The sequence below is a fragment of the Coregonus clupeaformis genome, chromosome 15, assembly GCF_020615455.1.
Source record: "Coregonus clupeaformis isolate EN_2021a chromosome 15, ASM2061545v1, whole genome shotgun sequence".
NCBI classification, from domain to species: Eukaryota; Metazoa; Chordata; class Actinopteri; order Salmoniformes; family Salmonidae; genus Coregonus; species Coregonus clupeaformis.
The window spans coordinates 38,346,885-38,491,063 of record NC_059206.1 but is presented as its reverse complement, the minus strand read 5'-3'; the positions used below and the strand labels follow the sequence as shown (position 1 = coordinate 38,491,063).

General features: G+C 43.8%; 2 protein-coding genes across 6 annotated transcripts; one reads left to right on the top strand and one right to left on the bottom strand.

Annotated features, from left to right (window-relative positions):
• Positions 1–2,313: 2,313 nt before the first annotated feature.
• On the bottom strand, positions 2,314–16,233 carry LOC121582481 (LIM/homeobox protein Lhx3). Of its 4 annotated transcripts, none has more exons than XM_041898299.2 (6): positions 15,749–16,233; positions 7,572–7,743; positions 7,175–7,377; positions 5,718–5,869; positions 4,258–4,429; positions 2,314–3,856 (listed from the first exon to the last, which is right to left on the bottom strand). In XM_041898299.2, exons 1-6 carry the CDS (start codon positions 15,816–15,818, stop codon positions 3,438–3,440), a joined length of 1,188 nt encoding a protein of 395 aa, XP_041754233.1. In that variant the 5' UTR covers positions 15,819–16,233; the 3' UTR covers positions 2,314–3,437. The 4 variants fall into 4 exon arrangements, with proteins under 4 accessions (XP_041754233.1, XP_041754231.1, XP_041754232.1 ...); XM_041898297.2 differs by lacking the exon at positions 15,749–16,233 and adding an exon at positions 12,319–12,603; XM_041898298.2 differs by lacking the exon at positions 15,749–16,233 and adding an exon at positions 12,319–12,603 and having other exon boundaries at positions 7,175–7,374.
• Positions 16,234–85,116: 68,883 nt separating this feature from the next.
• Positions 85,117–131,154, top strand: LOC121582483 (G-protein-signaling modulator 1). Of its 2 annotated transcripts, XM_041898301.2 has the most exons (14): positions 85,124–85,336; positions 105,079–105,300; positions 106,341–106,476; positions 106,713–106,855; positions 107,742–107,865; positions 108,164–108,279; positions 108,614–108,769; positions 118,345–118,453; positions 118,602–118,716; positions 122,947–123,017; positions 123,188–123,352; positions 128,589–128,751; positions 128,950–129,155; positions 129,395–131,154. In XM_041898301.2, the coding sequence occupies exons 1-14, from the start codon at positions 85,278–85,280 to the stop codon at positions 129,590–129,592; spliced, it is 1,983 nt and encodes a 660-aa protein (XP_041754235.1). In that variant the 5' UTR covers positions 85,124–85,277; the 3' UTR covers positions 129,593–131,154. The 2 variants fall into 2 exon arrangements, with proteins under 2 accessions (XP_041754236.1, XP_041754235.1); XM_041898302.2 differs by lacking the exons at positions 128,589–128,751; positions 128,950–129,155; positions 129,395–131,154 and adding an exon at positions 124,286–125,331 and having other exon boundaries at positions 85,117–85,336.
• Positions 131,155–144,179: the final 13,025 nt, after the last annotated feature.

The window sequence follows — 144,179 nt, the reverse complement described above, 5'->3', positions numbered from 1 at the left end:
GCACTGGGTTTGAAGGTAGGCCTTGGAATACATCCACAAGTACACTTCCAATTGACTCAAATGATGTCAATTAGACTATCAGAAGCTTCTAAAGCCATGACATCATTTTCTGGAATTTTCCAAGCTGTTTAAAGGCACAGTCAACTAAGTGTATGTAAACTTCTGACCCACTGCAATTGTGATACAGTGAATTATAAATAATCTGTCTGTAAACAATTCTTGGAAAAATTACTTGTGTGATGCACAAAGTAGATGTCCTAACCGACTTGCCAAAACTATAGTTTGTTAACAAGACATTTGTGGAGTGGTTGAAAAACTAGTTTTAATGACTCGAACCTACGTGTATGTGAACTTCCGACTTCAACTGTACACCTGATATCATCACAATGCATTTACATTCAACACATTCACTGTCCTCAACAGATAACACATTTGTCTAATTCCTTTCTCACCGTTTCCTCCACTTAAAACTACCCAGCTACATTCAAACCCCCAAAATCACTTATACATTTAAAGCCACTGGGGAAACTCAAGTTAATCTGAAAGAGTGGAGGGGATAATCTCACTAGTTTCCATTAAGAGTTCATCCTCAGGTCATCCTGATCTCACCTTTTCTTCTCCCAGGGTTCCTCACACCTGTCGAGGGAGGGGAGGGAAGGGGCGGGGACATTTTAATCCAGGAAGCTGGTAGGATTTAGAGAGGCTTTTGTGGAGGCTTCAGACTTCCTGATGTGTTGTGTTCCTCTGTCTCATTGACAAATCCGCCTGGCTCAGCCCAAATGGAAACTTCCCAGTAAACTGACCATGGCAGGGATTGGGGGAGATTAGTGCTGCCTTTGACACTTCACTCTCATCCGCACTGTCTTTGCAGGGCACCCTGGGATAGGGTTACGCACCTGTCGCTTTAGTATAGCAATACTGACAGCCGCCACTCAGGAGGAAGGATTCTATTTTAAGTTGAAGTGTTGTGTTCTTGTTCTGGCAACCTGAGAACAAGAGCCAGCAGTCCAACCCTAAACTGAAGAAGTTAAGGACCTGTGTCAAAAATCTAAAACACCTATGTCAAATAATGCTTTTATATGGCCATTTTCATTTTGGGACTTACGGTATGTGTCAATGTCAAAACACACACAATTCACAGTCTGAGAAACTTTCTTCAGCCAGTGTTTCTAAAAGCATCAATCTTCCAACGTCTGGATTTTTTTGTTGTTGGAGCAATTATGGTAAGTCCTTGGGTTAAATCTGACAATCCACAGTCATTCAAACACAACACCTATTGTTTACCAACAGGCTTGGTATTCTACTCTCATATGAGTGTGAGGGTGGGGTGGATCCTCATGTTGCAGTGCTGCCATAGGCAGATAATTATTATAAGACCAGGGAGGTGCGTCTTTTGGACAAACCTCCGTTTTTGCAGAGAGTTTGTGAGAGAAAAAAGTTTTTAGTACATTTTAGGTTATAAAGCTATAGCTAACTAAAGTCCAGAGTTCTTCATGATCAGGTCTTCTGGTTCTATAGAATCCAGATTTTTCCCATTATGCCTGTTCATTTGCATTGTTAGTGCTGTAGTTCCTGTTGGAAACTGCAAATTGCTGGAAGATGTTGAAAGGATCCATCTATAAAGAATGTGCAGATTGATGGTTTTTGTCAGAGTGAGGATGGTTTTAAATGTGCCGTCTGTGATGCTATACACAGATGAAACTGCAATGCAAGTCTTTCTGTCACTGGTAGAAAAAATGTAAGACATTGACGGTCACTCACACAGTCCGAGCACGCACGCACCAAGCACACACGCACGCACACACTACACACTGTTTAATCTATTTAATTGAACCCGACTTTGAATAAGTAAACAAATTAGGAAATTCATAAGAGGCATTCGATCCCTCATAAGCTAATGGATTGAAGATTTCTATCCCGTAGGGGCATTTGGGCAAACAAGGCACGGTTATCTCCAAATCGACATCGACTCTGCATCAAAAGTCTGTACTACAGAGCAGTTGAACTCTTGATACAGCTTTGGTAATTAGCCAGACGGCCAATCTGCGGACTCAACCAGATCTCTGGATCACTCCGGTTCCCCTACAGTATCTGTATTCTGATGTAAGATCAATGTGATTAATAATCCACGAAAATAAGGGATGATATCGAAGATTAGCCACCACCCCAATGACCCTAGCTTCTGTCAGTGTTTTGAGGAAATAATATGTGTATATACTCTATAAAAAAACTACATTTTTTGTTTTGTTGGTCTAATGTAGATAGACGAGAGCCCAAAGTCAACATATTAAAGATCTGATACAAGAGCCAGTGGTCAGTTTGGATCTAGCTGACAAATTTATTAAAGACCTGTATCACTTAATCATCATCAGAGAGAATAAATAAGACATAAAACATCTTCCACATAAACAAACACGGACACCAGCCTGGGTTTCAGCATGCCCAGGTAGTTTCAATAGAACAAGATACATCTGAGAACACACAAATGCATAGAAGTAACTGGACCTCTAGTTATCGGTGGGAGGCGACATCTACAACTTGTCTAGATCCCTGGCCGTCAATGTACAAAGTCCTAATATCTGTGGTATTCATGTTGTCGAAAGGGGTTGTATAAAAATAAAGTCTCCACAATGATAAACCATAATATACATAGACATTTGGCAACAACCAGACACGTAAAGACTCTGACTTGAACCAAAACCTGCATCGGTACACATTTTTAAAAAACAGAGAAGAATAAGGTGGAAAGGATTGGGAGTAGAGTCTCTCAAAATCCAATTGGGCAAAAGTCTGAATTTGCTAAGTTGTCTCAACGATATCACTGCTGGAAATTGTGTGTATCTGTGAGCTTCCTCTGGTGTAATATTGATGACATCATAGGGATCAAAAGCATGATCGTCCAAAGTCGCTGTACACGTAGTTCAATGGTGGAGGGCTGTTTGATGAGTGCTGTGAATACTTCAGACTGAGAGATGGAGTAGTCTGTCTGTCTGACTGTTAAAAGTTCAGATTGTAGAAGTGAGGTGCCTTCCTTTCAGACCCTACTCTTAACACTATTGGAGCAACATATCAACACTCCGTCAGTAGCTAAATTATCATTCAGAACAGGCCAGCACTCCATTTTTCTAAGTCTGGCTCTCTTTAAGGAATGGTGTGTTAGTTCCAAGTGCTACTATTCATATTTTTTGATGGCCCAATCCTTCCTTTCAGTCCACTCAGATCAGGAGAAATGAAAAATATTAATTGACAGTTAATTGATAGAGAGAGATAGATAGAGTGATCCAAGGAGGGTGAAAGACAGCAACCGTCTGACCCCGTCTCTCTGTTTCACAGGTCTTGTGTGACTGTCTCTTTCCAGTTTGTGACACCCGCCAGGAGAAGACACTGAAAAAACACCTTTGAGTCCTTAGACCACGTTGACCAATCAACCCAGCTCATCAAAACTGGCTGTGGTCCACTTCATCCAACCAGGAAGCTGGACTCGCTGGGAAGTCTGGGTAGCCCCCACTGCTGCCAGTAGACAGATCCGAGCTTGGGCCGTTAGTGCCCCCCAACACTCCTCTCATGTCTGGGTTCAGCCCCGGGGCCCCGCCTTGGGTCATGATGGACAGGCCGGAGTCAGGGTAGACCAGGCTGGAGATGAGGGGCTGGTGCCTGGGCAGGGCCTGAAGCGAACCTGGGGACTGGGGTAGACCGTAGGGGCTGCTGGAGCGGATGTCACGGTACTGGTCCTGGGAGGGGAGGACGCCATGCTCCAGGGGGAAGGGGCCGTGGCTGCCCCCCATGGCTGGAGACGACTCGCTCAGGCCACTGTAGATGCCATTGGAGTGACTAAGCTCAGACATGGGTGGCTCGTCTGGAACACAAGGGAGGACACTTGGTCAGGGTGTGGCATTATGGAAGCATAATGGAATTTACTGCTGATATTATTAGTTTGATTCTGGTCATACATATATAAATTAGATTTATATGATTTTCTCTCATTGGAATTATTTGGGTTTCATTCAAATTTGAGTGGGTATAAACCAAAATGTGTGGTTTACAAATTTGCTATGTCCATTTCCGCCATACACTTAAGGGGCTGATAAATCATAGCAAAAAGAGTTTGTTTTATAATTGTGATAACTCATTTTTTATAATCTCTCATAATTCCTCAAACAGGAACTTAAAGGCACCCTCTGTATCCCATTCCCTTTAATTAGATTCTTGTGAATACATCATCTCAGATATGCCTGTCTGTTTGTTTTCCCATCCTACCTGTAAAGGAGACCTCAGCGTCGCTGTCCATGCCCTCCTCCTGGATGCTGTCCTTGTCTGATTTGGAACTACCTCGCGACCTCTTCATGTTGCGGAAGTACTGTCCCCACCTCTGTCTGCCTGCATCCTTCTTCAGCCTCTTCTCTTTTGCTCGCCTGTTCTGAAACCAGACCTGGAGGACAGATGTGGTGTTTGGTTAGGTACATATCTGTTTTGTTCTATTTATTTTAGGTATACAATTGGGAAGTTGGGAACTTCCTGTTGAAGGCAGCTCCTCCAATAAATATCTTATTTTTCTATGTAGAAGCCTTTTTCCTACCATAGAATTATGAATAAAGGGAAATTGATTTCTTAAAATTAGAAATCTATAATGTACTGTTACATTTGCAGAGGAGTATATACAAGTAGTCAGTGTTATAACATTATCAAATGTTTTATCTTTTGAACTGAATGTTTCATTCATAGCCTATTGTAAGACATGCAAAACGCCATTCCTAACCACTTACTAGACCATTCCAGACATCATTTTTCTTGACTTTTTCTTCAGTGTACCTGCTATATTTTTAAGTGGTCAGGTACATTAACATTAAAACAAAATTAATTTTCAAGGACTGTCTGGAGACTGGGCCATGTCTTCTTTAACCCAAGTGGGATATTGAAACAGTGGGACAGAACACTAATGTTGGGACCACCATGCCCTGTACAAGATTTATCACCCGCTTAATTAACTTAATGACAGCTATAAGTTGTCCTTAACCCTGGGAGCAAACAGGTTACCATGCATGTTACCCTCTCACTGGGATCTAATACCTGGAGTTGATTTTAATTATTTAAATCTCACTATTCCACGTTCTAAATTGTAGCTGTAAATTTGTGTGATAAAATTGGAAACATTTTTATTTTATTTTTAAGAGACAATTTTGATTGACAAACCATTCAATGTAAGCACATATTTTGTTTAAATCTACATCATGCAAAGCGTAATTTAATTAAAACAGGTAAAAATGTTCTCCTTTCTTCCCCATATTTAGGCAAGGCCTATATTCATTAATGATATGCAGCCAAAGTGAACCCTCTTCACCCCCATTTCCCCTTCGGTGAAAAATGAAGTGCGATAGTGGCTTCCGTAGCCTACCTACTTTTAGTGTCCTTGCCAATATAACGATATATACAGTATGACTAATTGACCATAGTCATCCACAGTAGGGCTCTTTCACAGACAATATGCGAGGCTCTCTTAGCATTGTTAACGAGCTCACTCTTACCATTCTGACTTTCAAGTGTGTGGACTTCACTTTACTCCATCTCACCGTAAATTCTAACCATCAAACCCCAACTCTTGTGTACCTGAGAGGCCATTTCAAGCGCTATTTCAAAAGGAATCCCATGCATGTCCTTAGATAATAATAAAATAAGGACGCTAATGAAATGGTCTATAATGGAGGGGGATGGATAGTTACCTGAACAACCCGCATATCTAGGCCAGTTTCTGACGATAGCTGTTCTCGTACGTGGCGGGCCGGTTTGGGAGAGTTGTTGTAAGCGTTTTTCAGGGTCTCGAGCTGTTTTGCGGTGATGGTCGTTCGTGGCCTTTTCGCTGTTGAGTCAGCCTCTGAAAATAAAATACAAGACACACAATGTAAGCCATACCATAAACAAAAATGCACCCCAATAATTTATGCTAATAGGCCTAATATTCGATTCCAAGCTGTGTCCAAATATTTATAGATCTTCAGTTAGAGCCATCGAAATATGTAAGTGACATAGGCCTCTTAAGAAATTGCTTTTTGCTATTTTTCTGTGCACAAAAAAAATATATCTATAAAGAAATTTATATCTGGAAATATAATTTGCAGTGCAATGCTTATTAAACCAATTATTGAATTATATTCATTGGATTATTCAGCATTCTTTGCGAGTTAGAGGTTGTAATTAAACTATTAATGAGTCGAATTACTCGTACATTTTATGACTTGTTATTACGTGCGTAGCTAATCCCAAATATATGCTACCTCATAAGCAAACAAATAGTCTACAGACCAAAAAAATGCAAGACCATCCTCCAATGCCCAAGTAATGGCGCCCTTTCATTAACAAAATAAACGTGTGTGTTTTTCCATGAGAACTCACGTTAACTCAATGTGTAAATCAGCAGTATGTGCAGGCAGTAAATTCCCACAAACAGATGGGGAAGATAACACTTGAGTAACGCATTAACTATTCACAAAGAAAATACCCTGCGTGGATTTCATTGTGTTAAAACAGAGATTCTGTGAGAGGTCAGTTGTAATTCATTTTTCATGCAATAAATATGCATTTACATACAAAAGTGATACATTTTACTCAAAACCCGAGGCATTAGGGTAGCCTATGAGTTACTTTAGCAAAACATGGTAACCAGCGCTTTAAACAACCTTGAAACAAAACTTCTGAATAATCTGTTGTGCAGATTAGGCTGAATTTAATATTCTTAGTCACGGTCAGTCTGCTAATAAAATAAAACAAAATGAACTACGTTTTCTCTCTTCACTGCAATTGGACAGGCTTTAGGCCTATCTATACATAGGCTATTGCTATCTATTGGGATGCGGGCTACGACGCAATTAGCGCAGGTGGGTCAAGTGTTTATGGGTGACCTCATAGTCTTGGAGATCAAGTTCACAGCTCCAAACAATACATAACTTATTGGGTGATGCGGTGATTGATAGCATATAATAGGCATACTCATTTTCTATGTTTAGCAGACAGAATGAAATGAAGATGTGGGCATTGTAGGATATCCACATTCTTGGATATGGCTGAAATAACAAGGACTGTGGATACATGCGTAATTAGGCGTTAGAGTCTAGGAACTCTGATCTTGGGGACCCTAAATAGGTGTGATACAGGTGTGTTCAGGTATACCGTGACCTCTCACCTCTCTGTTTGGCGGTCTCGTAGTCAGCCTTGCACACGAGCCTGCTGTCCTCCATCAGGTAGTACTCGTCACCTGTCGCGAGCTGCCTCTTGCACACGATGCACGCGAAGCAGTGGAGGTGGTACACGAAATCCTGTGCCCTTCTCACCACCTGCGTCGGAGGAATACCTTGCTGACACGCGGCGCATTTGGTCCCAAATCTCCTTTTTGGAAATAAGAAGGTTATCATCAATAAATTGACAAGAGTTTAATCACTTTCACAACCTGTGATTCTATCAAATAGTTAGGCTTGTTTTCAATGAACTATTAGGCTACCTACACACCTGCAATATTTTCAATAATTTGTCGTTCGTGAAAGAATATGTATTTCATGGGACGGCCTATTTCTTGCACTCACTTAAAAAAGTCTTCTTTGCAGTAAACGCTATCTCCACGGCTGAAGCACTTGTCCGCAAGTTGGGATTGGCAGTCGCTGCATTTCAGGCACTTGCTGTGCCAATGGCGGTCCAGCACTTTGAGGATGAAGCGGTCCACGATGTGTTGATTACAGCCAGCGCATACAGGAATTTCTAGTGAAGACAGGATAACCATGAAGCCATCTTGAATTTAAACACTGCTTAAGAAATCATGTGGCACCGAGACAAATTATACTGTGGTCAAATTGTTTTACGACACAAAAATAGCAATTTATACAATTGTCAAATGTAGACATTTGTTAATGCATTTGATTAACAAATCCCCTGTAGCTCAGTTGGTAGAGCATGGCGCTTGCAACGCCAGGGTTGTGGGTTCGTTTCCCACGGGGGGCCAGTATGAAAATGTATGCACTCACTAACTGTAAGTCGCTCTGGATAAGAGCTTCTGCTAAATGACTAAAATGTAAATGTACATTTAGAATAGGCTTATTTGGGATAATATCTAAATAAGGACACTAATTCGATACAAATCATCTAAAAATGGTGATAAATCATACTTAATATTCTGCATATTATAAATAGGACTATCATTTATACTTGAATCACACATTGATATAATTGTTTTGTTGTTGATACTACTGAAAGCTCACATAAAGAAATTCGCAGCGAAAGTGATGAGTAAATATAAATTAATGGAAAAACCCCAAGGCAGTCTATTTCAGGGCAAATATGAGACAATTTTGTCACTGAGCTAGTATCTAGAATATTGCATATTTTTATTTTCATCGATGTATATTGATTGCCATGTAGTTGAGAATTGCTATAATTTAATAAAGAAGTTGTAGGCCTAATAAACAAATCTGGTTGAATGAAAAGCATTGTTGCATTGCCGATGTCACATGGGCTAAGTGAGAAACCATCACAGAAAGGCAGATTTCGAAGAGTGGATTTAAAGGAAAATTCAACACAAAAACGATATTTGATATTTGTTTCATTTGTCCATTGTTGATATAGTCCCCAAATATTTTGATTGTCAGAAATCAAGTTTTCAAGATATAGAACTTTCAAAATACAGAAATACAGCCTGTATAACGCATTTAGCATCATATGATGCAAAACGCAGCATAGGATGATGTAAAATGCATCATACTGGCTGCATTTCTGTATTTTGAAAGTTATATACCTTGAAAACTTGATTTCTGACAATCAAAACATTTTGGGACTATATCAACAATGGACTAATGAAACAAATAACAATAAAAATGCACCCCAATATTTTATGCGAATAGGCCTAATATTCGATTCCAAGCTGTGTTCAAATATTTATAGATCTTCAGTTAGAGCCATCGAAAAGTGTAAGTGACATAGGCCTCTTAAGAAAATTTAGCTTTTTGCTATTTTTGTGTGCACAAAAAATATATCTATAAAGAAATATATATGGAAATATAATTTGCAGTGCAATGCTTATTAAACAAATTATTGAATTATTTTCATTTGATTATTCAGCATCCTTTGCGAGTTAGAGGTTGTAATTAAACTATTAATGAGTCGGATTACTCGTACATTTTATGACTTCTTATTACGTGCGTAATTAATCCCAAATATATGCTACCTCAGAAGAAAATAAATAGTCTACAGACCAAAAAAATGCAAGACCATCCTCCAATGCCCAAGTAATGGCGCCTTTCATTAACAAAATAAACGTGTGTGTTTTTCCATGAAAACTCACGTTAACTCAAATAACAACAGATCGTTTTGTGTGGAGTTTTCCTTTAAGTTGAGTAAGGTGTTGTGGACTCATTATTGATCTATAAATGTAGGGACATAATGATTTCAATAGTATCAGATGTAAATACACTGCTGTCTATAAATTACAGCCATTCATTCGTTTTTGTCACCACCACCATCATCATCATCATCATCTTCGTCATCATCATTGTCGTCGTTATCATCACCATCATCATATATTTCACAACCCATCAATTCCAGTAAACGCCAAAGTATGTTTTTTTGTTCCTCCCATGATTATCGAAACCTGGCAACATCCGTTACCATTTTACAAGTGTGGGTGCCAGATGCAATACAAAAGAACACAGCGAAAATCCAATTTATAAAGCTATACCATAAAATATTACAAAGACGACTGCCAACACCTATTGACTATTGGCTGAATGAGTTATAATGGCGGAATCATGACGTTTGATCTGCGGAATTAATGAAGAAGACATAGGCCTATAAAAAAAGCATCCTTCTACTATCACTCCTCTAAAATGCGCATTCCACGAATAAAAACACTTACTTTGCATGGTAACCAGCTGATCCAAGACCTCCAGACCATCTATAAACGACAGTGAATACCGGAAAACTCTCTCTCTCTCTCTCTCTCTCTCTCTCTCTCTCTCTCTCTCTCTCTCTCTCTCTCTCTCTCTCTCTCTCTCTCTCTCTCTCTCTCTCTCTAAGCCTTTCCCTCTCTATCTCTCCCTGTTTCCCTTACTGATTTAACATACACAGTATGTATCTCTTCTCTCGTTCCTGCGACCATGCATGGGCTATCCTATCCTCCTGTTTGAGATTACCCACTGGGCACACACTGGTTGAATCCACGTTGTTTCCACATAATTTCAATGAAATTACGTTGAACCAACGTGGAATAGACGTTGAATTGACGTCTGTGCCCAGTGGGTTCAACAGGCGCATGGGTCCCTCTCTCTTTAAAACACTTGTACATTGTTTCCCATTAAATAATCACTAGTGATAATAAAAAGCGAAGAAAAACAAGCCTTCTGTAGCGATGCAGTCAATCCCCCCGTCCATGCTCAGCCGCCCAATCAACACTGGCCCAAAGGCTGCTTTTTTAGGTTTCCAAATCACGTAGAAGCAGGCCCGCTTCGCAGAGTGAGCAAGGAGGGTTTCATTCATGTAAACGAGACCACAGCAAAATTTGATCGAAGGTTCGGACATTGAATATGTTGCCAATATTCCCGCATTCGAATTGTCAAAACACCATCCAAGCCTTTCCCACTATAACGCATGAAATTACGCTGAAAGTGCTCACTTGAGTGGATGAGGTGAAATGTGTGTTGATGTCATCAGATGTAACTTGAGTCACAGACCTAATTGTTACACGTTGTGTGTTAACATGAGTTTATTCACAATTTAAGTATGCTGATGATACCGTGCACATCATCACATTGACACATAATTAGTCTACTAGAAATTGTTTCGGTGTTGGAATGGTGAACCCGGCCTTCCATTTGGCCAAATTTGTATAATTTTATCATGACTAATTTACGCATGACATTTGACAATATCACTCAAACAAACCCAATCATTCCAATCTACAGTTTATAGCTAATAGTAAGCCACTGTCTTCTTCAAGTTCAGGATTAGCTCCAACTCATATAATTAACTGAACATCAATAGACATAATGTGACAATTTGCATTTTTCAGGCCATTGAAATTTCAGGAATAATCCACTCAAACATACCCGCATGGCCAACTTTTAAGCATGGCCTTCATCAAGATAACACAATACATTAATGCAAAATGGCCATCTTTCAGCAAACAAATAACTTTTCATTGCAACTTATTATTAAACTATCAACAAACGCTTATCCAGTGAGATTGCGTCACTGGCAACTTAAATATGGCTTGAAATGTTATCACTTGGCTTAATTATTTATTCAAGTCGAAACACTTCGTGTTTCATCCATCTAAGGAATCGCATTCCTATTGTTCGTTGGTGGGCAATTTATGAAAAATGTATGGACAATTGTTTTCTGGCACCAAGAGCAAGCGATGCACAAGAGCGAGCCACGTCACTAACAGGTGCATCAAACTCATTATTAATTCAATAGGTTCTGTAAAACTAGAATACAACGGTCTAGTCTCACGCCACAATCCAGCGATTTGATCAGGTTGTAAGAATATTACCGGTATAGATGTCTGCCCATGAAAGCCAATTCAATCCTTAGAAATTGTAGTAATATTGATAGAAACCTCGTTTAAGAAAATACATGTTTGTCCCATATAGGGCAGGTTGTTACATAGTTGTTACAATCCAAACCATCCTAAATAAAGAATTCACACTTATCTTTAAACATTTAAAACAATAATGTATGTCTACAATGTGTATTTTTAAATGGTTTACTAAATCCTTATCCCTCATGTGCAATGAATGGAGAAATTGCGACAAGATTAAAACTGTGCGTAAAAGTGTAAAAAATTGCTTTGGAACAAACAGATAAGACATATGTTATTTCGTAGATTCTCCGTCTTTAGCCTTAATCCTTCGCCATACAGATTTAGCCATAATCCATGGTAATACAGGGGACAGGAGCGAAAACTGGAAAAAACTGAAAAGGGAAGTGTCCACTGTTTCGGCTAACCACTGACTAGTCTACAACTGATGGTGTATGAGCGAATTGTGCATGCAAGTATAGCGTTCATTTTTTACATATCCATGTAGGAAAAATAAGCATTTCATTGCAGTATAAAATTTTCAGAAATGCAAAAGAGGAAACTATTCGAAGAAAGTTATATTGTGTTCTTCATACAGCATGCGATACATGAAGGTGTTGGAATGAAATAAAACAGCATCCCTTATTCTGACCTGTATAAACAGCGACAACAAAGTACTGATTAAATATCTGACTATTGTAATGTGCGTAACCAATATCAGATTCGATTAAAACACAAATGGAATCATGCGTTGCTCTGTTTTATACCTTTACGTAATTCCTCGCTCTGCGCCAGCAAGGCAAACAGAATCTCCGTGTTTTTCGGTGCTCCTTTTGGAGAGTTCTGTTCATTATGTCCATCCATTGCTCATGTTCTCCTCACACGATAACGAAAAACGACTGTAGTTCTGTGTTCTTGGTGCCCACCTATCGCTCACATCGGCATATTATGCCCTATATCAAGGGGAGAATACAACAATTCAGCGCACTGTGTGCCTGCATACGCTTGAGTTTGCTGTATCCCAGTGTGATGTGCGCTGCGCAGGATTACGTCGCGTGGTTACCCTAGCGACAGGCCTGTTAAAGTAGGGAGATAGATTATCATCAACTATCAGAAACTTGGAAAGAGGTGTGGGTAACAAGTGCTCTTCCAAGGGGAAACAAACTTAATGGTACAAGATTACATTTGACGATGGTTTCGGCCATGTGTGTTTAGGTGATGAGGGCGGCAGGTAGCTTAGTGGTTAAGAGCGTTGTGCCACTAACCGAAAGGTCGCTGGTTCTAATCTCCGAGCCGACTAGGTGAAAAATCTGTCGATGTGCCCTTGAGCAAGGCACTTAACCCTAATTGCTCCTGTGAGTCGCTCTGGATAAGAGCGTCTGCTAAATTATTAATTATTATGCATAGGCTATGCCATTAAATGTCATTTTCGACCATTAGCTGGTTCATTTACACTAACATATTTTGCATGATCTTATGAAAATAAATGTTCACAGCACGAAAAGTAGCCTAAGTGGCTTTAAATGGAACTTTGCAAAGGCATCTTTACGCACGTTTCTCTAGGCCTGTTTCAAATCGAATCACGGCCACAATATAGGGCAAGCTACACAAATAATCAAACGCAAACGAAAATGGAACCTGACACATCTTTTTTTAAATTAAGTCCTGAAACTGTTGAGTTCAAAAATTCATGCAAGTTAAATAAAGTGACATTCCAAATATTTGCCTGTAATGGATAGCTTATGTTATGGATACGCAACACATGGCCTTCTATCGAAAATTCAAATAATAATAATCAAAACATAATTTTAAGTAGGTAGCTATTGTACAATTGATTTTGCAGTTGACAAGGCAGAATGCAACTCTAATATTTGTAAAACATTCCACCATACCATAGGCCTAGTAGCTTATTACAGTATAGTATAGTTTTAAATAGGTTTAATTCGTTTTTTTCCCTTTTCTAAAATGCATATAAATAGAACAACATGTGAGGTGACCCCTATTTAGAATTTAAAAAAAAAAAGATTGATTACTAGGAGGCATATGTCTCAAGAACCATTAACCTACATAGGAACATAATATGATTCCCATCTAATAATAATAGCTTGATGAAATTAACACTTTTCTTTTGAAACATCTGCATCAGATGAAAAATATTCCTTTACCAAAGTTACTGTTATATTTGACTGGTATGATTTAATTACATGTACTATTTTGTACTGGATATTTTGGATGTTTCTAATTTATATCAGCCATCGCACTCATGGTATTTTATTAACTCAAAAGCAAAAGAGAACATCTCCCAAACTTGACGTTGTGTTGGGGTCACGGTAGATTCGTAATAAAGCCAAATCTACAATTTCCATCACGTAACGAGAACATATAAACCTGGCGTGCGAATGACTGACACACACACACACACACACACACACACACACACACACACACACACACACACACACACACACACACACCCATATTGTAGGACTATAGCCTATGCTGACTTCACAAAGACAACTGTTTACTTAGGGGAGAGATTGGCCGCTCAATAACATGTTGATCGAGGCAACACCGCGATGAATTTTATCGACACTGATCTCAGGCGCAAAAGGGCGCCTTGGGAAATCAAGAGTAGTGCCATGGCTGCGTGGACCCCTGATGAATCTAAAATCAATGCCCCATTTGCCAGTATTTTCTGAGTATATGAAATACATTTTGGTGAAAGGTGTGGGATGCTTCAGTGCTCCCTCTTACTTTTCAGCTATTTTTTTTATGTCCTGTTGATCGCTCCCTTTTGAGGGGCTAGGAGACAGTAATGGGGTAACGTGAGCAATGCTCTATGATCAACAAAACAGAAAAGTGATCCGTGAGAAAGAGGCAGTCATGGGCTACTGGTTTAATAAAGAGATGATTATTGCTTTTATTTCTAAAACCATTGCTAATCTATTGATTTGGTCATGGAATAGCCCACTTACAAGCCTTATTCATTTCCCCCATACGCAAGGCAACACAATTTATTTTTTGGCATGGATCTACCTTATTAGATTCATAATTTACAAATATGAAGTAGGCCTAACATTGATACAAAAATGCTGCACATTTTCGAACAAATAATTTGTGCCTGGGATGAGTAGGCTATATTAATAACACTGCTGCACATAATGAATAGCCTATAGGCCTAGATGTAATGGAATAATTCAAAAACCACATGCCTACTAGGCTACATGGTTTACAGTGTGTTGGGTATTTTACAATGCAAGGGGCATGCATTCAAATAAACAAAGTAATGCCTTTTCAGACAGACATTTTCTGTTTGCAAACTTTTTACGCATAGGGCTACCATTTCAAGCGTTTTTGTGCCAACTTTAGCACAAATATCCTCCTGTAACGGACCTCAGGTGCCGCACCTGTCGAAGGGAACCTGACACTTGTTTAGCATTTTGCAAAGGCTGTTGACTAGGGAGGGCGGGGGCGGCCTGTGTGCAGCCGGGCTGTTGCCTTGTTGCGTACACAGGTGGTTGGTGTGACACTGCAAAAGCGCTCTGGTGGTCTCGTGGACTCGCGTGACAGCCATGAGAGATTGTGTGAAATAACAGCACACGCATAACATCTGTTCGTATGATTTCCAACAATGCAGCTCATTACGTATTCATAACGTCTCCCGCACGCAGGGAAACATAAATAAAAGCTTGAATGTTCCACTTCGAAACAGTATGAATACCCCGTGAATTTTGTTAAACTGGACACACATTTAAGTGCTATGCGCCAATATGATGAAATCCATTCGATGTGTAGCCTATCAATTTTTCTCTTTTCACAACTTGAAAGCCGTCTTGAAAGGGAAAGCACTTAGCCTACTGTAAGTCTTCTTTCAGCATATAATGGTGATATGTCTAACTCTTATTTGAGAAGTTTAACTGATGATGATAGGGTGTGCTGTGAGATACAATGGGCTATTTCATGCCTGTTTGGATTCTGTCAGTAAAACTTTGAGCTGCAGGCAGAGCCCCCGCTGTGCTGATTTGCTGTATAGCTAGATATTTCATTGCTAATTATGAGCCATTAACAGATTACTGGGGACTAAACGGAATCAAATAGACTCGACGGTATGCTGGCTACATTTCCACATAAAGTTAATTTAGAATCTCGATTAGAAGTGCAAATGACTCCAAACAAACAAGAAAGCCGGCTTCTTACCTTGACCTGCACTGTATCGGGAGAAATTCACGGGATTTTGACAACTTGATCCAGGATGCTCAAGCAACATTCTGAGCAGTGATGCGTTTCAGCTCAGATGAACATAAAATCAATCGGTGGTTGAGATAGGCCTATACAGAGGAAAGGAAAGCAAGACGCGTGCCTGCTGAGTTTAGGCTAATGATAAGTGATTATTAGGAAAAAATAAAAACAAAAACGCATGATCCTATTTCTTTATCCTTTGAGAGTCACAAAAATAACGTGGTTGTAAGAGGCAAAAGTACGCCTGTCGACCTTGTCTCTCTGCGTCGTTCACCGTGCAAGGAAACTTTGAGAATGCAGCAACTTGCTGTTTGATTCCGTGTGTTGGTCGAGAGGAGGTAGAGAGAGGGGGTGGGGATAATGCCTGACCATTACCAGCGTCAGCTGACCTCACCATGGGACGGGTGTTCGTTTTTAACGTAACAAAAGTAACAGCTGGAGTCGAGATGCCGGGTGTGGCGCGTGGATGACTATGCCCTGTCCACGGTGCTGAAAAGGGGAGTTTCTGTATGTGCGCGAGGCCGGAGGCGTGTGTTGTGTGTACCCCCCACCTCCACTCCACTGTCTTCAACCCCCCTCTCCTCCTCCCTTCCCTCCTTATCCATTTAGAGGTACACGTGTCCATCTTTCATCGTACACAATAGGGCAATGGGCGATTCGTCGGGACATTGTTGTCATGCGTTTTTATTCTCGTGCCCATCTTTTGTTCGGCCAAGAATAGACCATCAGAGACAAGTGGATGGAGCGTCATTGTTTGTCCCCCACGATGAAATCCGGAGGGGACTGTGGAACTGCCTCCTTCGGTTTGTTTGTTCGTTAGTCACACGCGATATCTCAGTCTTAGACAGCACTGTGCCGATTTTGAAGAAACTTGGGTGAATGATACGTCTTGCAATAGAGATCAGAGCATTTACAAAATTACACTGATTGGCCCAAGGCGGGAGCTATAGTAATTAACTGAAATGTGTTAAAGCGTCAGCATGCATCATTCGTGCGGGAGGACATGTTTACGGTTGCCTAGTTCCATTTTGCCGTTGTGTTTTTATTCAGACTGCCCATACTATCTGTGGCAAGCTACCAGCATCTATTCTCCTTATTTATGGCCTGAAGAAGATGTCAATGGTATTCCAACACTAGTTAGCAAATTCTGACATTTCCATAGAGATTTGTTGACAAGGGCATTTCGTTGTAATCTGTTTGTAAATGCATACAGGCCTACATACATTGTTTTTAGGAGTTCCACAACATTTCTGAAACGTTGAACATTTTATTTTTATTCTAGCCTAATATAATAGCAATTCTAACCAATTTCAATAATGACAAAAGCCTTGTTACATGGAAACTTTTTTGCAATCACTAAAACTTGTGTGATGACAGTTTCAGTCATATATTTTGGAATATAGGCTAAAAGCCTGTTGCAACAACAAAACATAACTAGGGATTTTATGAATATAGGCTATAACATTGATTAAAAAAGTTAATTAGAAATATGAAAATAATGTGAATAATTTGAAGATTCTGTCTGTCTGTCTGTCTCTGTCTGTCTGTCTGTCTGTCATTCATTCATTCTTTCTTTCTTTCTTTCTTTCTTTCTTTCTTTCTTTCTTTCTTTCTTTCTTTCTTTCTTTCTTTCTTTCTTTCTTTCTTTCTTTCTTTCTTTCTTTCTTTCTTTCTTTACTTTCTCTCTATCTCTCAAACTCGCTGTAACAGTTTAGTCTGAGATAGTGGCGACGTTGTCCTACAGCTTTGATTTGATTTCGGCATTAATTAATTACATAATTACTTCATTCATTAGGCTATTCCTTACAGGGCAATTATGAACTTGAAAAACATCACATAATATCATAAGCCACCCCATTCATCCAAGGTCATTATCTATCTATCTATCTATCTATCTATCTATCTATCTATCTATCTATCTATCTATCTATCTATCTATCTATCTATCTATCTATCTATCTATCTATCTATCTATCTATCTATCTATCTATCTATCTATCTATCTATCTATCTATCTATCTATCTATCTATCTATCTATCTATCTATCTATCTATCTATCTATCTATCTATCTATCTATCTATCATCTCTTTACCCATGAACCATCCACCCTCTAAGTATGGCTGTAAATATAGCTTTTCTTACTGTATACCAATTTTTCTATAGGATAAATGCGCTTGTTTTCATAGCTCCAGACGAGTTTTTGTGTTCCGCAGTAATCCCCGGTCAACAAGTCAGTCTAATGTCTTTATGGTGATTAAGGAGAAATGCCAGTAAATCTGGATGGAGCCATACACTGCAACTAGGATCCTAAAGCTATTGCTGCCTCAAAGGAGCTTATAGGAAAACAACATAACAACAGAGAAGAACCTTCATGCATTACTGTTTTTCTTCTCGTTTTCTCTGCCTGCCTTTTAGATACCTGAATGTGTTTTGTTTTTATTCAGGGCTTTTTTACAATAGGCCTACTGTGGGGTCACACTTCAAGTTAGGTTGAAGCACTAGTCGCCTGTAGGATAAAACCATGCCCTATGCCTGACACTGCTCATCAGAGGGCCACATCCAGACCAAGGTCTCTCAGTCTGCAATGCATCTCCGTTGGAGGAAAATCAGCAGAAAACAGGAGTACTGTGTAGCCTGCTGAATTATGCAGCAAATGATGATTGTAACAATGTAATAACAAAAACATTTATAATAGAAACAACAACAACAACAATTCTAAACATAATCATCATAATAATGAAGGTTTTAGTTTTCATAATAATCATGAAATTAAATTAGCTTTTTAATAGTGATGTTTCAATAATAGTCTTTGCCATTATCTACTCTGTATCTCTGTAAGATGACATATAATGTTGGACCACTCTATAGTTATCTGTTGTAAAAGTAGAAAAACAATGCCAGCAGCTTCATTGGTCTTGGTCTTAGCCCCCACATAAGGCCCCAGACATGATTTCATTAAAGGGACCACCTTAAAAGGCTGATGCTCTTATTCCACCACTCTGTGCACTGGGGAGTATCATTACAGGAGATTGGTAAAGTGTTAATGCACCTGGGACCCACTTGAGAGAGCGCCCGCAATCAGGTTTTAATGGTCCTCCACAAAAGGCTCCAGCGTTTACACCCCTACGTACGCCTGCCCTCAAAGTCTAGAGGTCTGGCCCGGCTCACTGTCGGGGGATACATGGGAGATATGGAGACATGACACATGCCCGTCTTCTGAAAGCATGAGAGTCTCTCAAAGACTCTCTCATCTTCCATCTCAGTATTTTTGGTGTGTGATGTTTCCCAAACAGATCAGTCCTCTGTAACACCCTCAAGTACTGTTGAGCCAATTGGGTTTGGAGAGTTTGTTTTGGGTGTATTTGCATTGAAGCATCCCCAAAAGCCAGAGTGTATTTGGATGAGTTTGTCTTATTATAAGAACACAGTGTCTCATCAAAAAAATCCCCCTAGGGCCAATGGTAACATGTCTGGTTCCTATTGTATCAGCAATGTGAATGGATTGACTTTTGGAGTTAAAACAGATAATAATATGTATTTTGGATCTGTAACTCTTTAGCAGAGTAACCCACTTGTCATGAGAATTGTCTCCCTTGAGGGACAGTATGTCTTACAAGTCTTTTTCAGGTTGTACATGATGACAGATGTTTTTATGGAAGCAAATTCATTCCAAAACAAATACAGATAATACACTTAAATAAAATCAAGCAACTAAAAAAACAAACAACTAAATTAAATACAGGTAGTACAGTTGGTTTATTCACATTTTGAATAACAATCTTCCAACTGCACCATTATGAATGTTTATTCTACCTCTTGGCCTACATCTGGCCTGTCAGGATGGAATACGATGTAAGAATATAACAGCTCAAGCATGGCACACTCATCACAAATCAGTTTAACAATCTGTAACGATGACTTGCAAGTATTGAAAGGTAAATATGAAATATGATGATTTCTAATTTCTTCTCGCACTAATGTATGTGTGTTGCAAAATATTGCTTGCATGATTAATTTGAGCGGGGAGAAAAGTTTTATACATTCCATAAATCTTCCTCTCTCCCCGTCAATACCAAGCAGTGAACTTCTTTGCATATGCAACCGGCTTATTATGCCATGGTAATATTGATTGCGGATCTATTCTGAATTTATGGCTCACTCAAACTTGATATATAAAGCAATACATAATAACAAAGTGTAAGTGGTGGGGAAAATGTCACATTCAGCCAACTGCACTTGGGAAGGCACAAACACCACACAAAAATGTTAAAGGAAACCTCCACCCAAAAGCTATCTTTTGGTATTTGTTTCATTAGTTCATTGTTGATATAGTCCCAAAATGTTTTGCATGTCAGCAACCAAGTTTTCAAGATATCCAACTTTCAAAATACAGAAATCTGGCCCGTATGATGCATTTAGCATTATATGATGTTGCGTTTTGCATCATATGATGCAAAATGCATCATATGGGCCAGATTTCTGTATTTTGAAAGCTACATATCTTGAAAACTTGATTGCTGACATGCAAAACATATACAGTGAGGGAAAAAAGTATTTGATCCCCTGCTGATTTTGTACATTTGCCCACTGACAAAGAAATGATCAGTCTATAATTTGAATGGTAGGTTTATTTGAACAGTGAAAGACAAAATAACAACAACAAAAATCCAGAAAAACGCATGTCAAAAATGTTATACATTGATTTGCATTTTAATGAGGGAAATAAGTATTTGACCCCCTCTCAATCAGAAAGATATCTGTCTCCCAGGTGTCTTTTATACAGGTAACGAGCTGAGATTAGGAGCATACTCTTAAAGGGAGTGCTCCTAATCTCAGTTTGTTACCTGTATAAAAGACACCTGTCCACAGAAGCAATCAATCAATCAGAATCCAAACTCTCCACCATGGCCAAGACCAAAGAGCTCTCCAAGGATGTCAGGGACAAGATTGTAGACCTACACAAGGCTGGAATGGGCTACAAGACCATCGCCAAGCAGCTTGGTGAGAAGGTGACAACAGTTGGTGCGATTATTCGCAAATGGAAGAAACAGAAAATAACTGTCAATCTCCCTCGGCCTGGGACTCCATGCAAGATCTCACTTCGTGGAGTTGCAATGATCATGAGAACGGTGAGGAATCAGCCCAGAACTACACGGGAGGATCTTGTCAATGATCTCAAGGCAGCTGGGACCATAGTCACCAAGAAAACAATTGGTAACACACTACGCCGTGAAGGACTGAAATCCTGCAGCGCCCGCAAGAAAGCACATATACAGGCCCGTCTGAAGTTTGCCAATGAACATCTGAATGATTCAGAGGAGAACTGGGTGAAAGTATTGTGGTCAGATGAGACCAAAATCGAGCTCCTTGGCATCAACTCAACTCGCTGTGTTTGGAGGAGGAGGAATGCTGCCTATGACCCCAAGAACACCATCCCCACCGTCAAACATGGAGGTGGAAACATTATGCTTTGGGGGTGTTTTTCTGCTAAGGGGACAGGACAACTTCACCGCATCAAAGGGACGATGGACGGGGCCATGTACCGTCAAATCTTGGGTGAGAACCTCCTTCCCTCATTCAGGGCATTGAAAATGGGTCGTGGATGGATATTCCAGCATGACAATGACCCAAAACACACGGCCAAGGCAACAAAGGAGTGGCTCAAGAAGAGGCACATTAAGGTCCTGGAGTGGCCTAGCCAGTCTCCAGACCTTAATCCCATAGAAAATCTGTGGAGGGAGCTGAAGGTTCGAGTTGCCAAACGTCAGGCTCAAAACCTTAATGACTTGGAGAAGATCTGCAAAGAGGAGTGGGACAAAATCCCTCCTGAGATGTGTGCAAACCTGGTGGCCAACTACAAGAAACGTCTGACCTCTGTGATTGCCAACAAGGGTTTTGCCACCAAGTACTAAGTCATGTTTTTCAGAGGGGTCAAATACGTATTTCCCTCATTAAAATGCAAATCAATTTATAACATTTTTGACATGCGTTTTTCTGGATTTTGTTGTTGTTATTCTGTCTCTCACTGTTCAAATAAACCTACCATTAAAATTATAGACTGATCATTTCTTTGTCAGTGGGCAAACGTACAAAATCAGCAGGGGATGAAATACTTTTTTCCCTCACTGTATATATTTTTACATAAGACAACATTTTCTTTATTGACTTTGCAATGATTACTATTACCACAAGCGCTCCAAAGGTCAAGTTTACAGAAGCAGCTTGAGAGCAAAAATAAACTTGCTGGTATCAGCAGAAACAGCCCAAGTTTATCTCTAAATAGGAGCAAAAAATGTTTCAGATGCAGCAAGTGTATTTTGCGCAGTCAGCTAAACAGGGCTATATTGGCAGCCGGGTCCACACACACACAGTGCCACTAAATGCCTGAAGTCAGACTATTGAGGGGTAGAGTGAATCATCTGTGGAAAAGCTAGTCCATTTCACAGCTGCAACACTCTCTAGGGAAACACTGTGTAATGTATTGCCATGCATCCTGCTTCCCCCATGGCAGAATATTGGCTTTTCTCCATGTTGCCAGGTTGCCACTATTTAGCCAAGAAAGGGTGTTTTGTAATGTCACAGCGTCACTTACCTACAGAGGCAGAACTTCTGAGGAGAAATGTGCCCGTCTGAGCAGGTTGAGGTTGTAAAATCAGGAAGTCACTTAAAACTCAGTGGAAATGTCAAGTCAGTGCAACTAAATTGGAAGGAAGGAAGTTGTGTTTGTGTGTGTCAGTTTGTGTATGTGTAGGCCAGTGCGTGTTTGAGTATGGAGTATGGAAGAACGTTTGGCTTTGCATTTGCAAGCCTATGTGTTCTCTGCCTGTGTGTGTGTCCATCCACACATATTTACAAGTGTGTCATCTAAAGCATATTAGTGTATTTTAATGTGTGCACACACAGGGTTTGTATACATATAACTGCCCATGCACAGCTGAGTTTGGGGGAGCTCACCCCCAGTGGTGTAAAGTAAAAATACTTTAAAATACTACTTACGTTTTTTTGGGGGATATCTGTTCTTTACTTTACTATTTATATTTTTGACAACTTTTACTTTTACTTCACTACATTCCTAAAGACAATTATGTACTTTTTACTCCATTCATTTTCCCTGACACCCAAAAGTACTCGATACATTTTTAAAGCTTAGCAGGACAGGAAAATTGTCCAATTCACACACTAATCAAGAGAACATCCCTGGTAATCCCTACTGCCTCTGATCTGGTGGACTCACAGACTCACAAAACACAAATGCTTTGTTTGTAAATTATGTCTGAGTGTTGGAGTGTGCCCCTGGCTATACGTTAAAAAAATATATTTGCTTAATATAAGGAATTTGAAACAATTTATACTTGTACTTTTGATACTTAAGTATATTTTAGCAATTACATTTTACTTATGATACTTAAGTATATTTAAAACTAAATACTTTTAGACTTTTACTCAAGTAGTATTTTACTGAGTGATTTTCACTTTTACTTGAGTAATTTTCTATTAAGGTATCTTTACTTTTACTCAAGTATGAAAATTGTGTTGTTTTTCCACCACTGCTCACCCCCGCCGCATGACTCGGCGCGCCCATGCCACCCCTCTGACACCAGGTCTCGATTGTGTGCCTGTCGTGATCAATCATGTCCTCCAATGACTGGCCTTGTGCGGGAGGGAGGGCACCAATCACACGCCTCATTACCCTGGCTTGGTTACTCCGAGCCATAGTGGTCACTCAAGTTGTCCCAGGACACTCAGCCTGTTGAGCCTGTTGCTGTCTGTGGCATTGGGCCTTCACAGAGAGAGAAAGGATAGAAAGATAACTGGGGCTCATAGGCGTATGCTGGGCTTTGGTCCCATAGACACTGCTGAAAGGAGGGAGGAGAAACAACACTTACATGTGATATATGATGGGCTATAGTTTTTGTTGCAGCATTGGAGTGAATATGTAAAAGGGTTGTTGGGGTGACATGGAGAGGCTCACAAACAGCATCCAGATCTTGACGTGTCTGAAACAGCTGCTGTTGTTTGTTAAGAGAAGTGACCTAGGGTAAGGGTGGGAAGTTTTTTTTAAAACTTAGGCTGGGAAGGGGTTAACTTAGGACAGAGGATGTTAGGCTGAAGGACACTACCTTCCTAAATAGCTGGACTTGCTAAACCAGGGTACAGCCAAAAACGATCACTGCTCAAATCTTAATGGTGAACATTTTACATCATGGTCTAACAGTCAGCCAGCAAAACTCTTATAACTAGCCAGAAAATGATCGTAACAGATTCTATCACGATCTACTGTAAATTAGCATAGTAGCATATTTGTGCCAGCAACTCCTAGCTTTTACCAAAGCAAACATCTCTCATTGTTTTGATAGGCCTCCATCTGGCAAGTTTCACTGGCCGGCAACAGGCACGGCTCCCCCAGCAGCTGGCGAAACTGCCCAACCGCTTTTCGGCTTGGCCTCAGTGTAACTGCCTTGCTCCCTCCGGCCGGCCCACACCGCTACACTAACTGCCCCACAGCCCCAGCCCCTGGCCTGTCAGTCAGGGGGTCATCCAGCCAGAGAAGGGGGAGGTAGAGGGGAGAGGGATTGGAGGGGACGGGTGACACCATTGAGCCCTTTGTTACTCATCCCTGGGCAGGGCAGGGAGTGGGTGAGGGCTGAGTGGGGGAGTGGAGGGACTGTAACTCCCTGGTTAATATTTTGGGCTAAAGAGACCAATTGTTCATATTAATTTTTATACAACAATTGATGATATGATGAGCAGTGATAGTAAAGTATTTTCGTTGTTGTTGAAGATGTAGTTGGCATTGTAGAGATACTGTAGTATTGACGGTTCTATTGTAGCTAACTACAACTTTTCACTCATGTGACAATATATAGTGCATTCGGAAAGTATTCAGACCGCTTGACTTTTTCCACATTTTGTTACGTTACAGCCTTATTCTAAAATTGATTACATTGTCCCCCCCCATCAATCAATACACAATACCCCATCATAATGACAAACAGGTTTTTAGAAAAGTTTGTAAATTTATAAATAAAACCCCATTTTACATAAGTATTCAGAACCTTTACTCAGTAGTTTGTTGAAGCACCTTTGGCAGCGATTACAGCCTTGTGTCTTCTTGGGTATGACGCTACACCAGTATTTGGGGAGTTTCTCCCATTCTTCTCTGTAGATCCTCTCAAGCTCTTTCAGGTTGGATGGGGAACGTCGCTGCACAGTTATTTTCAGGTCTCTCCAGAGATGTTTGATCGGGTTTAATCCGGGCTCTGGCTGGGCCACTCAAGGACATTCATAGACTTGTCCCGAAGCCCCTCCTACATTGTCTTGGATGTGTGCTTAGGGTCGTTGTCCTGTTGGTAGGTGAACCTTCGCCTCCAGTCTGAGGTCCTGAGCGCTCTGGAGCAGGTTTTCATCAAGGATCTCTTTGTACTTTGCTCCGTTCATCTTTCCCTCGATCGTGACTAGTCTCCCAGCCCCTGCCGCTGAAAAACGTTCCCACAGCATGATGCTGCCGCCACCATGCTTCACCGTAAGGATGGTGCCAGGTTTCCTCCAGACGTGAAGCTTGGCATTCAGGCCAAAGAGTTCAATCTTGGTTTCATCAGACCAGAGAATCTTGTTTCTGGACTGAGAGTCCTTTAGGTGCTTTTTGGCAAACTCCAAGCAGGCTGTCATGTGCCTTTTACTGAGGAGTGGCTTCTGTCTGCCCACTCTACCATAAAGTCCTGATTGGTGGAGTGCTGCAGAGATGGTTGTTCTTCTGGAAGATTCTCCCATCTCCACAGAGGAACTCTGGAGCTCTGTCAGAGTAACCATTAGGTTCTTGGTCACCTTCCTGACCAAGGCCTTCTCCCCCGATTGCTCAGTTTGGCCAGGCGGCCAGCTCTTGGATGAGTCTTGGTGGTTCCAAACTTCTTCCATTTAAGCAAAGGATCCAAATACTTATGTAAATAAGGTATATATATATGCAGTGGGGAGAACAAGTATTTGATACACTGCCGATTTTGCAGGTTTTCCAACTTACAAAGCATGTAGAGGTCTGTAATTTTTATCATAGGTACACTTCAACTGTGAGAGACGGAATCTAAAATAAAAATAAAGAAAATCACATTGTATGATTTTTAAGTAATTAATTTGCATTTTATTGCATGACATAAGTATTTGATACATCAGAAAAGCAGAACTTAATATTTGGTAAAGAAACCTTTGTTTGCAATTACAGAGATCATACGGCGCACAATTGGCCCAGCGTCGTCCAGGGTAGGGGAGGGAATGGCCGGCAGGGATGTAGCTCAGTTGGTAGAGCATGGCGTTTGCAACGCCAGGGTTGTGGGTTCGATTCCCACTGGGGGCCAGTATGAAAAAAAATATATAAACAAAATAATGTATGAACTCACTAACTGTAAGTCGCTCTGGATAAGAGCGTCTGCTAAATTACGTAAATGTAAATCCGTTTCCTGTAGGTTTTGACCTGGTTTGCACACACTACAGCAGGGATTTTGGCCCACTCTTCCATACAGACCTTCAGGTTTCGGGGCTGTCGCTGGGCAATATGGACATTCAGCTCCCTCCAAAGATGTTCTATTGGGTTCAGGTCTGGAGACTGGCTAGGCCACTCCAGGACCTTGAGATGCTTCTTACGGAGCCACTCCTTAGTTGCCCTGGCTGTGTGTTTCGGGTCGTTGTCATGCTGGAAGACCCAGCCACAACCCATCTTCAATGCTCTTACTGAGGGAAGGAGGTTGTTGGCCAAGATCTCGCGATACATGGCCCCATCCATCCTTCCCTCAATACGGTGCAGTCGTCCTGTCCCCTTTGCAGAAAAGCATCCCCAAAGAATGATGTTTCCACCTCCATGCTTCACGGTTGGGATGGTGTTCTTGGGGTTGTACTCATCCTTCTTCTTTCTCCAAACACGGCGAGTGGAGTTTAGACCAAAAAGCTCTATTTTTGTCTCATCAGACCACATTACCTTCTCCCATTCCTCCTCTGGATTATCCAGATGGTCATTGGCAAACTTCAGACGGGCCTGGACATGCGCTGGCTTGAGCAGGGGGACCTTGCGTGCACTGCAGGATTTTAATCCATGACGGCGTAGTGTGTTACTAATGGTTTTCTTTGAGACTGTGGTCCCAACTCTCTTCAGGTCATTGACCAGGTCCTGCCGTGTAGTTCTGAGCTGATCCCTCACCTTTCTCATGATCATTGATGCCCCACGAGGTGAGATCTTGCATGGAGCCCTAGACCGAGGGTGATTGACCGTCATCTTGAACTTCTTCCATTTTCTAATAATTGCGGCAACAGTTGTTGCCTTCTCACCAAGCTGCTTGCCTATTGTCCTGTAGCCCATCCCAGCTTTGTGCAGGTCTACAATTTTATCCCTGATGTCCTTACACAGCTCTCTGGTCTTGGCCAGTGTGGAGAGGTTGGAGTCTGTTTGATTGAGTGTGTGGACAGGTGTCTTTTATACAGGTAACGAGTTCAAACAGGTGCAGTTAATACAGGTAATGAGTGGAGAACAGGAGGGCTTCTTAAAGAAAAACTAACAGGTCTGTGAGAGCCGGAATTCTTACTGGTTGGTAGGTGATCAAATACTTATGTCATGCAATAAAATGCAAATTAATTACTTAAAAGTTAAACAATGTGGTTTTCTGGATTTTTGTTTTAGATTCCGTCTCTCACAGTTAAAGTGTACCTATGATAAAAATTACAGACCTTTACATGCTTTGTAAGTAGGAAAACCTGCAAAATCGGCAGTGTATCAAATACTTGTTCTCCCCACTGTATATATATAATTTTATGTGCTACATTTTCTAAAAACCTTTTTTCACTTTGTCATTATGGGGTATTGTGTGTAGATTAATGAGGAAAAAAAGTTATTTAATCAATTTTAGAATAAGGCTGTGACGTAACAAAATGTGGAAAAAGGGAATGGGTCTGAATACTTTCCGAACGCGCTGTATGATTCAAAAATTAATAATTCACCTTTTCATAAACAAACAGGTATAGAAGTAAACACGAAAATAGATACAAAATAAAATCCTAAACACATATTGAACTAAGGTGAGCAACTGATTCAGACTTCATTCTCTCTTTATGTTTTATTGTTTTGTGACATAGAAAATAAAAATAATTATTCAATGTATTTCATGGGGGGGTGGTTACAAGCATATAATTTCATATTCCGTTCATAAAATATATTTCCCATTCATTATTTCACACCTATATATTCTTGTTGTACCTGTGGGCTGCCAAAAAAGTATTGATCATTTTGATCATATTACAGTTCAGATTATAACAAATTCAGTATGTAAAAAAAAAAAAAAAAAGAAGTGGGCCTCCACCACCAACATCCCATTCCCCCTTCCCTCCCAGCCAACATGTTTACCTCCCACTACATGGTTTATGAGTTGGAGAACACATTGAGAGGGATCTTAGACCATTCCTCCATTCAGAATCGTCTGCTCTTATGGACTGCCCTCTTGTTAAGGTGAACGGCATCATAAACATTACCCAGTACCAGGATATTTTGGCCAAATACCTGGTTGCTTCTGCCAGGAGGCTGAAACTTGGGCGCAAGTGGATCTTCCAGTAAGACATTAAACCAAGCACACATCAAAATACACAAAGAAATGGGTTCTCCAATGGGAGACTGAGATGGACATTGCAAAATGTTGATTTTCTGGCCAATTAATCATTTCTTTGTGTATTTTGATGTGTGCTTGGTTTAATGTCTTACTGGAAGATCCACTTGCACCCAAGTTTCAGCCTCCTGGCAGAAGCAACCAGGTATTTGGCCAAAATATCCTGGTACTGGGTAATGTTTATGATGCCGTTCACCTTAACAAGGGCCCTAGGACCAGTGGAAGCAAAATAGCCGCATAACATCAAAGATCCACCACCATATTATACAGTAGGTATGGGGTTCTTTTCTGCTCATCCATTCTCATTTCGAAGCCAAACCCACCACTGCTGTGCGTGGCCAAAGAGCTCTATTTTCATGTCATCTGACCAAAGCACCAGTTCCAATCCATGTGCCAATGCCGTTTAGCAAACTACAGGGGTTTACATCTATTGGATGAAAACATGAAAATATAAATAAATAAAGTAAAGCATAAAATAAGTAATAATTTATCCCTTCAGACATTTACATTAAAGTTTTAAGTTAGCAGACTTGAGGAGTTAGGGTGGGTAATGAAGAAAAAATGTGTAGGCTAAATATAACAACATATATATATGTCACGAACAGAGGAGGACCAAGGCGCAGCGTTGAAAGCAAACATTCTCTTTTATTTGTGATACCCGAACAAAACAACAAACGATACGTGCAGTCCTACGGTACAAACCAAAAGGAACAAGATCCCACAACCACTGTGGGAAAACAGCCTGTCTAAATATGGTTCCCAATCAGAGACAACCAGCAACAGCTGACACTCGTTGCCTCTGATTGGGAACCACTCTGGCCAACCTAGAAATACAACTACTAGAAACAAATGAAACTCACACCCTGGCTCAACATACAAGTGTCCCCAGAGCCAGGGCGTGACAGTACCCCCCCCTAAAGGCGCGGACTCCGACCGCGCCAACTAAATACCACAGGGGAGGGACCGGGTGGGCACTCCGCCTTGGCGGCGGATCCGGCTCCGGGCCTGATCCCCACTCCCTCTCCAACCCCCCAAAGTACCCCTGGTCCGGTCTGGCCCCGCTGGCCGGAGCTGGACTGCACACTGGTGGAGCGGATTGCTCTAGCTCCGGCGTGAAGCATCTGACCGGTGCCGGACCAGGCACCGGTGGAACAGGCACGGGCCGTGCCGGACTGACGACGCACACCACTGGCTTGGTGTGGGGAACAGACATGGGCCGTGCCGGGCTGGCGACGCGCACCATTGGCAGGGTGCGGGGAGCAGGAGCGGGCCGGACCGGGCTGGCGACGCACACCATTGGCTTGGTGCGGGGAGCAGGAGCGGGCAGGACCGGGCTGGCGACGCGCACCATAGGCCTGGTGCGGGAAGCAGGAACAGGCCGGACCGGGCTGGCGACGCGCACCATAGGCTTGGTGCGGGAAGCAGGAGCGGGCCGGACCGGGCTGGCGACGCGCACCATTGGCCTGGTGCGGGGAGCAGGAACGGGCCGGGCCGGGCTGGCGACGCGCACCATAGGCTTGGTGCGGGGAGCAGGAACAGGACGGGCCGGGCTGGCGACGCGCACCATTGGCTTGGTGCGGGGAGCAGGAACAGGACGGGCCGGGCTGGCGACGCGCACCATTGGCTTGGTGCGGGGAGCAGGAACAGGACGTGCCGGGATGGCGACGCGCAACATTGGCTTGGTGCGGGGAGCAGGAACAGACCGGACCGTACTGGGGACACACACCACTGGCCCTACGCAGGGATCTGGAACGGGCCGGACCGGACTGGTAACACACCCCAGTACCTCTCGCCGTGCCTCTACACCTTCCTTCCCCTCTTTGACCAGTGGCCCCCGTAACCTGGCGGCCTCCTCTGCCAACCCGCTGGGCCGCTCTATCGCGGTCTCCTGCTGCCCCGTCGTCCACGGCGTTAGCCCCCCCCAAAACATTTCTGGGCTTCTCTCCTACCCGTGGACCAGGTCTCCATACTTTTCGCCAGCCTTTCGCCCTTCTGCTTCCACGTCAAGCCCCTCTCTTGCTCACCCGGCTTGACCCAGTCGAGGAGGCGCTGGATATCCGCCAGAGATTTCCCTGGCGATGGCTCCTGGACCCGCTGCTTGGTCCAGTCTTGGTGGGATCTTCTGTCACGAACGTCGGGAACAGAGGAGGACCAAAGCGCAGCGTTGAAAGCAAACATACTCTTTTATTTGTGATACCCGAACAAAACAACAAACGATACGTGCAGTCCTACGGTACAAACCAAAAGGAACAAGATCCCACAACCACTGTGGGAAAACAGCCTGTCTAAATATGGTTCCCAATCAGAGACAACCAGCAACAGCTGACACTCGTTGCCTCTGATTGGGAACCACTCTGGCCAACCTAGAAATACAACTACTAGAAACAAATGAAACTCACACCCTGGCTCAACATACAAGTGTCCCCAGAGCCAGGGCGTGACAATATATATATGTATATATACAGTTGAAGTCGGAAGTTTACATACACTTAGGTTGGAGTCATTAAAACTCGTTTTTCAACCACTCCACAAATTTCTTGTTAAACTATGGTTTTGGCAAGTCGGTTAGGACATCTACTTTGTGCATGACACACGTAATTCTTCCATCAATTGTTTACAGACAGATTATTTAACTTATAATTCACTGTATCACAATTCCAGTGGGTCAGAAGTTTACATACACTAAGTTGACTGTGCCTTTAAACAGCTTGAATAATTCTAGAAAATGAAGTCATGGCTTTAGAAGCTTCTGATAGGCTAATTGACATCATGTGAGTCAATTGGAGGTGTATCTGTGGATGTATTTCAAGGCCTACCTTCAAACTCAGTGCCTCTTTGCTTGACATCATGGGAAAATCAAAAGAAATCAGCCAAGACCTCAGAAAAAAAATGGTAGACCTCCACAAGTCTGGTTCGTCCTTGGGAGCAATTTCCAAACGCCTGAAGGTACCACGTTCATCTGTGCAAACAATAGTACGCAAGTATAAACACCATGGGAACACGCAGCTGTCATACCGCTCAGGAAGGAGACGCGTTCTGTCTCCTAGAGATGAAAGTACGAAAATTTCAAATCAATCCCAGAACAACAGCAAAGGACCTTGTTAAGATGCTGGAGGAAACAGGTACAAAAGTATCTATATCCACAGTAAAACGAGTCCTATATCGACATAACTTGAAAGGCCGCTCAGCAAGGAAGAAGCCACTGCTCCAAAAACTGCCATAAAAAAGCCAGACTACGGTTTGCAACTGCACATGGGGACAAAGATCGTACTTTTTGGAGAAATGTTCTCTGGTCTTATGAAACAAAAATAGAACTGTTTGGCCATAATGACCATTGTTATGTTTGGAGGAAAAAGGGGTATGCTTGCAAGCCAAAGAACACCATCCCAATCGTGAAGCACGGGGGTGGCAGCATCATGCTGTGGGGGTGCTTTGCTGCAGGAGGGACTGGTGCACTTCACAAAATAGATGGCATCATGAGGAAGGAAAATTATGTGGATATATTGAAGCAACATCTCAAGACATCAGTCAGGAAGTTAAAGCTTGGTCGCAAATGGGTCTTCCAAATGGATAATGACCCCAAGCATACTTCCAAAGTTGTGGCAAAATGGCTTAAGGACAACAAAGTCAAGGTATTGGAGTGGCCATCACAAAGCCCTGACCTCAATCCTATAGAACATTTGTGGGCAGAACTGAAAAAGCGTGTGCGAGCAAGGAGGCCTACAAACCTGACTCAGTTACACCAGCTCTGTCAGGAGGAATGGGCCAAAATTCACCCAACTTATTGTGGGAAGCTTGTGGAAGGCTACCCAAAACGTTTGACCCAAGTTAAACAATTGAAAGGCAATGCTACCAAATACTAATTGAGTGTATGTAAACTTCTGACCCACTGAAAATGTGATGAAAGAAATAACATCTGAAATAAATCATTCTCTCTACTATTATTCTGACATTTCACATTCTTAAAATAAAGTTGTGATCCTAACTGACCTAAGACAGGGAATTTTTACTAGGATTAAATATCAGGAATTGTTAAAAACTGAGTTTAAATGTATTTGGCTAAGGTGTATGTAAACCTCCGACTTCAACTGTATATATATATGATCGCCACAAGTGTTTAACTCAACAGCAGTTCCTCAGGGCCTGTGTGAGAGAGTGTGCTCAGCTCAGTCTAAAGAGGCTGCCACCGTTACCCAACATCAACCTCTGAAATGAATATTGAGATGCTAATGACGTACAACACAGGGGACAAAGGCCCAACGCTACAGGGGACAAAGGCCCAACGCTACCACTGGACACCAATACAATGATCCTTAACTCAGGCCCTGACACCTTTACAACCCAACATGTGTCACTTGTTTCAGGCTCAGACAATGAAGGGACCAACAACGGTCCATCCTTTGCGGAATCTCGCATGCTCACTTTTCCTTTTTGTCTCATTTATGTTGGCTCTCCATGGCTGGACAAGACTAATTTAGCCTTCTGGGGACTCTTGGGTTTTGTTGTGTTTTGCGTGGCTTTGTCTCGGTGTGGAGTATCTGTCTCTTTAGTGCGACAACAACCTACCCCAGGGCAGACATAATGCAGTGAGGTCAGAGTTCAAACCTCTTAGGCAGAGTTAAGGCTCTTCGCAGCTTGGGATTGGGGATGCTGACCTGTCGAGGACATGTCTGTCTGGTTTGTAGGTGGTCGTTGTTGGGTCTTCTGAGGGGCATCTATGGACACAGGCAGACAGACATACAGACGGACAGATGGACAGACAGCTAGATGGATGGACAAACAGACCGACAGACAGAAATAGGGCTTGTAAGCTTTAAGTAAATTCATAATGGACTTGGATCAGATTGTGAAAAATATGGCCCATAACCCCCATATTTCTGTGGCTAATTTAAATAGACCTGAGTTACAAAATATGAATTGCTAACCTTCATCCTAACCTGGGCAAAGATATTTGCAGATCAGGGGTAGCCAATAATCTCTGGCCAATTATATTCCACTTTGTCCTACAAGCGCTTTGAGATTCTTTCTGTAATGAAAAGCGCTATAGAAGTTGAATAAATTATTATTATTGATATTACATTACTCATGGTATTACTCAATGATGACAGACTAAAGTAATAAGAGAGGGCGATAGGAGACAGGGATGTTGGTCCTTGGTACGAAAAATATTTAAAAACACTCCAACCTCAACCATTGTACCCAAATCAACAAAAACAACCCTGAATCATTCAATATAACAAGAGTTGATAATACAATGCATTCGGAAAGCATTCAGACGCCTTCCCTTTTTCCAATTTTTGTTACGTTACAGCCTTAGTCTAAAATGTATTAAATTCATTTTTTTCTCATCAGTCTACACACAAAAACAGTTTTTTAGAAATGTTTGCAACTTTATTAAAAACAAAGAACATAGATACCTTATTTACATAAGCTATGAGACCTGAAATTGAGCTCAGGTGCATCCTGTTTCCATTGATCATCCTTGAGATGGTTCTACAACTTGATTGGAGTCCACCTGTGGTAACTTCAATTGATTGGACATGATTTGGAAAGGCACACACCTGTCTATATAAGGTCCCACAGTTGACAGTATATGTCAGAGCAAAAACCAAGCCATGAGCTCGAAGGAATTGTCCGTAGAGCTCCGAGACCGGATTGTGTCGAGGCACAGATCTGGGGGAAGGGTACCAACACATTTCTTCAGCATTGAAAGTCCCCAAGAACACAGTGGCCACCATCATTCTTAAATGGAAGAAGTTTGGAACCACCAAGACTCTTCCTAGAGCAGGCCGCCCGGCCAAACTGAGTTCCTCTGTGGAGATAGGAGAACCTTCCAGAAGGACAACCCTGCAGCACTCCACCATCAGGCCTTTATGGTAGAGTGGCCAGACGGAAGCCACTCCTCAGTAAAAGGCACACGACAGCCCGCTTGGAGTTTGCCAAAAGGCACCTAAAGGACTCTCAGACCATGAGAAACAAGATTCTCTAGCCTGATGATACCAATATTGAAATCTTTATCCTGAATGCCAAGCGTCAAGTCTGGAGGAAACCTGGCACCATCCCTACGGTGAAACATGGTGGTGGCAGCATCATGCTGTGGGGATGGTTTTCAGCAGCAGGGACTGGAGACTAGTCAGGATCGAGGAAAAGATTAACAGAGCAAAGTACAAAGAGATCCTTGATGAAAACCTGCTCCAGAGTGCTCAGGACCTCAAACTCGGGCGAAGGTTCACCTTCCAACAGCACAACGACCCTAAGCCCACAGCCAAGACAATGCAGGAGTGGCTTCAGGACAAGTCTCTGAATGTCCTTGAGTGGCCCAGCCAGAGCCCAGACTTGAACGCGATCGAACATCTCTGGAGAAACCTGAAAATAGCTGCGCAGCAATGCTCCCATCCAACCTGACAAAGCTTGAGAGGATCTGCAGAGAAGACTGGGAGAAACTCCCCAAATTCAGGTGTGCCAAGCTTGTAGAGTCATACCCAAGAAGACTCGAGGCTGCCAAAGGTGCTTCAACAAAGTACTGAGTAAAGGGTCTGAATACTTATGTAAATGTCAGATTTCAGTTTTTTATTTGTAACATATTTGCAAGAATTTCTAAAAGCCTGTTTTTGCTTTGTCATTATGGGGTATTGTGTGTAGATTGATGAGAAGAAAAAAAAATGATTTAATCCATTTTAGAATTAGCCTGTAACGTCACAAAATGTGGAAAAGTAAAGGAATCTGAATACTTTCCGAATGCATTGTATTTGCGATTTAACTGACACTTTTATCCAAAGCAACTTACAGTCATGCGTGTATACATTTAACATACGGTTTAACAAACCCACAACCCTGGCGCTGCAAGTGCCATGCTCTACCAACTGAGCTACAGAGGAACACATTTGTTCTTGACATTCTCGAACCACACCTGTTCTAGGTTCCTATCTGGCCATTCTGGAACCGTACCTGTTCTAGGTTCCTATCTGGAAACACTGGAATTATACATGTTCTAGGTTCCTATCTGGACATTCTGGAACCATACATGTTCTAGGTTGTGTACTGAACATTGTGGAAGCGTATCTGTTATAGGTTCCGTACTGACCATTGTGTTACTTGAGGGTCAACGTGTGTTCAAGATTTAATTGTTGTATAAAAGGTTTTGATCAAAGTCATCACTTGTCTTTTACAGGTGTTTATAACCCAGCCATAACCCATAACTCCTAAACAAACACCCGTATAACATAGAGTTATAATGACTTTCCATTGTAATTGAGGAGAGACAGGAGAGGAGAGACACTCAAGGTTGTGCCTCTGCTCAGGGACACTTCAGCAGCTCATCTGTGCCACTTGTGGCTCTTAATTGGATTCTAATTGAAATCTCTGACCCCCCCCACCGCTAGACTCCACACTCCCCGCTCCCTTCTGCTCGGCCAAAGACGAGATGAGGGCGATGAGTTATTGCTCTCTGTCTGCAGAATTACAGAGCTCCCATCCCTAAACACAAAGCCGCTCCATGTCCTCACACCTCTAGCCTAGCTCATTTTCACCTCTCTCGCTCTCTCCTCTCTCTCTCTCTACTTCTGTTCACTCTCTATTTCTCTCTCTCTATCTCTCCTTCCTATTTTTATAACCACTCTTTCTCCTTCTTGTTTTTTCAAAAAAATATCTGTCTTTTTCCCAATCTGCTTGACTTATCACTTTTATATATTGTCCTCTTCTCCTCCTCTCTTCCTTCTGTCGCTTCCTCTCTCTTTCCATCTCTCCATCTCTCACCCGCTCCCTCTGACCATCAGCAGCGACATCACCGAGCGGACACTCCTCTCCCCTTATGATGGATGTAATCATTCCGCTCCAAAATGAATGTATTTATTATTAGTAATTTATTTGCTGATTAATCATACTCGGTGTCAAAGCACGCTGGATAAACGGCCTGCCGCAAGGATCAGAGGGATCAGGTGTTTAAAAGCTTGAATTTATCATGGTGTCACTATTAGATGTCATTATTGCTGAGCTGGTCTTGATTCAGTAAATTAGAAACCGATTTATCGGAACACTGCAAATCACACACATCAGAGCCTGGGCTAAAAAAGCAAGTTGCTTGTCTTAGTGTGGTTAACATTTATATTTGTTCCTCTTTCCTTGAACCCCCTCTAAACGGGGGCGGGGTTAAGATTGTGGAGGGAGGAGAGAGGGAAGGGGGTAGTTGTGGTAGTCTGGGGCATGCAAGCTTGTGTGTGTTTGAGTATGGGGGAGGTATGTTGTTTTTTCTTTCTTTTTCCGATGGCAGGGGATTTAAAAATCACGAATAAGAGACACCCGATGGACAACACACAACAGTAATCCCATAGTGTTAGACTCGTGACCCACTTTCTTGGAGGAGCGGGACGGAGTAGGCGCAGCCCCTTGCCCAGCCCAGCCCAGGAGCCTCCAGAAGGCAGGGTGGAGGGGTTGGAGTAGTGGAGGGACCCCCAGACAAAGGGATGAACAGACTCCTGGTCCTTGGGGGCCTCTTGCTGCCACAGCCCTGTCCCAGTTCTTTGCCCAATCTCGAAGTTTGATATCCGTACTATATGCTAGTTCTACGATACTTTTCAACATCCATCCATAAATTGACTTTTAGGAAGGTGTCCGTCCCTACATGGACTGTTGTCAAGGTGCTGAGCAAGAAAGGCTACTGATGCTGCTCTCTAGTTCACAACTAGTTAGCACTTACATAGCTTGTGTCAGCTCTTACCCATCAAGGAAACTGATATTTGCAGGTGCTTCAGATTTGTGATGCATAATGGACAAAGTTTAGTGCTTTATCATCCATAAAGCAGACTGACAGGGCTAGCTAGTCAAGAACAACCCTTAGAGGCTTGGGGCATCTGGTATGACCATCACCATCCTATCAGACAGCTCAAGATGCCCCTTTCACAGTTAGCACTGTACCTCCTACTGCGACCCTTAAAAAATAAAAAAAAGTGAAATTTGCAGTTTCACATGTGAAAATCGCGTTGTCACGTGAAATGGCTGTTTTCATATTTTGAGCTTAAATTTCAATTTAGAATTCACATGTTAACACCACCCTTTCATGTGACTAGAATAACATGTTTTCACCTCACATGTGAATTACAGTTTCACGTGAAATTTGCGGTTTCACATGACAGAAAATGTCACGTGCAAATCGGATATGCAGTTTCACATGTGAAAAATTAACATGTGAGAAAGCCATGTAAAACTTCACGTGTCTGACACATAAACACATTTTAAAAATCACATGCGATTTCTTCGTACATGTGTATTTTTCACGTAATTTGTTCGCACATTTGTATTCACACGTATCCGAAAAAATCTTTTTTTTTCTCATGATTGTTTTACGTAATTTTTTTTTTGTATGGGGAGTGCCATATACGAGATACTCCCGGATCTGGGGGAAAATGGCGGCCAAATGGAAATCCAAGCCATTTCCTAATTAAACCAGTGAATTAATCGCAGATCATCCACCCATACAAGACTAAAGAAAATAATTATCCTTTCTTTTATCTTACCTATTGTTAACATAATGATTTAAGACATGACGTCTGCCTGATGTAAAATGGGTCAACAAAGCAGAGTTGAAACATTAGATAATGTTACTCGCTATATCTTGTTTTTTTGTTTTCTTTTTTCCCACTCCCCCATTCTTTTCCTTCAGAAAACATTTCCCCACGCGCACCACAACACACACCGGTCTTATGTCTCTCTTTATCTTAATCCCTGGCAGACTTTAAGTGTTTGGCATCGGGGCAAAATCCCAAACTGGAGAGGAGAGCGTTTGGACTTAATCCCCTTACCCCTAGACTTGAGCTGCCCTCAATTCACCTCTACCAAAGTAGGCCAAGAACCAGGAGCCTCCACAGGGAAGGCAAGCTCTTAGGCTCAGCGTCAACACGATGCCAGCATGGACGCACGCACGCATGCACAGTCACACACACTCACATACAAGCAGCTGAAACACACACACACACACTCACACACAAACAAAATCACACCCCTCTGTGGCCCCTCTGCCCACCATGGCTTGGCAGGACTAGTCCCACATGGCTGCATGTCGCTGGGCTGACTGACTGGCCCAGTAGGAGGCAAAGCTCCGCTCCGGCGCCTTTTCCAGGCTCAAGGCCTGCTCCCCCAGATTAGACAGGGCACTTTCTTCGAGTGCAGCGGGACCCTAACAGAGGGATAAGACCCAGGGAGGTGGTGGCAAAGGAGTGAGAGGGAGTTATCTTAAGAATCAATCAATAACATTAGATTTAGGAGCATTTGTTCATACCTGTATTTGGCACTTTCATTTGTGCTGATATGATGAGGTAAGAATCTTTTATTTTCAATTGAGTGTCAATTATGCACCACACCCATTCCCTACTGGCTTTAATGAGAATGATTGTAGAACCCATACTAGTACTAGCTTAAATTTACAGCACAAACCAGTGCAAACAGTGCAAACTCATGGATACATTCATTGATTATTTATTCTCATGAGGTGCCAACTTCACAGAGCTGTGAGCGGGGTACTATGGGCTTGTCTCCAGGGAAACCAGTGTTTGTGATTGGCTGCCTTGACGACAGGTAACTAAAACCACGACAGACCTGTGACAGTGTTCCCTCAGCATCTGGTCAATGGTCAGGTCCCCCCTCTAAAAGGTAATGTAATACAAACTCTGGGGCTGCATGATGCACTCAAGACACACACGCATGCGCTCACGCACTCCCGCACGCACACAAACACAAACATTTTACATTTTACATTTTAGTAATTTAGCAGACGCTCTTATCCATGAATATGAAGGACAATGTGCACACACTCTCACACAAACAAACACACACGATCATTATGCTTTCTCAGCTATAAAGAGTCTCACGATAATGACATCAAAACTAGAAAGACATCACTGCTACACAAATATCTATGAAAATATAAATAATAAACTCTTGACTGCATTATTAAGAAAAGGGGTGTTCTTAGTCAAGCATTTACATTATGATTACATAGTCTATCCTTAAAAAATATTTATTTCTGTGTAATTCAATTCAAGCATCCAATGACTTTGGTTGCAACAATCAGTATTTTGGCGGCAGGTAGCCTAGTTGTTAAGAGCGTTGGGCCTGTAACAGAAAGGTCGCTGGTTTGAATCCCCGAGCCAACTACAGTGCTATGAAAAAGTATTTGCCCCCTTTCTAATTTTCTCTACTTTTGCATATTTGTGATACTGAATGTTATCAGATCTTCAACCAAAACCTCATATTAGATAAAGGGAACATAAGTGAACAAATAACACAACAATTACATATTTATTTACATCACACCACCACCATGCTTGACCTTTGGTATGATGTTCTTACTGTGGAATGCAGAGTTTGGTTTTCGCCAGGCATTACTGGAACCATGTCGTCCAAAAAATTATACTTTTGAATCATCTGTCCATAGAACGTTCTTCCAAGAGTCTTGATGATCATCCAGGTGCTTTTTGGCAAACTTGAGTCAATTTTTTGGACGAGATGGGTCCCATTATGCCTGTCGAAAATCAAACACTGCATTCTACAATAAGAACATCATACCAAAGGTCAAGCATGGTGGTGGTGGTGTGATGGTTTGGGGATGCTTTGCTGCCTCAGGACCTGGACGACTTGCCTTAATAGAAGGAACCATGAATTCTGCTCTGTATCAGAGAATTCTACAGGAGAATGTCAGACCATCCGTCTGTGAGCTGAAGCTGAAGCGCAGCTGGGTCATGCAGCAAGACAATGATCCAAAACACACAATCAAGTCTACATGAAAATTGCTAAAAAGCAACAAATTGGACGTTTTGGAATGGCCTAGTCAAAGTCCAGACCTAATCCCAATTGAGATGTTGTGGCAGGACTTGAAATGAGCAGTTCATGCTTGAAAACCCACACGTCACTGAGTCAAAGCAGTTCTGCATGAAAGAGTGGGCCAAAATTCCTCCACAGCGATGTGAGCGACTGATCAACAACTACAGGAAGCATTTGGATGGAGTCATTGCAGCTAAAGGTGGCACAACCAGTTATTGAGTGTAAGGGGGCAATTACTTTTTCACACAGGGGAATTGGGTGTTGCATAACTTTGTTATATTAGGTTTTGGTTGAAGATCTGATAACATTCAGTATCACAAATATGCAAAAGTAGAGAAAATTAGAAAGGGGGCAAATACTTTTTCATAGCACTGTAGGTGAAGACTCTGTCGATATGCCATTGAGCAAGGCACTTAACTCTACTTGCTATGGATAAGAGTGTCTGCTAGATTACTAAAATGTATGAAAATGTATGCACTCACTAACTGTAAGTCGCTCTGGATAAGAGCGTCTGCTAAATGACTAAAATGTAACTGTATTTGTAAGTGCTTTGTGGGGCTCTGTAGCAGTAAAGGATGACTGAACAATACTGCCACCCAATGGCACCCAGACCAAACTACACTAATGTTCTGAGAACGATGGAATACATGCCACAAAAATTGATCCCATTACAGTGAGGGAAAAAAGTATTTGATCCCCTGCTGATTTTGTACGTTTGCCCACTGACAAAGAAATGATCAGTCTATAATTTTAATGGTAGGTTTATTTGAACAGTGAGAGACAGAATAACAACAAAAAAATCCAGAAAAACGCATGTCAAAAATTTTATAAATTGATTTGCATTTTAATGAGGGAAATAAGTATTTTACCCCATCTCAATCAGAAAGATTTCTGGCTCCCAGGTGTCTTTTATACAGGTAACGAGCTGAGATTAGGAGCACACTCTTAAAGGGAGTGCTCCTAATCTCAGTTTGTTACCTGTATAAAAGACACCTGTCCACAGAAGCAATCAATCAATCAGATTCCAAACTCTCCACCATGGCCAAGACCAAAGAGCTCTCCAAGGATGTCAGGGACAAGATTGTAGACCTACACAAGGCTGGAATGGGCTACAAGACCATCGCCAAGCAGCTTGGTGAGAAGGTGACAACAGTTGGTGCGATTATTTGCAAATGGAAGAAACACAAAAGAACTGTCAATCTCCCTCGGCCTGGGGCTCCATGCAAGATCTCACCTCGTGGAGTTGCAATGATCATGAGAACAGTGAGGAATCAGCCCAGAACTACACGGGAGGATCTTGTCAATGATCTCAAGGCAGCTGGGACCATAGTCACCAAGAAAACAATTGGTAACACACTACGCCATGAAGGACTGAAATCCTGCAGTGCCCGCAACGTCCTCCTGCTCAAGAAAGCACATATACATGCCCGTCTGAAGTTTGCCAATGAACATCTGAATGATTCAGAGGAGAACTGGGTGAAAGTGTATTCCAGCATGACAATGACCCAAAACACACGGCCAAGGCAACAAAGGAGTGGCTCAAGAAGAAGCACATTAAGGTCCTGGAGTGGCCTAGCCAGTCTCCAGACCTTAATCCCATAGAACATCTGTGGAGGGAGCTGAAGGTTCGAGTTGCCAAACCTCAAAACCTTAATGACTTGGAGAAGATCTGCAAAGAGGAGTGGGACAAAATCCCTCCTGAGAGGTGTGCAAACCTGGTGGCCAACTACAAGAAACGTCTGACCTATGTGATTGCCAACAAGGGTTTTGCCAACAAGTACTAAGTCATGTTTTGCAGAGGGGTCAAATACTTATTTCCCTCATTAAAATGCATATCAATTTATAAAATTTTTGCCATACGTTTTTCTGGATTTTTTTGTTGATATTCTGTCTCTCACTGTTCAAATAAACCTACCATTAAAATGATAGACTGATCATGTCTTTGTCAGTGGGAAAACGTACAAAATCAGCAGGGGATCAAATACTTTTTTCCCTCACTGTATATGTGCATTCGGAAAGTATTCAGACCTCTTTCAAATGTTGTTACATTAAAACCTTATTCTAAAATGGATAAAATTATCTATTTTTTCTCATCAATATACACACAATACCCCATAATAACAAAACGAAAACAGGTTTTTGGAAATTTTAGCAAATGTATTTAATAATAAAAAACAGAAATACCTTATTTACAGAAGTATTCAGACCCTTTGCAATGAGACTCGAAATTGAACTCAGGTGCATCCTGTTTCCATCGATCATCCTTGAGATGTTTCTACAACTTGATTGGAGTCCACCTGTGGTAAATTCAATTGATTGGACATGATTTGGAAAGGCACACATCTGTCTATATAAGGTCCCATAGTTGACAGTGCATGTCAGAGCAAAAACCAAGCCATGAGCTCGAAGGAATTGTCCGTAGAGCTCAGAGACAGGATTGTGTTGAGGCACAGATCTAGGGAAGGGTACCAAATAATGTCTGCAGCACTGAAGGTCCCCAAAAACACAGTGGCCTTCATAATTCTTAAATGGAAGAAGTTTGGAACCACCAAACTGAGCAATCAGGGGAGAAGGGCCTTAGACTGGGGCGAAGGTTCAGCCAGAGCCCAGACTTAGCAATGCAGCGACGCACCCCATCCAACCTGAAAGAGCTTGAGAGGATCTACAGAGAGGCATGGGAGAAACTCCCCAAATGCAGTTGTGCCAAGCTTGTAGCGTCAAACCCAAGAAGACTCTAGGCTGTAATCGCTGCCAAAGGTACTTCAACAAAGTACTGAGTAAAGGGTCTGAATACTTATGTAAATGTGATATTTCAGTTTAATATTTGTATAAATTGGCACAAAAAAACAATCTGTTTTTGCTTTGTCATTATGGGGTATTGTGTGTAGATTGATGAGGGGAAAAAAACATTTTAATCTATTTTAGTACAAGGCTGTAATGTAACAAAATGTGGAAAAAGCCAAGGGGTCTGAATACTTTCTGAATGCACTGTACTGTAGATGATGACTAGTATAGTATGAATGGGGTCAAAGAAGAATATGAATGTGGTCAAAGAAGAGTAGAAATACATTCTCCACTTAACTACTTTAACTGTTGGGCCTTAATACCCCAATTAGCAGCCATTTTGATTGCAACATTCTAACAGTCTAATAAATACATTTCATATATGCTACCAGAAAGATAATTATTTGGTTGTGTTCATGAAGGTCTTGGGTAAGAATATAAAAATATATACACTGCTCAAAAAAATAAAGGGAACACTTAAACAACACAATGTAACTCCAAGTCAATCACACTTCTGTGAAATCAAACTGTCCACTTAGGAAGCAACACTGATTAACAATAAATTTCACATGCTGTTGTGCAAATGGAAGGTGGAAATTATAGGCAATTAGCAAGACACCCCCAATAAAGGACTGGTTTTGCAAGTGGTGACCACAGACCACTTCTCAGTTCCTATGCTTCCTGGCTGATGTTTTGGTCACTTTTGAATGCTGGCGGTGCTTTCACTCTAGTGGTAGCACGAGACGGAGTCTACAACCCACACAAGTGGCTCAGGTAGTGCAGCTCATCCAGGATGGCACATCAATGCGAGCTGTGGCAAGAAGGTTTGCTGTGTCTGTCAGCGTAGTGTCCAGAGCATGGAGGCGCTACCAGGAGACAGGCCAGTACATCAGGAGACGTGGAGGAGGTTGTAGGAGGGCAACAACACAGCAGCAGGACTGCTACCTCCGCCTTTGTGCAAGGAGGAGCAGGTGGAGCACTGCCAGAGCCCTGCAAAATTACCTCCAGCAGGCCACAAATGTGCATGTGTCTGCTCAAACGGTTAGAAACAGACTCCATGAGTCCATGCGTCCTCCGAAACACAACCCCGCCAAGCCGCACTGCCCGCTTAACCTGGAAGTCAGCCGCACCAATGTGTTGGAGGAAACACCGTACAGCTTGCGACTGAAGCCAGCGTGCATGCGCCCGGCCACCACAAGGAGTCGCTAGAGCGTGATGGGACGAGGACATCCCAGCCGGCCAAACCCTCCCCTAACCCGGACGATGCTGGGCCAATTGTGCGCCACCTCATGGGTCTCCCGGTCGCGGCCGGCTGCGACATAGCCAGCATGATCGAACCCGGATCTGTTGTAACGCCTCTAGCACTGATCAGTGCCCTAGACTGCTGCGCCAATACAATTAGATTTTATTTTTGATGAGACAGGTGGAGCTCAAGGAACAGAGATTATTTGTGGATTTAAAAAAAAGTTATTTGGCAAAGGTAAGTGCTTTGGAAACCTCAGAATCTGCTCGTTCTGATACTATATAGAAATCAAAACCTCTTACCTGCATGTGATTCTGTAGGAGGACTGAAAAAAAAACTTTTTGGCACTCCCGACAAAAATCACGTCTACTTAAACTGCTAATAACACAAATTCTGTTCATGATATAGAAATTCTAACAACATACATGTGTTAAATATACTTATTTAGGTAAATTCAACGATGGAGGGGGGCATGACTTTAAAATTGGCAGAGATATTTACATTTTAATTTAATATGCTGTCTAAATGACTGCCTCTGTGCTTCTAGTGTTACGGGAACCATCATCACATGATTTTGATGATTGACCACAGGCTTTATGGTTTGATATCAATCAGGTAGCAATAATGAACACATTGATAATGATGGACTTTGATACTCAGTTAATGCTATCGCCTATAATGAATGTAAATCCCATAAGTAGTATTTACTGTGTGTCACGGATTCGGCCGAGGCTGCTCCTCCTCCTTGCTCGGGCAGGCTTTGGCGGTCGTCGTCCCCGGAGTACTAGCTGCCACCGTTGTATGTTATCGATGTTTGTTTGGTTTTGTCTTCCTTGTTCACCTGTTTCCTGTTAGTGTTAATTATGTTCCCTATAAGTGTCTCGTTTTGTTTGTAGTGAGTTGTGTGTAATTGTTCCGCCTGTCCGTAGGTGCTGGTATTTTGCTCTATTGTGTTTAGAGTCGAGACGCACTTTTGCGTATTGCTTGTGCATTGGAGTGATTTTGCGCACTGTTGCGTAATCGCTCGCCTCCTTGTTTTGTTGAGGCCCTTTTCTTTGTATTGTCGTGTCCTCTAGTAAAGTCTGTTGGAAGTAGCTTCTGTGTCCTGCGCCTGACTCCTACACCACATCCACATCAGCCATTGGCAGAATTACACACCATCATGGAGTCAGCAGGAGCAGCAGCAGCACCCGAGTCGCTGGAGGTGCGCGTCAGCGGGCAAGACGACCGGATCCTTCAACTCGGGTCCGCCCTGCAGGACGTGATCAACACTCTGCACCGATGGGAGACCAGAGGAGTGCCCACACCTCCTCCGACCTTACCACCACCATCGGTCAGTCCTCCCATCCAAGCTCCAGAATCCAGTGGGATTCGGCTCTCGCTCCCGAGGGCGTATGATGGCGCCACAGCCGGGTGTCAGTGGTTCCTCCTGCAGGTGGAACTCTACCTGGCCACCATACACCCGGCGCCCTCGGGATACGAAAGCGTTTCCGCCCTCATCTCCTGTCTCTCCGGCAAGGCGTTGGAGTGGGCCAACGCTGAATGGAGGGGAATAGATGCCGCCACCATCACCTACGCGGAGTTCTCCCGCCGCTTCAGGGCAGTGTTCGACCATCCACCTGAGGGGAAAGCGGCGGGGGAGCGTCTATTCCACCTCCGACAGGGGAAGAGGAGCGCACAGGAGTTCGCCCTGGAATTCCGGACTCTAGCGGCGGATGCGGGGTGGAATGAGCGGGCCCTCATCGACCACTATCGATGCAGTCTACGGGAGGACGTTCGGAGAGAGCTGGCCTGCAGGCACACCAACCTATCGTTCGACCAGTTGGTGGACATGTCCATCCGTCTCGACACCCTGCTGGCCACCCGCGGACGTCCCGAGTGGGGGCCGTCCATTCCATCCTCCAGCACCTCCGAGCCAAGCCCTATGGAGCTCGGGGGTGCTGGCGCTAGAGAGAGGAGGAGAAGGAGCCCGAGGGGGCTGTCCCCTGCACCAACTGTGGCCGTGGAGGGCACACTGCGGCTAGGTGCTGGGGAGGGTCTCCAGGGGGAAGGGACAACAGGCCACGCACTGGGGAGTCCTTCCAGGTGAGTAGGCGCCCCACTTACCCAGAGCTCTCTGTTGTTCACTTATGTATACCTGTAAGATTTCCACAGGTTGCACCTCATTCCCAGCATAAGGCGCTAGTAGATTCAGGCGCAGCTGGGAATTTTGTTGATCGGAATTTTTGTGTAAAGTTAGGGATTCCCCTCCTTCCTGTTGATGCTCCCTTCCCTGTCCATGCACTAGATAGCCGGCCGTTGGGATCGGGGTTGATTAGAGAGGTCACAGCACCACTTAGGATGAGTACGCAGGGGGGTCATGAGGAAACTATTCAGTTATATCTGATCGACTCTCCTGCGTATCCAGTGGTGCTGGGGCTTCCCTGGTTGATTACCCATAATCCCTCCATTTCGTGGCAACAGAGGGCTCTCAAGGAGTGGTCTGCCCAGTGTGTAGGGGGCGATGTCTAGGTGTTTCCGTGGGGCGACCTCGGTGGAGAGTCCGAACCAAGTGCCCGCAATGCACATTCCCCCTGAGTATGAGGGTGTAGCACTCGTGTTTAGCAAGACGAGGGCGACGCGGTTGCCTCCTCATAGACAGGGGGATTGTGCGATAGACCTCCAGGCAGGAGCAGCGCTTCCGCGGAGCCATGTGTATCCTCTGTCTCAAGAGGAGAAGGGGGCTATGGAGACTTACATAGCCGAGTCTCTGAGACAGGGATACATACGGCCCTCCACCTCCCCTGCGTCCTCGAGCTTCTTTTTTGTGAAGAAGAAGGATGGAGGGTTGCGCCCGTGTATTGATTACCGTAGTCTCAATCAGATCACTGTGAAATACAGTTATCCACTCCCTCTGATTGCGACTATGACGGAATCATCACACGGAGCGCGTTTCTTCACAAAACTAGATCTCAGGAGCGCCTACAACTTGGTGCGCATTAGGGAGGGCGATGAATGGAAGACAGCATTTAGTACCACCTCGGGTCATTACGAGTATCTCGTCATGCCATACGGGTTGATGAATGCTCCTTCAGTCTTCCAATCCTTTGTGGACGAGATCTTCCGGGACATGCAGGGGCAAGGTGTGGTCGTGTACATTGACGACATTCTAGTGTACTCTTCTACCCGAGCCGAGCATGTAGCCCTGGTGTGCCGAGTGTTGGGGAGGCTGTTGGAGCACGACTTGTATGTCAAGGCAGAGAAATGTCAGTTTTTTCAGGAGTCGGTCTCCTTTTTGGGTTATCGGTTGTCCGTGTCAGGGGTGAGGATGGAGGTTGACCGTGTCAGGGGTGAGGATGGAGGTTGACCGTGTGTCAGCCGTGCGTAATTGGCAAACCCCAACCACGGTTAAAGAGGTGCAGCAGTTCTTGGGTTTTGCAAATTACTACCAGAGGTTTATCCGGGGTTTTGGACAGGTGGCAGCTCCCATAACGTCCCTGCTGAAGGGGGGCCCGGTGCGTTTGCAGTGGTCTGCTGAGGCGGACAGGGCATTTGGGAGACTGAAGGACCTGTTCACTTCGGCTCCGGTGCTGGCGCATCCGGACCCCGCTTTACCATTCCAGGTAGAGGTGGATGCGTCAGAGGCCGGTATTGGGGCCATACTATCGCAACGGTCCGGCATGCCACCTAAACTCCGCCCCTGTGCTTTTTATTCCAAGAAGCTCAGCCCGGCGGAGCGAAATTATGACGTAGGGGACAGGGAGCTGTTAGCCGTGGTACAGGCCCTAAAGGTGTGGAGGCATTGGCTTGAGGGGGCTCAACACCCTTTTCTCATTTTGACTGACCACCGTAACCTGGAGTACATCCGGGCAGCTAGGAGATTGAACCCTCGTCAGGCTCGGTGGAACATGTTTCTAACCCGGTTCGTGTTTAAAATAACGTACATCCCTGGGTCCCAGAACGGTAAGGCAGACGCCCTGTCCCGGCGGTATGACACAGAGGAGAGGTCCATTGAGCCCACTCCCATCCTGCCGGAGTCTTGTCTGGTGGCACCGGTAGTGTGGGAGGTCGATGCGGAAATCGAGCGGGCGTTGCGTACCGACCCTAGTCCCCCAAAGTGTCCTGTGGGTCGGACGTACGTTCCGCTCGAGGTTCGGGATCGTCTGATTTATTGGGCTCATACGTCCCCCTCCTCTGGACATCCAGGTATTGGCCGGACAGTGCACTGCCTTAGCGCTAAGTACTGGTGGACAACGTTAGCCAGGGATGTGAGGGTTTATGTCTCCTCCTGCTCGGTGTGCGCCCAGTGTAAGGCGCCTAGACACCTGCCCAGGGGAAAGTTACAACCCCTGCCTGTTCCACAACGACCCTGGTCTCACCTCTCGGTGGATTTCATTACAGACCTTCCCCCCTCTCAAGGGAATACCACTATACTGGTCGTTGTGGATCGGTTCTCGAAACCTGCCCCTCCGCCTGCCCTGCCGGAAGCTGGGTCGGCGGTTTGTGGGGCCATTTAAAGTCCTGAGGAGGTTGAACGAGGTGTGTTACAGGTTACAACTGCCTATTGATTATCACATTAACCCCTCGTTCCATGTGTCTCTTCTCAGGCCGGTGGTAGCTGGTCCACTCCAGGACTGTGAGATAAGTGAGACTCCTCCGCCCCCATTGGACATCGAGGGGGCTCCGGCGTACACAGTTCGGTCCATCTTGGATTCGAGACGTCGGATGGGGGGTCTCCAGTATCTCGTGGAGTGGGAGGGGTACGGCCCGGAGGAACGGTGCTGGGTGCCGAGGAGGGACATCTTAGACCCATCTCTCCTGACTGAGTTCCACCGTGGTCATCCCACGCGCCCTGCTCCGCGTCCTCCTGGTCGTCCCCGAGGCCGGGGTCGGCGCACGGCTGGAGCCGCGCGTCAAGGGGGGGGGGTACTGTCACGGTTTCGGCCGAGACAGCTCCTCCTCCTTGCTCGGGCAGGCTTCGGCGGTCATCGTCCCCGGAGTACTAGCTGCCACCGTTGTATGTTATCGATGTTTGTTTGGTTTTGTCTTCCTTGTTCACCTGTTTCCTGTTAGTGTTAATTATGTTCCCTATAAGTGTCTCGTTTTGTTTGTAGTGAGTTGTGTGTAATTGTTCCGCCTGTCCGTAGCTGCTGGTATTTTGCTCTATTATGTTTAGAGTCCAGGCGCACTTTTGCGTATTGCTTGTGCATTGGAGTGTTTTTGCGCACTGTTGCGTAATCGCTCGCCTCCTTGTTTTGTTGAGGCCCTTTTCTTTTTATTGTCGTGTCCTCTAGTAAAGTCTGTTGGAAGTAGCTTCTGTGTCCTGCGCCTGACTCCTACACCACATCCACATCAGCCATTGACACTGTGGATACAAGTCATTGTGTGTGTCTTACAGTGTACAGTTATTTGATAGAGCTAAACAGATACTAGACTCTACACACAGATACAAAAAATATATATGATTTATTTTCTTCATTTGTCTCTCAAAACATGACATTTGTCCAAATAAGAACTTAAAAATCTGCTTTTCAGTGCACAATTTCTTTTCTGAGAACATCAATTAAATTAATTCGAAATTGCCTGTCACTAGGATAAAGGGATAAGATACAGATACAGAAATCCTACATATATGCCATTACACGCCATTTGCAAGAAAAACACAACAAGACAAAAGCAAAAGCAAAAAAAAGAGAGCGAGAAACAAACAATGAACTAAAAACAATATGTATTTGAGGGGAATTATGCTAAGAGAACATAAAGCCGAGCTATTTGAAATTCATCCCACTACGTTTGAGCTCATATGCTGTACGTGCCCTCCCTATCCCCCACACGAGAGGGCCGGCAGGCCATGTCTTCAAATCCAAACGCTAAGCTGCCAGCGCTCTGACCAGCTTACTGAAGTGGGCGAAAAAGGCATTATGGGAAAGCTGAAGCAGACACAAGTCAAAGGCAAAATGGCCATTATAGTAAGGAGATTGGCCCAGGCTGGGGCATTGTCTTGGGGATTGCGTTGCAGAGCGGGAGTTTTAAGAGGTTTTATAGGAGGGCTAAAAGACTTCAGCTCTGGTTGGATCCCTGAGATACAGTGGAGAGCAATGACAACAATGCTGTGATTTAAAGGGCTCATCCTCCTCTCTCTCTTTTTCCCTCCCTCTTCCCCTTCCTCTTTTCCCAGCCTTGCTCCCAGAGCCAGGCGTTGGGAAGATTTGCTCATACTTTGTCATTATGCAAATTGTTTTTCCTCACGAAACTCATGGCACTGTTTAGGTTCACCAAAGAGATCGCTTTCCTGTTAGGGTGATGCAGCACGGAATATGTAGCCAGATACTAAGCTAGTGTATTACACCCGCTCACCCACTGCCCTGCTTTCAGATCCTGAACTGAGCTGATGCAGAGGGCCAGTAGTAAGCTGTCCATCTGGGCAGATTATGGCGGGAAACTGTCATTTATGTGCAGGTGATTGTCCATGTAATTGGACAATAACAATGACCAACAGGTATAGCAGGGGTTATGTCTTTGTTAATCCTTGTAGAAGATATAAGGAACATATAGGGCAACATTCATTCTAATGATCACAGATTTTTAAAAAGAGATTCTCTGGTACTTTTGTATACTTTTTAGCCAATAGTTCTGAAAGTAGCGCTCACGAGCCAAAAGTGGTCCCTGAAAATTGCGCACTACGTCACATATGTGCAGATATGTGCACCACATCATTGCGCTCTCTCTCGCTCTGCTGTGTGTACATTTTGTTAAATGTCACTCAAATGGCGAGGGGCTGAATCTCATTGGCTGGAACTTGAATTGCTGGGGGGCTGGCCCACGTGGGGGAAAATGTACAGTCGCTTTCAAACTAGGGATTTCATGGCTAATTCTGCTCATATATTATGCATGGATGAACTAAACATAGACACATTTACATTTTACATTTTCGTCATTTAGCAGACGCTCTTATCCAGAGCGACTTACAAATTGGTGCATTCACCTAATGATAGCCAGTGGGACAACCACTTTACAATATATCAATTATTATTATTATTATTATTATTATTATTATTATTATTATTATTATTATTATTATTATTATTATTATTTATTTTTTTTGGGGGGGGGGTAGGGGGAGGGTAGAAGGATTACTTTTATCCTATCCCAGGTATTCCTTAAAGAGGTGGGGTTTCAAGTGTCTCCGGAAGGTGGTGAATGACTCCGCTGTCCTGGCGTCGTGAGGGAGCTTGTTCCACAATTGGTGTGCCAGAGCAGCGAACAGTTTTGACTGGGCTGAGCGGGAACTGTGCTTCCGCAGAGGTAGGGGGGCCAGCAGGCCAGAGGTGGATGAACGCAATGCCCTCGTTTGGGTGTAGGGACTGATCAGAGCCTGAAGGTACGGAGGTGCCGTTCCCCTCACAGCTCCGTAGGCAAGCACCATGGTCTTGTAGCAGATGCAGGCTTCAACTGGAAGCCAGTGGAGTGTGCGAAGGAGCGGGGTGACGTGAGAGAACTTGGGAAGGTTGAACACCAGATGGGCTGCAGCGTTCTGGATGAGTTGTAGGGGTTTAATGGCACAGGCAGGGAGCCCAGCCAAGGACACATCCAGCCCAAAGCGGGAGGATGAAAAATGACTTAGTAGTTGCCAAAGTTCCGGAACATGTCTTTAATCCTGCACCTCACACCATCTATGTGTGTTTTTTTTTGGTGATAATGTACTTGAAAAAAATCATAGTACATAGTACTTGTTAATGTACTCAGTAAAAATCATACTACAATTCAAGAAAATCATATTACAATTCAAGAATAGCCTACTGATAACTATTGGTGACCCTTAGAGGATGCACACTAACCTATTCGATGCTGTTAGGGTCAAGTGGGGTGAATTAATCTCTGCATCTAGGAGCAGATGTAAAGAATTACACAAAATATTTGACATTTCCCTCATTATGAAGATGCCAAAAACACAAGAGTTTTACAAGATACATGCTCCACTTAGAGGCAAGTCAGGCAGAATGTAACCTCAAGTGACAACAACAATAACAATGCATTAATGACAAGGTAATGGAGACAGATGGTTTTGTTTTTGTCAAATGGACAGTTACCAAAATAAAAAAGAAATACATTTGAGTTGCCAATTTTAAACCTAAAATCAGCTTATTCCCAATCTCATTTTTGTCTTATTTTTTTCTTGCAGCCCTGTTCCCTTTAGGAGTGATGAACGAAAAGCCTCTGGCACACAGCTAAGGGATTAAAGTAGAAAACAAAACGTCCAAGGGCCCTCCTGGGGAAAAACAGCTTGTTTTTGGTATATCTGAAAAAACATTTTAGGACTAATGAAATAGGTGTCTTGAGGAGCTTACTGTCCAATCTTGTATAAGATATAGGCCTATCATGTTAATAAGATTATTCCTTACACTATGACCAGGATGACTTCTATGATAGTTTTGACTAGAGCATGGCTCTTGTAACACCAGGATAGTGGGTTCGATGCCACCTTTACTCCACACACAGAGACGCATACAAAGCTCTCCCTTGCCCTCCATTTGGCAAATCTGACCATAATTCTATCCTCCTGATTCCTGCTTACAAGCAAAAACGAAAGCAGGAAGTGCCAGTGACTTGCTCAACACGGAAGTGGTCAGATGATGCAGATGCTACGCTACAGGACTGTTTTTCTAGCACAGACTGGAATATGTTCTGAGATTCATCCAATGGCATTGAGGAGTATACCACCTCAGTCACCGGCTTCATCAATAAGTGCATCGACGACGTCGTCCCCACAGTGACCGTACATACATTTCCCAACCAGAAGCCATGGATTACAGGCAACATCAGCACCGAGCTAAAGGCTAGAGCTGCTGCTTTCAAGGAGCAGGACACTAATCCAGACACTTATAAGAAATCCCACTATGCCCTCAGATGAACCATCAAACAGGCAAAGCGTAAATACAGGACTAAGATTGAATCCTACTACACCTGCTCTGATGCTCGTCGGATGTGGCAGGGCTTCAAAAATATTACGGACTACAAAGGGAAACCCAGCTGCGAGCCGCCCAGTGACGCGAGCCTACCAGACGAGCTAAATGTATTTTATGCTCGCTTCGAGGCAAGCAACACTGAAGCATGCATGAGAGCACCAGCTGTTCCGGACGACTGTGTGATCACGCTCGCCGTAGCCGATGTGAGCAAAACCTTTAAACAGGTCAACATTCACAAAGCCACGGGGCCAGACGGATTACCAGGACATGTACTCAAAGCATGCGCGGACCAAATGGCAAGTGTCTTCATTGACATTTTCAACCTCTCCCTGACCGAGTCTGTAATACCTACATGTTTCAAACAGACCACCATAGTCCCCTGTGCCCAAGAAAGCGAAGGTAACCTGCCTAAATGATTACCGCCCCGTAGCACTCACGTCGGTAGCCATGAAGTGCTTTGAAAGGCTGGTCATGGCTCACATCAACACCATCATGCCGGAAACCCTAGACCCACTCCAATTCGCATACCACCCCAACAGATCCACAGATGACGCAATCTCAATCACACTCCACATTTCCCTTTCCCACCTGGACAAGAGGAACACCTATGTGAGAATGTTGTTAATTGACTACAGCTCAGCATTGAACACCATAGTGCCCACAAAGCTCATCACTAAGCTAAGGACCCTAGGACTAAACACCTCCCTCTGCAACTGGATCCTGGACTTCCTGAAGGGCCGCCCCCAGGTGGTAAGGGTAGGCAACAACACGTCTGCCACGCTGATCCTCAACACTGGGGCCCCTCAGGGGTGCGTGCTTAGTCCCCTCCTGTACTCCCTGTTCACCCACGACTGCGTGGCCAAGCACGACTCCAACACCATCATCAAGTTTTCTGACGACACAACAGTGGTAGGCCTGATCATAGACAACGATAAGACAAACTATAGGGAGGAGGTCAGAGACCTGGCAGTGTAGTGCCAGGACAACAACCTCTACCTCAATGTGAGCAAGACAAAGGAGCTGATCGTGGACTACAGGGAAAGGAGGGCTGAACAGGCCGCCATTAACATCGACGGGGCTGAAGTGGAGCAGAGCGGGTCGAGAGTTTCAAGTTCCTTGGTGTCCACATCACCAACGAACTATCAACACACCAAGACAGTTGTGAAGAGGGCACGACAACACCTTTTCCCGCTCAGGAGACTGAAAAGATTTGGCATGGGTCCCCAGATCCCCAAACAGTTCTACAGCTGCACCATCGAGAGCATCCTGACTTGTTGCTTCACCGCCTGGTATGTCAACTGCTCGGCATCTGACCATAAGGCGCTACAGAGGGTAGTGCGTACGGCCCAGTACATCACTGGGGCCAAGCTTCCTGACATCCAGTACCTATATACTAGGCGGTGTCAGAGGAAGGCCCAAAAAATTGTCAAAGACTCCAGTCACCCAAGTCATAGACTGTTCTCTCTGCTACCGCACGGCAATGTCACGCTCTGGCTCCGGGACTCTGTATGTTGAGCCAGGGTGTGTTCGTTTCTTTGTGTTCTGTTTCTTGGTTGGGTTGTTCTAGGTTGTTGTATTTCTTTGTTTGAGTGACTCCCAATCAGAGGTAACGAGTGTCAGCTGTTGGCTCGTTGTCTCTGATTGGGAGCCATATTTAAACTGTCTGTTTTCACCTTGTGTTTGTGGGTTTTTGTTCCTAGTCAGTCATTGTCACTGTGGACTTCACGAATCGTTATTTGTTTTGTTGTTTCGTTTTAATTAAATAAAGCATCATGTTCGTGCAACACGCTGCGCTTTGGTCTACTCCTTTCCAAGACGATCGTGACAGAAAAACCCACCACAACTGGACCAAGCAGCGAGTTGAGGAGCTGAGTGACGAGGGTTGGAGACAGAGGAGCGAGAGGTGGGCGAGAATGATGGAGGCCTGGCCCACGGGGAGGAGAGACCCCCAGAACATTTTTAGGGGGGGGCTCACGACGTCGGGGCAGCAGGAGGCCACTATGGAGCGGTCCAGCGGGGTTGCAGAGGAGGCCGCCAGGTTACGGGGGCCACTGGTAGAAGAGGGGAAGGAAGGTGTGGAGGCACGGCGAGAGGTACTGGGGTGTGTTGCCAGTCCGGTCCGGCCCGTTCCAGATCCCGGTGTAGGGCCAGTGGTGTGTGTCCCTAGTACGGTCCGGTCTGTTCCTGCTCCCCGCATCAAGTCTGTGGTGCGTCTCGTCAGCCCGGCTCTGCCCGTTCCTGCTCCCCGCACCAGGTCTGTGGTGCGCGTCGCCAGCCCAGTCCGGCCCATTCCTGCTCCCCGCATCAAGTCTGTGGCGCGTCTCGTCAGTCCGGCTCTGCCCGTTCCTGCTCCACGCACAAAGCCTACGGTGTGCGTCGCCAGCCCAGCCCGGCCTGTCCCTGCTCCACGCACAAAGCCTACGGTGTGCGTCGCCAGCCCAGCCCGGCCTGTCCCTGCTCCACGCACAAAGCCTACGGTGTGCGTCGCCAGCCCAGCCCGGCCTGTCCCTGCTCCACGCACAAAGCCTACGGTGTGCGTCGCCAGCCCAGCCCGGCCTGTCCCTGCTCCACGCACCAAACCTACGGTGTGCGTCGCCAGCTCGGCCCGGCCAGTTCCTGCCACTCGCACCAAGTCAGGGGTACGAGTCGTCAGCCAGGTCCGGCCCGTCGCTGCTCCACGCACCAAGCCAAGGGGGCGCATCGTCAGCCAGGTCCGGTCCGTTCCTGCCTCACGCGCCAAGCCAGGGGTGCGCGTCGTCAGCCTGGTCCAGCCTGTTCCTGCCACTCGCACCAAGCCAGGGGTGCGAGTCGCCAGCCCGGCCCGGTCCGTTCCTGCCACTCGCACCAAGCCAGGGGTGCGAGTCGTCAGCCTGGTTCAGCCCGGTCCTGCTACTCGCACCAAGCCCGGGGTGCGAGTCGTCAGCCTGGTAAGACCGGTCAGCTGCTCCACAACGGAGCGTAAGCAATCCGCTCCGTCATTGTCCAGTCCAGATCCAGCCAGCGGGGTCAGACCGGACCAGGGGCGCTATGGGGGGTTGTTTGGAGGGTGGTGGGCAAGGCCGGGGCCAGAACCGCCGCCGAGGAGGTATGCCCGCCCAGCCCTCCCTTGTTTAACCCTTATTGAGGCGCGGTCGCAGTCCGCGCCTTTAGGGGGGGGTACTGTCACGCTCTGGCTCCGGGACTCTGTATGTTGAGCCAGGGTGTGTTCGTTTCTTTGTGTTCTGTTTCTTGGTTGGGTTGTTCTAGGTTGTTGTATTTCTTTGTTTGAGTGACTCCCAATCAGAGGTAACGAGTGTCAGCTGTTGGCTCGTTGTCTCTGATTGGGAGCCATATTTAAACTGTCTGTTTTCACCTTGTGTTTGTGGGTTTTTGTTCCTAGTCAGTCATTGTCACTGTGGACTTCACGAATCGTTATTTGTTTTGTTGTTTCGTTTTAATTAAATAAAGCATCATGTTTGTGCAACACGCTGCGCTTTGGTCTACTCCTTTCCAAGACGATCGTGACAGGCAAGCGGTACTGGAGCACCAAGTCTAGGACCAAAAGGCTCCTTAACAGCTTCTACCCCCAAGCCATAAGACTGCTGAAAAATTAATAAAATGGCCACCCAGACTATTTACATTGACCCCTTCCCCTGCTGCTACTCGCTGTTTTTTAGCTATGCATAGTCACTTAACAAATTACCTCGACTAACCTGTACCCCCGCACATTGACTCAGTACCGGTACCCACTGTATATAGCCTCGTTATTGTTATGTAATTTTCTTGTGTTACTATTTGATATATATATATTTTTGTACTTTATTTTAATTAGTAAATATTTTCTTAACTCTATTTCTTGAACATCATTGTTGGTTAAGGGCTTGTAAGTAAGCATTTCACGGTAAGGTCTACACCGTTGTATTCGGCGCATGTGACATATAAATGTGATTTTATTTTATTTGATTCCCGGGACCACCCATTTGTAAAAAAAAGAATTTTGCACGCATGACTGTAAGTCATTTTGGATAAAAGCATCTGCTAAATGGTATACATTATTATTATTATTATTTAACTTTAAAGGGTTTGAATACCCTTGGTCCTCTGTAGCTCAGCTGGTAGAGCACGGCACTTGTAACGCCAAGGTAGTGGGTTCGTTCCCCGGGACCACCCATACACAAAAATGTATGCACGCATGACTGTAAGTCGCTTTGGATAAAAGCGTCTGCTAAATGGCATATTATTATAACTCAAATGCTTATAGGGAACATCCTCGAGCGATAACAATAACAGTATGGTTAGTCTCATGCGTCCATATCTGAAACATTTTTCATACAGTATAGTATCCTAAATCAAAGAGAGGTCATAGGACTACTTAATCCAACCAAAAACATACTGTTCCTCTTGTACATGCTCTTTATGAAATTACAAAATTCAAGGAAGACCTGCATTTGACAGGCTCAATAAGGGATGATCCTTAAGCCTATGCTCCAGACATATATTGTATATTTGACCTGTTTATTTGTGTGTGTGTGTGTGTGGGGGGGGTAATTTTCTTTAAATGGGGGCATTATCAGAACAGGCCCCATTACTTTATTACATTGATGGTATTCCTGAAGATTTGTGCCTCATTAAATAGAGTTGCTGAAGCCTACATCCTCATTGCCCACTTTGACAGATGGACTGCTGGGAAGGGGGGGGATTATGATATATTACTCCCTGTAATTATTTCCTTATATGATAAGAGCATGGGGGTGATAAAGAGGGAGGGAGCGGGAGGTTGGGGAGGACGAGTGAGGCGGGGTCTTACAGTGTCAAGACCTGACGCTGCAACCAGAACAATAGGCAGCACGCCACAACAGTTTGAAGCCCAATTGTGGGGCGTGTTGATTTCTCAACGTATAAAAGGCTCTGTCTTAAGAATGCATTATATAAAATATTATCACTTCAACCAGTATGTGTATTACAGTAAATATGTGATATGTGAACTAGGATCATTGATTTAAAATGATCTTCAAAGGCATCACAATATTTTTGATTATAGAGAGATTACCTATTTCTGTGGAGTGTAATGTGTTGTTGTGGTAGGTAGGATTGGGTGGGAGACTCCTTCCGCCCCTGTCTCACTGGGACCAGTCATGCAACAGCAAATTGGAAGAGGGTGTGGGCTTGCATGCATGCAAGTGTGTATGTGTTGGTGGGGGGCACAATGGAGAGTTAGTAGAAGAATAGATGCGTTGTCTTGGAAGTGAACCTACTCTATGCAGCAAATTCATAACTGCATGAGATGTGTAATTGTTCTGCCCATGCAATCTACTGCTTTGTAGGTTGGGCTGTATGATGGTTCTTAAAACAATTTTCAAGTAAAAAGCCATGTTCCTGGAACGTGGCAAGACAAAGTGAAGCTTATCGTGGCAGTAGAAATAGATTAGGCAGAGAAGAACATTTGACAGAGCTCTATTGATTCTAATTATGTTTCTTTAATAATCAGAAACATGTAGGAGCTAGTCAGGGATAACTCAACAAAATCTTACGTTTTACACAGATTTAGTCAAGCTGAGTTTGATAGCTTTTGTGAGGATTTGACTCAGTTTTAAAGTTACTGCTTTGAACTGTGTGGAATGTGAGAACAGCAAAATACATTTCTAAAGCTTTATCATCATTCTACGATTGGTATAACACTGCTCTCCAATGGTAAGCCAGAGTACTGCAGAAGCCCTGGGTCTTGAAGTGGTAAACAAGAATCAAGTGCATCCAACCACCTGCATTCAAGTATGAGGCTGTTTTATTTTTTTTTTTTTTTTACATTAACTTAGAGAACGTTCTGACTATACACACCTCTGCAAATATTATTGTTGAAGAGGTGAATGAGTAGTGAAAAGTTAATCATAGACTTCAAAATAGCACTTGATTCTCCTCTTGGTTCCTGACGTCCTGGTTCTACTAGTGCTGCTCTGCTATCAGGATATAGATCTTGGGCACCTCCCTGTGGTATTACATAGTAACACAGGTTTTATCAATCCAGAAATTGGATTGGAATAACATTTCTGCCTGTTCTGTTTGTGGGCAAGATTCTCAAATATTTGTTCAGATTAGATTGTCAGAAAATAGATATAGGCTGTTGTTTCAGCTCACCAAAATGAGCAGTGGCCATACTAACTAAAATAAAAATGTATAATGTATTACACTCTTTATTACTTGATTGTTACACTGAATTATTCCATTTGTAAATATTGTAGTGTAATGTCTATTTTAGTACAACTGACTTTAGGTTTGTTTGCACACTGTATGCTGGTATCCCATGAATTGATCATGACTCATGATGCCATGTCTTTGTAAACAGAGATCGATGGAAGTAACTGAATGGAAAGTAGGAGGCGGAGAAGAGAAGAGGGGGAGGAATGGGGAGAGATGAAAACAGGGAGGATTTATCTACGATGAGATGGAACTCCTGGTTGAATGTTATGCGAGTCACTTCAATTCCTCTGCCCAACAACAGCTCAGACTGTAAGCATGAGTCATACTGTATATGCCACACAACATCTCGTCAAGAAAACAAAAGACTTGACCTCTAATCCATCCTCTGTAAGAGTGATCTATTGACCCCTGAGCCCTGACCCTTAACCCCTGCATTGGTGGCAGTGAGAGATGATGCAAGCATCCACCTGCAGAGGTCAACATCACAGGGGTCAATGGGGGGCCATGGGATCAGGGTTATATCACACAGCTTGATATTACCCGCCCCGTAATGCTAACCCCTAACTCCCATTCTGACACAAGGAAGAAGGGGTTATCTACCAATAAGATGCTCCCACGCCCCCACCACCAATAAGACACACACCCCACCCCCCCAAACCAACGAGTGAATGATGAGCGAAATGAGAGGAAAAGTGGCATTGATGCTTTAGAAATCATTCGCTACGTGGTGGTATCATTTGATTGAATGAATTTGATTGAGCATGTGTTATATAATTTCACAAAAGGAGGGCACCAGCTTTTCCTACCACACAGGCCTAAGTCAGCATACCATAATGAATGTTATTATTCATACATACAAGCCCACTAAGTCTCAAGGGCTTGTTTTGTGCCACAGCAGCATTTCAGACAATGGCCTCTATATCCTTCCCCCATCATTTCAAAGCAATGTCACTGAGTAGCACTCATAAGAGCACTCTGCTAAGCATGAGGAAGTACCAGCTAAATAACCGGAATGGGGCCTGTCACCAAATTTATTTAACTGGTTTACTATAGACCGAGTACCTGTTTTCTGGGGAAGAACAAATGAGGAGCACATACTACAGTATATCTCAGATGCGTCAACAAGACAACCGCAAGTATGAAAGAGCTAACCACAGACATTCACAGAGGATCCAGTGTCAGATGCTTTGTGCAGTGTAGCTGCTAGCTAGCCTATGAGCCCTCTGTAAAATACTACCCTCCTGAAGCCTCCTGCTAAAGTGTTTACATCTGTATTTCAGAATGGAAATTAGGCAGACTAGGCTCTAGGTTGAATGAACCATGTTACTTTTGCCTAGCAGGCCTGGAATGAGTTTTATATCTCTTTTTTAAAATTGTGACACTTTAGGAGGTAGCGGAAATGTGGTCATAATTCATGCTCAATGGGAAATCCTACAGATTCCAATCTTTCAATTGGAAACTAGCTCATTTGTATTAGATCAGATAAGTGTGTTGTAACTGTTGCCAAATAATGCAATTACCATACAGTACCAGTCAAAGGTTTGGACACTCCCACTCATTTTATTTATTTATTTTTTAGTATGTTCTACATTGTAGAATAATAGTGAAGACATCAAAACTATGAAATAACACCTATGGAATCATGTAGTAACCAAAAAAGTGTTAAACAAATCAAAATAAATGTATATTTTAGATTCTTCAAAGTAGCCATCCTTTGCCTTGATGACAGCTTTGCACACTCTTGGCATTCTCTCAACCAGCTTCATGAGGTAGTCACCTGGAATACCTTTCCAACAGTCTTGAATGAGTTCCCATATATGCTGAGAACTTGTTGGCTGCTTTTCCTTCACTCTGCGGTCCAACTCATCCCAAAACATCTCAATTGGGTTGAGGTCGGGTGATTGTGGAGGCCAGGTCTGATGCTGCACTCCATCACTCTCCTTCTTGGTCAAATAGCCCTTACAATGCCTGGAGATGTGTTTTGGGTCATTGTCCTGTTGAAAAACAAATGATAGTCCCACTAAGCGCAAACCAGATGGGATGGCGTATCGCTGCAGAATTCTGTGGTAGCCATGCTGGTTAAGTGTGCCTTGAATTCTAAATAAATCACTGACAGTGTCACCAGCAAAGCACCCCCACACCATCACACCTACTCCTCCATGCTTCACGGTGGGAACAAAGACACGGCGGTTGGAACCAAAAATCTCTAATTTGGACTCATCAGACCAAAGGACAGATTTCCACCATTGCTCATGTTTCTTGGCCCAAGCAAGTCTCTTCTTCTTATTGGTGTCCTTTAGAAGTGGTTTCGACCATGAAGGCCTGATTCACACAGTTTTCTCTGAACAGTTGATGTCGAGATGTGTCTGTTACTTGAACTCTGTGTAGCATTTATTTGGGCTGCAATCTGAGGTGCAGTTAATTTCCGTTTTCTGATGCTGGTAACTCTACAGAGGTAACTCTGGGTCTTCCTTTCCTGTGGCGGTCCTCATGAGAGGTTTTTGCGACTGCACTTGAAGAAACTTTCAAAGTTCTTGCAATTTTTCATATTGACTGACCTTCATGTCTTAAAGTAATGATGGACTGTCATTTGTCTTTGGTTTTTTTAGCTGTTCTTGCCATAATATATATATATATATCTTTTTTTACATTTTAGTCATTTAGCAGACGCTCTTATCCAGAGCGACTTACAGTTAGTGAGTGCAAACATTTTCGTACTGGTCCCCCATGGGAATCGAACCCACAACCCTGGCGTTGCAAACGCCATGCTCTACCAACTGAGCTACACGGGACTACAAATATGACTTGTTTTTTTACCAAATAGGGCTATCTTCTGTATACAGTGGGGGGGAAAAGTATTTAGTCAGCCACCAATTGTGCAAGTTCTCCCACTTAAAAAGATGAGAGAGGCCTGTAATTTTCATCATATGTACATGTCAACTATGACAGACAAATTGAGGAAAAAAATTCCAGAAAATCACATTGTAGGATTTTTTATGAATTTATTTGCAAATTATGGTGGAAAATAAGTATTTGGTCACCTACAAACAAGCAAGATTTCTGGCTCTCACAGACCTGTAACTTCTTCTTTAAGAGGCTCCTCTGTCCTCCACTCGTTACCTGTATTAATGGCACCTGTTTGAACTTGTTATCAGTATAAAAGACACCTGTCCACAACCTCAAACAATCACACTCCAAACTCCACTATGGCCAAGACCAAAGAGCTGTCAAAGGACACCAGAAACAAAATTGTAGACCTGCACCAGGCTGGGAAGACTGAATCTGCAATAGGTAAGCAGCTTGGTTTGAAGAAATCAACTGTGGGAGCAATTATTAGGAAATGGAAGACATACAAGACCACTGATAATTTCCCTCGATCTGGGGCTCCACGCAAGATCTCACCCCGTGGGGTCAAAATGATCACAAGAACGGTGAGCAAAAATCCCAGAACCACACGGGGGGACCTAGTGAATGACCTGCAGAGAGCTGGGACCAAAGTAACAAAGCCTACCATCAGTAACACACTACGCCGCCAGGGACTCAAATCCTGCAGTGCAAGACGTGTCCCCCTGCTTAAGCCAGTACATGTCCAGGCCCATCTGAAGTTTGCTAGAGTGCATTTGGATGATCCAGAAGAGGATTGGGAGAATGTCATATGGTCAGATGAAACCAAAATAGAACTTTTTGGTAAAAACTCAACTCGTTGTGTTTGGAGGACAAAGAATGCTGAGTTGCAGTCAAAGAACACCATACCTACTGTGAAGCATGGGGGTGGAAACATCATGCTTTGGGGCAGTTTTTCTGCAAAGGGACCAGGACAATTGATCCGTGTAAAGGAAAGAATGAATGGGGCCATGTATCGTGAGATTTTGAGTGAAAACCTCCTTCCATCAGCAAGGGCATTGAAGATGAAACGTGGCTGGCTCTTTCAGCATGACAATGATCCCAAACACACCGCCCGGGCAACGAAGGAGTAGCTTCGTAAGAAGCATTTCAAGGTCCTGGAGTGGCCTAGCCAGTCTCCAGATCTCAACCCCATAGAAAATCTTTGGAGGGAGTTGAAAGTCTGTGTTGCCCAGCGACAGCCCCAAAACATCACTGCTCTAGAGGAGATCTGCATGGAGGAATGGGTCAAAATACCAGCAACAGTGTGTGAAAACCTTGTGAAGACTTACAGAAAACGTTTGACCTGTGTCATTGCCAACAAAGGGTATATAACAAAGTATTGAGAAACTTTTGTTATTGACCAAATACTTATTTTCCACCATAATTTGCAAATAAATTCATTAAAAATCCTACAATATGATTTTCTGGCATTTTTTTTCTCATTTTGTCTGTCATAGTTGACGTGTACCTATGATTAAAATTACAGGCCTCTCTCATCTTTTTAAGTGGGAGAACTTGCACAATTGGTGGCTGACTAAATACTTTTTCCCCCCACTGTACCTCCCCCCCTACCTTGTCACAACACAACTGATTGGCTCGAATGCATTAAAAAGGAAAGAAATTCCACAAATTAACTTTTAACAAGGCACATCTGTTAATTGAAATGCATTCCAGGTGACTACCTCATGAAGCTGGTTGAGAGAATGCCAAGAGTGTGCAAAGCTGTCATCAAAGCAAAGGTTGGCTACTTTTTTGGTTACTACATGATTCCATATGTGTTATTTCATAGTTTTGATGTCTTCACTATTATATGTAGAAAATAGTAAAAATAAAGAAAAATCCTGGAATGAGTAGGTGTGTCCAAACTTTTGACTGGTACTGTATATTGCTAAGAATATCAGAGTATGGTGACTCCCCTAGTGGGTCTTGAACACAGGCCACCTTCACCAATGACAAACTTCCTGTTGAACGCGGAATGAGGGAGAGCTCGGTTGTTGTTTTGAAAAGTTTGTTGTTTTGAAAGTGTATTGGAAAGTTTCTTAGTAGCTAGCTAACTTTTTAGTTTGGATCCCACGACGCATTTGGCATCAGTTGCTGGGACTGCTACTCTCTGACCAGTGATCCTGCCGACCAGGGCCTGGTCTGAGGAGCTATTTGGTGTAGCAGCTAGCCTAGCTGCTAGCTTGCTGCCTATCAAGCTAGCGGGGTTTTTTGAGGGCTTGAACGCAGCCAGCGACGCGGTTAGCCATTGTGGCTGGGACCACAGATTGTCCCGGGTTTGTGGCTGTCTAGATCCCTGCTGTTTGTTGTGTTCAATCTTCCCTGTGACCTGTCCTGTCTGGAACTGCGAGGAGTAACAGCGTCACCTACGTTGCTAGCTACCATGACAAAGACCAAAGCTGGCGGGAGTACTGTTGAGGACAGTGGTGTCTCTCTATCACAGGTGAATGATCTTTTAAACGAACAAAAATAGTGTTTTGTCCAAATACTGGTTGATTTACTTAATAAAATAATGGATGACCTGACCAGAGAGGTCCAGGACCTGAAGAACAGTTTGCAGTTCTCCCAGGGTCAGCTCGATGAGGTGAAACAGGAGAACGGCAAGATTACAGCAATCTGTAAGTCATTGAGAGAGGACATCAGTTCTGTGTGTGAATCCACGATAACAATGACGGATAAAATCTCGAGGGACAATCAAGGCGGAACAACATGGTTGTGGATGGAATTGCAGAATCTCCACATGAGACTTGGACGGAGTCTGAGGATAAAGTGAGGGAAATGATATCTGAGAAATTGAAGATGGACCACAGGAAGATTGAGGTGGAGCGCGCCCACAGGACTGGAAAACCCACCACCGGCCCAGGTGACAGGCCCAGGCCGATAGTGGTCAAGTTCCTGAGGTTCAAGGACAAGGTAGCTGTTCTGGAAAGAGCCAAGAACCTGGAGAGGAACGTATATCTTCCTCAACAAGGACTATCCTGAAGCTGTGCACCAGAAGAGGAAAGATTAATGGACTGCTGAATGTTTATTTCTTTCTCTTCCTTTGTTTGCTCTTTTCCATATTATTTCTATCTCTGATAAGCTACCCAGGAAAGGGCTGAAAATAGCCCATATTAATATGTGTAGCCTTAGAAATAAGGTTAATGAAATCAATAATAATAATAATAATATGCCATTTAGCAGACGCTTTAGCGACTGCATACATTTTTACGTATGGGTGGTCCCGGCAATAACTTGCTATCATCAGATAACATTCATATATTAGCTATTTCTGAGACTCACTTAGATAATTCATTTGATGATACAGCAGCAGCAATACAAGCATATAACATCTATAGAAGAGACAGAAATGCTTATGGGGGAGGTGTTGCTATATATATTCAGAGCCATATCCCAGTAATGCTTAGAAAATATCTTATGTCAAGTGTTATTGAAGTGCTGTGGTTGTAGGTTCACTTGGCACATCTAAAGCCTTTTCTTTTGGGGTGTTGCTATAGGCCACCAAGTGCTAACAGTCTATCAAAATAATATGTGTGAAATGCTTGATTGTGTATGTGATGTACACAGAGAGGTCTACTTTCTTGGAGACCTGAATATTGACTGGTTTTCATCAAGCTGTCCACTCAAGAGGAAGCTTCTCACTGTAACCAGTGCCTGTAATCTGGTTCAGGTTATTAATCAACCTACTAGGGTATTTACAAACACTACAGGAACAAGATCACATTTTTACTAATACTGTAGAACTTTGTTCTAAAGCTGTATCTGTACCCATTGGATGCAGTGATCACAATATAGTGGCTATATCCAGGAAAGCCAAAGTTCCAACAGCTGGGCCTAAAATAGTGTAAAATAGATCATATAAAAGATTTTGCTGTGACTCATATGAGGATGATGTAAAAAAAAAAATGTTGGTCTGATGTGATTAATAAGGAGCATCCAGACGCTGCACTTGATGAATTTATTAAATTGCTTCTTCCAATTATTGATAAACATGCACCTGTTAGGAAACTGACTGTTAAGGCTCCATGGATGACAAATTGAAAAACGGTATGGTTGAAAGAGATGGGGCAAAAGGAGTGGCTAATAAGTCTGGCTGCACATCTGACTGGCTGACTTACTGCAAATTGAGAAATTATGTGACTAAACTAAACAACAAAAAATAAGAAACTGTATTATGAAGCCAAGATCAATGATAAAAATAAGTACTTTAAATGAAATGATGAGCAGAAAGACAAATTCAACTCCATCTTTTATTGAATCAGATGGCTTATTCATCACGAAACCATTTGATGTTGGCAATTATTTGAATGGTTACTTAATTGGCAAAGTGGGCAAATTTAGGCAGGAAAAAACTAATAATTAAAGAAAAGCATTGCAAGTTAGAATTTTGTAAAGTTAGAGGTGGAAAAAATGATTAACGATCAATAATGACAAACCTCCTGGCATTGACAACTTAGATGGAAAGCTCCTGAGGATGGTAGCTGACTCTATAGCCACTCCTATCTGTCATATCTTTAATCTGAGCCTAGAGGAAAGTGTTGGTCCTCAGGCCTGGAGGGAAGCCAAAGTAATTCCGCTACCCAAGAGTGGTAAAGCGGCCTTTACTGCTTCTAACAGCAGACCTATAAGCTTGCTGCCAGCTCTTAAAAATAATAGCGTTTGACCAAATACAATGCTATTTCTCTGTAAACAAATTAACAACAGACTTTCAGCATGCTTATAGAGAAGGGCACTCAACATGTACTGCACTGACACAAATGACTGATGATTGGTTAAAAGAAATTGATAATAAGAAGATTGTGGAAGCTGCACTGTTAGATTTCAGTGGCCTTTGATATTATTGACCATAACCTGTTGTTGAAAAAACTTTTGTGTTATGGCTTTTCAACCTCTGCCATATCGTGGATTCAGAGCTATCTATCTAATAGAACTCAAAAGCTTTTCTTTAATGGAAGCTTCTCTAATGTCAAACATGTAAAGTGTGGTGTACCGCAGGGCAGCTCTCTAGGCCCTCTACGCTTTTCTATTTTTACCAATGACCTGCCACTGGCATTAAACAAAGCATATGTGCCCATGTATGCTGATGATTCGACCATATACAGTGCCTTGCAAAAGTATTCATCCCCCTTGGCGTTTTTCCTATTTTGTTGCATTACAACCTGTAATTTAAATTGTTTTATTTGGATTTCATGTAATGGACATACACAAAATAGTCCAAATTGGTGAAGGGAAATTAAAAAAATTACTTTTTCAAACAAATTCTAAAAAATTAATAACGGAAAAGTGGTGTGTGCATATGTATTCACCCCCTTTGCTATGAAGCCCCTAAATAAGATCTGGTGCAACCAATTACCTTCAGAAGTCACACAATTAGTTAAATAAAGTCCACCTGTGTGCAATCAAAGTGTCACATGATCTGTCACATGATCTCAGTATATATACACCTGTTCTGAAAGGCCCCAGAGTCTGCAACACCACTAAGCAAGGGGCACCACCAAGCAAGCGGCACCATGAAAACCAAGGAGCTCTCCAAACAGGTCAGGGACAATGTTGTGGAGAAGTACAGATCAGGATTGGGATATAAAAAAATATCAGAAAATTTGAACATCCCACAGAGCACCATTAAATCCATGATTTAAAAATGGAAAGAATATGGCACCACAACAAACCTGCCAAGAGAGGGACGCCCACCTAAACACACGGACCAGGCAAGGAGGGCATTAATCAGAGAGGCAACAAAGAGACCAAAGATAACCCTGAAGGAGCTGCAAAGCTCCACAGCGGAGAATGGAGTATCTGTCCATAGGGCTGGGCTTTACAGAAGAGTGGCCAGAAAAAAGCCATTGCTTAAAGAAAAACAAATAAGAAAAAAAACAAAAGGAATGTGGGAGACTCCCCAAACATATGGAAGAAGGTAGTCTGGTCAGATGAGACTAAAATTGAGCTTTTTGGCCATCAGGGAAAACACTATGTCTGGCGCAAACACAACACCTCTCATCACCCCGAGAACACCATCCCCACAGTGAAGCATGGTGGTGGCAGCATCATGCTGTGGGGATGTTTTTCATCGGCAGGGACTGGGAAACTGGTCAGAATTGAAGGAATGATGGATAGCGCTAAATACAGGGAAATTCTTGAGGGAAACCTGTTTCAGTCTTCCACAGATTTGAGACTGGGACGGAGGTTCACCTTCCAACAGGACAGTGACCATAACCATACTGCTAAAGCAACACAGTGGTTTAGGGGGAAACATTTAAATGTCTTGGAATGGCCTAGTCAAAGCCCAGACCTCAATCCAATTGAGAATCTGTGGTATGACTTAAAGATTGCTGTACACCAGTGGAACCCATCCAACTTGAAGGAGCTGGAGCAGTTTTGCTTTGAAGAATGGGCAAAAATCCCAGTGGCTAGATGTGCCAAGCTTATAGAGACATACCCCAAGACACTTGCAGCTGTAATTGCTGCAAAAGGTGGCTCTACAAAGTATTGACTTTGGGGGGGGTGAATAGTTATGCACGCTCAAGTTTTCTGTTTTGTTGTCTTATTTCTTGTTTGTTTCACCCCCAAAAATATTTTGCATCTTCAAAGTGGTAGGCATGTTGTGTAAATCAAATGATACAACCCCCCCAAAAAATCAATTTTAATTCCAGGTTGTAAGGCAACAAAATAGGAAAAATGCCAAGGGGGTGAATACTTTCGCAAGCCACTGTATGCATCAGCAACCACAGCTAATGAAGTCACTGAAACCCTTAAAATAGAGTTGCAGTGTGTTTTGGAATGGGTGGCCAGTAATAAACTGGTCCTGAACATCTCTAAAACTAAGAGCATGGTATTTGGTACAAATCATTCACTAAGTTCTAGACCTCAGCTGAATCTGGTAATTAACGGTGTGGCTGTTGAGCAAGTTGAGGAGACTACATTACTTGGTGTTACCTTAGATTGTATACTGTCATGGTCAAAGCATATAGATTCAATGGTTGTAAAGATGGGGAGAGGTCTGTCCGTAATAAAGAGATGTTCTGCTTTTTTGACACCACATTCCAAAAAAGCAAGTCCTGCAGGCTCTAGTTTTGTCTCATCTTGATTATTGTCCAGTTGTGTGGTCGAGTGCTACAAGGAAAGACCAAGTTAAGCTGCAGCTGACCCAGAACAGAGCGGCACGACTTGCTCTTCATTGTAATTAGAGGGCTGATATAAATACTATGCATGCCAGTGTCAGCTTCCTGCTTCCCCTGTTTGTCTCCTGGCCTCTAGAGGTCAGCTGTGTTCCCCTTTGCCTTAGTTCTTCCTCATGTGTCCTAATTAGCTTATCCAGGTCACCTGTGCCTTGTTTCCCCTTGTGTATTTTAGCTGTGTGTTTTCCCCTTGTTTCTCACTTGGTTATTGCGTCCTGACTGTGTGTCTCCTGCTTTGTCTCACCGTGTCTGTCCTAGTAAGTTTTTGAAGTTATCTTTAGTTTGTTTTTCTCCCTCGTGGAGTTGTTTTGTTTTGCCTCCTGTTTTGGAACATTAAATCTACTTGCCTGGAGTATTGCCTTGGGTGTTTCATTTGGGTCCTACAACATCTCCTCTGTGGCTAAGGGTAGTACCCCCAGCTCTACACTTCTGAGACCGGAGTTCTAACCCGGATTGTGACAGAATAACCAAGTCAATCATGGACCCAGAAACACTCAGTTCCCAGGACCTGTTGGCGGTGATCATTCGACATGAGGCTTCTTTCCAGCGCCATGAAGCCGTTCTCAGCCGACAAGAGGAGCTGATGGCTAGACATTCTCAACTCCTGGCCGAAATGATGAGTTCCCTTCACCAGCTCTTTGAACGCCTCCTTGGTCCTCCCCCCTTCCCCCGGTCACCTCCCAGTGACGACAGGCCTTCTCGGTTGGCGGAGCCCCGACTACCACCTCCCAAGCCCTTTTCTGGGGATCCAAGCTCTTGCCAGGGTTTCCTCACCCAATGCTCCCTCACCTTCGAGCTCCAACCCTCAAGTTTTCCCACAGACCGTTCCAAGATTGCCTACCTCATTACCCTTCTTTCAGACAAGGCGCTCGCCTGGGCCTCTGCGGTGTGGCAGTCCCAGGAGGCCTGTTGTGACTCCCACGCTGCATTTGTAGAAGAGTTCAAGCGGGTGTTCGATCATCCTGTCAGTGGGCGGGAGGCTTCCAAGCGCCTACTGTCTCTCCGTCAGGGCCCCCGAAGCACGGCAGATTTTGCCATTGAGTTCGAACCATAGCAGCAAGGAGCGGATGGAATGATGAAGCGCTGAGGGTCTGCTTTCAGGGAGGGTTATCTGAGCCCCTTCAAGACGAGTTAGCCACCCGTGAACCAGCTGAAGATCTCGAGTCCCTCATAGCCTTGGCCATCCGCCTGGACAATCGTCTCAAGAGAGCGGAGAACGGCTCGCCGTCAGGTGTCTCAGTCCCAAGTTCCTCTGAGCAGCTCTGTTTCTCCTGTTTGGACTCCGTCATTCAGAGCTGCCCCGGCTCCTGAACTGCCCCAGGATTCCCCGGAGAGCATGCAGTTAGGCCGTTCCAGGCTTTCTTCCAACGAAAGGGAACGTCGCATGAGGGAGCGTCGGTGCCTCTACTGCGGGGTTGCCGGCCACTTCCGCTCCACTTGCCCCGAAGCTTTCGGGAAACGCCTGTCCCCGCCCAGCTACAGGAGGGTTGTGATGGGGAAAATTAGAGCTCCTCCTACTAACGCGGTCCTAGCTATTCCAGCCACTCTGTCCTGGGAGGGCCACCAGCATCGGGTCCAGGCTATGATCGATTCCGGTGCCGCAGGTGATTTTATGGATGTAACCTTGGCTAAGGAACTTAAGATCCCTACCCAACTACTTCCTCAACCCCAGGCAGTTACAGCCTTAGATGGCAGACCTCTGGAACCAGGAAAAGTTACTGAGGCGACTCAGTCCCTGCGACTTACCATCTCTCAACACCAGCAGGAGGAGACCTTCTATCTCATTGACTCTCCCGAGTATCCTATTATCCTGGGTCACCCTTGGCTATGCAGACATAATCCCCAGATCGACTGGCCTACTGGCACCATTCTTAGCTGGGGTCCCACTCGCCAACTCACCTGCATGCTTCAGAGTTCCTCAGCCCCTAGTACCCAGTTTCAAGAGTCTGTTGACGTCTCCCGAGTCCCCAGTGTTTACCATCGGTTCAAGGCAGTGTTCAGCAAGGCCCGGGCTACTGCCTTACCGCCTCATCGCACTTATGACTGTGCCATTGATCTACTCCCCTGGGTGCTGCCCTCCTAGAGGTCGGATCTTTTCCTTGTCCTCCCCGAGCACGCAGCTATGGACACCTACATTAAGGAGTCCTTGGCAGCCGGCCTCATCTATGCCTCTACTTCCCCGGCTGGGGCGGGCTTCTTTTTGTTGAAAAGAAAGACGGGGTCTGAGGCCTTGTATTGATTACCGGGGACTCAACAAGATCACGGTTCGGAATCGATACCCTCTTCCTCTCATGGCCACTGCTTTTGAGCTGCTTCAAGGGGCTTCCATTTTTACTAAGCTGGATCTCCGCAATGCTTACCATCTCGATGCGGATCCGGCCAGGGAGACGAATGGAAGACGGCGTTCAACACGCCCACGGGACACTATGAATATCGGGTGATGCCGTTCGGGCTCACCAATGCCCCCCGCAGTATTCCAAGCCCTGATTAATGATGTTCTCCGGGATATGCTTAATCTGTTCGTCTTCGTGTACCTGGACGATATCCTCATCTTCTCGAGGTCACTGAAGGAACATGAGGGGCATGTTAGCTGGGTTCTCCAGAGGCTCCTTGACAATCACCTCTACGTTAAGCCTGAGAAGTGTGAATTTCATGTTTCTCAGACTCAGTTTCTCGGGTTTATTGTCACTCCCGGGCACCTAGAGATGGATCCCAAGAAGGTCAAGGCGGTCCACGATTGGCCCACACCTGCCAGCGGTCAAGGAGGTTCAACGGTTCATTGGCTTTTCTAACTTCTATCGGAAGTTCATCAAGAATTTCAGCTCGGTGGTAGCCCCCTTGACGACGCTTACCAAGGGAGGAGGGACCAAGATTCACTGGGGTCCGGAAGCAGCAGGGGCCTTCGAGGATCTCAAGCGCCGCTTCACTTCTGCTCCGATTCTGGTGACCCCTGACCCAGAGAGACCTTTCGTGGTGGAGGTGGACGCCTCAGAGGTGGGGGTGGGAGCCGTCCTGTCACAGAGGGGTGCGGATGGGAGATTACACCCTTGTGCCTTCATGTCTCGCCGCCTGTCTGAGGCCGAGCGCAACTACCACGTGGGGGATCTAGAGTTGCTTGCGGTAAAACTGGCCTTGGAAGAGTGGCGCCATTGGCTTGAGGGGGCTCAGCACCCTTTCCAGGTTCTCACAGACCACAAGAACCTGGAATATCTCCAACAGGCTAAGCGGATGAACCCTCGGCAAGCACGATGGTCCCTTTTCTTTAATCGATTCCAGTTCCTCCTGACTTACCGACCTGGCACCAAGAACGTCAAGCCGGATGCTCTGTCTCGAGTCTATTCTCCCGAGGTACAAGAGAAGCCCTTGGCATCGATTATTCCGAGGTCTAGGATCGTCGCACCTCTTCAGTGGGAACTAGAAAGAGGGTGCAGAAGCTCTTGCCCATGAGCCCGATCCAGGCGGTGGTCCTGCCGGTCGCCTGTACGTTCCTCTCTCGGTTCGGGCCCGCGTCTTGCAGTGGGGTCATGAGTCGCCCTTGACATGCCATCCTGGCAGTGCTCGCACACTGGAGTTCCTCCGACGGCGGTTTTGGTGGCCGTCCATCAAGAAGGACGTGCAGGTCTATGTTGAGGCCTGCCCTGTGTGCAACCAGGGAAAGTCGACACGCCAGCGACCCCAGGGACTGCTCCATCCCTTACCTGTTCCTCGAAGGCCATGGTCACACCTTTCTCTGGACTTTGTTACGGGACTTCCTCTATCCCAGGGCAACACCGTCATCCTTGTGGTGGTAGACCGTTTCTCTAAGGCTACCCGGTTTATTCCCCTGCCCAAGCTGCCCTCGGCTAAGGAGACTGCTGAGCTCCTCATGAACCATGTCTTCCGGATATTTGGCATTCCCCTGGACGTGGTCTCTGACCGAGGTCCCCAATTCTCGTCCCGGTTTTGGGGGGCCTTCTGCAGGCTTATTGGGGCCACAGCCAGCCTATCGTCAGGATTCCATCCAGAGTCTAATGGCCAAACGGAACGGATTAATCAGGATCTGGAGACCACCCTGCGGTGTATGGCGGCCAGTAATCCCACGTCTTGGGCCACCTATATCATTTGGGCTGAATATGCCCACAACACCCTCCAGTCCTCAGCCACCGGATTGTCCCCCCTTCGAATGCCAGTTCGGTTACAACCCTCCATTATTTCCAGAGGAAGAGGCGCAAGTTGGTGTTCCCTCGGCCCAGCGCTTTGTCCAACGCTGTAGGCGGACCTGGAAGAAGGCCAGGTGTACCCTCCTTCGGACCTCCCAGAGATACCAAAGTCAGGCTAATCGCCACCGCCGGACGGCCCCTAGTTTCCGAGCTGGTCAGAGAGTTTGGTTGGCCACTAAGAACTTGCCCCTCCGGGTCGAATCCAAGAAGCTTTCCCAGAGATACATCGGCCCTTTCCGCATTGCTAGAAAGGTTAACCCTGTTTCGTATCGTTTAGTTCTGCCTCGCTCCCTTAGAGTTAACCCCACTTTCCATGTTTCACTCCTTAAACCTGTCTTGTCTTCTCCTTTTGCCCCCCCCACAGACCCCCGCCACCTCCCAGGATCATAGACGGCCAGCCAGCCTACACAGTCCGCCGGATACTGGACTCCCGGAGGGTCCAGAACTCTCTGCAGTATCTGGTGGACTGGGAGGGCTACGGGCCAGAGGAGCGCTCCTGGGTTCCAGCCAGGGACATCCTGGACCCAGGGTTGATCCGAGATTTTCGCACCCTGGGGCCAGGGTGTTCTGGAAGGAACGTCAGGAGTCGTTCCTAGAGGAGGGGGTCCTGTCAGCTTCCTGCTTCCCCTGTTTGTCTCCTGGCCTCTAGAGGTCAGCTGTGTTCCCCTTTGCCTTAGTTCTTCCTCATGTGTCCTAATTAGCTTATCCAGGTCACCTGTGCCTTGTTTCCCCTTGTGTATTTTAGCTGTGTGTTTTCCCCTTGTTTCTCACTTGGTTATTGCGTCCTGACTGTGTGTCTCCTGCTTTGTCTCACCGTGTCTGTCCTAGTAAGTTTTTGAAGTTATCTTTAGTTTGTTTTTCTCCCCTCGTGGAGTTGTTTTGTTTTGCCTCCTGTTTTGGAACATTAAATCTACTTGCCTGGAGTATTGCCTTGGGTGTTTCATTTGGGTCCTACAACATCTCCTCTGTGGCTAAGGGGTAGTACCCCCAGCTCTACACTTCTGAGACCGGAGTTCTAACCCGGATTGTGACAGCCAGTCTCTCTTGGCTAAGAGTTAAGGAGAGACTGACTGCATCACTTCTTCTTTTTATAAGAAACATGAATGTGTTGAAAATCCCAAATTGTTTGCATTGTCAACTTAAACACAGCTCTGACACACACACTTACCCCACTAGACATGCCACCAGGGGTCTTTTCACAGTTCCCAAATCCAGAACAAATTCAAGAAAGCGTACAGTATTACATAGAGCCATTATTGCATGGAACTCCGTTCCATCTCATATTGCTCAAATGAACAGTAAACCTGGTTTAAAAAATAGAGAAAGGAACACCTCACGGCACAACACCTCTCCCCTATTTGACCTAGATAGTTTGTGTGTATGTAATTCTGTCCTTGAGCTGTTCTTGTCTATTAATGTTCTGTATTATGTCATGTTTCATGTTTTGTGTGGACCCCAGGAAGAGTAGTTGCTGCTTTTTCAACAGCTAATGGGGATCCTAATAAAATACCAAATATCAAATACCAAATGCCCTAACCACTGTCCCAATAAGGGATATCCCTATGGGCATGTGCTTATTGGGTAGTTAGGCCCTGTCCAGAAGCAAACCCTAACCCCTTTTCCCTAGGCACTTGTGTAGATCTCAAACATCTGTATATGTGTAAGCATAGGGTGAATGCACTTTGAAGTACATCTCTGCTCTGTTAAAAAGTGCACTTAAAAAAAATTATTTGAGTGATTCAGGAATATCATTAACCCCATAGTCGATTTCCGCGGCCCCGCGGAAATCGAATTAGCATAATAAAAACATCCCCATAAGAATAAGTCGGTTTAAGCTAGAAATATCTGTTTTTTTGCATTGGATGCGTCGCACTTCTGCATCTGCAGTGAAAGGTGACAGAGCTACAGATGTGCTTTTCAGACCATGAGACATCCCGAAAAATCGGTCTTCTCACAAAAATCGTCTGTAGCATCCGAACGGTTTGGCCTACAAACTATTTTGTAGGACATGCTAACCTCTCACCGGATTATCCGTAATCATGGTAGCATCTATATTAATGTAGAAGTGTTTATAAACATATTCTATTCTTATTTACAATAAAAGTGACTCCAAAATGACACTATACATTATTTACCATTAATTTCTATCGGCACAAAATAATCTGAAACACAACCAAAACAAACAGCAAATGCATCCAACAAATTTGTTGTCAGAAGTTTGATGTAGTCATTGCGTTCTATGAATATGGGACCAAATACTAAACTTTTTACTAGTTTGATTTGATTTGATTTATTAGGATCCCAATTAGCCGACGCCAATTGCGATAGCTAGTCTTACTGGGGTCCGACACATAACGGGAAAGACATTACAGACAAAATACTTAACAATTTACATACATTTAAAAACATGAACATGTACTGTGTGTGTGCGTCTATCAGTTACACATACATGTCAGTACATACACACAACAAGTGCAGACTTTAATACACATATAAGTGAATTTGTCCCGATACTTTTGGTGCCCTAACGTGGTAGGACTATGTACAAAAAGTGCTGTAAGTTCTAAACGGTTCACCCGATATGGATGAAAATACTATCAAATTAAAGCTGCACTTTTACCTCATAGTCATTGTTTGATTTCAAATCCAAACTTTTGGAGTATAGAGTCCAAAAAATTAATAATGCTTCACTATCCCAATATTTACGGCTGGCACGGTATATTCAGGGTAAATATACACTGAGTGTACAAAACATTAAGAACACCTCCCTAATACTGAGGATATTCATATGACAGGTAAGATATACAAAACCTTGCAGAGAGCACATCCAACTGACAATCTCTTAGAGAAAAAAATTAACTATTGGAAGCAAGACTTTAAAAAAGAACTGATATTGGCACAAGATGGAGGGAATGTTGGAACATAACTAACGAAAATACCAGTTAACGAAAATGTACGGTTAATCGACGGAGAGAAACAAAATGGTGGAGTTTGAGGCCATGTGGCGGAGAGTGAAGCGGGCGCTGAAAATGGGGGTGTGAGCAGGTGGGTCTGGTCAGGTGTGATGTTGTTGATGTTTGTGTGCATTTGTATGATGCCTTATGTGTGTGTATGTTTTGTATTGTTCGATTTAAAAAATAATCTATACAAAAAAAGAAACGTGTCTGGAATATTCATATCTTATACTCTGAGAACATGGCAACCATGTTCTCTGTATGTTTGGTGTGGCGTTGATGGAATATTCTACTAACACACAGAATTGGACACAGCACTGTTCTTGCAACATCTCATGAAACGTGTCTAGAACATTAATATCTTATATCCTGAGAACATGGCAAACCATGTTCTGTGTATGTTTGGTGTGATGTTGATGGAAATTCTCCTAAAGAAAAACACATATACAAATATAAGTCTGTTCTCAAACACATGCAAACATGCACATGCTCCTCTTGAGTCCAATAGTATTATGTAATGACCCGGGCTGGGTCATAAAGGAAAAAGAGACGGACACCAGGTGTGCAGGCCAGAACACAGGTTTATTCCTAAACTGAGCTATTGTTCAGGCCACAGCCCACGCCGCTAAACTCCGAACGTACACAAATACACAATGTAAAGGTAAGTGGCAGACTCATAGGAGCAGATCAAGATCCCGAATAGAAAAGAGAGAGATGAGACAGTAGCCCCTATTTATGCATTTCAAAACCCTGCGGGATTACCCATCATATCCCCCCAACCTTTCCGTCTGTCCTGGCATATTTAACCCCTGCTAGCACCCATGAGAACAATTGTCACGTTGCTGTGGATTGGTGTGGTGTAGAATCAGGCGCAGGAAGCAGAGGATAAGTCCAACAAGACTTTACTAGAGCACACAAAAATAATCCAAACAGCCCGGAGGCAAAAGGACGCACACAGGCGTAAATACGCGAGCGCACACACAGGTGCGAAAATACTCTCCTAAACACAAGGAGGAAGCTATGAAAATAGCGTACCGACACGGGTAGCGCAACAACACGACACGAACAATTACACACAACACTAAACTAACAACAAGGAAACTAAATAGGGTGCTAAATGAGACATAACACAAAACAGGTGTGACTAACAGACAAAACCAATCAAACAAGAAACATAGAGCGGTGGCAGCTAGTACTCCGGAGACGACGACCGGCGAAACCTGCCCGAACAAGGAGAAGGAGCCGCCTCGGCCGAAACCGTGACAACAATAACACACCCACGAACACAGAACACAATACCGGGTTGTTACAGTATTGTTAGTTAATCTGTTTACAGTTTATTTCGTTTTCCATATGCAAAGTTCTGACAGGTTTGATAACAGTGTTTATTCAGAGAGACCAGATAGCAGTACAGTATGTCAAGAGACAAAGCTGGCAGGGGTTTTGTAGAGGATTGTCCCATCAGGGAAGTAGCAGAGGTGTCATACATTGGAACCTAGACCTATAGCTTCATAAACTAACTGTACAGATGTAACTAATGTTATGCTTGTAATTAGTGCTTGAATTGCTAAAGATCTTATTTATTCAATTTCTAAAAGGAATACATGAAATTAGGGGTCTGCCAGAAAGCATACATACTTGTCATCACCCTGCCATAAACACAGACTGACAACTCAGCAAGCTGTGATTTATTGAGCCTAGCTTATCTATTGATACTATCACTGCCATGTTTCTCAAGAGATAATCACAGTTAAACAGAAAATAACCTGGAATTATTTTATATGATGTGGGGAAACGGTTAAATGTAACACGTGAAAAGATGGTGAGAAAAGGAAGTTGGAGGAGCTTAGAGGTAAGTCAAGTGGTGAAAGGGACCCTGTGGGGAAAAAAACAGGTCTAGCTATGTGCTTTGAAAAGAGACCAGAAAAATGTTAGCGCTCAGCATATGGTAAGACAGAAGAAAATAACAATGAGAAGTGTGAGAAAAAGCCTGTCAGTGTGTGCGTGCATGTGCCTACAGTGGCTTGCGAAAGTATTCACCCCCTTGGCATTTTTCCTATTTTGTTGCCTTACAACCTGGAATTAAAATGGATTTTTGGGGGGTTTGTATCATTTGATTTACACAACATGCCTACCACTTTGAAGATGCAAAATATTTTTTATTGTGAAACAAACAAGAAATAAGACAAAAAAACAGAAAACTTGAGCGTGCATAACTATTCACCCCCCCCAAAGTCAATACTTTGTAGAGCCACCTTTTGCAGCAATTACAGCTGCAAGTCTCTTGGGGTATGTCTCTATAAGCTTGGCACATCTAGCCACTGGGATTTTTGCCCATTCTTCAAGGCAAAACTGCTCCAGCTCCTTCAAGTTGGATGGGTTCCGCTGGTGTACAGCAATCTTTAAGTCATACCACATATTCTCAATTGGATTGAGGTCTGGGCTTTGACTAGGCCATTCCAAGACATTTAAATGTTTCCCCTTAAACCACTCGAGTGTTGCTTTAGCAGTATGCTTATGGTCACTGTCCTGCTGGAAGGTGAACCTCCGTCCCAGTCTCAAATCTCTGGAAGACTGAAACAGGTTTCCCTCAAGAATTTCCCTGTATTTAGCTCCATCCATCATTCCTTCAATTCTGACCAGTTTCCCAGTCCCTGCCGATGAAAAACATTCCCACAGCATGATGCTGCCACCACCATGCTTCACTGTGGGGATGGTGTTCTAGTGGTGATGAGAGGTGTTGGGTTTGCGCCAGACATAGCGTTTTCTTTTATGGCCAAAAAGCTCAATTTTAGTCTCATCTGACCAGAGTACCTTCTTCTATATGTTTGGGGAGTCTCCCACATGCCTTTTGGCGAACACCAAACGTGTTTGCTTATTTATTTATTTAAGCAATGGCTTTTTTCTGGCCACTCTTCCGTAAAGCCCAGCTCTGTGGAGTGTACGGCTTAAAGTGGTCCTATGGACAGATACTCCAATCTCCGCTGTGGAGCTTTGCAGCTCCTTCAGGGTTATCTTTGGTCTGATCTGTACTTCTCCACAACTTTGTCCCTGACCTGTTTGGAGAGCTCCTTGGTTTTCATGGTGCCGCTTGCTTGGTGGTGCCCCTTGCTTAGTGGTGTTGCAGACTCTGGGGCCTTTCAGAACAGGTGTATATATACTGAGATCATGTGACAGATCATGTGACACTTAGATTGCACACAGGTGGACTTTATTTAACTAATTATGTGACTTCTGAAGGTAATTGGTTGTACCAGATCTTATTTAGGGGCTTCATAGCAAAGGGGGTGAATACATATGTACGCACCACATTTCCTTTATTTATTTATTTTAATTTTTTGAAACAAGTAATTTTTTTCATTTATTCTCTTCACCAATTTGGACTATTTTGTGTATGTCCATTACATGAAATCCAAATAGAAATCCATTTAAATTACAGGTTGTAATGCAACAAAATAGGAAAAACGCCAAGGGGGATGAATACTTTTGCAAGGCACTGTATGTGTGTGACTGTTGGTGCTTTCAACTGGGAACTCGGAAAGAAAACAAGGTCAAATCCAGTGGCGGCTGGCCGATAGAGGGCGCTAGGGCGCCGCCCCCTTAAATAAAATTATTTTAAAAAATAAAATAAAAAATAAATAAAAATAATAATAATAATAATAAAAACATCAGTATGTCAATATTTGTGTGTTTGAAATATGGAATGCACACAGTAATATGTGTAAGATATGATAGAAAATCATATTCGCAACCTTTCCTCTGCCTGTCAAACGCCTCGTCAGCTCTGGGCGATACAGAAAGTACCCCGAGGAGGCGGGTCTACGTAGCAGTTAAGCCAATTGCTAATTTAAGATATGAATGTATGACATAAAATGTAGCTAATCAGCGATTTTAATTCGAATCCAAGGAGGGCGATTATTTTATCGCCCCAAGCTCGCCCCTGATAAAATAAGGACCGGGCTCCAGTGGCGCCATTTTTACTAGACAACAATGGCGAGCGCAAACGTTACTCCTCCAAGACCCAACCCTAACTCGGTGAAATCTCTCCTCCAAGATCCGTTTGAGAGGAGAACTTTGTCAGAGAAAGTTCGGGTGAAAGAGCTGGGCCCAGATCAACCTGACCTCTCAATCAGACAGCAGGCTAGCGAGAAAGGGAAGCAGTATATGCGCGGCTTCTCCGTAGCTGGTACACCAGGAAGGCTTGGCTAGCTGGGTGCACTGATGCTAATGCTTTATTTTGCTTTCCGTGCTTGCTTTTTAAAACGACGGGGTCAGATTCAGCATGGACAGGTACCGGAGTGAGGGATATGAAGCACCTGTCAGAGAAGGTAAAGAAACATGAGAACACCAGGGCACACATGGACAACTCTGTAAAGCTAGCTGTATTAGGAAGGGTGAACATTGCTACGCAGCTGGATGACGGCCACAGGATTGCGGTGAGGAAACACAATGAGGAGGTGGATAAAAACAGGCACATTCTATCCAAAATTATCGATTGTGTGAAGTTCTGTGGGGCTTTGAGTTGGCCTTGCGTGGGCACGAGGAGACTGACTCCTCGGACAACCCCGGCATTTTCCGGGGCTTAGTGGATTTTGTTGCCTCCCTCGACAGTGTGCTGGAGGAGCACCTGAAGACAGCTACCGTTTTTAAGGGCACGTCAAAGACGATACAGAACGAGCTGTTGGACTGTATGCTGTCAGTGCTTAAGGATTACATCCTGGAGGAAGTAAAGAGTGCTGATTTTATCGCCATTCAAGCTGACGAGACGACTGACGTTTCCACCCACTGCCAGTTGGTGCTTGTGATACGCTACATCGATGCTAAAAGTAACGTCCAAGAGCGTTTTTTGAAGTTCATTTTGATCGAGAACGCAACCGCCCGACACCATCGCTACAGCGCTGCTGGAGAGGCTCAGCACCATACTCTCACATGGACAAAAGGCCAAACTTATTGCCCAGGCTTACGACGGAGCAAGTGTGATGAGGGGAGCCACCGGCGGAGTGCAGCGTAAAATAGTGGATGTGTACGAAAATGCGCACTACGTCCACTGCTATGCACATCAGCTGAACCTCATCATGCAGCAGGCTACTTCACGCATCCCCAGGATTGGCACTTTCTTTTCCGACCTTGCAGGATTTTCTGCTTTCTTCTCCAGGTCTCCCCAAGCGAACCACCGTGCTTGACGAAGTGGTTGCGCATAGACTCCCAGAGCCTCTACAACACGGTGGAACTTCCACAGTCGCGCTGTAAACACTGTGTACGAGTACAGGGATGACCTCCTAACGTGTTTCCAGACCATCAGAGACTCTGGGAACTTTGATGCCCCGACTGTCAGAGAGGCGGGGGGCTTTGTGAGGATGCTCGAAGACGAGGCTTTCTGTTTTTTCCTGGCACTGTTCCACAAGATCATGCCAAATGTGGACATGCTTTTCAGCCTGTGGACATGCTTTTCAGCCAGCTGCAGAAGAGGACCCTGTCTTCATTAAAGCACTTGTCCAGAGGTTCACAGACAGCATGCTAACAATCAGGTAAATAACTATATTTACTATTGGCTGATAAAGATGTTGTTAGAAAGATGAATAGTTCACTTACAACAGTTTAAAAGCCTAAATGTGTCTGGTCATCAAAGTGAGTGATTATCATAGAGCCGTCACAATTATATTTGTTTTAGTATTTTAAAAGGAAAGAGAAGACACAATCAGACGTTGATAATAATGCAGGAAAGTACTACACAGTTTGTAATAATTATTCAGGTGTCCACCAGGTCAATTTCTAGAAGAGGCCTAGTTGTTATTGAAGATTAACTTTATTGCTAAGTGCACAGCAGAACAAAATGATGTTGCATCCCTCTCACAAATGTAATAGAAAAAGGCTTTCAAACGTAATAACATCAGTTAATTATGTACATCACAGGTTAAAAGCAGTTACTAGACATAGTTTGTGTGTATATACACACTATCTGTCTGTCTGTCTGTCTGTCTATATATATATATATATAAAAGTCACTGGTTGTGTGTTGAGGGGGAATTACAGTGAGTTAAGAAGTCTGATTGCAAGTTATCAAATTAAACTTTATTTTTTGGACCCAGGGCCTCAATTCCCTCTTTGTGTGGGGACAGCGCATCTGACGAGCAGCAACAGCCCATCAAGCGACGGAGGATGCTGGGACCAGGAGAACAACAGAGGTTGGCTATAGAGGTAAGTTGTGATGTAATTGTCAGTGTTTCCCCCTATAACTTTTTTCAGGCCTGGTAGTATGTAGCCAAAACCCTGAACAATCAGCACCTTGGTAATCATATACTTGAGTTGGACATAGGCATGTGTCAGTCAGGATCACTTGCATCAAAATAGCTTAATTGCAAATTAAAGCTGATGATGTATCTTTTACAGGTATGTGATACCATCCTGAGTCATGCCAAAGAGAGGTTCTCCTTCACCCAGCACCTCATCAGCGCAACACTATTGCACGGAGAGTTGTTCCCACAACACAGTGTGAAGAAACCCCGATACAGCGCTTGAAACAACCGTGGAGGCGTACCCCATGTTGAACAAGGCCAAGCTCAAAACCGAACTGTCCCTCATCTATGAGAACAGTGAGTTCAAGGCTTGTAGTGGTGCAGTGCCCCTGTACCAGTTCTTCATGGAGAACAACCTTCAGAGCACTTTCACAGAGACTGCCAGCCTCCTCAAGATCCTCATCACCACACCCATGACAACTGCTGAGTCAGAAAGGTGCTTCTCTACACTGAAAAGGATCAAGACCTTCCTGAGAAACAGCATGACACAGGATCGCCTGAACGCTCTGGCCATGCTCTCCATGGAGAAGAAACTTGTCAGGGACATTCCTGACTTTAATCAAAGGGTCATTGAGAGGTTTGCCACTCAGAAGGACAGACGGGCAAAATTCCTGTACAAATAAGATGACAGACACACACACACAGAGCAGCTCTGGCCGCATGTTTCTTTGTATATAGTTGACCTTAGCATAAAAAATCCAGTTATATATGGTACTCTAGAAAGTCTTAATAGTGTCTTTGCTAATATTACTGTATATATGTTGTTTTGTATCAATTAATTGTTGCAGTTCTGGAGCACATTAACAATTAGTCACATTTAGTATGATCATAAAATACTGTATGCTATTCTTCCAGTCAAAGGTTTGAGTTCATCCACTTGATATCCATTTCTATATTATACATCCTTTTATACAGTGTAAGATTTCCTATAAACTTTATAATAATTTCATGTTATTGTCCACTTTCCACTCTGTTCTGACAGCATGCCTGTTGCGTTGCCTGTTTACTACCAATGGTGAAAAGTTCACTTTAAATGCAAATGAAAGGCTTGGGTTTGTGTAATATGTTTTTGTGTAAGAATGCCTCAACTTTTTAATATTGGCATTAAATAATTACTGAATGTTTCACTGAGCACTGCTGTCCTGCAGTTTGTGTTAAAATATATCGCGATGGTTACAGGAAAAAAAAAGTATGGCACAGCCCCACCGAGAATATTTTTCACCAGCCGCCACTGGTCAAATCATGATGTCAGTGATCTTCAGGTCGGAAAGTGTCGTAGTAAATATATTATGTTATAGCTTGGTCTGGCTAAAATTTTGTGCATGACCCATCTTGTGTTGGGCCTTCGGATTTAATACAATGGACAAAGACTTCTATCTTGTCGGCCTTGTCAGCAGGTGGCTAAGAACAACACCCACGCCATAGGTCTCTCAGTCCTTCCAACTCACGAGTTCTCCCATGACACACACAAACACAAACACACACACACACACACACATTATTACTGATAACACACGCACACACAAAATCCCTTCTTTTAGGCTGAACATCTGAAGACAGACAACCCGACTCAGAGCCAATGCAATGGAAGTGACCTCGCCCAACTCATCAGGACCAATCAGAAGATCAGAACTCCTAGAATCAACCTACTTTATTTTATTGTATAAAATGTCAGCACACAATGTTTGGGGGCGCGCTCTCAGATATCTCCCTACGAGATTGACGGACGGGTCCGTGCACGCTATTTACAGATATCTTTACCTCTGAATAAACTGCCTTATATTATACAATTATCCACCGTGTCCGAAAGTCTCTACTTGGTCTCCGTTCTCCAGTAAACTTGTTTTATCAACAAAAGTCAGAGCACTAGAAAGATGCCTGAGTTTCCGACTTGGAATTCCAAGTTGGATGACCGTTCAAAACGATTTTTCCCAGTCGGAACTAGTTTTTTTCAGAGTTCCTAGTTGTTTTAAATGCGGCAAGAGACAGTTGTAATTTACCCTTTTGCAGTCAGCAGCCCTGCTTAAAACAAACGTTCTCCCATTCGGAGCTAGTTTTTTTCAGAGTTCCCAGTTGTTGTGAACGCGACAAGAAACCGTTGTGTGTAATTTGCCCTTTAGTCAGCAGCCCTGCTTGTTCCCTCCCTTCTTCATACTCATAGACAAACCCACTACTATGTGCTCTGTGATGTCAGCAGCGGGGGAGGGGCTTGCCTTAGATGGCTTTATTTGCACAAAACCTTACTTCCTCCGTAGCTGCCATTACTGAGAGGCAGAGAGAGCTGCCAGGAAAGCGGTAGTAGCAGCACAGTGAAAGAGAGGTCTTGAGCAGCTTGAAGAAATATTCGTGAAGGGCTAGCTACAGGAGGACGCTGCCCATGGCTCAGTCTGCTAACGGTGTGGACCAGGATCTGGCCAGCAAGAGGCTCCACTCGAGGTAGGACCCGACCTGGGGGGATGGGAGAGGAGAGAGGGTTAGTGTGGTGTGGTGTGGTGTGGACGCCTGGACGTTGGCAGAGCCTGTTCTTAGTGGGGGGAGGAGAGGGAGCAGCTGGGCTGAGAGACACAACGGCTGCCGGCTCTCTGTCTGGCTGCCTGAGGAGGGGCAAGACAGGGGAGCTAGCCTAGCCACAGCTCCCTGGAAGTAGGATCCAGCCAAAGCCCCAGTCCCAAGCCTCATTCCTGGCCTTGGTCCTGGATATCTTAGCCTTTCCTCTCCCAGACTCTAGTCTTACTGCTGCTGTGGGATCTTAAGTGAATGTGCAGACTGGAAGGGGCCATGAAGAACTTGGACAAGCGTGGGATACTGAGTGGAGCTTCTCAGCTGGCTGAGGCTGAGATTGGGCTCAAGATTTGAGACACACACACATATGCATTAAGGGTCAACAGAGCAAGCAGAGTACGCAGCTGCTCAGTAAAGTCTTTATCTGTCTTAGGTGGATTTGTATATGTAACAGTATGGCTGTCTAGAGGTGTATGAATCTTCCCCTGTCTTTGCACAGCCATGCCTTTCTCTGTCTCCTCTGTCTGTTCCCTTCCTGTGCTCTCTACTACTGACTGTACTATATCAAATGGTTTCACACTGCTCTGAGGTTAAACATTATGGACAGTTTAGTTGTAGACCGTATAGAGAGTATGACAGTTAAAATAATGGTGTGTGTCAGTTTTATTCTAGATTTGAATGTCCTAAACTAGTAAGTGTGTGGATTGTCTGAATCAGCAGTAAGACCATGTTGGATTGATTAGCTTTTTAAAAAATGTCTGGGACACAAAGGGCTGCTGGGAATGTTAATGACTGCATTGTGAATTAACATTCACAGGGCCTGCGAGGTCATCATGCCCCTAGGACACACACAGCAGTATAGGCTACCCTTTCTCTCAAACACACATAACATTTAAGTCATTTAGCAGACGCTCTTATCCAGAGCGACTTACAGGAGCAATTAGGGTTAAGTGCCTTGCTCAAGGGCACATCGACAGATTTTCACCTAGTTGGCTTGGGGATTAGAACCAGCGACCTTTCGGTTACTGGCACAACGCTCTTAACCACTAAGCTACCTGGTTAACCCTGCGTTTTTCAGTCACTTTATTTGGATAGTCCAGATTTTCCATCTGCAGATGCTCTACAGATGGTCATGCAGTACTATCTGTTGATAAGCAACTGCATACTAAGGTTAGGTTTATAATAAGGGTTAGGGCTAGTAGATAGTCTGCAGATAGTCCATCTGTATATGCTCTACAAACTATCCAAATATAATGTTACCCGTTTTTCTGTTGTGGTGTGTGTGTATATAAATATGCACTGCACAATGTGTGTTTATGTGGGTACTCACGTGTGCATGTGTATATACGGTCATTCCATTAGAATTCAATCAGTTTTTGACTGCTACTCTTTTGATTTGAATGAAACTTTCTATACATATTTGTCTAACCATTTAGGAGATAGAGGTGCTCAAAGTTGACCCATTTTGCATTCACCACCCTACCATCTGTCTTCATCACTGGAAAAAATTAACTGTTGAGTTTTATATAATTTAATAGCTTACAAACAGGGTTGTCAAACTATTGTATAATTTCTTGAAAAAAACGTTTATTAATAAAAAGTGTAATTATTTTTTACCTTTGCCGTAAATGATCTAAAAACACGTAAACTCTGTTTTTTTCATTTTCGCATATGTTGTAGCTAAGACCCTATTTTACATAATCTAAGCTGTTTCTGTTGTGCCCGTCACTGGTTGAGACACAACGTGCTCTTGAATACAGGGTGGGTGTCATGTTTTGGCTGATAAATGTACTGAAATGGGAATAAAATAGAAATTTAAACCATCAGATGGTAGCACAAAGATGGTTGGAGGTCCACACATCAGATAATGTTGACTTGAATAAGTACAGTGGGGGAAAAAAGTATATAGTAAGCCACCAATTGTGCAAGTTCTCCCACTTAAAAAGACGAGAGAGGCCTGTCATTTTCATCATAGGTACACGTCAACTATGACAGATAAATTGAGTTTTTTTTTCTCCAGAAAATCACATTGTAGGATTTTTAATGAATTTATTTGCAAATTATGGTGGAAAATAAGTATTTGGTCACCTACAAACAAGCAAGATTTCTGGCTCTCACAGACCTGTAACTTCTTCTTTAAGAGGCTCCTCTGTCCTCCACTCGTTACCTGTATTAATGGCACCTGTTTGAACTTGTTATCAGTATAAAAGACACCTGTCCACAACCTCAAACAGTCACACTCCAAACTCCACTATGGCCAAGACCAAAGAGCTGTCAAAGGACACCAGAAACAAAATTGTAGATCTGCACCAGGCTGGGAAGACTGAATCTGCAATAGGTAAGCAGCTTGGTTTGAAGAAATCAACTGTGGGAGCAATTATTAGGAAATGGAAGACATACAAGACCACTGATAATCTACCTCGATTTGGGGCTCCACGCAAGATCTCACCCCGTGGGGTCAAAATGATCACAAGAACGGTGAGCAAAAATCCCAGAACCACACGGGGGGACCTAGTGAATGACCTGCAGAGAGCTGGGACCAAAGTAACAAAGCCTACCATCAGTAACACACTACGCCGCCAGGGACTCAAATCCTGCAGTGGCAGACGTGTCCCCCTGCTTAAGCCAGTACATGTCCAGGCCCGTCTGAAGTTTACTAGAGTGCATTTGGATGATCCAGAAGAGGATTGGGAGAATGTCATATGGTCAGATTAAACCAAAATATAACTTTTTGGTAAAAACTCAACTCGTCGTGTTTGGAGGACAAATAATGCTGAGTTGCATCCAAAGAACACCATACCTACTGTGAAGCATGGGGGTGGAAACATCATGTTTTGGGGCTGTTTTCCTGCAAAGGGACCAGGACGACTGATCCGTGTAAAGGAAAGAATGAATGGGGCCATGTATCGTGAGATTTTGAGTGAAAACCTCCTTCCATCAGCAAGGACATTGAAGATGAAGCGTGGCTGGGTCTTTCAGCATGACAATGATCCCAAACACACGGCCCGGGCAACGAAGGAGTGGCTTCGTAAGAAGCATTTCAAGGTCTTGGAGTGGCCTAGCCAGTCTCCAGATCTCAACCCCATAGAAAATCTTTGGAGGGAGTTGAAAGTCCGTGTTGCCCAGCGACAGCCCCAAAACATCACTGCTCTACAGGAGATCTGCATGGAGGAATGGGCCAAAATACCAGCAACAGTGTGTGAAAACCTTGTGAAGCTTTTGCCCTGTGTCATTGCCAACAAATGGTATATAACAAAGTATTGAGAAACTTTTGTTATTGACCAAATACTTATTTTCCACCATAATTTGCAAATAAATTCATTAAAAATCCTACAATGTGATTTTCTGGATTTCTTTTCCTCATTTTGTCTGTCATAGTTGACGTGTACCTATGATGAAAATTACAGGCCTCTCATCTTTTTAAGTGGGAGGACTTGCACAATTGGTGGATACTCCCCCCACTGTATATCAGTTGTTTTAAATTATACTGTCAATCTTCCATAGAAATATAGATAATAGAATATACAGTCCCAGTGGGTGGACCGGCGGCCATCTTTGTGGTAATAATTGGAAGTTAAAATGTAAATATGTACCAGCTAAATTGCAGTGGTCTGAAGGGATATGTTCATTTGATTAATTATTTTTCTATGATTGAAATGACACCCACCCTGCATTTAAAAGTATGCTGTGTCTAAACTGATGGACACAACACAAACAACTCAGATTATGTAAAATAGGTTCTAAACTACAATAAATGAGAAAATGAAAAAAATCTGAGTTTAGGTAATTGATGTTAAAGGTAAAAAAAAAGACATTGTTATTTAACTTATTTTTCAATAAATTATATAATAATTTGACAATCCTGTTTATAAGCTTTAAATGATATCAAACTCAACTGTTTATCTTTTCCAGTGATGAAGACATGGATGTCTCATGTTAGTGTTGGGTATGCGTAATAGGTCAACTTTGGCACACCTACTGTATCTCCTAAACATTTTGGCATTCAAGTCCAAAAAGTAACTTGCTGACCACTTCTTCATGGGCAAATACAGTATGTATGGAACGTTTGGTTCAAATCAAAAGGGTTGCGTTCAAAAAGTGATTGAAATCAAATGGAACAACCCTATATGGTACTCTGTTTGTGTCGTGAGTAAAGGGAAAAACACAGATTAGTCAACAGCAGGGCATTGTCTGGGGCAACTTTTTCATCACAAGCTAAATAAAGTCTCTCTCTTTCATCTGTCCGTGTTTGTGTGGGTCTGATAAACGGGGCTCCATTCATGGCTTTGTGGGCAGTGCAGACAAAACAATGCTGGAGGATGGAGAGGTTCAGCTCTGAAGAGGTGCTTCAGACCCTCTCTGTTTCCTAACAACACAGTAGATGACTATCCATTAGTCCCAGAGCTAATGTCTGTGTTCCTGTACAGAGCTTGAACACTGTCTGGCACTCCATTTGTCTGTGATCAAAATATTCAATGATACGTTTTCTTCCATTATCTATTGCATTCAATTGATGTAGCTAGACTACAAGGACAATAGAAAAAATTATTCATTTATATGGCACTGTAATAGGAAGGCCTCGTCATGACCTGAAGTTGCTCACCATGTTTGTTGTTGTTGTGTGTTCATGCTTCTTGGAGAAATAAAAACAGCTACCTGTGTATCAGGAATAACCTGCTCACATGCATACTGAGATCTTTTGAGGACCTTAAATGGCATAAACCAAACCCTTTCTCCTCAAGCGATGTGGTATTAATGTCAATTTTGTTGGTTACATTCCTTCAGTCTTTCTGAGAGAGAGGGAGAGAGAGATTCCTCTTTGCTTTCCCTGACAACCAGCCTTGCGCCTCTGTAATCATGGGTGGATTAGTACTCTGAGCACAGCGCTCCTGAGCCAAACAAGGACCCAGCCAAGAGTACAGTATCATAGTACCCACAATCATATTCACATTCAGTCAAGCATCACGACACATACTCTGGCCTTGCCAAATGTAACAGGCCAGATCTCAACCCTGTCACCTTGACACTGATTGACCACACTCAAAGATATTTGATTAAAGTGGGTGGTTATAGAGCTATATCAACTGAAACTGAAGGCAAACAACTGTCTTCAGGTCTCAGACCGAGCCCCCATCAATATAGTAGAAACCTTTTATCAGAACCAGAGGAAGCTCACCATAGTCCAAGATTTGCTGGGCTTGTCATTATGGTGGATGGGAGACTGGAGAAGTTGGAGAGCTTGGTAAGAGTAGGGTCAGAAAGCCACAGGTCTGTTATACAGATCGATATGTTTATTGAATAAAACGAGACACTTATTACTATTACATTGACATTGATATCAGTCTGTGCCAAATATCAAGGCAGAGAATGTTAGTCTTATTTTATTACTGCTCTATTTCCTGGTATAAATTACATATTAGCTTTGGGATCAGAGATCTTGGTGGATGGGCATTCCACCACAAGTCATCAAATGTTTTAACATTTGGGACTGATTTCTCACTTTTTCACACTAAACTGAGTACATACTAATTTGCAGGGTTGGGGAGTAACTGATTACATAATATATTGTAATCGGATTACAGATACTTTTGAAAAACTAGATTACATTTAAATTCAGAAAGGATGTTTTGAAAAAATACATTATTACACCTTTTCTGTTTTCTCAATAACATTCAATTCAGCATTGAAGTTAAGTTTGTTCCACCTGAGCGAGTCTGACCACAAGTCAGAGACCACTGATGACACACCAAATGCGTTTGATGGATCATTTTTGTCTTCTTCTAATGCCTCTAAGGGGAAAGTAATCAAAAAGTAACAAAGTAATCAGATTACTATAATGAGTTTGGATAATCCAAAAGTTGTGTTACTGATTCAGGGCCGGTGTTATGGGCGGGCCTTAGGGGTCCTGGTCCGCCCTACCATACCTCCTTGCCTGTCCAAATAAAATATTGAAATATTGATAATTTATTTGACCGAGATGCGCGCCCCGACAAAGACTCATCAATCTCAGATAAAGCATCTGAGCGAGCGAAACAGCGCCCCTCTGTCTCAGTATGTGTAGCCCATGGACAGTATCTGATGCTGTTTGGACAAAAACAGTATGGCATGTCATACTCTTTTTGGCCAGACGGCATCAGATACATGGGCTACATATAGTAAGACAGAGGGGCACTGTTTTGCTTGAGTATAATAAAAAATGTTCAGACAAAAAGAAGGGGACGGGTGTGTGTTGAAGATATAGGCTGTCTCTCACCAGAATGCATGCGCTCAGCTCTCCTGTCTCTCGCCAATTCTTGCGCATTCATTGTTTCATTGTGTGAATTGTTTGCCCTTTGATTGTTTTTAAAATTTATAAATTCCCCATTGCATATGTCACCAGTAGTAAATGTACCGTTAATCCCCGTCACTTGGATCTATTCATTAATGTTAATGCATGTATTAATCACAGTCATTTACCGTTCTCATTGTCGGAATTGAAACGTTGTTTGAAGAGTTCGGAACCCTCTACACTTGTGAGAAACAAGTTTTGGTTTATTTCATAACCATCATTTAAGAGTTTAGTCCATTTTTTCATTGTCTTTTGTTTGGAGTGCTCCATGTGAGCAATAAGCATGTGTCTGGTTTCTCTGTCCTGTTAATGTTGAGGGAGTGCGCACGCATAGTAGCCTACCTGGCCTGCTGGGCGCAAATGTAGGACATTTGGGGATGTCTGATTTCTGATTGTCTTAACTCACCACGTCCAACAATAAGCTGAGCTTCTCAGACATTTCTTCTTCATCTCACACATTGCGAATGATAATAGTTACTCACAGTATTTGAAAAATATTTCCTCAGTGTGAAATAACAAAATATCATGATCTGATGATCCCATATATCCAGTGGAAATGTCATAAAATACCTGAACACTTTTCTCTTCTGCAAAAACACCTGTCTGTCCCAAGCTCACTGGCACAGGAACCTCTGAACCCAGTTGATTGATTTGATACAATGTTACACTTCACTAGCAATAGCTCAAGTCAAGACAGAAAGGGAGGCAGAGTAGAGAGATGAATGCGATTGAAAGAACCTGAATTTTCATCAGGATATTTTCTACTGTTTTTAGGGAAAGGGTACAACTGTATGCATTCAACTGAAATGTCTTCCGCCTTTAACCCAACCCCTCTGAATCAGAGCTGCCTTAATCGACATCCACGTCTTCGGCGCCCGGGGAGCAGTTGTTTTTTGGGGTTAACTGCCTTGCTCAGGGGCAGAATTACAATGGATCACGGTGTATCAATGTGTCCATATGGCAGAGGCTGGTGCTCTCACATTAGTTGAATTCTAACTTTTTATATTTTTATCATTTTAATTCAGATTTTATGATTAACCAAGTGACAATGATTTTGAGAAACAAAAACGTTATTATTGAAATGAAACTGTTCCATGAAAATGCGCATATGAAAATCATAAATGGCACGTAGATTGGTAGTGGTAGGATAAATTGTAAGCTTCCCCAAACTTGAAACTCACACGCTGCCTATGATTTTGTGATTTGTTTGAAAATCAGATAAAAACATCATGACTGGTTGTGTTTTTACAGTTAAATTACATGTCTTCACTATAAAACCCATTAAAAAAATGTGTGCAGGCACACATGAAAAAAACGTGCCCCCCTATCTAAATCAAATGCCAGTTCAACTGATTTGTTTTGGTGCTGGTCCTGTATTGATTACAATTTTGGACAGGTAACTCTGTCAATGTAACGGATTACATTTAGAAAGTAACCTACCCAACCCTGCTAATGTCTCCCCTCAGACGGTCAAAGTTCAACCAAAACATTTTCTTCTCTCAACGGACAGACATTTAAGTTCACCCATTCTTCTGATGTGTGGCCGACCAATGACACAGCCACCGCTGATGAACTCACAAAACTCACTTCCTGTAAACTGACCTAGGAGGACGCGTAACCCGGGGGCAGCCATGACGACAATGTTGGGCGAGCATGCCATCTCCCTCAGACCACAGGCGGGTTATTATGGGATGCTTGTCTCCAAACAGATCAAGTTGAGCAGTAATCAGAGGAGAGCATGGCAGACTTTACCACAGACACATTCTTAAACCAGCCACAGGGAAAATACAGTATGGGAGCCGGGTCTTAAAACCCTCCAATACATGCTAATAATTTAAGATTTATGTCATTGCATTTCTCTTGTTGTTCTTTTACTACCTTCGTCTGTCTGCCTGTCTCTGTCTGTCTGTCGGAAGGTCAATGTTACTCACACACATCTTCAGTTAGGATTTGGCACAACTTTCTCTCTTTTTCTCTGTCACTTGTTCAACTTAACCGTCCCGATGACTCTCTTGCCTCCTTTCCAAGGGAAAGGTCATGTAAAAATAACTCTGATTACGCAATCAGAACAAAGACTCCTTCCATTTTTATTGGCACTATAATGCTTGACTACTTCTTGGGTCTTGAGTTCAGGCCACACAGATTAAGCTTCTACCTGTTTTTAATTGGAAATATATATTTTCCCAATATAACTTGCCTTCAGGGATGAGAAGCTTAATCTTGGCTGGGCAAAATTCACAGCCAACATCTGGGAGCTTTATGCAAGGCAAGAGACATGATCCAAGTATCCATATCGTTTCTGGGAAAGAGGAAATCATTTGACTTCTGAATTTATAACTGTATTTTTAAGACTAAACAAAGTCTTTGGGTTCACACACACACATTTTTACGCTACTACTTTGTGGCTCAGAGGTATAAGGGTGTTTTATGACATGCTGTGTAATTATTGTTTGTCTAGAAGGATTCTAAATTCAGTGGTTTAAGCTAATTAAACAACTGGTGGTCTTTTTAAGTATCTTTTCCTTTCTCTCTCTCTCTCCCTCATCTCGTGTGTTGTAATTTCCTAATTGTTCTCAACTATAATATCAAGTAATTCATGAAGACATCCAAGGTAAAAAAAAAAACATCAAGAAACATGCTAGAATAACAAATCTCCTCCCTTTTCCAGACTAAACCATAATTCCACTCCACATTTTAGCACACAGATTCCCAATATCTGAAATAAGACCACATGACAGCCTTTTCTACTGGGATTTTATGGCAACTTAGTGTTACTATGCAAAGACCAACTGTCACAGAAGGAAAATATTATTATTCCTTTTAGAGTACTATCTTTGGCCCAGAGTAACCATGGCTCCCCTTTTGATTCCACCATAAACTCAATTTCCTTCTCTCTCTGGTGTACGTCCGGCATTTCATTGGACCTCCCTCTTGGAGAGGACTTAATATTATTGGACTGTTTCAGAGTTCCTCTTTGGAGTTTTATCCTTGCTTCAAATCGGGCCACGTCCAGTAGCCAAACGTTGTGGAACGTTGCAGATAGAAATGCCATGAATAGAGCCGACGTGATTCCTTATTCTACATGTCAGAGAGGCGTATTTGTCCTACATAGCATATTTCTATCTGAACGTAACAAAACGTTACATCCTGCAGAATGTGCCACTGGTTCCTTCAGTAACCTTGCGGTGTGAATGAGATTTTGGATATCATATGCTTGGGTAAATATTAAACAAAACATTGCCTGTGTTAAATTAGCATATTTGCATTAGCTCCCACTGAACACTCCTAACTCACATATGATTTGTTCTTATCTGAAAACCACACAGCAAAGCGCAAACACTGAAATAGCTACTGATATAGAGTTTAAAAACCCCTAAGGTCGATGTCCGCGCCCCTGTGGAAATGTAATCCCCATAGAAATCTGGTAGTTTAAGCTTCAGATATGTTTTTTTGGTTGCGTCTCAATCCACCGCATCCACCTATGTCGCACTTCCACATCTGCGGTGAAAGGGGACGGCGCTAGAGCGGTGTCAGACCATGAGACATCCCGAAAATCGATGTTCTCACAAAATCGTCTGTAGTGTCCGGAGGGTTTGGCCTACAAACTAGTATGACCCCTCTATTGAAAGATGAGACTCTCACGAACACGATGGTGTTCTCCGTTCTGCTCTATGATCCACACAAGCAACTTGGGACTCGTCTGAAGTCAGTACAGCCGATCTGCTAACTTCTGTCTGTAGCATCCGAACAGTTTGGGCTACACACTAATATGAGCTACACACCCCTCTGTGCAAAGGTGAGACTCTCACAAGCACATACATGTCGGTTGGTTTGCTCTATGATGCCCACAGGCCTAACAAGACTCATCTGAAGGTCCCCTGCTACCAGTTGAAAAAATTAATGGAAGTAATGTGCATTCGGAAAGTATTCAGACCCCTTGACCTTTTCAACATTTTGTTACAGTGAGGGGAAAAAGTATTTGATCCCCTGCTGATTTTGTACGTTTGCCCACTGACAAAGAAATGATCAGTCTCTAATTTTAATGGTAGGTTTATTTGAACAGTGAGAGACAGAATAACAACAAAATAATCAAGAAAAACGCATGTCAAAAATGTTATAAATTGATTTGCATTTTAATGAGGGAAATAAGTATTTGACCCCCTCTCAATCAGAAAGATTTCTGGCTCCCAGGTGTCTTTTTATACAGGTAACGAGCTGAGATTAGGAGCACACTCTTAAAGGGAGTGCTCCTAATCTCAGCTTGTTACCTGTATAAAAGACACCTGTCCACAGAAGCAATCAATCAATCAGATTCCAAACTCTCCATGGCCAAGACCAAAGAGCTCTCCAAGGATGTCAGGGACAAGATTGTAGACCTACACAAGGCTGGAATGGGCTACAAGACCATCACCAAGCAGCTTGGTGAGAAGGTGACAACAGTTGGTGCGATTATTCGCAAATGGAAGAAACACAAAATAACTGTCAATCTCCCTCGGCTTGGGGCTCCATGCAAGATCTCACCTTGTGGAGTTGCAATGATCGTGAGAACGGTGAGGAATCAGCCCAGAACTACACGGGAGGATCTTGTCAATGATCTCAAGGCAGCTGGGACCATAGTCACCAAGAAAACAATTGTTAACACACTACGCTGTGAAGGACTGAAATCCTGCAGCGCCCGCAAGGTCCCCCTGCTCAAGAAAGCACATATACATGCCCGTCTGAAGTTTGCCAATGAACATCTGAATGATTCAGAGGAGAACTGGGTGAAAGTGTTGTGGTCAGATGAGACCAAAATGGAGCTCTTTGGCATCAACTCAACTCGCCGTGTTTGGAGGAGGAGGAATGCTGCCTATGACCCCAAGAACACCATCCCCACCGTCAAACATGGAAGTGGAAACATTATGCTTTGGGGGTGTTTTTCTGCTAAGGGGACAGGACAACTTCACCACATCAAAGGGACGATGGACGGGGCCATGTACCGTCAAATCTTGGGTGAGAACCTTCTTCCCTCAGCCAGGGCATTGAAAATGGGTAGTGGATGGGTATTCCAGCATGACAATGACCCAAAACACACGGCCAAGGCAACAAAGGAGTGGCTCAAGAAGAAGCACATTAAGGTCCTGGAGTGGCCTAGCCAGTCTCCAGACCTTAATCCCATAGAACATTTGTGGAGACAGCTGAAGGTTCGAGTTGCCAAACGTCAGCCTCAACCTTAATGACTTGGAGAAGATCTGCAAAGAGGAGTGGGACAAAATCCCTCCTGAGATGTGTGCAAACCTGGTGGCCAACTACAAGAAACGTCTGACCTCTGATTGCCAACAAGGGTTTTGCCACCAAGTACTAAGTCATGTTTTGCAGAGGGGTCAAATACTTATTTCCCTCATTAAAATGCAAATAAATTTATAACATTTTTGACGTGTTTTTCTGGATTTTTTTTTGTTATTCTGTCTCTCACTGTTCAAATAAACCTACCACTAAAATTATAGACTGATCATGTCTTTGTCAGTGGGCAAACGTACAAAATCAGCAGGGAATCAAATACTTTTTTCCCTCACTGTACGTTACAGCCTTATTCTAAAACTGATGAAATAGTTTTTTCCCCTCATCCATCTCCCTCGCCCTGCATTTGGCAAATCTGATCATAATTCTATCCTCCTGATTACTGCTTACAAGCAAAAACTAAAGCAGGAAGTACCAGTGACTCGCTCAATACGGAAGTGGTCAGATGATGCAGATGCTACGCTACAGGACTGTTTTGCTAGCACAGACTGGAATGTGTTCCGGGATTCATCCAATGGCATTGAGGAGTATACCGCCGCAGTCATCGGGTTCATCAATAAATGCATCGACGACGTCGTCCCCACAGTGACCGTACATACATATCCCAACCAGAAGCCATGGATTACAGGCAATATCCGCATCGAGCTAAAGGCTAGAGCTGCTGCTTTCAAGGAGCGGGACACTAATCCAGACACTTATAAGAAATCTCGCTACGCCCTCAAACAAACCATCAAACAGGCAAAACGTCAATACAGGATTAATATTGAATTCTACTACACCGGCTCTGATGCTCGTCGGATGTGGCAGGGCTTGAAAACTATTACGGACTACAAAGGGAAACCCAGCCGCGAACTGCCCAGTGACGTGAGCCTACCAGATGAGCTAAATGCCTTTTTATGCTCGCTTCGAGGCAAGCAACACTGACGCATGCATGAGAGCACCAGCTGTTCCGGACGACTGTGTGATAACGCTCTCGAGAGCCAATGTGAGCAAGACCTTTTTAACAGGTCAACATTCACAAAGTTGCGGGGCCAGATGGATTACCAGGACGTGTACTCAAAGCATGCGCGGACCAACTGGCAAGTTTCTTCTCTGACATTTTCAACCTCTCCCTGACCGAGTCTGTAATGCCTACATATTTCAAGCAGACCACCATAGTCCCTGTGCCCAAGGAAGCGAAGGTAACCTTCCTAAATGATGCCCCGTAGCACTCGCGTCGGTAGCCATGAAGTGCTTTGAAAGGCTGGTCATGGCTCATATCAACAGCATCATCCCGGATACCCTAGACCCGCTCCAATTCGCATACTGCCCCAACAGATCCATAGATTATGTAATTTCAATCGCACTCCACATTGCCCTTTCCCACCTGGACAAAAGGAACACCTATGTGAGAATGCTGTTCATTGACTACAGCTCAGCGTTCAACACCATAGTGCCCACAAAGCTAAGGACCCTGGGACTAAACACCTCCCTCTGCAATTGGATCCTGGACTTCCTGACGGGCCACCCCCAGGTGGTAAGGGTAGGCAACAACACGTCTGCCATTCTGATCCTCAACACTGGGTCCCCTTCTGTGCTCCCTGTTCACCTACGACTGCGTGGCCATACACGACTCCAACACCATCATTAAGTTTGCTGACGACACAACAATGTAGGCCTGATCACCGACAACGATGAGACAGCCTATAGGGAGGAGGTCAGAGACCTGGCAGTGTGGTGCCAGGACAACAACCTCTCCCTCAATGTGAGCAAGACAAAGGAGCTGATCGTGGACTACAGAAAAAGAAGGGCCGAACAGGCCCCCATTAACATCGGCTGTAGTGGAGCGGGTCGAGAGTTTCAAGTTCCTTGGTGTCCACATCATCAACGAGCTATCATGGTCCAAACACACCAAGACAGTCGTGAAGAGGGCATGACAACACCTTTTCCCCCTCAGAAGACTGAAAGGATTTGGCATGGGTCCCCAGATCCTTAAAAAGTTCTACAACTGCACCATCGAGAGCATCCTGACCGGTTGCATCACCGCCTGGTATGTCAACTGCTCGGCATCTGACCGTAAGGCGCTACAGAGGGTAGTGCGTACGGCCCAGTGCATCACTGGGGCTGAGCTTCCTGACATCCAGGACTTATATACTAGGCGGTGTCAGAGGAAAGCCCAAAGGATTGTCAAAGACTCCAGTCACCCAAGTCATAGACTGTTCTCTCTGCTACCTCACGGCAAGCGGTACCGGAGCACCAAGTCTAGGACCAAAAGGCTCATTAACAGTTCTACCCTTAAGCCTTAAGACTGCTGAACAATTAATAAAATGGCCACCCTGACTATATAAATTGACCCCCCCCCTCCCCCCTTACACTGCTGTTACCCGCTGTCTATGATCTATGTATAGTCACTTTACCCCTACCTACATATACAAATTACTTTGACTAACCTGTACCCCCTCACATTGACTCGGTACCCGTACCCCCTGTATATAACCTTGTTATTGTTATTTTATTGTGTTACTTTGTATTATTTTTTATTTTATTTGGTAAATATTTTCTTAACTCTTTCTTGAACTGCATTGTTGGTTAAGGGCTTTTAAGTAAGCATTTCACGTTAAGGTCTACACCGTTGTATTCGGCGCATGTGAAAAATAAAGTTTGATTTGATATTTCAGTTAAAATATATATATAAATTAGCGAAGAAAAAGCAATATCTCAGACTGCCCATCTTAATCTTTTCTTTTTATTGGCCAGTCTGAGATATGGCTTTTTCTTTGCAACTCTGCCTAGAAGGTCAGCATCCCGGAGTCGCCTCTTCACTGTTGACATTGAGACAGGTGTTTTGTGGGTACTATTTAATGAAGCTGCCAGTTGAGGACCTGTGAGGCGTCTGTTTCTCCTCTTTCTATTCTGTTTAGAGCCAGTTTGCGCTGTTCTGTGAAGGGAGTAGTACACAGCGTTGTACGAGATCTTCAGTTTTATGGCAATTCCTCGCATGGAATAGCCTTCATTTCTCAGAACAAGAATAGAATGACGAGTTTCAGAAGAAAGTTATTTGTTTCTGGCCATTTTGAGCTTGTAATCGAACCCACAATTGCTGATGCTCCAGATACTCAACTAGGCTCAAGAAGGCCAGTTTTATTGCTTCTTTAATCAGCACAACAGTTTTCAGCTGTGCTAACATAATTGCAAAAGGGTTTTCTAATGTTCAATTAGCCTTTTTAAAATGATAAGCTTGGATTGACAAACACAACGTGACATTTGAACACAGGACTGATGGTTGCTGATAATGGACCTCTGTACGCCTATGTAGATATTCCATAAAAAATCAGCCGTTTCCAGCTACAATAGCCATTTACAACATTAACAATGTCTACACTGTATTTCTGATCAATTTGATGTTATTTTAATGGACAAAATAATTGCTTTTCTTTCGAAAACAAGGACATTTCTAACTGACTCTAAACTTTTTAATGGTAGTGTATAAATACAGGCGTGGTCAAAAGTACGTACATACATGTACAGTATCACCTCCCCCGTAGACATTCCTGTATTTTCTATAGATGTTATATCCTTGTAATTCTACTTCTGTATCATCAAAGGTTCTGTATAAGTGAGTTCAGAAATGTCTAATATATTAATATTATCTAAGATTAGCAAATTACTAATCTCATCATTTACATTTACGTCATTTAGCAGACGCTCTTATCCAGAGCGACTTACAAATTGGTGCATTCACCTTATAGCCAGTGGGATAACCACTTTACAATATGTTATTTTTATTTATTTTTCTTTGGTGTGGGGTAAGGGGGGGTAGAAGGATTACTTTATCATATCCCAGTTATTCCTTAAAGAGGTGGGGTTTCAAGTGTCTCCGGAAGGTGGTGAGTGACTCCGCTGTCCTGGCGTCGTGAGGGAGCCATTGGTGTGCCAGAGCAGCGAACAGTTTTGACTGGGCTGAGCGGGAACTGTGCTTCTGCAGAGGTAGGGGGCCAGCAGGCCAGAGGTGGATGAACGCAATGCCCTCGTTTGGGTGTAGGGACTGATCAGAGCCTGAAGGTACGGAGGTGCCGTTCCCCTCACAGCTCCGTAGGCAAGCACCATGGTCTTGTAGCAGATGCGAGCTTCAACTGGAAGCCAGTGGAGTGTGCGGAGGAGCGGGGTGACGTGAGAGAACTTGGGAAGGTTGAACACCAGACGGGCTGCGGCATTCTGGATGAGTTGTAGGGGTTTAATGGCACAGGCAGGGAGCCCAGCCAACAGCGAGTTGCAGTAATCCAGACGGGAGATGACAAGTGCCTGGATTAGGACCTGTGCCGCTTCCTGTGTAAGGCAGGGTCGTACTCTCCGAATGTTGGAGAGCATGAACCTACAGGATGGGGTCACCGCCTTGATGTTAGCGGAGAATGACAGGGTGTTGTCCAGGGTCACGCCAAGGCTTTTCGCACTCTGGGAGGAGGACACAACGGAGTTGTCAACCGTGATGGCGAGATCATGGAACGGGCAGTCCTTCCCCGAGGGGAAGAGCAGCTCCGTCTTGCCAAGGTTCAGCTTGAGGTGGTGATCTGTCATCAACTTTGTTTCTGAGGCTACATATAATTTAAATGAGCTAACTTTTTAACTCTTTCTTGGGGAGCTTATCGAAAACTGAACTCATAATGTTAATAGTTTGTATATCTACAGTAATAATTATTTTTCTGATAATAAAAATGAAGGAATTAATGAGCAGATTATGTTCAGCAGATGCCTTATCTGGTTTATCTCGGCTGAAGCAGGAACTGCAGATATCAGTCCAATGCAAAGGTTTAGTAAATCTGTCCCTCCGGGGGCTAAAGGATCCATCTAAGCCCAAAACATCATAGCCTTCTTATCTTACACAATTCCAACCCAGTAACCCTGGGAAACTGTCTCAAAGACCAACAGCCAATGTGTCCTGTTTTCCCTTCCTGAAGCCTGTGCTTCTCTCTGTTTCTCTCTGTTACTCAAATGAGAACTGATGATATAACTCAGGCTCTTTACTCATTACATCAAAAGCACCCTGATTCAAGAAATAGAGCAGCCGAAAATATAATGCCAAATATTCCATATTCAATATTTAATGGAATCAAAATCAAACGTGTACTCAATTTGTCTCCGATTTGTAAACCTGCGTATTTGTATCGCTCTCTCTCGCTCTCTTCCCCCTCTCTCTCTCTTTCTCTCTCTCCCTCTCTTTCTATTTTTTCTCTCTCTCTCTCTCTCTCTCTTTCAATTTTTTCCCTCTCTTTCTCTCCCTCTTTCTATTTTTTCCCTCTCTCTCTCTTTCCCTCCTCTCTCTCACCGGGGCACCGGTCCTGCTGAGAGACGCTCGTGTCACACTGTCGTCACCCAGGATCCTCGCTCCAAGATACTTCCTCTTCTCTCAGCATGGCTCAGCGGGACTAGATCGACTACAGCACTCAGTCACACAGTGCTGGTTGAGTGAAGGACCATGCAATACTACTTAGGGAGGACAACACTATACAGTCATTTACTGATTCACCTGTTAACCTGCTTCATATAGTGCTTCTGTGGAATTGGGGAGTTTTACATTTGTGGATATCCATAGAAGACATCTGCAGTGTTGGAAGGACTAATTTTGTTGATTTGTTAGAAGTTTGTGTGTTCTAATCTGTTTTGGGGATTCTTGTCATTGTCCTGATCGCTTCAGATGTTCATCGTTGGTTCTTTGGGAAGCATTTGGGGACACCTGAGGAACAGTGCTTTAAAGTGTGCGTTGTATCTCCAATGGGATTCTGTCCAAATGGTCTGGCTGCACTGTTGCTAACGCTGGCATATTCGACTATGGAGTAATTAATTGAATCTGACATCTGCTTTCATAGAGACTTATCAGGGACACATCAAGCCCCCATCTCAAACCCGGCTGTGTGTATGTGTGTCCTGGTGGGAGCAGCGTATTGCTATGTTTTTCTCCTGGATTCTCTAGCCGAACTCTTGAGTGTATTGCATTAGCATACGTGAGATTTTGCATTCAAGTTCACCTCCACCCTAAAGTTCCACCTCACGCCACACATCCCTACAGCTAAGGAGTGCCTTTCAGTGCCTTTAGTTGACCTGGGACCCCATGTCGTCTAACTCTTGCCATCTCACCGGGGCCCAGAGTGCCGTGTGCAGGCTGGTCAACCGGGGCTTCAGACCCCGGGCCCTGCTGAGGCCCATAAGGCTGGAGCTGGGGGTGTACGTCGAGAAGACCCGCACCAAACAGAAACACAGGTACTGGTTGAAGTCCTGCCAACAGCAGGCTCAGACATAGCACTTTATTTTACTGCACTATTAAGGCATTTGCTCAACATATAGCCTAGATGCTGACTGCTAGGGTATTGGTTGGCTGCATATTTCAAATAATTATATTTCCAACCTATTTGGGACAAAATAGTGTCAGGTGCTGCATAAGTCATAAGTCTTACAGTACTTAACAAGTTGTTTTTGCCAATGAATCCCTTGGAAATTGCCGTAAAGGAGTAATTGTTGTGTAATAATAAAATGTAATTTCTAAGTAAATACCAGGGAAGTGGTGTAGCTTAGTGGTTAAGAGCGTTGTGCCAGTAACCGAAAGGTCGCTGGTTCGAATCCCCGAGCCGACTAGGTGAAAAATCTGTCTGTGCCCTTGAGCAAGGCACTTAACCCTAATTGCTCCTGTAAGTCGCTCTGGATAAGAGTGTCTGCTAAATGACAAAAATGTAATGTAAAATGTGTACTGTAAAATAAAGTGCTACTAATCATATTTACATATGGATTACACTGTGGGGCTAATCTACACTGAACTCTACACTGAGCTTGCTGAAGAACCAGTGGCATTATCTTTTGCGTTTTTCAAACGATAACATAATCACATCCACATTGGCTGGTTGCTTTCATCGTATCAATGGTTCTCAGATGACTGTGGGGAAGGTCTTGAAATGGTCTCAGGAATGAGGCTTGTTGAGCGACTATGCCAGAATAGATTTCAGACCACGGGTGCTAAAATAATGAAGTAGAGCTAATTTTCCTTGAAAACAGACGTCTTTCACTGCACTGTATAATCATATCTAGCTTCAGGCATTGTTGAAAGGGCAGTGGGCATAGCAGCGGGAAGTAGGGGTGCTGAGGGTGCTGCAGCACCCCATAAAAATTTATTTTTTTGTACAATATTTAACTTTACAAATATTTTGGACAGTTTTGAGTGACACAAGCTGTTATGTGAAGACCAGAAAGAGGTTAGGTATGCATAGTATTATGTAACCATGGTAACTAAGGCATTCTGGGGGGCGAGAGGGACCTGGCTCTACAGCAGTTATTTCTGGAATATGAGCCCTCCTCTATTCTCTTCAGAATTTAAATGAACAGTTATTATATTGACTTAACACAAACACTTTATAATTGTACTCTTGGGCTATACTTTGGAGGCCCTACAGCACACTGAATAATATTTAGCTTGGACAACATTGACAAAAATACAGTGTTTTGAGGGGGCAAGGAAATACTTCAAGGAGCATGTTCATTGGGCTTGAGGCTTTGTGTGTAGTGATATGAATTCAATCTCCTTCCTTATTGTCAGTGTGGAGATTAGGTGTTTTCAAAAAAAAATCCACTCTGTCTCCCAATGCGGTATTTAAGACCTGCTGCGCATCAACACTAGCCTGGTTAAACCAGACTGAACTAGAGTGTGTGAACCGGACAACTCTGGGAGGCTGAGACACTGAATCTAAATGCAGGGAAGAAAGGACGTGCCAGTTATCTTCACTATATAAACTGGACTTTTAAACAGTAGCGTTATGGAGAGATAGAGATGAGATAACGGAGCTGAAAAGGCTACATCTCCAAGGTGCTCATGTCAAAGTAAGTGTTTATTCTGACAGTGTTGCTGTGGTAACCACACAGTGATATTGATTCAGACACTGTTGCCATGGAGACATTTAGGAATAAACTTTCATTGTTATAGTGACACAATTTCTGGACACCATTGCCATGGTACCTTCATAGGCACACTGTTTCGGACTCTGACGCTGTAATACTGACGTTATCTCTTTTTCTCTGTCCTTCTGTGTGTGTGTGTTTGTATGTTCAGGATGGAGGCCTCGTGTCTGGAGTTGGCCCTGGAGGGAGAGCGGCTGTGTAAGGCGGGGGACTTTAAAGGGGGGACAGCGTTTTTCGAGGCGGCTGTGCAGGTGGGAACAGAAGACCTGAAGACCCTCAGTGCCATCTACAGCCAGCTGGGCAACGCCTACTTCTACCTGAAGGAATATGGCAAGGCCCTGGAGTACCACAGACACGACCTCACTCTGGCCAGGTGAGGTCATGGAATTCCAGGCAACATCATGTCTGATTATGGATTCAAATTGTAGTGAAAGGATTTCAACCTATGGTATTAATATGTTTAAAATAGCAATTTTATAGACTGCAATGCATGTATATGTCATTTAGACTGAAGTCATTCATAAAGCATAAGAGAGTATGTAAACAGTTATCCTTAGCTATGGGTTGCATACTATACAGAGTAGGGCTGGGAATCGTGGGACCTCACGATACAATATTATCACAATACTTTGCTGCTGATACGATATGTATTGCGATTCTCACAATTCTATATGTATTGTGATTAGATAATTAGATTTTATTGCGATTCAATGTTCCAAACATATTGCTCACCATATGTCTGCTGCAGAGGGACGAGAGAGCTATGAGAAAACAACACGTTATGATCAATCATGGAAATAAAAGTTCTGAAAACAAATTGGCTCCCTATTTAAAAAGAAGATGGAGATCAAGCTATGATGGAAAAATGCTGGCGTTTTGGTGCAGGTACAGCCAACTAGTGCAACAATAATATTGCGATATTGTCAAAACAATACGACGATATATCGTCAAAAATAATATCCTGATAATAAACTGTATCGATACCCCCCATCACTAATATGAAGTGTATGCCTGTTGCCCTCCTAGAAGAAAGAGGCAGGTTTTGATAGTGTTCATTTTGATGAGAGACCCCCTTGGTATTTAGCTCAGATGACTAAGCCTGTCTCCTGTGGAGAGGGGTGCAGTTGGTAGCCTGGCAGGGTGGCGAGTACAAACCCAGGGGCTGTTGCTTTGTTACATTACAATAACAGCAGGACAACTGGAACCCTGTCCTAAGAAGGTAGGACCACTTAAACAGTTAGGTAATCAAATCAATAAAGCTCTAAGTCTAAGCAGTAGCATGTGTGTTATTGTGTTGACAATGAGCAATGGATTTGGCAAGACGTCACAAACAGATCTGGGACTCAGGCTATGTACGCATTGATTATGCCTTCAAAACCATGACTAATAATGAGATACGGTCTCTATTTACAGGACAATAGGGGATAGGATAGGGGAGGGGAAAGCCAGCGGTAACCTTGGAAACACAATGAAGGTTTTGGGGCGCTTCGACGAGGCAGCGGTGTGCTGTCAGAGACACCTGGACATCTCTCAAGAGCAGGGGGACAAGGTAGCATACACAGACACTCCAACCCACACCAGTATCACATTGGATTGGAGGATTGCATCTGTTTATAAGATGCAATCCTGATATCAGATTTTGAGGAACGGCGTATTGTATAGAAAATACATTTGAGTGTGGTCCATGCTATTTCAGTTGAAAAATTCCCTAATGTCTTCCAATGTCTCTATTTGTCTTCTAAAGTCGCTCATTTCTTTCTCCCTTTTCCCTTTGCGTCTGACCAGGTAGGAGAGGCCAGGGCTCTGTATAATATAGGGAATGTGTTCCATGCCAAGGGAAAGCAGCAGCTATGGGGCTGTACCCAGGACCCTGGGGACCTCCCACCAGACGTCAGAGATACACTGCAAAGGGCTACTGGCTTCTATGAGTGAGTGTTAGGCTGTATACACACGCTTATACATGTGCACACGAACACCTACGCACTCAACACGCTAGAACACAAGCAGGCACGCACCCGTGCATGCACACAGCATAGACACCATACATATGATTGAAATATCCCACTGGGCTATTAGCTCCTTCAAAATATCTCTCTGCAGGCAATTAACACTACTTTAATCGGTCTGTGGAGGAGTGGGATAAAAGTTAATTGCCTTTACAGAACTGTGGGCCTCCCGACTGGCGCAGTGGTCTAAGGCATTGATCAGTGCTAGAGGCATCACTACAGATCCGGGTTCGATCCCGGGCTGTGTCGCAGCTGGCCGCGACCGGGAGATCCATGAGGCGGTGAACAATAGGCCCAGCGTCGTCCAGGGTAGGGGAGGGTTTGGCCGGCTGGGATGTCCTTGTCCCATTGCACTCTAGCGACTCCTTGTAGCTTCGGTCGCCAGCTGTACGGTGTTTCCTCCGAAGCAGTGCGGCTTGGCGGGTTCGTGTTTCAGAGGACGTGGCTCTCGACCTTCGCCTCTCCCGAGTCCGCAAGGAAGTTGCAGCGATGAGACAAGACTGTAACTACCAATTGGGGAGAAAAAGGGGTAAAAAGTACAACAACAAAAAAAGGCTAAACTGTAGTACACAATCCCCTGTGGACATACTGAGAGGCTTGCTCAGGCCCTCTGTTTCGTATGACAACACACTGACAGGCCAGTTGCCTACGTCAAAGCTTTCATAAGTACTGTACTGTTTATGTTGTGCAACCAGGAGGTACAAAGTTTATAATGTTTTGTTCAAGACAACAAAAATTTGACTTTGTATAATTTGTGTAAAACACAATTGGTACACATCTTTAACTCAAGTCCTCCTCTCTCCTACAGGACGAATCTGTGTCTGGTCAAAGAGCTGGGCGACCGAGCTGCTCAGGGGAGGGCCTTTGGTAACCTAGGCAACACCCACTACCTGCTGGGAAATTTTGTGGAGGCCATCAAGTTCCACAGACAGGTGAGATACATGTACATATCCCTGGGACAGTAGTCAACACCATCATGTGTACTAGTAAAGAGATACGCACACAATAGTGTGACGTACTGTAACATAATTAATGGTAAGAAAAGGTATTTTCACACTCAACCATTTCGTCCCTGAATGAAAACACAAAATCAACTTGCCTGTTTGAATGAGCTGTTTTGCATTCAGGCCAAACAGTAATTTACCCATCCATCAATAGGGTAAAGACTGGTCAAGGTGAGCAATATACACATACATTTCCAAGAAAATATATAAACTTTATTTTGTTCAGAGACTCTCCATCGCCAAGGAGTTCGGTGACAAAGCAGCTGAACGTAGAGCCTATAGTAACCTAGGCAACGCTCTGATTTTCCTGGGACAGTTCAACACTGCCACGGAGTACTACAGGTAAACAGACTACACGCTGACACCTAGTGGACACGATGTGTATCAACCAATGGAGCTCAGAGCTACGCCATATCATAGACTTGATTACCTGCATGGATTCAAATCTATTAATGTTTTAAGATCAATATAATGTATGAGATTAATTTATAATAAGAATGTTTCATTTAAAATAAATAATTCGAATTTTGTGTGGAACAAACACATTTTTAACTATAAATACCTCTCTCTCCTCTTACTCCATTCATCACCCTCTGTCTTTACCTCTTTCCCTCTGTATACATCTCATTCCTTCTTCCTCTCTCTCTCCATATCCCTGTATTCCTCTTCCATCCAGGAAAACTCTGCAGCTGTCTCGTCAGTTGAAGGACCAGGTGATGGAGGCCCAGGCTTGTTACAGCCTGGGGAACACCTACACTTTGCTGCAGCAGTACGAGAGAGCCATAGACTACCACCTCAAACACCTCCTCATAGCCCAGGAGCTCACTGACAGGTATGCACACTTAATGGTCAGACACACCGAGAAATCTGACTGCCGATAGGTAGTTAGCACAGTAGGAGGCCGTTCCTTCTCTTGCTAGAACAAAATACATACCTGCTGTGTATCGACCTTGTACCAACGAACTACTAGTAGAATCGCACTTCTCGTCAAAGGACAACAACTTGACTTTGATCCGATCAAAGTGCACAAACCTCCACGTGGGGGAGCTGACAGGAATGACAAGGAAAATAAAAAAATAGGTCACTTTCCCAGTGTAATCCCCCTTTTCATTAGAATTGTGACTAAAACAATAAAGCTGCATAATACATATTTTTTTTAGCTAAGGAGTTTTGTGCTTGGGGATTTTTTGTTAGGTTTGATAATGTGCATTTGCTTGTTAGTTGGCTAGATAGCTAACGTTAGCTTGCTAACTAACTTAGCCAGGCAGTCACACACACAATTTAATATGAAATGAATGGGGTGGTAAGTCAAATCAAATTGTCACATGCTTCATAGACAACCGGTGTATACTAACAGTGAAATTATTACTTAAGGGTCTTTTTCCAACAATGCAGAGTTAAAGATAAGATAAACAATATAAAGAGTGACATGAGCAATAAATACACAGTGAATAACAAGTAAAAATAACATGGCTATATATAGGGAGTAGAAAATAACATGGCTATATACAGTGGGGGAAAAAAGTATTTAGTCAGCCACCAATTGTGCAAGTTCTACCACTTAAAAAGATGAGAGAGGCCTGTAATTTTCATCATAGGTACACGTCAACTATGACAGACAAAATGAGGAAAAAAAATCCAGAAAATCACATTGTAGGATTTTTAATGAATTTATTTGCAAATTATGGTGGAAAATAAGTATTTGGTCAATAACAAAAGTTTCTCAATACTTTGTTATATACCCTTTGTTGGCAATGACACAGGTCAAACGTTTTCTGTAAGTCTTCACACACTGTTGCTGGTATTTTGGCCCATTCCTCCATGCAGATGTCCTCTAGAGCAGTGATGTTTTGGGGCTGTCGCTGGGCAACACGGACTTTCAACTCCCTCCAAAGATTTTCTATGGGGTTGAGATCTGGAGACTGGCTAGGCCACTCCAGGACCTTGAAATGCTTCTTACGAAGCCACTCCTTCGTTGCCCGGGCGGTGTGTTTGGGATCATTGTCATGCTGAAAGACCCAGCCACGTTTCATCTTCAATGCCCTTGCTGATGGAAGGAGGTTTTCACTCAAAATCTCACGATACATGGCCCCATTCATTCTTTCCTTTGTTACTTTGGTCCCCCGCTCTCTGCAGGTCATTCACTAGGTCCCCCCGTGTGGTTCTGGGATTTTTTCTCACCGTTCTTGTGATCATTTTGACCCCACGGGGTGAGATCTTGCGTGGAGCCCCAGATCGAGGGAGATTATCAGTGGTCTTGTATATCTTCCATTTCCTAATAATTGCTCCCACAGTTGATTTCTTCAAACCAAGCTGCTTACCTATTGCAGATTCAGTCTTCCCAGCCTGGTGCAGGTCTACAATTTTGTTTCTGGTGTCCTTTGACAGCTCTTTGGTCTTGGCCATAGTGGAGTTTGGAGTGTGACTGTTTGAGGTTGTGGACAGGTGTCTTTTATACTGATAACAAGTTCAAACAGGTGCCATTAATACAGATAACGAGTGGAGGACAGAGGAGCCTCTTAAATAAGAAGTTACAGGTCTGTGAGAGCCAGAAATCTTGCTTGTTTGTAGGTGACCAAATACTTATTTTCCACCATAATTTGCAAATAAATTCATTAATAATCCTACAATGTGATTTTCTGGATTTTTTTCCTCAATTTGTCTGTCATAGTTGACGTGTACCTATGATGAAAATTACAGGCCTCTCTCATCTTTTTAAGTGGGAGAATTTGCACAATTGGTGGCTGACTAAATACTTTTTTCCCCCACTGTATAGGGAGTAGAAAATATATGGCTATATACCTGTCACGATCGTCTGAAGGAGGAGACCAATGCGCAGCGTTGCGAGTGAACATGATGACTTTATTAAATTAAAGCAACCACGAAGAAAACAACAAATGACGAAACGTGAAGTTCAAATACTGAACCACACTAACAGCAACACAGAAACAATAACCCACAAAACAAAGGAGAAAACACACAGAATATATATGGCTCCCAATCAGAGATAACGAGCCGACAGCTGACACTCGTTACCTCTGATTGGGAGTCATCGACCAATCACCACATGACACAAACAAAATGAAACTCACCCATCCCCAACACCACCAAATGAAATACACCCAACACAAGAAAATGAACAACCCTGGCTCAATATAAACGTCCATAGAGCCAGAGTGTTACAGTACCCCCCTAAAGGTGCGAACTCCGGGCGCACCAACATCAGGACTAGGGGAGGGTCTGGGTGGGCGTCTGTCCATGGTGGCGGCTCTGGCCCCGGTCGTGATCCCCACCCCACCACAGTCACAACCTGCTTCGGTAGCCTCCTCCCAATGACCACCCTCCACCTAACCCCACCTGGACTAAGGGGCAACCCCGGACTAAGGGGCAGCATCGGCCCTAAGGGGCAGCACCGGGATAAGGGGCAGCACCGGGATAAGGGGCAGCACCGGGACAAGGGGCAGCACCGGACTACGGGGCAGTACCGGACTAAAGGGCAGTACAGGACTAAGGGGCAGCACCGGGCTAAGGGGCAGCACCGGGCTAAAAGGCAGCACCGGACTAAGGGGCAGCACCGGACTAAGGGGCAGCACCGGGCTAAGGGGCGGCACCGGGCTAAGGGGCGGCACCGGACTCAGGGGCAGCACCGGACTAAGGGGCAGCACCGGGCTAAAGGGCAGCACCGGGCTAAGGGGCAGCACCTGACTAGATGGCGGATCCTGGCTGGCTGGCTCTGGCGGATCCTGGCTGGCTGGCTCTGGCGGATCCTGGCGGGACGGCTCTGGCGGATCCTGGCGGAACGTCTCTGGCGGATCCTGGCGGGACGGCTCTGGCGGATCCAGGCTGGACGGCTCTGGCGGATCCTGGCGGGACGGCTCTGGCGGATCCTGGCTGGACGGCTCTGGCGGATCCTGGCTGGACGGCTCTGGCGGATCCTGGCGGGACGTCTCTGGCGGATCCTGGCGGGACGGCTCTGGCGGATCCGGGCTGGACGGCTCTGGCGGATCCTGGCTGAACGGCTCTGGCGGATCCTGGCTGGACGGCTCTGGCGGATCCTGGCTGGACGGCTCTGGCGGATCCGGGCTGGACGGCTCTGGCGGATCCGGGCTGGACGGCTCTGGCGGATCCGGGCTGGACGGCTCTGGCGGATCCTGGCTGGACGGCTCTGGCGGATCCTGGCTGGACGGCTCTGGCGGATCCTGGCTGGACGGCTCTGGCGGATCCTGGCTGGACGGCTCTGGCGGATCCTGGCTGGACGGCTCTGGCGGATCCTGGCTGGACGGCTCTGGCGGATCCTGGCTGAACGGCTCTGGCGGATCCCGGCTGGACGGCTCTGGCGGATCTCGGCTGGACGGCTCTGGCGGATCTCGGCTGGACGGCTCTGGCGGATCCTGTCTGGCGGAAGGCTCTGGCTGATCCTGTCTGGCGGAAGGCTCTGGCTGATCCTGTCTGGCGGAAGGCTCTGGCTGATCCTGTCTGGCGGAAGGCTCTGGCTGATCCTGTCTGGCGGAAGGCTCTGGCTGATACTGTCTGGCGGAAGGCTCTGGCTGATCCTGTCTGGACGGCTCTGGCGGATCCTGGCTCGACGGCTCTGGCGAATCCTGGCTGGATGACGGATCTGGCTGCTCATGGCTAGCTGACGGATCTGGCTGCTCATGGCTGGCTGACGGATCTGGCTGCTCATGGCTGGCTGACGGATCTGGCTGCTCATGGCTGGCTGACGGATCTGGCTGCTCATGGCTGGCTGACGGATCTGGCTGCTCATGGCTGGCTGACGGATCTGGCTGCTCATGGCTGGCTGACGGATCTGGCTGCTCATGGCTGGCTGACGGATCTGGCTGCTCATGGCTGGCTGGACGGATCTGGCTGCTCATGGCTGGCTGACGGATCTGGCTGCTCATGGCTAGCTGGACGGATCTGGCTGCTCATGGCTGGCTGACGGATCTGGCTGCTCATGGCTGGCTGACGGATCTGGCTGCTCATGGCTGGCTGACGGATCTGGCTGCTCATGGCTGGCTGACGGATCTGGCTGCTCATGGCTGGCTGACGGATCTGGCTGCTCGTGGCTGGCTGACGGATCTGGCTGCTCATGGCTAGCTGACGGATCTGGCTGCTCATGGCTGGCTGACGGATCTGGCTGCTCATGGCTGGCTGACGGATCTGGCTGCTCATGGCTGGCTGACAGATCTGGCTGCTCATGGCTGGCTGACAGATCTGGCTGCTCATGGCTGGCTGACGGATCTGGCTGCTCATGGCTGGCTGACGGATCTGGCTGCTCATGGCTGGCTGATGGTGCTGGCTGGGCGGCTAGCGGTGGAGGCGGACCCCAGCCTCGGATTGCAGTCATCACCTCCAGCAGGACGGCTCCCATCCGCATGAGCCGCTCCTGCCGGTCACGAACCCGAGCCTCCAGTCCAGCATAGGCTGCGTCGGCTCCTGCTGATTCCATAGCAGGTGTATGATTCTGTCTGGCGGACGGCTCTGAAGGCTCATGGCAGACGGACGGCTTTGCAGGCTCAGTACAGACGGGCGGCTTATGCAGCGCTTGGCAGACGGGCAGTTCAGACGCCCTAGGGCAGACGGCAGACTCTGGCCGGCTGGCGACGCACATCGTGGACCTGGTGCGTGGAGTAGGAACAGACCGGTCCGTACCGGGCACACCCACCACTGGCCTTAACTGGGGATCAAGAACGGACCGGACCAGACTGGGAACACACTTCAGTCTCTCATGCCGTGCCACAACAACTTCCCTCCTTCCACTCGCCAATGGCTCCCGTACTCCGTTAGCCTTCTCTCCTTTTCTCCCTGTGGCAGCCTCCTGCTGCCCAGCTGCCCAAGCCATGTGCCCCCCCAAAAAATTTCTTGGGGTTGCCTCTCTTCCACGGGCTTCCAGCCTCGCCTTCGCGCTGCCTCCTCGTACCACCTCCTCTCGGCTTTGGCTGCCTCCAGCTCTTCACGAGGGAGGCGATATTCTCCCGGTTGTGCCCAAGGATCCTTTCCGTCCAATAACTCTTCCCATGTCCCGACCTTAGGAGGCGTCCATAACTCCTGTGTAGGTAGGTCCTGTTGCCGCTTGTTACGCTGCTTGGTCCTTTTGTGGTGGGTTATTCTGTCACGATCGTCTGAAGGAGGAGACCAATGCGCAGCGTTGCGAGTGAACATGATGACTTTATTAAATTAAAGCAACCACGAAGAAAACAACAAATGACGAAACGTGAAGTTCAAATACTGAACCACACTAACAGCAACACAGAAACAATAACCCACAAAACAAAGGAGAAAACACACAGAATATATATGGCTCCCAATCAGAGATAACGAGCCGACAGCTGACACTCGTTACCTCTGATTGGGAGTCATCGACCAATCACCACATGACACAAACAAAATGAAACTCACCCATCCCCAACACCACCAAATGAAATACACCCAACACAAGAAAATGAACAACCCTGGCTCAATATAAACGTCCATAGAGCCAGAGTGTTACAATACCAGGGGTACGAGGTAATTGAGGTAGCTACTGTATGTACTGTACATTTACAGTGCCTTCAGAAAGTATTCATACCCCTTGACTTATTCCACATTTTGTTCAGCCTGAATTCAAAATGGATTAAGTAGACTTAATAATGACACATAATAAACACTTTAAAAAGACCCCATAATGACACATTTTTGCAAATTTATAGAAAATGAAATATATAAATCTCTAATTTACATAAGTATTCACACCCCTGAGTCAATACTTGTAGAAGCACTTTTGGCGGCGATAACAGCTTTGAGTCGTCTTGGGTATGTCTGTATCAGCTTTGCACATCTGGATTTGGGGATTTCTTCCCATTCTTCCTTGCAGAATTTCTCAAGCTCTGTTAAGTTAGATGGGGAGCGGCGGTGAACAGCAATCTTCAAGTAAGTCTCTCCACAGATTTCCAATGGGATTCAAGTCTGGGCTTTGGCTGGGCCACTCAAGAGGCTCTATTTTTGGCTGGCGTTAAATTGGCCCTAGTGTCAAATGCACGTTAGTTTGCGAAAAAAAATTCAGCCCTAACGCCAGGTTCGGCAATTTATCTGTCTTATATCAGCTCGCTTGCGCTCAGATGGGTGGGGTGGAAATATTTGAGGTGTGTCCTTAAAAACATGATCCAAAGTGCTAATTTCAGGCAGCGCTGATAGAGATATTTAAGACCAACCAAAAGCTGGTTTTAGTAGTTGGTTATGGCATGAAATTTGACAGCGGAAACGCAGCATATCCAGCCGTGACGCACACTGCCCATATGCGCATGGAACAAGAGTAGCCTAATGTACTTTTGGTGCCTGTATACTTCGTATTTAGAAACATAAAAAATCTAATGTCTTTTCCCATTTAGTTTTATTTGATTAAAAACCAATCATAGCCTCCCCTCCTCTAAATGAAGTCTTTTATTTTTTTTGTCTGCCCAATACCATCGCGAAGTAGTCAAGACTGTCGATAAAGGGTTTGGCTCCTGAGAATGCTTGAAAATAAATCTTAATCACCAAAGCTTACTAAAATATCAAGTTTGAGAGGAGTAAAACAGTGAGCTGACATTCACCTTTATCTATGCATTGTAGGCAGGCCCACATTATTTTTGCCATGCAGGTCCCGTTTTGGATGTGCATAAAATCCTCCATAGTCTGTGTTGTTTTATTATTATCTGCCCACGGGGAGAAATGATGGTGCCTGTAAGTGACATAGGATATTTAAAACCGGTTGTTGTTTTGTTTAGAATTTGATTAGAATTATTCATTATCTTTTTAGGCCTCATCAATAATTAATTTAATCTTGCTTGTTGCTTATTGTTTGGCATGTCCATGCTCAGCCATAACGCAATTTAGAGTAGGCCTAGCCCCTATATCAGTGTGAATGCTATTGAAGTCATGCAATTACTTAGAACAATGTGGACTGCAAATAGGTTCAAGTTAACCTATTTAGCAAAGGGATAGGTCTACATTTTGCTATTTCGTTTTCTGTAAGCCATTTAAACTATAACGGACTAACATTGGAATTACAGTTGATTCCAAGGCAATACATAAAAGACCGTAAATACACAACCTGAAGCAACCACATATTTCGCCATGGAGCACGTTCTGATTGGCCAGTGAGGGGCCAAGCCTCGACACACCCACAACTTGTTTATTCATCACAACCCAGCCCTTTCGTGCCAACACCAGCAAGTGCGCCGATAATTGATAGTAAAAATAGCAAAAATATTTGACACACCCCCGAACCTATAGCGTTACCGCCTGCGCTTAGATTTACCATTGCATTAGGTTTGTTAAAATAGAGCCCAAGGACTTTCACATTCTTGTTCTGAAGCCATTCCAGTGTTGCTTTGGCTGTATGCTTGGGGTCATTGTCCTGTTGGAACTTAAATCTTGGCCCCACAGTCTAAGATCGTTTGCACTCTGAAGCAGGTTCTCATCAAGGATTTTCCTGTATTTGGCTCCATTAATTGTTCCGTCTATCCTTACCAGTCTCCTAGTCCCTGCCGCTGAAAAGCATCTCTATAGCATGATGCTGCCACCACCAAGCTTCACGGTATGGATGATGTTAGACAGGTGATGAGTTGGGCCTGGTTTTCTTCAGACATAGCGCTTTGCATTCAGGCCAAACAGTAAAATGTTTGTCTCATCAGACCACAGAATCTTTTGCCTTATGCTCAGTCTTTCACATGCCTTTTTGCAAACTCCAGGCGTGCTGTCATGTGTGTTTTTCTCAGGAGTGGTTTCTGTCTGGCCACTCTCCCATAAAGCCCAGATCGGTGAAGTGCTGTAGAGACTGTCCTTCTGGCAGGTTCTCCCATCTCAGCCAAGGAACTCTGTAGTTCTGTCAGAGTGGTCATTGGGTTCTTGGTCACCTCCCTGACCAAGGTCATTCTTGCCTGGTTGCTCAGTTTGGCCGGACGACCAGCTCTAGGCAGAGTCTGGGTAGTTCTATATTTTTTCCATTTCCCAATGACGGAGACCATTGTGCTCTTGGAAATGTTCAACACTCTAGAAATCGTTTTATACCTTTCCCCAGATATATGCCTCATCACAATTATATCTCGGAGATCTACGGACAGTTCCTTGGACTTCATGATGTAGTTTCTGCTCTGACATGCACTGTCAACTGTGGGATTTTATATAGAGAAGTGTGTTTCTTTCTAAATCATGTCCGAATTGGCCACAGTGGACTCCAATAAAGTTGTAGTGACATCTCAATGATGATCAAAGGAAATTGGATGCACCTGAGCTCAATTTGGAGTGTCATAGCAAAGGGGTGTGAATACATGTAAATTAGATATTTCTGTATTTCATTTTCAATACATTTTCAAAAATGTATAAAAAAATGTTTTTAATTTGTCATTATGTGTGTGGTTGGGTGAGAATAAAAATCTATTTAATAAATTTTGAATTTAGGCTGTAACACAACAAAATATGGAATAAGTCAAGTGGTATGAATACTTTCTGAAGGCACTGTAGGTAGGGGTAAAGTGACTAGGCAACAGGATAGATAAGACAGTATCAGCAGCATATGTGGTGAGTGTGAAAGTGTGTGTGTGTGTGTGTGTGTGTGTGTGGCGTCAGTATGCATGTGTGTGCATGTTATGTAGTGTGTGTGTCTGTGTGTTGGGGTGTCAGTGTGAGTGTGTGGGTAGAGTCCAGTGTATGTGCAAGAGAGTTAGTGCAGCACAATTGACACAACACTAAATAATTTACCAAGCTAGCTATCTAGCAAGATGATGAAGAAAATAATTCATTTTCCCATACTGCCAGTACCAGCTCGCTTGCTAGCTAACATTAGCTAAACGGTTAGCACAACATAGCTAGCAAGCTACTCCACTGATTCTCAGCAGCTAATAGGCAGCTGCTTCATTCAAAAATAAGTCCTTTGTAGCTCAGTTGGTAGAGCATGGTGCTTGTAATACCAGGGTAGTGGGTTCGATTCCCGGGACTACCCATTTGTAAAATGTATGCACGAATGTAAGTCACTTTGGAAAAAAGCGTTTGCTATATGGCATATGTTATTATATTAAATCCATTGTGATGTAATTATAATGTTGCTAGATATCTAGTTGTGGCCATCTGGCTAGTATCGGCAAGGGCTTATTAGAAATTCTAGCTAGCTCGCAACAACATTAGCGCAGCTTACTAGTTCTGATCTACAGCAGGCACAAGCCAAACATACATGTAGCTTAAGTAAGCTAGGCTGATCGGTGGGGAATCTGTGCTATGTGAACAACAAAAGGTTGACTGCCGACACTCTGGGCAGAGGTGTACCTCTCAGCAGTCAGTATCCTTGGTGTGTCCGAGCCTTTACACACACACACCTTAAAACCTTTACTTAACATGCTTATCATTATGGTGTTTGATTTGTTCCTTCTCTAACTCTGTATGTGTTGATAGGGTTGGAGAGGGCCGTGCCTGCTGGAGTCTGGGAAATGCCTATGTGTCTTTACGGAACCATCGCCAGGCCCTGCACTACGCCCGCAAATACCTACACATCTCCAGAGAGGTAACCAGTGACCACTGCAGCTACACTACTTTTTAAAGGAGTTATATTACTGTGAAGACAGAAAATGATCGAACAGTGAAATCCCATTCACCTGTAGTCAATAAGGTGTGTGTCTCTCTCTCACTCTCTCACTCTCTCTTACTCTCAGATTGGGGACAGGAAGGGCGAGTTGACTGCCAGGATGAATGTGGAGCAGCTGATGGAGGCGCTGGGGGTCAACGAGAGTGACCTTTCATCCTGTGGATCAGAGTTCGAGGTGCAAGGTAAGAGGGAGATTTCTTTCTATGGTTCTTCCTTGAACTTGTATTTTCAGTGTGAGAGGGAGACTTACAGTATAGAAATGATGACCATGTGCCAGAGTCTGGTGTAACGGTCAAAGCGCCAAACTACGGACCACACAAGGCCTCTGGTGACCATGCTGTCTGTGCCCCTCTCTGCCACAGGATTCTGGTGAAATACATAAATGATGACCACTGGAGTTGTTTTTGGAAAAGGATTAAGTTTCCCATGTAGACACTGGTTTGAGTCTAGATGTGTTTGTCCTCTTGATGGTTCAGTGTGGGATTTGAGGAGGGTAAGATGATTCTAGATAATTCTACCTGGAGTGCCAAAATCATAACATGCTGAACTAACAGTCCAAATTATTTAATCTACTTTTGGTTGTTTATAAAGAGTAGATTTTCAATTTGACCCATGTCTGCACTTTTTTAAACATGAGTTAATCCCTATGTGGATAAGAAGTACATATAAAAACAGAAGGTGATGGATATATTTCTTTTGATATCCAACCCAGCCATACTTTCTCAGGGTGATAGCAATGACAGTAATAATAAATATGAAAAGTCCTGTACAGTAAGTCTTGTCTCTGACCAGCCTTAGTCCACATGCACTGGCACTGCCCAGCTCTCTCTCTCTCTCCTTACCACACCCCACGCACAACCCTGAGCACACACTCTCTCTCACACACGCTCAGAAGGAGAACTCTGAGTTGAGAGAGAGAGGCAGGAGCTGTGATGGGTTCCCCCAGGATACTTACTGGACACCACAAATGGAATACAACTATAGACTAATAGCAATTATAGCAACATTTGATTTAAATGTAACAATAACTGTACCATAGCTCTCCGAGTCCGGAGTATGAGGTAAGCAAGGTCAAGGCTTGATTATAGCCTTTTAATTCTTTCAATATACTGTACATGGTATTGGAAGCATTCCCTTCTATTTGCCATGAATCTGTAAAGAATACTCAAGGGGTTTGTGTGCATACTTTAAAAGCATTCTGTGAAATGCTATAGCTCATTTTCCATTCAATCGGTCGAGGGAGATGTATGTACAGTAAATGTTAGAGGTGGAGAGATTTTTGCAAAGCTCAGAATAAGCTTTAGAGGATGCATACATTTGTCCTTGTGCAAATATCTCCAAGCCCCAGGCTTAGATAGATGATGTAGCACTGTGCTTCTGTCAACAGAATCCTCCTCTGCTGATCATTCATCTCTAGGGCCATAGTCTTAGTGAATACATAATGTATGACCCTCTAAAAAAACTTCTGTACAAGTATAGAGTCTTCTATAGAATCATCATTTCAACTCTATCGTTCTGAGATTGGATTCAGTCAATCACGGATAAGACGATGGAGATGTGTACTTTGTAAAGGAAAATGTATTCTTAATGTTTCTCCGAGACAGACATGCACTTCATCTGTCAATGTGTGTTAATTATTCATGTACAGTTGTACAAATTACATACTCTACAATTTTACATGCACAGTGCTGAGTTGAGAGGAACTCCATGTATTGTCTTTATCTTAACCCTTTAAGTCATTGTGACAGCTTGTAAACTAATATCCAGGCAATATACTCTGTCTTCCTACAACAATGTTCTAAGGCTATGACAGGAGAAAGCTAAAGGGGCCATGTGAGACATAGTCTGATGAAGATAGACTGTCGACAGGTCAATCGAAAGGTCAAACATTGACAGGTCAATGTTTGAGGTCACTTGAGATCATCCTGGGCCATTGCATCTTCCATTGCGTCCAGGTCTGGGAGGAAAGGGTGAGTCAGGTGGACACAGCCCTTTTCTGTGTATGGAGAGGACATGTTGGATGTTTATTTGAAACAGGGAGCGTCTGTTTGGAGCAGCAGGCCCACGCTGTATAGACTGTGGTTAGGTGGGACCTGATGCTGGGCGGCCCTGGCATTGCCACCTCACAGAATAGAAATACAACAAGTAGAACATACATTCCGGCTGGTGATTTATTGGTGTTTAGTTTTCTCTATGCAGGAATGTAGCGTTCTGCCTTATTGGTTAGGTAATGTATGATCAAATATGTCCTGTCTATTCCTTTTATGTCTATGTCTGAGACATAGCTCTTCAGTGTGTCAGTACATTGGGACACGTGTGAGCCAAAGGGAACAAGTGTAGATAGATTTGGGGTGGCCAAATCCAGCATGAAACCAACATACCTTTGTAGATAAATACATTTTTCCCTCTAAACAAATACACAAATGGGTTCTCTGACGCACATAACATAAACACACTGTAAATAAAGAGGCGTTTGTATCGCACTTTGAATAAATAGGCCCCAGACACATGGTTCAAATCCATTGGTCAAATAATGATAACATAACTTTCTAACTGTAATTGTTAATTCATTCCAATAATGCTAGAGCTAACGATACAACCAAATACATACATAGTGTTTTCATTTTCTACTTTTCAAGTGTCATACGACTGACAGATGCATATGTAGGATCTTAATTTGACCAGTATTGTCGTAGCAAAAGAATACTGCAGCAACAGGAATTGAACGTTTAGTCCATAATGTTGCTTGATCGGTGGTTAGGCTATTAGCTGAAACAAAAGTAGGCTGCATGAAAAGTGCAATACTGTTCATATAACCATGTGTCAGTGCGGGTTTTCAGTGAATTTATGTAAATTACGAAGCTCATCTGCATTTCCTGCAGCGCTGGAAAATTCTCTGCAACAAGATCTACACAGATGGTAGAAGTGTGAGAAGTGGACTGCAGAAATGGACGTGCAGTCCCATCCCTCACATAGGGCTGTTCTGGGTCTCTGTGAAGGTCCTCCAGCTCACACCCTGGCCCAACATTCCCTATGGGCGCATGGCTCGTAAAGGGCCCCTTATTCATAGTCTGTTTGCCTGGCTGTCTGACTGAACCTCGTCCTCACTGCACATCACAAGACCACAGCACACACATGGAAAACCATGCATGCTGCATTGAGCTCCCATATAGCGCTAAATAGAGTTCATGGGAATCAACTGTTTGAGCTGTATGTGGAAAAACTGTCCGTTTTCTGTTTACGAGATTTATCTCACGGTTGAGCAATGTCGTTTTTGAATGGTCACGTACAGAACCCTCTGTAATACATTAATGCTAGAGACATTAGTAAAACACCCTCCAAGGGGTTTGTAAACTGTTTATAAACTGTTGATACTGAACAAAAATATAAACGCAACATGCAACACTTTCAAAGATTTTACTGAGTTACAGTTCATATAAGGAAATCAGTCAATATAAATAAATGCATTAGGCCCTAATCTATGTATTTCACATGACTGGGCAGGGGCGCAGCCATGGATGGGCCTGGGAGGGCATAGGCCCACCCACTTGGGAGCCAGGCCCAGCCAATCAGAATGAGTTTTTCCCCACAAAAGGGCTTTATTACAGACAGTAAATACTCCCCAGCAGCCCCCCTGGGAGGTCCTGGGCTGGCGTGGTTACACATGGTCTGCAGTTGTGAGGCCGGTTGGACGTACTGCCAAATTCTCTAAAACGACATTGGAGGCGACTTATGGTAGAGAAATGAACATTCAATTCTCTGGCAACAGCTCTGGTGGACATTCCTGCAGTCAGCATGCCAATTGCATGCTCCCTCAAAACTTGAGACATCTTTGGCATTGTGTTGTGTGACAAAACTGCACATTTTAGAATGGCCTTTTATTGTCCTCAGCACAAGGTGCACCTGTGTAATGATCATGCTGTTTAATCAGCTTCTTGATATGCCACACCTATCAGGTGGATGGATTATCTTGGCAAAGGAGAAATGCTCACTAACAGGGATGAACATTTGAGAGAAATACATTTTTTGTGCGTCTGGAAAATTTCTGGGATCTTTTATTTCAGCTCATGAAACATAGGACCAACACTTTACATGTTGCGTTTATATTTTTGTTCAGTATACATTTTTTATGAATTATGATGATCGTACAGATTCAGTCATGAACTGATAAATATTTATCAAATAATTGTACATACTGTAACCCTAGCCTTGATGATCGTGTTACTATGTCTCTGAAGTGGGATTGTGGATAGGATGTTTGTCTTGGGTCAGGTGACCCTGTTTAAAGTCCCACTCAGGGCATTACTGGCCCTCCATTCATTACAGCACTAAAGGGCACACTTACCCTTTGTAAAGTTGTCAATGGAAGGTTATCTGCTTTAATGTCCTCTTTGCGCTCTTCTCTGTTCTAGGAGCCAGACCAAAATTCACCAAGAGAAACAGCATGGACAGTGTCGAACTGTGGAAGTACTCATCAGATAAGGTAAAAACAAAGTCATTTTGTTGATTCCATTTAGTTTTGTTTTCTCACATAATTTCTCTGACATTTTTCTGTAACACAACTTACATTGTACATTTCAAGTTTCTATAAAATTACAGCATACAAATGTAAAATAAATGAAATTCCATTGGTATACTTTACTTTCCCTGCAGAATGGAGACAGCCAGGACTTGGACAGTATATCCCGGAGAGCCAAGAGTCAGCAGTCTCAGCCAGGCGGAGGGAAGGGCTGCCCCGACAGCCAGTCCTCAGATGACAGGCAATGGTTGGACTCCCCTGTGGACACCGACGACATAACTGTCCAAGTCCCGCCTCCAGTGAGTCTTAATTTTTAACTGAGCTCTGAAAAACTTAGTTAACCATGAAAGTTAATTTTCCATCCACGCAACCGATTTTAATCTGAGTAGATTTCTATTTGTAACTTTCTTTTTAAATTGCCTACTAGCCCTCGCGATGGCATATAACTGAACTTGTTATATCTCTGGTTAACAATAACATGCACCTGGTCTTTACTAGTCAATTTTATATTTAGATCAGTCAAACTCATCCCTGTCTCACAACGCCAAGGTTGTGGGTTCGATTCCCACGGGGGGCCAGTATGAAAATGTATGCACTCACTAACTGTAAGTCGCTCTGGATAAGAGCGTCTGCTAAATGACTAAAACATTTAAAAAAATGTAAATTACAAAAACTATTGTTTTCAATGTGTAGCGTAGCTCTATAATGGACTCAGACACAATGACTTTGAACTGTGTTAGCTTTAGCTGACAGTAGCTCCTCTGAGTAGCTTGTTTCTCCTTAAAGCCCTAATTAAATCTCACGCTTTCCTCCTAGTATGAAAGTGTTCTACTGAAAGGCATTATCTACTGACTCCAGCTTCAGTTTCCCCTCTGCATTTAAGGATTGGCAGCCTTTTTAACAATCAATGAAAGCTAACCTGACAGCTAAAAGACATGAATGTGGTTAGCGCGCCAACGCTGGTGGTCAGGAAGAGGCTTCTGAAGTCTGTAGGGTCCTTGTATCCAGATTTATGTCATATGATGATAGGGGCAAGGGAAAGTGCTGTAGGTGAAACTTGATGTGATTTAATGAGGGTTAATGGCCAGACTAGGTCTCCAGGTTACTTCCTGGTAGAGAGGAGTGCTGTGTCTGATGGCGCTTCCAGGAATAACACAAAGTAAACCTGCTGGCCTTTCTGATTGCTCTAGATTGTTCATAACAATACACCTTTGTGCTGCCCTTATCCTTAGAACATCATCGGCCAGCTTCAGCCAATGGGGTTGTGCCTTGCTGTAATTCAGCGCCTGACTCGGCCAACCATGCATCTCGGTTCTGTGATGCTGTTAATTGTTGTAATCAGTGGACTACCGTGGAAAAGAGTAAGGAAGACATTGTGTAAAGGATGGCCGTTATTTATTGGCTGACTAAAATAGCTGTTGTACCATTGGGTGTTGGTATGGTGACAAAGTGCACTTCCTCTGTTGCTTATCGCTCTCTGGTCTCCAGAACTAGAGTCAATAATATCTTGAACTGACAATATAAAGGGTATTTGGTCAATTTTCTTCACACCAGGTCACAAGTCACTCTGATCACAAAATGCGAGGAGAAGGGATCGGCCATTGGGAAGTGGTGAAATGTCAATGGGTGCCTCTGTGTGTGTCTGTTAAGGATAGCGGCGCAACTTTGAGTTCTGGTTTCCTTAGCAACACTGATTTCATTTAGGGAGAGCCCTTTCCCCTCCCACTTCCACCTCTCTCTCTCTCACCCCTCACACACTCTCCTTCCAACTCACTCTCTCTCACTCGCTCCCCTTCACCATAATTGAGTAATTGAACAATACATAGGCAGAGGGAAGATCCAGCCAGAGAGGCAAGGGGAGAACAGACAGAATCCAGGAAGTCACAGCTCATTATGCTCGGAGGGGGAGAAAATTACAATCACATGGACCTCAGCTGAGGCACAGTAAGACCCACAGAACGTTTCCTCTTTTGCTGGTCAATTTGGGAATTCATCACAGAATAGCATTTTATTCACAAGAGATCCATATGAATTTATTGCTGCTATAGATACAATTATTAAATAGATGGCATGATTGAACCCAATGAGATGTTCCATTGTGCTTGCCGGAACTGTCTCTTGGCAGAGCTCAGAGTTTGTTGTTCCCGTGATATGTTGGTGGGCACTCTCTGCCCATCCCCCTGCCTCGGCTGACAATGTGACCTTCATCAGAAGACCCCCTCTCCTCATAATGAGTTATTTTCCCACAGTGGGAGAGAGAGCTGCAGCTGGGACAATGATGACCTGCAGAAGGGAGAGAGGAAGGAGGAAGATATATATATATATATATGTGTGTGTGTGTGTGTGTGTGTGTGTGTGTGTGTGTGTGTGTGTTTGTGTTGTGTAGAGTAGAGAGAGAGAAAGTGAGTGAGAGGATGAGAGATGAGAGCGGGGGAGAGATGAGTGTGAGTGAGAGAGAGAGGGGGAGAGATGAGAAGAGGGGAGAAAGGGAACAAGGGAGGGCGTAATGAGGAGGGATGGGGGAAAGAGAGCAAAAAGAGCACCGAGAGGGAAGGGTGGAAAGGAGGAGAGTGGTGAGGGAAGGGTGGAAAGGAGGAGAGTGGTGAGGGAAGGGGGGAAGAGAGGGGAGTGTGAGTCAGGCGTGTGGAGAGTGAGGGAAAGGGGGAGAGCGCTTGGAGAGAGTGAAGAAAGAGGAAAGAGAGGTGCTTGTGTGGTAAGATACTTCACTGTACTCTTTATCTATATGATAATTTGATGGACGATGGTGTTGCTTGAACTAGTCTCTCTAATTTGTGACTTGGTTATCCTAAATGTATGTTTCTTGCTCTGCCAGAGAGGCAGACACATTTTGTGGCAATTAAATGCTTTTACGACGCCCAGTAAAGCAAACGTTTGAAGTGTAGCCTAATTTTGGTAGAAAGTTTTCACAAGTAAAAGTCTCTGCTGAAAATGTGACCGCCTACAGCGACAGCACTGTTGTCTCGTACTATTGAACATTGTAGTCTCTGACCAGATTCTGGTGAGCTTATTCACTGATAGTTGCGTTTGTACAGATCACACTGTACCGAGTTGAGTCTTAAAGGTTCTTAATTATCAACGTTACCAGACAAAATTGCCCTGTACGGTACGTGTATCCAGTTCTATTTTTGTGGCGATAATACTTGGTGTTAATTGGGCCATTATGGTGTGTCTGCCTGCGAGGCGTGGTGGGGAAGGGGTGATGTCCAGGGGGATAATGACACCATCAGCCATTATTGATCCATGATGTGTCCTGTGGCTCACTGCCTTTGATGCCTGGCATTAACCTGCCCAGGGTTTTATCATCAACATGGAGGCAGGATCACACACTGACTTCAATACAGAGAATCATGCTGATTTTTCCTGAGTGTGGATATTGAAGATGGCCACAGTACTGGATGTTGATACTCAGAGGAGGCTGTGGGGGATTTATATGTGTACTATATTGAGAGGTTGTGCTATGTTTGATGACCTAACAGCAATTTTGTATGACAACTAAATGTAGTGAATAGTCATATATATTCATGTTTACATTGGAATTAGGTCATTATAACAGTATACATTATTTGGAACATATGCACCAACATTTTAACACTGAGATGAAGATAGCTTTACAAGTGTATTTTCATGAATATATTAATGGAGAATTTTAACAGGGCAAGAAAGGAGGTTTATTTTGTACATTATGTCATTGGGACGGATTGCGCAAACTTGAAGGCATCTTCAGCCCTAAGCACAAGAATTGGTCAGATAGTGAGAACACTGTTATGTGCTATTCCAGGCAGTATCGAAGCCATTTTGTTTCCAAAGTGCTATGAAAAGGTTGAGAACAACTCAAACAACAGCAACTCAATATATAATGGTACAGGTCACCAAAATGGTAGAGAGCCAATAATTGTACTGCCACTGATTGCATTGGACTAAAACTGGTGAATCACACTAATAGCCAATCAATGGATACAGACAGACAGTGAATCTATTTGGCCATGTGACTCATTAGACACTATGACACCAGGACATACTATATGGTCATTTCACAGCAGTTCAATAGTACTTGATATGCTAAACTAATTTTCTCCTCTATCTAGAACACCAATCGCCCCAAACCTGCCATCCTCTTAAACAAGCCAAACAGAAACAGGATATAAGAGACTGTGTGTGTGTGTGTGGAAATACAGTGCATTCGGAAAGTATTCAGACCCCTTCACGTTTTCCACATTTTGTTACGTTACAGCCTTATTCTAAAATGGATTACATTTATTTTTGTCCTCATCAATCTACACACAATAACCCATAATGACAAAGCGAAAACAGGTTTTTAGAAATGTTTACGTATGTATGTATGTATACACACACACACACATATATATTTTAAATACCTTATTTACCTAAGTATTCAGACCCTTTGCTATGATACTCAAACTTGAGCTCAGGTGCATCCTGTTTCCATTGATCATCCTTGATGTTTCTACAACTTGATTGGAGTCCACCTGTGATTGGACATTTGGAAAGGCACACACCTGTCTATATAGGTCCCACAGTTGACAGTGCATGTCAGAGTAAAAACCAAGCCATGAGGTTGAAGGAATTGTCCTTAGAGCTCCGAGACAGGATTGTGTCTAGGCACAGATCTGGGGAAGGGTACAACATTTTTTTCTGCAGCATTGAAGGTCCCCAAGAACACAGTGGCCTCCATCATTTTTAAATGGAAGAAGTTTGGAACCACCAAGACTCTTCCAAGAGCTGGTCGCCCGGCCAAACTGAGCAACCGGGGGAGAAGGGCCTTGGTCAGGGAGGTGACTTAGAACCCAATGGTCACTCTGACAGAGCTCCAGAGTTCCTCTGTGGAGATGGGCCAACCTTCCAGAAGGACAACCAACCAACGGAGCAAAGTACAGAGAGATCCTTGATGGAAACCTGCTCCAGAGCGCTCAGGACCTCAGACTGGGGGTGAAGGTTCACTTTCCAACAGGACAACGACCCTAAGCACACAGCCAAGACGACACAGGAGTGGCTTCGGGACAAGTCTCTGAATGTCCTTGAGTGGCCCAGCCAGAGCCTGGACTTGAACCCGATTGAAAATCTCTGGAGAGACCTGAAAATAAATAGCTGTGCAGCGACGCTCCCCATCCAACCTGACAGAGCTTGAGAGGATCTGCAGAGAAGATTGGGAGAAACTCCCCAAATACAGGTGTGCCAAGCATGTAGCGTCATACCCAAGAAGAATCGAGGCTGTAATCGCTGCCAAAGGTGCTTCAACAAAGGACTGAGTAAAGGGTCTGAATACTATGGTAAATGAGATTTTTTTATATTTTCAAACATTTCTAAAAACCAGTTTTTGCTTTGTCATTATGGGGTATTGTGTGTAGATTGATGAGGGGGAAAAAACAATTTAATACATTTAAGAATAAGGCTGTAACGTAACAAAATGTGGAAAAAGTCAAGGGGTCTGGATACTTTCCGAATGCACTGTATGTGCCTGTTATATCACTTAGCGTCAATGTCCCTCTGTTTCAGAAACTAGGTCGTGACCCCTCCGATGAGGACTGCTTCTTCGACCTCCTCAGCAAGTTCCAGAGCAGCCGCATGGACGACCAGCGCTGCCACCTAGACGACCCGAACGAGGAGAACGGAGAAAATGGCAAGAATGGAGGGGCCGTCTCTCTCAATGAAATGCTAGGTAGGTTAGCGACTGTGACGGCGGTCTAAAGCTAGAGGATCCCTAATACTACTTGGGACCGTCATTACTTCCAGTGACTTGATTTGACATCAATGCATGATTCACTCAAAGCACTAGTCTCTAGTCAGGAATGTGTGGCTTTGAATATTTTCTGTCAATTACAGTAAATTAATATAGTCCTCCTCTTGTGCTTCTCAGACCCTACACTCATCACCTCGCCCCAGACAGAGGAGCTGTTTGACCTGATTGTCAGCTCCCAGAGCCGTCGCCTGGATGACCAGCGGGTCAGCGTCAGCAACTTGCCAGGCCTCAGGATCACCCACAACAACCTGGGCCACCTGTGTGTCGATGCAGACCCCCAGGAGCCCAGCGATGACTTCTTCAACATGCTCATGAAGTGCCAGGTAGGGCCGCGTCTCACTGCCTCAGCATCTCGATGGGTTGAATCTTAACCTAAGATCTGCTCAAATAACTCAAATGTTTGTGTTTAGTCAGTCTCTATTAGCATCAATCAATGCATGATTTAGGTAAAATACTCAAATGTTTGTGCATATCTCAGGCTATGCAGGATTCATAAACTGCAGGACTTGCTATTTTAGATGTCTGTCTCTCCCTCTATCTCACTCTCCGTGTCTGCTCCCAGTCCTCAAGGATCGATGACCAACGGTGTTCCCCGCCAGAAGGGGGACCCCGGGCCCCCACAGTGCCTGACGAGGACTTCTTCAGTCTGATCCAGAGGGTACAGGCCAAGCGCATGGACGAGCAGCGGGTCCACCTCCCGTCAGACGAACAGGACGGGCCCGACTCTGACCCAGAACCACCTTCCGGAGACTCCAGCTAGGGACCCAAGCACACACCCCTGGGGGACTCTGCCTCATAGAAGGTGGAGAGAAAGAAAAATCTATTAAATGGAGGAGAAATTGGCCACCACTTGAGGAGATCCGTGAAGGGGTCAAAGTAAATTAGGTTGATGTGTGATGCAAGATCCAAACCCCTTGTGCAATAGGTGGCCCCCTTTCAGCTGTTGTGAATCTGTTTAGGTTTGAAATGTGTGTAAATCCGATAAAGATTAAATGGAATGTATATGATACATTTATGTGAATGAAGGTTTGTGGTGTTTCGCTAGGGTTTGAGATGCCAACAAGAAATGACAGATATTCATATTTACACCATTTACTGCCTTAATCAGTTTTTCTCAGACTCAGATTGTATTCCCAAGTGTCGGGTCTGTGGGTTCAAAGTGCATGATAGAATAGTATTCGGTTTGAAGGATGACGATTAATGCTGCTGGTATTATTGGTGTAACAAACAGTATTGTCTACAGTTTTCGGTGGCAACAACATGGTTAGTCAAGGTCTCTTCATTATTTAGTTATGGTCCTCTGGAGCACAACCAAACAGGTTTTCAAACAAATATATGACTTTATCAAAATAGTAAAAGATACGGTGAAATACATTTGATGGATAATAGTATATAAAATCAAGAAAAACACATTTTAAGGGAGAAATTGAGTAGTTGGATCAGGGGACTTTTTAGGACAGCACAGGAGTAGATGCACAGCCTATGCACACAGAATCCTGTTTTGCAGGGAACTCCTGCTACAATGCCACAGCTGTTAGTCTTCAATTTCCAATCATCTATAAGGGATTAGTCTCATTCTGCTGGTATACTGCCCCTTTGTGGTGAAACTTGTATACTACAACTGTCCTGTGTACCTATTGGAAATGAGTTGTAATTCCTGTGGAAGGTTGAGGATGTGATCTTGTGCTCAAAGTATATTGATTTTAAGCACTTTTTTATTTTATTTTAGTGACAAGCTATACTTAAACTGTACAGTATATACATTGCATATTTTTTGGGGGGATAGTGTATTTGCAACAAAAATGTAGTGCCTCTTGTGTATTTTTATTCAGTTGTGGTTATCAAACTTATTCAGTAACAGACCCAGCGGACCAAAGACGGGTGAAAACTGGAGAAATTAAACAAAAACGGCTTATAGTAAGATCTAATGTACTGTACATATGTGTTGCCTAACTGATGATCCACAATGGACATTTTAGTTGCTCTTCTTCTTTGGGACTGCGTTTTGTAAATGTGTTAGTTTTAGCGTGTAGCTCTTCTTTGTACCTCAAGGGTTGTGAACCTAACCCAGGATGGGACGTGATCCATATGATTCATCTCTATCTCTGTAGTAAGGGGGTAACAAGGTCCCCACTGTTCTCCAAAAATAGTTCATTTCCTCTGTTTTCTCATACCTTATGAGGATAAACTTGGTCCAGACCTATCCGGTACGCTTCTATTTGTCACTGCCATATGTACATATATTTTTTTGTATTTATGTTCCATTTGAGGACATGTAGATGTCCCCTCTGCTTTTAATAAAATGTTGATTCAAATGTTTAATGTGCCTCTGTAGTCATCAACAGAGTTCTAAACATTACCATAAGAATGTCTGCTTAAACTTCAACACTTTCTACGTAGGTGGTGTTGCGACTGCCTTTTTTTGATTACGCCCCATACTACAGTATATTGCAGAACTACTCTTATGTCCAGACCCTCATTTGGTGCAGTGTATGATTCAATTTCCCCCCAGTCCAAAGACATGGACATTCTTTAAATATCAGATATGGAACGTTTTAGAATATCAAATTAGTCTCCTCGCCCTGATAAGAATGACTCCTTATAACAGCAACTGAAAACAGTAATAAAAAAGGATGGGGAGTGTCATTGACTTGCCCTTGGTTGGGCAAGGCACAGTGGACTGACCAAACATGTTGGTTTGCTTTTCTCTGTTTTCTAGAGGAGATTATCCCAGAAACCCTAGACCCACTCCAATTTGCATCCCGATCCATAGACGACGCAATCTCAATTGCACTCCACACTGCCCTCACCCACCTAGATAAGAGGAATACCTATGTGAGAATGCTGTTAATTGACTACAGCTCAGTGTTCAACACCATTGTCCCCTCCAAGCTCGTAACAAAGCTTAGACTCTGGGACTGAACACCTCTCTCTGCAACTGGATCCTGGACTTCCTGACGGGCTGACCCCAGTTGGTGAAGGTAGGCAACATCACCTCCGCCACGCTGACCCTCAACACGGGGGCCCCACAGGGGTGTGTGCTTAGTCCCCTCCTGTACTCCCTGTTCATGCACCACTTCAACACCATCATCAAGTTTGCTGACAACACGACCTGGTAGGCCTGATCAGCGGTGAAGATGAGACAGCCGACAGGGAGGAGGTCAGTGACCTGACAGTGAGGGGCCGGAACAACAACCTCTCCCTCAACGTCAGTAAGACCAAGGAGCTGATCGTGGACTACAGAAAACGGGGGGCGAGCACACCCCCATCCACATCAATGGGCTGCAGTGGAGCAGGTCGAGAGCTTCAAGTTCCTCGGTGTCCAAATCACTAAGAACTTAAACTGGTCCACACACGCATGCACAGTTGTGAAGAAGGCACGACAGTGGTTGAAAAGGTTTGGCATGGACCCTCAAATCCTCAAAACGTTCTACAGCTGTACCAATGAGAGCATCTTGACTGGCTGCATCACTGCTTGGTATGGTAATAGCACCACCCCCGATTGCATTGCGCTACAGAGGGTTGTATGGACAGCCCAGTACGTCACTGGGGCCGAGCTCCCTGCCATCCAGAATCTGTATATCAGTCGGTTTGAAAGGAAGGCCCGGAAAATCGTGAAAGACTCCAACCACCCAAGCCATTGTTCTCTCTGCTTAAGCATGGCAAGCGGTACCGATGCATCAAGTCTGACACCAACAGGCTCCTGAACAGCTTCTATCCCCATGCCATAATACTGCTAACTACACTGAACAAAAATAAAAACGCAACATGTTGGTCCCATGTTTCATGAGCTGAAATAAAAGATCCCAGAAATTGTCCACACGCACAAAAATATTATTGGACAAAGTTTTGGACAAATTTGTTTACATCCCTGTTAGTGAGCATTTCTCCTTTGCCAAGATAATCCATCCACCTGACAGGTGTGGCATATTAAGAAGCTGATTAAACAGCATGATCATTACACTAGTGCACCTTGTGATGGGGACAATAAATGGCCAGTTCTTTCACACAACACAATGCCACAAATGTCTAAAGTTTTGAGGGAGTGTGCAATTGGCATGCTGACTACAGGAATGTCCACCAGAGCTATTGCCAGAGAATATAATTTTCATTTCTCTACCATAAGCCACCTTCAATGTCGTTTTAGAGAATTTGGCGGTACGTCCAACCGGCCTCACAACCGCAGACCACATGTATGGCGTCGTGATGGCGGAGCGGTTTGCTGATGTCAATGTTGTGAACAGAGTGCCCAATGGTGGCTGTGGGGTTATGGTATGGGCAGGCATAAGCTACGGACAATGAACACAATTGCATTTTATCGATGGCAATTTGAATACACAGAGATACCATGACGAGATCCTGAGGCCTATTGTCGTGCCATTCATCCACCGCCATCACCTCATCCTCCTCCATGTCACAAGGATCTGTACACAATTCCTGGAAGCTGAAAATGTCCCAGTTCTTCCATGGCCTGCATACTCACCAGACATGTCACCCATTGAGCATGTTTGGGATGCTCTGGATCGACGTGCACAACAGCTTGTTCCAGTTACTGCCAATATCCAGCAACTTCACACAGCCATGGAAAAGGAGTGGGACAACATTCCACAGGCCACAATCAACACCCTGATCAACTCTATGCGAAGGAGATGTGTGGCACTCCATGAGGCAAATGGTGGTCACACCAGATACTGACTAGTTTTCTGATCCATGCCCCTACCTTTTTTTAAAGGTATCTGTGACCAACAGATGCATATCTGTATTCCCAATCATGTGAAATCCATAGATTAGGGCCTAATTAATTTATTTCAATTGACTGATTTCCTTATATGAACTGTAACGCAGTAAAATCTTTGAAATTGTTGCATGTTGCGTTTATATTTTTGTTCAGTATAATATGCTTACTTACTTTATCATGTTCTTCTTATTTTGATATCTTGTGTGTTTTTGTTCTACCTTATTATTGATTACATCATTGTTGGGGTTAGAGCTGGCAACAAAGGCATTTCACTGTACTTGTGCATGTGACATTAAAACTTGAAACTACATAACAGTGATCAGAATGCAAAGCTCTTTATTCAGCTTGAGTTGTGGTTCACATTTGCACATTGGCTCTTTTCCTGTTTGTTGCAAAAACACAGATGCATCATTGCTCTTTTACTCTTTTTGGATCGGCGTTCCTTTGATAATTACTGTACATAAACAGCCTCTCCTCTATGATATCATAGGGAAGCTCGCTATGGGAAAAAAAATGAACAAAGGCCAAGCAATTCCCATGCATCTCCAGTCTTCTGCTGGAACAGACCACAAACCTTTCATTGGGCACACCACGTCATTTAAACGTGGAAATGTGGGTAATATTTGGTTGAGACGTTGGTCAATGTGATTTCAAAAAGACAGCCAGAAGTTTGTTCAATTCTCAATGTGTTGTCACTATGCTTTCAACCATTTAAAAGCACAACAAAGTTCAAATGGATATACAATGTCAGATATTTTGTATTTATACAACAACTTAATGTGTTATCACTGTGCTTCATCTAATAGCACAACCAAATGACCTGGATTGCAGATGAGATTACGTTAAATTTACATAGTGCAAGTGATCAATCCTGTTCAAGATTCTGCGCAGATTATTACAGCAATTGTGAAGATCTCCACAGACCTGCCGACCTTTGCATGCTATCATCTTGAACATGCACACTTTCTATGATTACATAAGAAGACATTTATAGTTACAGTAACCTCAAAATGTGGCCATGGATGTGTTACTCATTTTAAGGTTGAATAAATACTGTTACATTAGTTTGTAAGATAGCCTTAGCTTTAGGCTATTTACTCCATTACAAAAATATTATTGAATTGTGTTTGGTTGACAGCGCAACCAAATATAAACATTTAAAGGGTATCTAATGCTTGGATAGTTTCATCTGAGCCACTGGCTTAATCCTAGTCTTTGACTTTTATTTTTGGTTTAGTTGGAGACGTGAATCGAACATATAATTTGGTAACTTGTTGACAAGTTAATAGGCTATTTACTGTATTGCAAAAGTGATATTGAAATGTGTTTGGTTGTCAGCAAATTCCAGTTTGTCTACAAATTAAGAATTTATACAGTACCAGTCAAAGGTTTGGACACACCTAGTCATTCCAGGGTTTTTCTTTATATTTACTATTTTCTAAATTGTAGAATAATAGTTAAGACATCAGAACTATGAAATAACACATATGGAATCATGTAGTAACCCAAAAAATATTTTATATTTGAGATTCTTCAAAGTAGCCACCCTTTGCCTTGATGACAGCTTTGCACACTCTTGGCATTCTCTCAACCAGCTTCACCTGGATTGTTTTCCCCACATATGCTGAGCATTTGTTGGCTGCTTTTCCTTCACTCTGTGGTCCAACTCATCCCAAACCATCTCAATTGGGTTGAGGCCGGGTGATTGTGGAGGCCTGGTCATCGGATGCAGCACTCCACAACTCTCCTTCTTGGTCAAATAGCCCTTACACAGCCTGGAGGTGTGTTGGGTCATTGACCTGTTGAAAAACAAATGATAATCCCACTAAGCGCACACCAGATGGGATGGCGTATTGCTGCAAAATGCTGTGGTAGCCATGCTGGTTAAGTGTGCCTTGAATTCTAAATAAATCACAGACAGTGTCACCAGCAAAGCACCCCCGCACCATCACACCTCCTCCTCCATGATTCACAGTGGGAACCACACATGCGGAGAGCATCCATTCACCTATTCTGCTTCTCACAAAGACGCGGCGGTTGCAACCAAAAATCTAAAATTTGGACTCATCAGACCAACGGAGAGATTTCCACCGGTCTAATGTCCATTGCTCGTGTTTCTTAGCCAAAGCAAGTCTCTTCTTATTATTGGTGTTCTTTAGTAGTGGTTTCTTTGCAGCAATTCGACCATGAAGGCCTGATTCACGCAGTCTCCTCTGAACAGTTGATGTTGATATGTGTCTGTTACTTGAACTCTGTGAAGCATTTATTTGGGCTGCAATTTCTGAGGCTGGTAACACTAATTAACTTTTCCTCTGCAGCAGAGGTAACTCTGGGTCTTCCTTTCCTGTGGCGATCCTCATGAGAGCCAGTTTCATCATAGCGCTTGATGATTTTTGTGACTGCACTTGAAGAAACTTTCAAAGTTCTTGACATTTTCAGAATTGACTGACCTTCATGTCTTAAAGTAATGATGGACTGTCGTTTCTCTTTGCTTATTTGAGCTGTTCTTGCCACAATATGGACTTGGTCTTTTACCAAATAGGGCTATCTTCTGTACAACAACCCTACCTTGTCACAACACAACTGATTGGCTGAAACGCATTAAGAAGGAAAGAAATTCCACAAATTAACTTTTAAGAAGGCACACCTGTTAATTGAACTCCATTCCAGGTGACTACCTCATGAAGCTGGTTGAGAGAATGCCAAGAGTGTGCAAAGCTGTCATCAAGGCAAAGGGTGGCTACTTTGAAGAATATAAAATATAAAATATATTTTGATTTGTGTAACACTTTTTTGGTTACTACATGATTCCATATATGTTATTTCATAGTTTTGATTTCTTCACTATTATTCTACGATGTAGAAAATAGTAAAAATAAAGAGAAACCCTGGAATGAGTCGGTGTGTCCAAACTTTTGACTGGTACTGTATGTTGGATTCACATCTCCATCTCAACCAAGAATCAACGTTAAAGAATAGGACTAAATCAAACAAGACTTTATTTAAAATGCATTTAAAGTTTGATTAAATTTAGTCCTATTCTTTAACTTAGATGTTTGGTTGTAGACAAACTGGAATTAATGCCAGACTAAGTCAGTGGCACAGATTGAACTATTCTAAGCAGAAGATACAGTACATCTCCTTCAAATGTTGATATTTGGTTGCGTTAACAACCAAACACAACTCAATATCCAGTTTGTCTACAAATCAATAATTGATATGTTGGATTCACGTCTCCATCTCAACCTAAAATCAAAGTTAAAGAATAGGGCAAAATCTAATCTAATCTAATTTTGAATACACTTTAGATAAAGTTGATTTTGTCCTATTCTTTCTTTGATTTTGAGATGGAGACATGAATCCAACATAGAGTATTAATGATTAACTTGAAGATTACATTTGAAATAAACCAAAGCTTGAAACCCTAGGCCAGTATGTATTGTTTTTTTTAGTTGAACCCTGGGTTGAATTGAAACAATAGCTGTTGATGACTTTGCAAATGCTATATAGGCCTAAATAGTATCATTAATGATATATGACGTATAAAGTATGGTTACATTTCAATCAATCAATCAGATTTATTTATAAAGCCCTTTTTACATCAGCAGATGCCACAAAGTGCTATACAGAAACCAAACCTAAAACCCCAAACAGCAAGCAATGCAGATGTAGAAGCATGGTGACTAGGAAAAACTCCATAGAAAGGCAGGAAACTAGGAAGAAACCTAGAGTGGAACCAGGCTCTGAGGGGTGGCCAGTCCTCTTCTGGCTGTGCCAGGTTGAGATTATAAGAGCACATGGCCATTTAAGGCCAGATCCTTAAATGATCCTAGGGCTTCATTTGCTCTGTTAAACGTACCCCTTGGAATGACTTTGATAGCAACAGCGAATATATTTAGTTATTAAGAGGTCTCTCAATAATCATTCTCACGATAGCACATTGGTAGTAGTCAGTGTTCTGTTCAATGTTCTCTACCTATAAATTACTCTAAATACCCCAGTTCATGTTGTTAAGTTTGAAAGAAAACAAGATAAAAATCGCTCACACCATTCAATCCAATGAAGGGCAGCTCTGAACAGTTGAAACTGGATTTTAAAGAGCTGATTGATTCTCTGCATAAATGCGGAAGACACATTTCAGTTCAATGCATTCAGTTGTATAACTGACTAGGTATCCCCCCATCATACAGTTGAAGTCGGAAGTTTATATACACTTAGGTTGGAGTCATTAAAACTTGTTTTTCAACCACTCCACAAATTTCTTGTTAACGAACTACAGTTTTGGCAAGTCGGTTAGGACATCTACTTTGTGCATGACACAAGTCATTTTTCCAACAATTGTTTACAGACAGATTATTTAACTTATAATTCACTGTATCACAATTCCAGTGGGTCAGAAGTTTACATACACTAAGTTGACTGTGCCTTTAAACAGCTTGGAAAATTCCAGAAAATGATGTCATGGCTTTAGAAGCTTCTGATAGGCTAATTGACATCATTTGAGTCAATTGGAGGTGTACCTGTGGATGTATTTCAAGGCCTACCTTCAAACCCAGTGCCTCTTTGCTTGACATCATGGGAAAATGCAAAGAAATCAGCCAAGACCTCAGCAAAAAATTGTAGACCTCCACCAGTCTGGTTCATCCTTGGGTGCAATTTCCAAACGCCTGAAGGTACCACGTTCATCTGTACAAACAATAGTACGCAAGTATAAACACCATGGGACAACGCAGCCGTCATACCGCTCAGGAAGGAGACGCGTTCTGTCTCCAAGAGATGAATGTACTTTGGTCCGAAAAGTGCAAATCAATCCCAGAACAACTGCAAAGGACCTTGTGAAGATGCTGAAGGAAACAGGTACAAAAGTATCTATATCCACAGTAAAACGAGTCCTATATCGACATAACCTGAAAGGCCGCACAGCAAGGAAGAAGCCACTGCTCCAAAACGGCCATAATAAAAGCCTACTTTTTGGAGAAATGTCTGGTCTGAGGAAACAAAAATAGAACTGTTTGGCCATAATGACCATCGTTATGTTTGGAGGAAAAAGGGGGTTAATTGCAAGCCGAAGAACACCATCCCCACCCTGAAGCACAGGGGTGGCAGCATCATGTTGTGGGGGAGCTTTGCTGCAGGAGGGACTGGTGCACTTCACAAAATAGATGGGATCATGAGGAAGGAAAATTATGTGGATATATTGAAGTAACATCTCAAGACATCAGTCAGGAAGTTAAAGCTTGGTCGCAAATGGGTCTTCCAAATGGACATTGACCTCAAGCATACTTCCAAAGTTGTGGCAAAATGGCTTAAGGACAACAAAGTCAAGGTAATCCTATAGAAAATGTGTGGGCAGAACTGAAAAAGCGTGTGTGAGCAAGGAGGCCTACACACCTGACTCAGTTACACCAGCTCTGTCAGGAGGAATGGGCCAAAATTCACCCAACTTATTGTGGGAAGCTTGTGGAAGGCTACCTGAAAGGTTTGACCCAAGTTAAACAATTTAAAGGCAATGCTACCAAATACTAATTGAGTGTATGTAAACTTCTGACCCACTGGGAATGTGATGAAAGAAATAAAAGCTGAAATAAATAATTCTCTCTACTATTATTCTGACATTTCACATTCTTAAACTAAAGTGGGGATCCTAACTGACCTAAGACAGGGAATTTTTACTAGGATTAAATGTCAGGAATTGTGAAAAACTGAGTTTAAATATATTTGGCTAAGGTGTATGTAAACTTCTGACTTCAACTGTATCTGGCCCTTTGCCCTCTCTGAATCATGGCATTGAACGCTTTAGCAGGATTCTTTCTCTACACAACTGGCTATGTGATTATTGCAGCTCAAAGTGTGTAACTTTTGTTCACAATTTCAATACCTTTTAGAAACAAAACACGTTTTATAAGGAGGTTGGGATCCACCCAAATAATTTGGGTTCCTGGATCCTTTCACAGCATTAAGGCTGTGTTGAGACTTATCAATGACCCAAGCCCAGCTCAGTTAATCCCTACCATTGTGTCGCTGAGTTGTCATAATGCTTCAGCAAATGTACATTATAGCAGGGGCGTTGGTAGACACAATGTAAGTAACGCAATTTATGTCCCTCTAACTGCCCTAAATGCCTCTGCTGATCCTACAGCTATTGTATGCAGTCATCATATGCCTATGAACCAGAGTTATACTGTTAGCACTGATGCAGTGTGCCCTAGTAGGTAGTCCACTGTGTGCAGCTCACCAACATAAATAACATGAGCATGTCCACTTCTGCTAAGCTTCCCAGTAAAGCAATGAAAACAATCAAGTATCCCAGAAAAGTGCTAAAAATGGCACACGTTAACATATGTAGCTTAAGAAACAAGGTTCATGAATATTACTATTTGATTTGTTATTTTATTGAATATTAAAACATACAATCTACTTGCAGTGAAGCCGCTCAACATTTACATTACATTCAGTCATCTAACAGACTCCCATCCAGAGTGATCCACAGAAGCAACCAGGGTCAATGCCCTGCTCAAGGGAACGACAACAGATCTCCCACAAGGTCAAAAACGGTGAACCCAAACCAGCAACGTATCATCCACTGGCACAAGCTCCCAACCACCAGGACACCAGCCCTCCAAGATCCCCCCCGCAGTTCCCCAAGAGCTGCCCCTCAACCATCCGAGACCCCCCACCGTGAAATAAAAAATCATAATAAAATAAAATAATTCCCCTCCCCCAAGAAGGGAACATATTTTCCATAAATACAGGTATTTTATCAACCAGCACATTTTAGTTCAGCCATAATATTTGTTGTAATATTTGTTCTATCTTTTCAGGGGGGTGAAATTGAAAATGTAACCAGCTCTGCAATGCTTGTTTGAAAAAGAGAGATACTTTGAAAAAGGTTTCATTTTCTAGTAATCACTAATGAGACATGGCAATTTTTAAACAATGGATGAGATTTTCTCAGTAATCTACTTGAGAACCATTTAGGGTTCAAGTAAAACTTTTGTATAAGTGAAGATTTTAGAGAAACAAGCTTCATGAAACTTGCTAGTAACAGATGACATTCATATTCTGACTCTCTCTGAAACTCACTTTGATGATACAGTGGTAGCAATACATGGTTATAACATATACAGAAAAGACAGAAATGCCAATGGTGGCGGTTTGCTGTTTATATTCAGAACCACGTTCCTGTGAAGCTTAGAGAGGATCTTATGTTGTAAATACTGTTGAAGCAATATGGCTACAGGTTCATCTGCCTCACCTAAAGACCATTCTTGTGGGAAGCTGCTATTCTTGTGGGAAGCTGCTATAGACCACCAAGTGCTAACATTTAGTATCTGGATAACATGTGTGAAATGCTAGATAATGTACTGTATGTGATATCAACAGAGATGTATATTTTCTGGGTGATTTAAATATTGACTGGCTTTCATCAAACTGCCCACTCAAGAAAAAGCTTCAAACTGTAACCAGTGCCTGCAACCTGGTTCAGGTTATCAGTCAACCTACTAGGGTAGTTAAAAACAGCACAGGAATGAAATCATCAACATGTATTGACCACATCTTTACTAATGCTGCAGAAATTTGCTTGAAAGCAGTATCCAGATCCATCGGATGTAGTGATCACAATATAGTACCCATATCTAGGAAAACCAAAGTTCCAAAGGCTGGGCCTAATATAGTGTATAAGAGGTCATACAATAAGTTTTGTAGTGATTCCTATGTTGTTGATGTAAGTAATATTTGTTGGTCTCTGGTGTGTAATGAGGAGCAACCAGACGCTGCACTTGACACGTTTATGAAATTGCTTATTCCATGACTGTAAAAACTGTTAAATCCCTGTGGATTGATGAGGAATAGAACAATTGTATGGTTGAGTGGGATGAGGCTGCACAACAGATTGGCAAACATACTGCAAATTGAGAAATCATGTGACTAAACTGAACAAAAAGAAGAAGACACTGTACTGTGAAACAAAGATAAATGATATAAAGAATGATAGTAAAAAGCTCTGGAGCACCTTAAATGAAATTTTGGGCAAAAGGGCAAACCCAGCTCCATCATTCATTGAATCAGATGGCTCATTCATCACAAAACCCGCTGATATTGGCAATTACTTTAATGATATTTTTCATTGGCACGATTAGCAAATTTAGACATGACATGCTAGCAACAAACGCTGACACTACACATCCATGTATAACTGATCAAATTATGAAAGACAAGCATTGTAATTTTGAATTCCGTAAAGTGAGTGTGGAAGAGGTGAAAAAATTATTGTTGTCTATCAACAATGACAAACCATCGGGCTCTGACAACTTGAATGGAAATTTACTGAGGATAATAGCGGACGAAATTGCCACTCCTATTTGCCATATCTTCTATTTAAGCCTACCTTAAAGTGTGTGCCCTCAGGCCAGGAGGGAAGCAAAAGTCATTCCGCTACCTAATAATAGTAAAGCCCCCTTTACTGGATCAAATAGCCAACCAATCAGCCTGTAACCAACCCCTAGTAAACATTTGTAAAAATGGTATTTGACCAGATACAATGCTATTTTACAGTAAACAAATTGACAACAGACTTTCAGCACTCTTGTAGGGAAGGACATTCAACAAGCACAGCACTTACACAAATGACTGATGATTGGCTGAGAGAAATTGATGATAAAAAGATTGTGGGGGCTGTTTTGTTAGACTTCAGTGCAGCTTTTGACATTATCGATCATAGTCTGCTGCTGGAAAAACTTAGACAGGGAATTCTTACTAGGATTAAATGTCAGGAATTGTGAAAAACTGAGTTTAAATGTATTTGGCTAAGGTGTATGTAAACTTCCGACTTCAACTGTATATCATGTTAGTCCAGTTCATTGATAATGTTGATTGAGGAATGGAAAATGTATAATGTGGAATTTAAGGTTTACAGGTTTGAAGTTGTGGAAACAAGACAATCTCAGTTGATCAGATAGCGCCCCAAGTGTTCAGAGAAAAGCTTGGGGTTCCTCTGAAGGAACATGGAAAGCAAGATTGAAGTTATTTTTATTGGGATATATTCATTTGAATATATTATAATTTCCATGTAACTTAGAATGTGTCATGAATCAATGCATTTTCTGGGATGATGTTAGGAGGTAAGGAATTAATTTGTATGTTTTGTTTGTTTGGTTCAATTAATGTTATATTAATGGAATACTCTTTGCAACAACAAATAGAAAGAAAAATAGGAATTGTTATGATGACTTGTGATACAAGATTCATTAATGTATGTACAACTCATAAGATGTATGTGTCACGGTTTTCAAAGCCAGAACCCAGAAGCAGACCAGGACAAGGTAAGTTGAAACAAAGGTGAGTGTTTATTTAACAGATCCACGAGTGAGGCTGAATAATCCAGGGAACAGAGCGGGCGGCGTGGATGGGTTGTTGAGGGTGCAGTGGTAGGTCCAGTAATGGCTCGGCAGCCGCCGACCATCAGGCAGAGGTGGGGTGAAGGTTCCGGATGAGTGACTGCAGATGGAACAAAACGGAGGTAAGTACAAAACAAGCAAACAAGGTGCAAAACAACAAAACTAACGCTATATGCTCTAAGGCTGATCCACTGATAAACATACTGTTCATGGCTAACGATCCGGCAGGGGAATGGATGTTAGGACAGAGCCTAAGAAGGGTGATGATCAGGACCAGGTGTGCAGATTGCTGATGGGATGCAGGTGCGGAAATCAAGAGAGCTCCCGCCTAGCAACGTTGCCCGGCAACCAGGCAGGGAGCGTTCCAGAACCCCCTCGGGAAACTGGAGATCCCGAGCAGAAAACTACTAACCCAGACAGGAACCGACTCAGACTGCAGGGTTCGTTACAGTACCCCTCCGACGACGCCACCGGGCGGACTCCCCGGAGCGCCAGGATGGAGGCGGAAGAAGTCACGAATGAGGTCAGCATCTAGGATCTGTCGCCGCGGAATCCAACTCCTCTCTTCAGGACCATACCCCTCCCAGTCCACGAGATACTGGAAACCCCGGCCCCGCCCGTCTGGAATCCATAATGCGTCGCACCGTGTAGGCAGGACCACCTCCGATCATCCGAGGAGGAGGAGGAGGAGGCGGAGGAGGCAACAGAGGACTGAGGAGAACAGGCTTGAGGCAGGAGACATGAAAGGTGGGATGGACTCTGAGCGTTCTCGGTAGTTTGAGTCGAACTGCAACCGGATTGATCACCTTCTCCACCACAAACGGACCAATGAACTTCGGTGACAACTTCCTAGACTCAGTCCGTAAAGGAAGATCCCGTGTGGCCAACCAGACCCTATCTCCGATGGTATAGGTGGGAGCGGGAATCCGGCGACGATTCGCCTGGAGCTGATACCGGTCCGAAACTCTAAGGAGTGCCTTTCTGGCCCGATGCCAGGTCCGGTGGCAACGACTGAATATGGGCCTGAACAGAGGGCACTGAGAGCTCCTTCTCCTGAGAAGGGAACAATGGAGGTTGGTAGCCATACAGGCACTGGAAGGGGGACATCCCAGTGGCAGATGTAGGGAGAGTATTGTGGGCATACTCAACCCAAGGCAACTGAGAACCCAGGAGGTGGGGTTGGAGGAGACAAGGCAGCGTAGCGTGGATTC

Coding starts and splice junctions, on each gene's coding strand:
- LOC121582483 (XM_041898301.2), top strand. CDS start 85,278: ATGGCTCAGTCTGCTAACGGTGTGGACCAGGATCTGGCCAGCAAGAGG. Junction 107,866..108,163: donor CCATCAAGTTCCACAGACAG/GTGAGATACATG, acceptor TATTTTGTTCAG/AGACTCTCCATCGCCAAGGA. Junction 118,717..122,946: donor ATCAGAGTTCGAGGTGCAAG/GTAAGAGGGAGA, acceptor TCTCTGTTCTAG/GAGCCAGACCAAAATTCACC.
- LOC121582481 (XM_041898297.2), bottom strand. CDS start 12,415: ATGGATGGACATAATGAACAGAACTCTCCAAAAGGAGCACCGAAAAAC. Junction 7,744..12,318: donor GAGCGAGGAATTACGTAAAG/GTATAAAACAGA, acceptor TGTCTTCACTAG/AAATTCCTGTATGCGCTGGC. Junction 3,857..4,257: donor CGCTGAGGTCTCCTTTACAG/GTAGGATGGGAA, acceptor CTTGTGTTCCAG/ACGAGCCACCCATGTCTGAG.